This window comes from Pipistrellus hanaki (genome assembly GCF_964339955.1).
Source record: "Pipistrellus hanaki genome assembly, chromosome: 2".
Taxonomy (NCBI): Eukaryota; Metazoa; Chordata; class Mammalia; order Chiroptera; family Vespertilionidae; genus Pipistrellus; species Pipistrellus hanaki.
The window spans coordinates 638,510-777,565 of NC_140504.1; the positions used below are offsets into that span (position 1 = coordinate 638,510).

General features: G+C 57.5%; 3 protein-coding genes across 4 annotated transcripts in view; 1 reads left to right on the forward strand and 2 right to left on the reverse strand.

Moving 5' to 3' along the window:
• Nucleotides 1–22,066, reverse strand: part of TIAM1 (TIAM Rac1 associated GEF 1) — a 131,829-nt gene extending 109,763 nt beyond the window's left edge. The window contains exon 1 of the mRNA XM_084873529.1: nt 21,810–22,066. The gene's annotated coding sequence lies outside the window, so the exon portion shown is untranslated. The remainder of the gene's footprint in view (nt 1–21,809) is intronic.
• Nucleotides 22,067–52,165: 30,099 nt separating this feature from the next.
• Nucleotides 52,166–57,617, forward strand: SOD1 (superoxide dismutase 1). Its single transcript, XM_084873561.1, is given in 6 exon segments — nt 52,166–52,194; nt 52,196–52,250; nt 54,050–54,143; nt 55,334–55,403; nt 56,473–56,590; nt 57,312–57,617. Coding segments are annotated over 6 exon segments (459 nt in total). The 5' UTR covers nt 52,166–52,180; the 3' UTR covers nt 57,420–57,617.
• A 1,783-nt stretch (nt 57,618–59,400) lies between these two features.
• On the reverse strand, nt 59,401–121,419 carry SCAF4 (SR-related CTD associated factor 4). Of its 2 annotated transcripts, none has more exons than XM_084873532.1 (20): nt 121,049–121,419; nt 100,315–100,398; nt 99,133–99,177; nt 97,298–97,459; nt 95,432–95,567; nt 95,032–95,171; nt 86,899–87,051; nt 81,863–82,050; nt 81,412–81,526; nt 79,731–79,895; nt 79,302–79,375; nt 78,620–78,810; nt 77,794–77,894; nt 77,266–77,379; nt 76,147–76,303; nt 74,736–74,893; nt 73,126–73,291; nt 72,958–73,044; nt 72,634–72,759; nt 59,401–60,588 (listed from the first exon to the last, which is right to left on the reverse strand). In XM_084873532.1, exons 1-20 carry the CDS (start codon nt 121,076–121,078, stop codon nt 59,711–59,713), a joined length of 3,270 nt encoding a protein of 1,089 aa, XP_084729658.1. In that variant the 5' UTR covers nt 121,079–121,419; the 3' UTR covers nt 59,401–59,710. The 2 variants fall into 2 exon arrangements, with proteins under 2 accessions (XP_084729658.1, XP_084729657.1); XM_084873531.1 differs by having other exon boundaries at nt 79,290–79,375.
• Between the last annotated feature and the right edge of the window lie 17,637 nt (nt 121,420–139,056).

Below are 139,056 nucleotides of genomic sequence, written 5' to 3' on the forward strand. Positions count from 1 at the left end.
TGCCACCCCGTGCCGCCCTGTGCCGCCCCGTGCCGCCCTGTGCCGCCCTGTGCTGCCCAGTGCCGCCCAGTGCCGCCCCGTGCCACCCCGTGCCACCCCGTGCCGCCCCGTGCCGCCCCGTGCCGCCCCGTGCCGCCCCGTGCCGCCCCGTGACGCCCAGTGCCGCCCCGTGCCGCCCCGTGCCGCCCCGTGCCGCCCCGTGCCGCCCTGTGCCGCCCTGTGCCGCCCCGTGCCGCCCCATGACGCCCCGTGCCGCCCCGTGCCACCCCATGACGCCCCGTGCCGCCCCGTGCCACCCCATGACGCCCCGTGCCACCCCGTGCCGCCCCGTGCCGCCCCGTGCCGCCCTGTGCCGCCCTGTGCCGCCCCGTGCCGCCCCATGACGCCCCGTGCCGCCCCGTGCCACCCCATGACGCCCCGTGCCGCCCCGTGCCACCCCATGACGCCCAGTGCCGCCCTGTGCCGCCCTGTGCCGCCCCGTGCCGCCCCATGACGCCCAGTGCCGCCCCGTGCCGCCCCGTGCCGCCCCGTGCCACCCCATGACGCCCCGTGCCGCCCCGTGCCGCCCCGTGCCACCCCGTGCCGCCCCGTCCCGCCCTGTGCCGCCCTGTGCCGCCCCGTCCCGCCCTGTGCCGCCCCGTGCCGCCCCGTGCCGCCCCGTGCCGCCCCGTGCCGCCCCATGACGCCCCGTGCCACCCCGTGCCGCCCCGTGCCGCCCCATGACGCCCCGTGCCGCCCCGTGCCGCCCCGTGCCGCTCCATGACGCCCCGTGCCACCCCATGACGCCCCGTGCCACCCCATGACGCCCCGTGCCGCCCCGTGCCGCCCCGTGACGCCCTGTGCCGCCCCGTGCCGCCCCATGACGCCCCGTGCCGCCCCATGATGCCCCGTGCCACCCCATGACGCCCCGTGCCACCCCATGACGCCCCGTGCCACCCCATGACGCCCCGTGCCACCCCATGATGCCCTGTGACGCCCCGTGCCGCCCCATGACGCCCCGTGCCGCCCCATGACGCCCCGTGCCACCCCATGACGCCCCGTGCCGCCCCGTGCCGCCCTGTGCCGCCCTGTGCCGCCCCGTGCTGCCCCATGATGCCCCGTGCCACCCCATGACGCCCCGTGCCACCCCATGACGCCCCGTGCCACCCCATGACGCCCCGTGCCGCCCCGTGCCGCCCTGTGACGCCCCGTGCCGCCCCATGACGCCCCGTGCCGCCCTGTGCCGCCCTGTGCCACCCTGTGCCACCCCTTGACGCCACATGACACTCCAAGCCGCCCCGTGCCGCCCCGAGCAGCACTTTGACATCCGGAATTCGATAGCGCGGTCCTGGGCTCACCGGGAATGCGGACTGACCCTCGTCCATGGCCTGATTGCTGAGTGGCTCTGAGCGAACGGCTCCAGCGTCCTCGTCCGTGGCTGTCCAGCCACCAGGGAAGGCAGGAGACCGGGCGCCCTGCAGACCAAGAGCCGCTACCTGCCCCGCCCCCGATGGAGGTGGCCCTTGTGAACAGATGGAGTCGCAGGCGGCTGCCACCATCGGCCCCTGGGATGGCCCTGGCCCGGGCGGTCAGAAAGGCCTGTGTGAGCCGCTGGCGGGACTGCTGGTCCCTGCCTGGGGATGACTCTCCCGGGAGCTGGGGTCTCACACACACAAGGGAGGCCACATGCGAGCTGCCGGCAGGGCCGCACCCCCTGCCGCCTGGGCACCAGGTGGTTAATTTTCGGCTCATGGGTCCTTAACTAAACCAGACCTCCACGGTCAAGGTCACCAAACACTGACATCATGGAGACTCTGACAGCGACCCACAGCAAGGTAAGGATGCACTAAACATGAGGTTATGACGATGGTGGCCATTGGCTGAGCTGCCTCTACGCAGGCAGTGTGCGTCTATTATCTATAATCCATAATCTATAATCTATTGTACATTTGAGTGGCCAGAGTATGATGACCTCTGTATGCATAATAATCTGGCCACTCAGTGTATAGCTCATAGGATAAAAGGCTAAAATGCAAACTGTCCCCTCGACCAGGAGTTCAACCAGCAGGCAAGCTGGCCAACCAACCGCCCATATCCCCTCCACCTGGCCAGGCTGGCCGGACCCCACCCATGCATGAATTCATGCACCGGTCCTCTAATACATACACACACACACACACACACACACACACTCTGAGTGGCTAGATTATTATGCATTCAGAGATCATCATAATCTGGCCACTCAATGTATAATCTATAATCCATAATCTATGATCCAAAGTCTACAGTCATCAATGTTCCACTGGCAAAGGGGTCACAGCAATGTCACCACAGGGCACAGAGGCCCGGAGACCACACAGCCCCACAGCGGTGGTCACTGAAGAGAGAATGGACCCGGCGTCTGACCACCAAGGCCCTGGTCTCTCCTGGCTCCTCCCCCAGGAGCTCAGCCTCCGAGTTCGAAGGAGGAGCGTTTCCCAAATACCAGTGAGCACGTCCGTCCGACAACGGCAAGCTGTCCCAGCCAAGTGCTGCTTCAGCCCCTCCTCCCCCGTGGAGCACCCTGGGGCCCGCCCCGATGCCGCCCCCAGCCCATGCCTGCCTCTGCGGAGTGTGCGTGGGAACGGAGCGCCCTGCCAGCAGCCAGGTGGTCGAGCGCTGTATTTCGGGCTCCGTGTTCAGCCAGCCCAGGCGGAGGCTGCGGAACGCCCTTCTAACTGCAGCTTTGTTTTCCAACGCGTCACCGCTTCAGCACGTGTGCCAGCCGGTGGGCGGCTGAGCAGCGGCTCCGGAGGGAACCCCAGGGCGCAGACTGCGGGGTGCACAGGGGCACCAGGACTTCAGCCCCAGCCCGGGACTCAAACCCAGATACCGGAGCAGGAAAAGGAAAGAGCCACCCTGGTGCCATCACTGGGCTATCCATCAGCCTCGGAACCAGACCAGCCTGCGAGACACTGCTGGTCCCAGCTCAGAGACGTCCTGGCGGGCGGAGCCCATCCCCAGGCCCAGCACCAGAGCCTGGCCTTACGGACTGGGAGTCAGACCCCGGGCCAGGCCCACCAGGCAGAGGGGGAGGGGCAGGGGACTTCACGTTCACGCCACCTGTCCCCATCCTGGCCCCCTCCCTGGCAGTTCCCTCCGTGCAAGGCTGAGCACTGAGACGCTGGGCACACTCGGGAGGGAGATGCGTCCTCTGTGGCCACGGCAGGCGCCACGAAAGCCAGGGCTCAGAATCTTACACATGAACTCGTCCGTCCGAGCAACTCAGAGACGCCGAAGTCCTCCCCAAAATCAGACTATTAAGCTGACGCGTGAATCTATCAGCCATGAGGGGGTGGTGCAGTTTTTTCCAGAAATGGAGGTTGGTGGCAGCACCCTATCCTATAGTAAAAGCACAATACGCTAATTACACCAGCCGTCCTTCCGGACGAAGCCTGGGAGGGAAGCCCGGTCCCGGGCGCCGGAGGGAAGGCGGTGCCGGCCGCGGGGGAGGCAGGCCTGCTCCTGCACAGATTTCGTGCACCGGGCCTCTAGCCCCACATAACACAAGGCTAATATGCAAATCGGCTGAACAGCGGAATGACCACCAGGGGGCAGACGCTCAACGCAGGAGCTGCCCCCTGGTGGTCAGTGCGCTCCCGCAGGGAGAACCCTGCTCAGCCAGAAGCCAGGCTCACGGCTGGCGAGGGCAGAGGTAGTGGCAGGAGCCCCTCCCACCTCCATGGCAGCACTCAGGATGTCCCCAGAGGGCTCCCGGACTACGAGGGGACAGGAGCAGGGCAGGACAGGGGCAGGGCAGGGCAGGGGCAGGGCAGGGGCAGGGCCGGGGCAGGGGCAGGGCCGGGGCGGGGCCGGGGCCGGGGCCGGGGCCGGGGCAGGGGCAGGGGCAGGGGCAGGGCCGGGGCCGGGGCAGGGGCAGGGGCAGGGGCAGGGCCGGGGCCGGGGCACAGGCAGGGCCGGGGCCGGGGCCGGGGCCGGGGCTGGGTGGCCCGAAGTCGGTGAGCTTTCCTCTCTCCCCCGGAGCTGAGCCTGGGCAGGTGGGCAGCCTAAGCCCTGCGGGGGGGTGGGAAGCCGGCTGGCTTCAGAAGCTAATAGTCTCGTCCCCACGGCGGGGACACGGGGCCTGGGGTGGCCGGGGCGGGCGGCATGTCCACAGACCAGGACGGCAAGGCCAGTGCGACCCGTCCATCTGGTCTCCCCACCCGCCCACAGCCCCGGTGCATCGACATGTGGCTCCGGCGCTGGGTAACCTGGGAAACGGTCTCCCCGGTAACGGTGTTTCTATGAAAACGTGCTCTGGGTTCCGGAGAAGAAAATGTACAGCCGGCCTTGGGGAGCAGGTGTGCCCCCACAAACACGCCTCCCCCGCAGCCAGGGCGGCGCTGCAGTTCACCCCGGTTAACCCCGATCAACCCGCCCGTGGAGGTCTGTCACCCTAAGGCTCCTCTCTCTCTCCCCCTCTCTCTCAGCGACAAGGTCACCACACCAGGTCCTGCCCTTGCCGTCAGGAGGGTCTGTGCCCACGCACCGCCTGGCACCACCTGGCACCGCCTGGCACCGCCCGCAGAGGGCGCTGAACCCTCCAGGCTTCCCAGAGGCTCTCTGCCTGGTGAGGATTATCACACACACCTTCCCACGGTGACGGCTGGTGGAAAACAGACCAGATGGCATGTGCAGCCATGACCACACGCGTGAGGACGAGAGGGATGTCAGGCACAGGGCGGCCATGCCCGTCCGTAAAACACTGACCACAGCCCGAGAAGATGGCCACAGCCAGGGTCATCAGGGAAACCCAGGTCAGCAGGCTGCCACTGCACCCCTCTCAGACGGCAGCTGCCGAAACGCAGAGATCAACAGCCACAGGGACAATGGCAGAACCGGAGCCGGCACGGGAGCAGCGGGGCAGCTGCCTTAAAGGCTGACCAGAGTCCGGCCCCTGCCTCAGTCGGCTGGGCACCAAAAAGCTGGCGGTTCAATCCCCGGCCAGGCACAGGCCCGTGTTGCGGGCTCAATGCCCAGTGTGAGCGTGCAGGAGGCAGCCGATCCATGATTCTCTCTCACCATGGATGTTTCTCTCTCTCCCTCTCCCTTCCTCTCTAAAAGTCAATTTAAAAAAAAAAAAAAAATTTAAGTAGAAATATTTTAAGAAATTGAACATAGAATTATGATAGGATCCAGCAATCCCACTTCAGGGAAACCAGGGACCCCGATAGACATTGGCACCCCGAGAGACAGCAGCGCCGCACACAGAGCCAAGACACCCAACCACCCCGTGTCCGCCGTGAACGGCAGACAAGATGCACCTGTGGACGAAGGGGTGCTTCTCAGCCAGGAAGGAGCCCTGACCGGCCGCGCGGGGGTGAGCCTCCAGGGCCGCGGTTCTCCACCTTCCCAATGCCGCAGCCCTTTAACACAGCTCCTCACGCTGTGGTGACCCCATCCATAACATTGTTTTCATTGCTACTTCGTAACTACTTTTGCCGCTGTTATGAATCGTAATGTAACTATCTGTGTGTTCCGATGGTCTCAGGCGACCCTGCTAGCAGTTCTCAACCTGTGGGTCGACATTAGAAAGGTTGGGAACCGCTGCTGTAGAGCCTAAGACCATTGAACACACAGATATTTACATTACAACTCATTAACAGTAGCAAAATCACAGTTATGAAGTAGCAACGGAAATAACGTGGCCGAAACCGGTTTGGCTCAGTGGATTGGGCATCAGTCTGCGGATGGAAAGGTCCTGGGTTCGATTCCGGTCAAGGGCATGTATCTTGGTTGCGGGCACATGCCCCGTAGGGGGTGTGCAAAAGGCAGCTGATCGATGTTTCTTTCTCATCTATGTTTCTAACTCTGTCCCTCTCCCTTCCTCTCTGTAAAAAATCAATAAAATATACTTAAAAAATAATGTTATGCTGGGGTCACCACAGCGTGAGGAGCTGTATTAAAGGGTCGCGGCGTCGGGAAGGTTGAGAGCCGCTGCCCTCGGGCACTGTGCTCAGTGCAAGGACCAACCACTAGGGGCAGACACGCTGGACTCTGGCACAAACACCCAGGCGCTAGACACAGCAGGAAGCGGGAGGGGCGGCCAGGGCGAGGGGGGCCCATGGCGAATGGCCTTCAGTGAGTGCGGGAAGAGGAGAAAGTTCTGGAGACCTTGGGGGACTGTTTGGAACAATGTGAAGTGCTCCGTGTGCGTACCTATCGCCACGGAACTGTGGCTTCAAATGGCAGCCGCTGTTGTTACACACACACACACACACACACACACCCCACAATTCAGCACAGGAACTCCGGTAGCTGTTCAAGCAGGATGGGTCTAAGGATGAGGCTTTGGCTCCTGTCTTTTGATTTCTACATTTTCATTCAGGGAATCTCTCTTCTTAAAGAGACCTGCGGTATCGAACATGAAGGGGCCGTGGCTGGCGAGGGCCCACGGCTTCGGGGACAGCGGGTCCCGGGGCAGTGCCTCGCTGGGCGGGTGATCAGAGGAGAATCCAGTGGCGCTCGCGTTTCTGAAAGCCGCTGCCTTCAGCAGCAGCCGCAGCGCCAGGCTGGCCCCAGGGGTACCTGCCCATGGACGGACACACACACACACACACACACACACACACACACGGACACGCCCTGCACCGCAGGGGCTCCTGCCACGGACACAGACACGCCCTGCACCGCAGGGGTTCCCGCCCACGGACACAGACACGGCCTGCACCGCGGGCTGTGGCTGGAGACAGAGCTGAATTCTAGATTCGCTTCCCCACCAGCTCCCACAGACAAACTCTCGCAGGCTCCAGCCGCCCTGGCCCGGGGGAGGGACGCCTGCAGCACCCGGTGACAATACATCGAGGGGGACCCCTGCCCTCCAAACATCAGGAGTCTGGACACGCATGAGTGACAGCACACAGCCCACCACAGGGCGGGGTTAGTGATTGATGGGGGCTCGCCTCCATCCCCCCAGAGAACAGGACTCAGCGCGCCGCGGGCCTGCAGGCGCCTGGATGAGGGAGAAGCTGCTGGGTTCACACATTCACACACACACACACACACACACACAGCCTCCTGTCCGCCCCGCCCGCCCGCCCCTCACTGGGAAGAAACCCTCCTCGGAAAACTTTTCCCTAGGCTGGCTTTCACTCTGCCTGGAAAGGACTGAGAGCTGGTTAATTATCCAGCTGGACGTTTTTGCTTAAATTAGTTTAAGTTTCTGGGGGCTTTCTTTTTTAAAACTTTTTAAATTTATTTTTAATATGTTTTTATTTATTTGAAGGGGGAGGAGAGGGAGGGAGAGAAACGTTGATGAGAGAAACATGATTGGCTGCCTCCTATTGGGGGTTGAGCCTGCAACCCGGGCAAGTGCCCTGACCGGAACCGAACCTGCAACCCCTTGGCTCACAGGTCGATGCCCAACCACTGAGCCACACCAGCCGGGCCAGGGTTTTTCTCAAAGAGCTTGTTCTGGGATTCCAGAAAACCTGAGGCTCCAGCGCTCCGAGCTGTCAGTGGGGTTTATCCAGCTCTCCCTCTCTTTGTCTTGAGGAGTTTGGCTAAAGATGTAGCTACTGTTTCTCTTTTCAACTTTGTTTTCATTCTATTTTATTTCCATTTTGATTTGAACCATTTCTGTTTACTCCGAGTTAGTTGTGTTTGTTCTTTTCCTGGTCCCTTTGGGTGCAGTTATTTGGGGTTTTCTTGTTTCTTGAGGGAGGCCTGTGCGGCTATGAATTCCCCTCGTAGGACTGCTTTTGATGTAGCCCATACGTTTAGAAAAGTTGTGTTTTCGTTTTCCTTTCATTCAAGACTAGAGGCCCAATGCAAGAAAGGGGGGTCCCTCAGCCCAGCCTGCTCCCTCTCCAATAGGGGATCCCTTGGAGGATGTCTGACTCGTTAGGCCCAATCCCTGTGGTCGAAGATCCTCCTCACAATCTGGGGCTGCTGGCTCCTAACCACTCACCTGCCTGCCTGCCTGATCGCCCCTAACTGCCTCTGCCTACCTGCCTGATTGCCGCTAACCCCTCTGCCTACCTGCCTGATTGCCCCTACCTGCCCTCCCCCATCAGCCTGATCTCATCACCAACTGCTCTTCCTGCTGGCCTGATTTCCCCCTAACTGCCCTCCCCTACTGACCTGATCGCCCCTACCTGCCTTTGCCTGCCTGATCGCCCCTAACTGCCCTCCCCTGCTAGCCTGATCTCGCCCCCAGCTGCCCTTCCCCTGCTGGCCTAATTGCCCTCAAGTGCCCTCTCTGCCTCGGCCCCCACCACATTGGCTTTGTCCGAAGGGAGTCGGACATCCAAATGTCCAGTCGACCCAGTCTAATTAGCATATTACCATTTCAGTAGTTAGATTATATAAAATGGGATTGCTTAAATGGGGGGTGAAAAGCCTTTTTCAGCAGGAGATGCTCTTGAGACAAAAACACATAATCCCTATATCTGGACTGATAGCCAGCCATATACACTTACTGCCAAACCAGTCGTCAAAAAATTGAACCGCTTTCTTACACCTTACACCAAACAGCTGTTGCCCTTAAAACCCCTCCTCAGCCCCTGCCTTAGGTTCTGCCTTTGCAGTTCACCCAGATTAGATTCTGATTGGTCAGTTTCTATGCTAGTGTCAAAAGCTCCACCTTAGGAAGCCATTGGCTCCTTGCACTTCATCAGATTTGGTTCTGATTGGTTGGTTTCTATGCCAGTCAGCATCTCTGGGCCCATCAATGGGCCTGATCAGAGAGGCAGGGCTGATCAGCAGCCCCAGCCAAGGCCCAAGAGTGAGAGAGGCAAGTGCTGATCAACAGCTGCCACGCCGACTACAGATCAGACCCTGCTTCTCTCTCTAGGCCTCTCTCCAGGCCTGATCTGCAGCCCCCTCGACAGTCAGTGCTGGGTCCAGGCTCTGACTTCCTGTAGGTCAAGCCTTCCGTCATTTTTGATGTTACAGACCCTGGCTTTTTATATATTAGGATAGGTTTTTATTCCTCCTTGTACCCCTCGCTGTTCATACCATGTTGTACTCAGTCTCCTGTACTAGTAAGTGGAATTTCTGCTTTCCCCAGGATTCTTCCCATAGATTTCTAGCTTCATGCCATTGTGATCAGAGAAGATACTGGAGAGGAATTCAATTTTTTTTAAATATATTTTATTGATTTTTTTTACAGAGAGAAAGAGAGGGATAAAGAGTTAGAAACATGAATGAGAGAGAATCATTGATCAGCTGCCTCTTGCACAACCCCCACTGGAGATGTGCCCACAACCAAGGTACATGCCCTTGACCGGAATCGAACCTGGAACCCTTCAGTCCACAGGCCGACGCTCTATCCACTGAGCCAAACCAGTTTCGGCAGGAATTCAATCTTCTTGAACTTACTGAGGCTTGCTCTGTGGCCTCACATGTGATCTACCCTGAAGAATGGTCATGTGCACTTGAAAATAAAACGTATCCTGCAGTCCTGGGATGAATGTTTGCATCGATCTAAGCTAAGGTGACATTTACGGCCCTCATTCCCTCGTTAATCTGTCCGGACGATCCATGGGCTGATGTGTGGGGGGATTAAGGCCCCACGGTGACGGCACCGCGGGGGACGCCTCCCTTTCCCCCACGATGGAGCACTTTACACACCAGGCGCTCCGACGCTGGGTGCGGAGGCACGACGGCCGTGCGTCCTCGGACTGGCCCTGGGTAACGACGGCCTTCTGTGCCATTTCTTAGATCCTCCGTTTTAGTCTGCTTGACAGATGGAAGTGTCGCTGCCCAGCTTCCCTCCTGTTCCTGAGCGGCTGGTCCTCTCTGTCCCCTCACTGTCGGCTGTGTGTCCTGTACTAGGGATCGGGTCTCTGAGTAGCATAGCAGTTCTGTCCCTTCCTCACAGCCGCCCGTCCTGTTACTGCACATGTAACCACACTGCCGACGGCACACACTCCTCTTACTGCACGTTTAAGCACGAACACTTACAGTCACTGCCGATGGGCACACACTTGTTTCCACTGCGAAAGGCTGTTGGTGGATTCAGTCCTCCCGCTCCCGGCTTCTCCCCGTCTCCTCCCCACGGTTCACTGGCTTCCTCCATGTTTGTCTGGGTCTCTCTCTCTCTTCTCAGCAGGTTCCCAGTGTCTGGTTACCACAGGATCATGGTGCCATTCTTCACCCACAGCCCATCTCCGCTGACCGGGCTTCACGCTCACATACCCTCGAGGGGACGGTTTTCAAAGGCCCTCCAGGCTCGGTCACTGGTGTCGGCTTTAGATCCCGTGTTGTGTGTCTTACAACTCCCTGAGTTTAAGTTGAGTCTTGAACTGTTTCCTGCGACCTTCGTCGTAGCCTTTCAGATGTCTGACTCTCTGTACTTATTAAATACTAGAGGCCTGAATTAGTGCACAGGGGGAGGTAGGGGGTGAGGGTGGACACCCTCCCCCCACCTCACTTGAGAACAATCAGGCTGGGCCAGCCAGTGGGAGGGGACACAGAAGGTGGGAAGGCTGGCCCCACCTCCTGGTCAAACTCCCAGTCGAGGAAACATATGCATATTAGCTTTTTATTATAAAAATAATAGAGACTAGAGACCCAGTGCACGGCATTTGTGCATGGGGGGGGGGGGGGTGTCTCTCAGCCCAGCCTGCCTCCTCTCACAGTCCAGGAGCCCTCAGGGGTGGGAGGCGACCCAGTGATCAGGGGAAGGCGACGCCCCATCACACCTCTGCTGCTGCCACTGCCAGCAGCGCAGGCCTCGGCCAGCCCTGGTTACCTACACCTCTTCAGGCTGGCTCTGAGCAGCTAGGGCTGAGGGGACTGGGTGCTGCCATCTTGTGGCTGTGGGTGCTGCCATCTTTGAAGGTGGGGCAGTCAATTAGCATATTCCCTCTTTATTAGCTGTAGGTGCCGCCATTTTGTGAGGGTGTGATTGTCAATTAGCATATTCTGTCTTTATTGGATAAGATGTGGACTTACTTCTTATTTCTTTTTTCTGGTCACAGCCTTTCGTTTTCTGCTTAACATTTCCCATCAAGCTGGCTTCACGATGATAAACTCCTTTAGTTTTTGCTCGTCCTCACCCCCTCCCGTCCTCACAAGGAGAAGGGACCTCAAGGTCACCACGGCCCACCCCACAGGGAGTCCCCCCACCTGCCATCTCCATCCACACCCTCCTGAGAGGCGGTCCCGTCTCCCAGGAGTTAATCTCTGACCAAGCCCTTCATCCTCCTTCAGACACACACCCTCCTCCGACAAGGCTGCCTTTGTGCCCAATCGAATCCAGTCTGTGCACTGGTGCCGACCACCGGAGATGGGGCACCCCCACGGGGAACACTGAGCATCCCCGTGCCCAGCGAGGCAGGTGAGGCCCAGGATTCAAACACCAGCAGGCCCTCGCCCACAGAGGCGCAGGGACGGCGTGGGCATCTCCCGGAGCTGGTGGGGCATCCCGCGCCCAGCACCCCCTTCTGGGAACAGGAAGGCATCAGTCACGGGAAGTTAGTCGCTAGATGTTCACAACCAGGAGAGCAGGGAGCGGCCGCCGGTCCTCAGAGCGCGGCCCCACTGAGGGGAGAGAACGCAGGCAGACACACGTGAGCGCCATAACCCCTCGCGGGGGCTGGTTCCAGGACAGGAGTCCAGAGCAGGCGAGCAGGGTCCGGTTCCAGGTGCTGACACGTGACTGAACCCGAGTGCTTCGGAGCAGGCCGCTGTGCACAGCTCTCTCCATCCCTAACGGTGAATTCCCGCCACAAACGGATTTCCTTCCAGCCTAGAGGACCGTGGGTCCGGCCCGGCTGGCGGGGCTCAGTGGATGAGTGTGGACCTATCAACCAAGAGGTCCCTGGTTTGATTCCCGGTCAGGGCACATGCCCAGGTTGTGGGCTCCATCCCCAGTGGGGAGTGTGCAGGAGGCAGCCAATGCTGAGTGATTCTCTCTCATCACTGATGTTTCTCTCTCTCTCTCCCCCTTCCTCTCTGATATCAATACAAACATTTAAAAAAGGACTGTGGGTCAAGACCACCCCCCAGTTCAGGCCGGAAGGAAGTAGCAGGCCACCCCTGCAGCACACACCTCACCCCGAAATAGCTCCCCCACCTGCAGGGGACAGCACTGGGAGCAGCCAGCCCAGGTGGGTTATAAGCTTCGGGTCCAGAGCCTCCAACCCAACACCTTCCCTCCCCCACGTCTGGGGAGTGTCCCTCCCCTCCACCAGGCACATGTCCACTGGAGGCCGGCCACGGGGGCTCAGGCCCGGCCAAGCCTCTCACGGGAAGTGGAGCCTCCGTGGCCGGTCGGTTTCCTGGCTCCACTGGCCCTCGAGCGGCACGGCCTGCCCCTCTGCTCACCGGAAGGCCCCTCTGCTCCTGTGACCCCTCCCCGGCAATTCCCTCCCCCTCGTCCCAGGCCAGGCGGTGACCTGGCCTTCACACACCACCTCGGACTAAGTCAGAGCTGGGGCCCGACACCCGTCTCTCCCGTTCCGGCCTGGGGTCACTGTCTCCCAGGGCGGCCTCACGGGGGTCCTGGCTGGCCTCCCACGGAAGAGGTTTGAAGGCACCACACTCACTTCACAGACACTGTCGCTGTCCCAGCTGCCAGTCACCTCCCTGCACAGTGCTCTGGGCTCTCCCCCTCCCCAATCTCACGGCTCCATTTCACAGAGAGAAAAGCTGAGGCTGAGGCGGTATGCATCGTGGCCACGATTGCCCGGAGATTCAAAGAGGGGCCCATCCAGCCCCACCCCCTGCCCCTCGCTCTCCAGCAACCCTGTGGCCATCAGGACAGCGTGTCCTCGCCGGTGGAGGGGGAACCGGTGAGGGGGAGCCAGTGTGTGCGGAGGGATGTGCTGGGTGGGGGGGAGCTCCCAGGAGGACACCCACATCCATGGGCTGTGGGGCGGCCAGAGCCGGCAGCAGGCGGGAGCTCACACCTGGCAGGAGGCTCTGCACTGAGCGGGCAGCTGGCCCACCAGCTGGCCAGCCTCCAGCACCGGACCCGGCGCCCTCAGTCCAGAGCCAAGAGCTGGCAACAGCCGGGCTGGTGCGTTCAGAGGGCGCCTCCCTGCTGTCTGCTCCCCTGCAGGCCAGCCCACGCTGTCTCTCCTAACCAAGGTCGGGGTTCAAGAACAGCCCCCCACCCCCCCGACTACTGGGGACAAGGCGCAGGACTCCCCTGGCTCCGAGTCCATGGCAGCGGGACTGCCCGCTGTGGGGTGCCCGCTCCCGGCTCAGCCCCCAGATGGCAGTGAGTCTCCCCGGAAGCTCACCTCCCGGCGCCTGGCCCACCAGCAGCTGTATTCCCAGCATCCTGTGCGCGTCACCCAGAACCGCTCGCCCGCGGACGGCCTGGCCAGGGGCATCCCAGGAGAGCCAGGCCGCACTGCCTGGGTGGTGCTGCCAGCTCCCTGGCTGGCCCGGTCCACGGCGGTCTGTGCTGAGCGGCCCTGGGTCCCGCGAGGCCTCCCCCCGGGCTGCATGGGGGGGAGAGGGAGGGCGGCTGCCCAGACGCAGAGGGGCTCAGAGTGAAAGACGGGGTCACGCAGGTGAGGAAGGCCCTGCACGTCCTCTCTGCTCCCCCTTCACCTCCAAACATCCCCCCTCACCCCGTTTCCTAATGACCACGAGGAAGGAGCAGACATGCCCGCAGAGAGAGGGTCCGTGACCAAGTCACCTCAACACCAGTCACAACAGCCCATGCTCTTTACATGTAACGACGACCCCTCAGCCCTGGCCGGTGGGTCAGTGGTTAGAGCATTGGCCCAAGGACTGAAGGGTCGTGGGTTTGATACCTGGTCAAGGGCGTGTTCCTCCGTTTCAGGTTTAACCTCCCCCTCTCCCAATCAATCAATGTGTCTCCCTCACATCTATGTTCATCTGTCCCTTTCCCTCCCTCCCTTCCATTCTCAAACAAATCAACGGAAAAACATCCTCAGGTGAGGATACACACAAAAAAACAGCCCAGCCCTGGCTAGTGTTGTTTGTGGATAGAGCATCAGCCTGTGGACCAAAGGGCCCCGGGTTCAATTCCAGGCAAGTGCACATGCCTGGGTTGTAGCTCAATCTCCAGTGGGGGGCATGCAGGAAGCAGCAGAACAATGATTCTCTCATATCATGGATGTTTCTATCTCTCCCTCTCCCTTCCTCTCTGAAATCAATAAAAATACTAAATAACTTCATTTAAAAAAAATTTTTTTAAATCAGCCCAGCCAGAGTGGCTCAGTGGCTGAGCGTCAACCTAGGAACCAGGAGGTCAGAGTTTGATTCCCGGTCAGGGGACAAGCCCAGGTTTCGGGTTCCATCCCCAGTGTGGGGCGTGCAGGAGGCAGCCGATTCATGGTTCTCTTTCATCATGGATATTCCCTCTCCCTCTCCCTTCCTCTCTGAAATCAATAAAAAAAATTTAAATGAAAGAAACACGAGGTCACCAGACAGAGCGGTGCCTGGAGCCCAGTGCCTGGAGCCCGGCGGGACCTCTCCTTCGGGAAGGCATGAGGGAGGGAGGCAGCGGCCCCATCGCCAAGTGCAGTTCCATCCCCACTCAGGGCACGTGCAGGAATCAACATGCAAATGACATGCAAATGCATTAACAAGTGGAACAACAATCTCTCTCCCCCTCTCTCTCAGATCAATGTTAAGAAAACAGAACTCAAAGCTGTCTGCGAGGGTGACTGCACCTCCCCACTCTGAGGAGCCCGTTCCCCGGGCCTGCTGTCCATCCGGCAGGCCGGCTCCGCTGGTGACCCTTCACCCCATGCCCTGGGGGCTAGAGGCTCGGTGCCTGAGTAAGGGGAGGCAAAAAAATATCAATGTTCCTTTCTCTCCCTTTTTCCTCTCTCTAACAAAAAGAAAATCAACAGCCCTAACCGGTGTGGCTCAGTGGATAGAGTGTCGGCCTGCGGACTGAAGGGTCCCAGGTTCAATTCCGGGCAAGGGCATGTACCTTGGTTGCGGGCACATCCCAGGTGGGGGGTGTGCAGGAGGCAGCTGATCTCTGTAAAAAATCAATAAAACATATATTTTTTTTAATCAACAGACATATTTAAAAAAAAAAAAGAGAGAGAGAGAGAGAGAGAGAGAGAGAAGAGGCCATTCGCTTGGACCTCTGTCCTTGGCCAGAAGACCCGAATACTAACCGGAAATTGTACACATCAAGTGCACGGGCCTGACCCCGGAAACAGGCCATTTGGGGGCTTACGGGGAAGCGGCTGGACCTGCACAGCCCCATGCGCTTTTGCTTTCAGGGCTGAGGGGCCAGCCAGGCTGCCGGCAGGTCAATCCCACATGAAGTCATTAGCTGGGGAGGGGAGGGGGGGGGACCACAGGTAAACTGTGTGAGTCCGTTTTTAAATCATTAGGTCCTGACAGTGTTTAGTTCAGGGGGAAAAATAGTTACGGGGTTTTAATTTCTTTAATTACAACAAAATGTTAAAGTTCAATTGATATAATTGCAGAACTGAAATGTTAATTTCTAATCGCAGGGACTTCGTCATTCTTCATTATTCTAGCAATCATAACACGTTTCTAAAATGTCACAGGAGATCTTGTACTGAAATGGAAGCAGTTTCAGAAAAATAAAATTTTAATCCTCACCCAAGGATGTTTTATTTAAATCAATTGAGATGGAGAGAAACATGGACTGGCTGCCTGCAGCATGCACCCCACCAGGGTGAGAACCGGCCCCTTTTAGTGTAAGGACACATTCCATCCACTGAGCCACCCAGCCACAGCTGCTGGCTCCTGGCTGCTGGCTCCTGGCTCCTGGTTCGACGCTCAACCGCTGAGCCACACAGGCCAGGCTCTGTAAATGTCTTTCTAAAATATATTTGTATTGATTTCAGAGAGGGAGAGAAAAACATCAATGATGAGAGAGAATCACTGATTGGCTGCCTCCTGCACGCCCCACAGTGGGGATAGTGCCGTGACTGGGAATCAAACGCTGACCTCCTGGTTCATAGCTCAATGCTCCACCCTGAGACCCGCCGGCCGGGCCCTATAAGTATTTTTAATGCTCAATAAACTGCTTAAGAGGCGTGACGTCACCATCATTCTGCAAGTGTTCTTCCTCCCGAAGTGGCCCAGCAGCGCTGAGGGCTGCGCCCGCCAGGGATGGTGAGGTCGTGAGGACAGGCCGGGTGTCGCTGCTCAAGCACCCGGATGATTAACCATCCCTGAAACCCGCCCCGAAAAGGACACTTCCTGCAGCGGAATGATAACCTCACTTCCCAGTCACCGCAGTCCCCAGCACCTCCGGGGCTCTGACCTGCTCTGCTCACTCTAAACAGCCTCCGAGGAAGGAGGGCAGCAGGGGGCCTTGACCGTGTGGCTCAGTGGATAGGGAATCGGCCTGCAGAATGAAGGGTCCCAGGTTCCATCCCAGGCAAGGGCATGTTTCTTGGTTGCGGGCACATCCCCTGGGGGGGGGGGGGGGCGGTTTGCAGGAGGCAGCTGATGGATGTTTCTCTCTCATTGATGTTTCTGACTCTCTATCCTCTCCCTTCTTCTCTGTAAAAGATCAATAAAATATATTTTTTTAAAAGGCCTCCCACAGGGTCTAGCCTGTGGGTGTGGTCTGCGCCCTCAGCATCACTGCCCTCGGGCCCGGCCCTCTGGGGCCTGGGGCCGTCTGCTCTGTGCTGGGTGACAGCCACGTCCCAGCCTCACCAACCAGGTGCCAGGTGTGTCCTTGTACCTAACAGATGCCAGCAGACATCCCAGGTGGCAACCAAAACGCCTCCCGTCCCTGCCAACGTCCCGGCCAGGAAGCTGCCGCCGGCGAGGAGCCTGTGTCCTAATTTAACACAGAAATGTCACCAGCAGAAAGCCGACACCCAGCCGCCGGCACCAACACGGCCGCTTCCCAATGCCGCCCGGGCCCTTGGCGGAGCTGACCGAGGACTGCCGGCCCCTCACCCGCCTTAAGGACACGGGCATGGCTCCGCCTTTTGTGTGAAATCGGCTTAAAACAGCACGTGTGGCCCAGCTGGTGCGCTCAGGGGACAGAGCATCGGCCGCAGAGGGAAGGCCAAGGGGGTTGCGGGCTGGATCCCCAGTGGGGGCGTGCAGGAGGCAGCCGGTCAGTGCTTCTCTCTTATTACAGATATTTCTCTCTCTCTCCCTTCCTCTCTGAAATCAATAAAAAAAAAAATTTTTAAAAGACCGAAGAATAACCAATGTATGAGCTGTAAATATCATCATCAGAAGCTGGAGAAGGAGGGAGGGAGGTGAGGGCAGTCAACAAGCTGAACTACCATTTATTGCAGCAGGAGGTCGGCCCCAAGTGGCCTGGCATCTCAGCTTTCCAGAAGGGATGATTCAAACCACAGGGACCAGCGAGGTCCCCGGAGCGGGCAGTGGCCGGCCGTGGTGGGCAGTGGCGGGGCTGTGGCCGGACAGACTCCTGCTGCCCTGACCCGCTCTCTGTTCTGCATGTGCCAGCATGCGTGCGTTACTGCTGTGCACATGCTTTTTTTTTTTTTTTTAATATATTTTATTAGCCAAAACCGGTTTAGCTCAGAGGATAGAGCATCAGCCTGCAGACTGAAGGGTCCTGGGTTCGATTCCAGTCAGGGGCATGTACCTTGGTTGCAGGCACATCCCCAGTAGGGGGTGTGCAAGAGGCAGTTGATTGATGAGTCTCTCTCATCGATGTTTCTAACTCTCTATCCTCTCTCTTCCTCTCTGTAAAAAGTCAATAAAATATATTTTAAATATATATATATATATATATATTATTGGCCCCGAGAACGGGCTGAAGGCAGCCAGTCAATGCTTCTCTGAAGGGCCTTCCTATTCCGCTGGTTCTGCTGGGGTTCAAACTGCCAGGCTTCCTCCCGCACCTGTGCGGAGGGTGTCTTTCTGTCCCTCTCCGGAGAGAAACTTTGTAGCAGCCGGAGGGAGGGGACGGAGGGAGGGGACGGCCTTGGCAGGCAGAGCCCGAGTACGGGCTGAAGGCCGCCTCCTGCGGGCGGGCGCTCTGAATCACCCCTCTGTTCAGCACCCTGAGCGCCCCGGGGCCCCCTCCATCACCGGGCAGGGGCCCCGCTGGCAGGAAACAGCCTCTGGGGGGACCTCCTCCCTGACACAGAGCACCCAGGTCTGGAAGAATCGCCCACAGCACCGCAGGCTCCCAGGCTCGGGGTCCCCCTCCCGGGCCTTCATGAAGTTCTTCGTGAGCCGAGGCCAGGGGACAGGCAGAGCGTGGAGGGGTGGGAGGGGGGCGGGCGGAGTGGGCAGGGGGGAGGGGGAGGGAGCAGCGCCTCGCAGGAATATCTCCTTACACCAGCGCATGGTTCCATCCTCGAAACACCCTGTTCCCGGCTGCGTGCGCCTTGCCCTGGGGCCTCCTCCTGTCACATAAAAGCCGTGGCAGGCCGGGAGGACAGACCTCGCTCTGGAGCGCAGGGTTGCTAAGTACACAGAGCGGCTGTTAGACGTGGCGAGGTCTGAGGTCTGGAACTGTGAACAGCATCACAACCTGGCTGGGGCCGGGCAAACCAGCTCGTTCTGGCCCTGCACGGCGGGAAGGAGCCAGACCTCAGAAACATGCTCTACCTGCGGGTTAATCCGGGAAGAAAACGTGTGAGCACTCCCACACACGCCCACACGCCCACACGCCGGGGGAACGTTTTACATACGGAGCCCAAATGGCTGGAGACAAGCCGGGCCCTCCGGGGTGCGGGAATCCCATCGGTTCGGAACTCCCACAGGAACCAATCCCGCCCCTTACCTCACCTCTGCCTCCCACCTCACCGCCGCCTCCTCTGGTCATCACTGCCTTTAGGCAGGCCTTCCCTGCGGTTCCTGCGCTCCTCGCTCTGAGCAGGAAAGCAGGCTGAGCTCGCACTGCTCACCGCCATCTCACAAAACATCCCCTCAGGCAGAGCTCTGGGCCAGGCGGAGGCCCTGGCCACCCCTCCCAGGGTTTGGCTCAGCGGGCGGCACTGCAGGAATTTGGGGGGGGGGGGGGGGACAGGACCCGACCTGGCTGCCAGTCCTTCCAGGTCCACAGGGGAGGGCGGTTGGGGACGGGCAGGAAGCCTCTGTTCCTCTTCCGATGGGCCTCGGAGTGGAGTCCAACTGTCACTCCTTCCAAGTCTAGGCCCCCTGCCTCCTTCCCCACAGCACAGCCTCCTTCCCCCCTCAGGGCCGGGCCCAGAACAAGTGCAGGAACTGGAGCTGATGCCCAGGTGGAGGCAGGTCTGGGAACGCAGGGGCAGACAGGGGCCAGGGCCCTCGCCCACTGTGTGTGTGTGTGTGTGTGTGCGTGTGTGTGTGAGTGTGTGTGTGTGTGTGTGTGTGTGTGTGAGTGTGTGTGTGTGTGTGTGTGAGTGTGTGTGTGTGTGTGTGAGTGTGTGTGTGTGTGTGTGTGTGTGAGAGAGTGTGTGTGTGTGTGTGTGTGTGTGAGTGTGTGTGTGTGTGTGTCTGTGTGTCTGTGTGTGCCTGTGTGTGTCTGTGTGTGTTTTGGTCTGCAATCACAGGATGTGTTACGGACCCAGCGGTCAGGAGGTGTTGAAACAGGAGTTTTCCCCGGAGGCGAGCGGAGATGGCCGGATTGAGCCTCCTCTCCGATGGCGGTTAAGGAGTTCCCTCTTTGCTTTTCCTGTGGGGAAGGCCTTCTCTCAGCCTGAAGACAGTCAGCTGGCGGGGCAGGCGCAGGGGAAAAGCAAGTCTGAACAGGGGCAGGCGGCAGGGGCAGACACCCGGAAAAGCTGCACCCAGAAACCAGTTCTCCTCTCCCGCCTCCCGTTCCTCAGCAGCGGCCTCGGAGGCGCTGTCCCGCCATGCCTGAGCATTACTTAGCAACGCAGGTTCAACGCGCCCAGGCGACCTCCGACCTCTGACCTCCGAGGAGCAGGGGCACTCACTGGGTGCAAAGAGCATATTCCAGAAGCCAGCACCCCCAGCTCCCGCTCCGGCGGCTCTGATCCCACTTCCGCCAGGAAGTGCTCCCTCCCCGCCTCCAGGTGTCTCTTTGTTCAAACCTCCCTCCGTCCAGGCCTCAGGCACCGGGCGCGGCTGCCATTGGCTCCCGGAGCTGCTTCCACCTGGACAGGCCCGCCCACCAGGCCTGGCCGCAGCGGGGCCAGAAGGGAGGAGGAAGGAGGAGAAACAACCGGGGCCAGAGGGAGTCAAGGGGCAGACGGAGCTGCCATTAGGCTGGCACAGGGTGGGCACACGGTTAAACCTGAGGCCCGCGAGGCAGCCTGTCAGCGGAAGCGGCACGGGCGGGGGGGCTCGGCGAACGGCTGTCCTCAGTGAGAGTCCCTCTAGCCCCGGGGGTGGCTCCGTGGCTGAGCGTGGACCTAGGAACCAGGAGGTCAGGGCACAGGCCCAGACTGTGGCTCCATCCCCAGCGTGGGGCGTGCGGGAGGCAGCCAATCCCTGACTCTCTCTCATCATGGATGTTTCTTTCTTTCTCCCTCTCCCTTCCTCTCTGAGATTGATAAATTAATCTGAGTCCCTCCAGCAGGAAAGCTTCGGTATTTATTCCGAGACCCATCCTTGGCAGGCGCTGTCCTCGGCAGATTAGCAGCCGTCCTCACCCTCCCCACCCGGCACACACCGGCACCGGCACACGCTGATGGAGCTGCGGCTCCGCAGGCTGAAGCGGAGGGCGGGCAGCGGGAGGGGCCGGGGTCACAGGGATGGAGCCCGGGCGGGTCAGACCTCGGCGCCCAGGTCCCCAGCCTCCAGCCAGCCCGGTCCAAGCACACCAGGACCGGCCGCTCTGGCACCGCGGGCGCGGGCCCCACGGCGGCCGGCGGCAGGGTCTGGCCGGCGTCCCGGAGGCTCCCGCGTCCTGCAAGCCCCGGCGGCCGGCACACGGCGCAGGCGGCTCGGCGCGGCGCGGGCAGGTCCGGGGCCGCGGAGGAAAGCGCCCGGGAGGTGGGGAGCGCGGCTCGGGCATCGCTCCGACGGCCGCACCGGCCACCCACCCATGGGAGAGGGACCGGCCGGGCACCCATGGGAGAGGGACCGGCCCGGGCGCAAGGACCACCGGAGGGAGGGCGCCGCGGGGACCGGAGGGAGGGAGGGCTGCGGGGCGCCTTTCCCTCGGCATCTCCCCGGAGGCAGGGGCGGGGGCGTCACCGGGCCGCGCGCACCCACCCCCCGGGCTCGGAGGGCGCGCGGCGCTGGCCCCGTGGCGCGGTCCGTACACAAAGCGGCCCCCGCGGGCCCGGCCGGGCGCGGAGCGGCGGGGGGCGGCGGCATCCCGGCGGCCGCGCCTGCGATCGCGCGTGGAGCCCGCCTCCCGCCCGGGACCCGGGCCCCGGGACCCGCGCCGGGCCGGTCATTGTCCGCCCGCCCGCAGGCGGCTCGGGGCCCCTCCCGGCCCGGCCCGGGCCCCGGCCCCGCGCGCCGACCCCGCTCCGCCCCCCGCGTGTCCGACCGCCGCGGTGAGCGCCCCGGCGGCGCCCGCGAACCCCGGGCCCGGGGCGCCCGGGTCGGAGACAGACACCAACGGCCGCGCGCGCACAGGCGCTCCCGCCCCGAAGTTGACGAAAACCGGCCGACAGACACCCCGAGCCGCCGCCGCCGCGGTCCGCGCTGACCTCCCGCCGCCGGGGACCGGCCGCCGTCGCCCGGACACGGTCACTCCCACTCGGCGCGGCCACCTGGGCGCCGCGGCCGCGTCCCGCTCCGAGCGGCCCGAGCCCCCGAGACGCCTCCCGCCTCCCGAGCGTGCGGGCGCGGACACAATGCGAGCCGAGCGCAAGCGGGGGGAGCTAGGACCCGCCGGAACCCGGGGTGCGGGAGACGCGGTCGGGACGTGCCCGGAGCAGCGCGGTGGCCCGGGCATCCCCTCAGCCGCCCCCGGGGTGGCTCCGGCCCGCCGGCCCGCGCGCCCGGCCCGCGGTACTCACTCGCGACGCTCGTCACGGAGGTCGGCGACGGGGACCGCGCCGCGCGGGGACGCGGGGATCCCGGGGCTGCGGGGACCGAGGCGACCCCGGCTCTGCAGAGACGCGCGCCCGACGGCGGCGGCGCTGCTCCGCCCGGCGCGCGCGGCTCCAGCGGGCGGACCAATGGGAGCTGCCAGGCCGCTTCCGTGGGCGGTCCTGGGGGCGGGGCCGGGGGAGCGCGTGGGAAACCGGGCTCCGATTGGTTCGCCTGACCATCGCTCCGCCTCCGGCCGGCCAATCGGCGACGGGTGACCCGGGAGCGGGGCGTTCGGAGTTGGGCTGAGGCAGACCGCGGGCGCACGCTGGCGGCGCGGCTGCCTCCCGGCCCCGCGAGGCGGGAGGTGAGCGGGCCGCGCGCCCGGGGCTGCCTGCCCTCGCGGCTCGGGCGGCGCGGCGTGCGGGCCGCTGCGCTGGCCCCGGAGGCCCGGCCGGCGGGGGGCGGCCACGGCGCCCCTAACAAAGCGGCTGGGGGCGGGCCGAGCGGCCTCCGCCGCCTCCCGCCATTGGCCCGCGCAGCTGCCACTCAGCCCCCGCGGCGCCCGCCTATGAGGCGCGCGGAGGGGCTGCGCTGGGCGCGCGCGCGGTCGGCGGCGGCGGGATTGGCCGGCGGTACCGGCTCCCCGGCCTCCGCGGCCCGGACCCGAGCGGGGAGCCGGGGTGACGGCACTCTTCACGGGAGGAAGCCGGCCGCTGCCTCCGGGATGGCGGGTGTGTGGGCGCCAGCCGGGCTGCGGGGAGGGCACGGCGGCCGGAGCCCACCCCCGCCGCGGGCTCACCTGCCCGCGGACGTGGCCGCGGCGGGGGGCTCGGGCCTCGCGTTCGCCTCCGGGCGGAGCGGCGGCCGTTTGCCCCGTGAGATCGCGGGGCGCGGGGCCCCGGCGCTGGTGCAGGGATTCCAGGGAAGCCCCTCGCCTCCGCCCCTTCGGGAGGAACGGCCTGCGGGGGGTGGGGGGGTCACCCCGGTGGAGGCCGAAGCGCGGGCGGTCCGGTGGGGAGGGAACCGCTGAGCACGAGCCTGTCCTGCAGGTGAATCCCAACGGTCTCCCCCCTGCTGTCTCCGGCCCCCCAGGCCAGCCCCCCTCCCCCCCTCCATCCGTGTCCCCCACCCCGGCCTCTGCTCCCGGAGTCCAGTCTGCATTTTGCAGAATCATCCTGCTACACAGAACAGTCGTTTGCTCTCCCGCCTTGGTCTCTTCCCTCCGCCCGAACACACACACACACACACACACACCCCCATTCCTGGGGCCCGGTGCACGGTCAGGTTTCGCTCTGGGCATTTCCTGAGCTACACGGTGCACCAGCCTGTGGCTCCTGGGAGCTCCCCGTGTCCCGTCAGGGCCAGGGACCCACACCCCACCCACCCCGGTGTCACAGGAGCAGAAACTGCCTGATGCCTCCTGGGTCCAGGCCCTCCGCCGCCCCTCCGCCCTGCTCTAGGCTGCAGCCGAGGGCCTCACACGGGGCTTGGCCTCAGAAACAGAACCCGCGGGTCACAGAGCAGCTCGGAGGCGAGAGCTCTGAGCATGGCCAAGTACTTAAAACATGTGTGACTGGAGGAAAAACAGAAACGCGTGGGTCCATGGAACAGACTGACAGCTGTCAGGGGGAGGGAGGAGGGGAGCGAGGAGAGAAGGTGAAGGGATCAGCCCAAGAACAGACTTGCATAATCCACAGACAGACAACTGGTGATGGGCCCAGCCGGCATGGCCCAACCTATGAGCCAGGAGGTCAGGGTTCCATTCCCGGTCAGGGCACTTGCCCAGGTTACAGGCTCCATCCCCAGTAGGAGACGTGCAGGAGGCAGACAATCAGTGATTCTCTCTCATCATTGATGTTTCTCTCCCTCCCTCTCCCTCTCTGAGATTTAAAAATAAACTTTATATATATTAAAAAGACAGGAACATAACTGTAGTAACATAATGTAGTAACATTAAATAGCATTTGTTATGTAAACATCAGCTGGGCCCTGAGGCAGGTCCTGGAAGTGAGCGCAGAGCAGTGCTCTGGACCCACACCGTCCACGTGTGACTGCTGACCCCCCAGAACTTGCCTGTCGCCTGCCTCTGCCTGTAGGCCTCACCGAGGCGAGCACACTCTGCATGCTGTATGCATTGTAAACTGGGTTCTTACAGGAAGTAAGCTGGAGAAAAACGGATTAAGAAAACCATAAGGAAGAGGAAGTCCATTTACTGCAGATATTTATCGGAAAGGAAAATCCGAGGATAAGCAGACCCACGAGTTGTCCGAGGGTCTGCCGGGCTGGGTCCCTGCCTCCCTCAGCACGGCGGCAGGCCCTTCGGTGAGGCCGGCACGGGGTTGTGTTGACCGCAGAGCTGGACCTGGGTCCTCAGTTCTGCTTCGCAGGAGCAGAGAGCCGGCTGGGCTGAGTGGACTCGGCCCCAGGAAGGAGGAAAACGTTCCCCTTTCGACAGCGGCAGCCCGGACGGACCAGAGAGCGTGACGCCCAGTGGACAAGCCAGTCGGAGGAAGACAAGTACCAGTGATCTCACTCGCATGCGGAATCTAATGAACTGAACTAACAAGCGAGAGAGACAGACTCAGATCAAGCAGACAGCTCTGGTCAGGGAGGAGCTCTGGTGGGGGAGGAGCAGGTGTTGTGGTGGAGTGACTGAGCAAAAAGAAAGAACTCTGGACACAGTCAACCGTGTGGGATTGGGGGGCGGGGGGGGCCTGAGTGAGTGTGGAGGAGTATGGGAGAGCTAGATGGTGATGGGAAAATAAAGGGGGAAATGTTTGAATAAAATGCTTGCACCATGCACTCAACACACACACAGCCCTGGCCACTGTGCCTCAGTGGATAGAGCATCAGCCTGCGGACCAAAGGGCCCCGGGTTCGATTCCACTCAAGGGTACATACGTTGGTTGCAGGCCCTGGTCAGAAGCAACCAATTGATGTGTTTCTCTCACATTGATGTTTCTCTTTCCCTCTCTCTCCCACTCTCTCTAAAAATCAATGGGAAAATATCCTCAGGTGAGGATTAACAACACACACACACACACACACACACACACACGTTACTTGGAGTTTAGGTCAGGGCGGAGGTCTCTATGGATGGGTTGGCACGGGGAAGGGGAGGAGGGGGGATGCGAGGAGGTGGTCAGTACTTATTGCATCTGGTCCTGAGCCAGCCGGCATCGCTGCCCCTGCAGCTGCTGCTTTTCTGGGCTGACCACTGAAACCACCGAGACCCACATAGTCTCTGGTTTGACCGAAACTCTGACTGTGGTCAGACGTCCTCACCCGGGGGCTGAGCCTCCGGGAGGGTCGACGGGCTGGGGCCCTCCCCGGCTGTCCTCCCAGCGCCTGCTCCTCCTCTAGGGCAGGTCTGCAGGGACGACAGCTGTGGCCGAGCAGGGGGAAGGCCCCCGGGAGAGGTCCGAGCCTCACCGTTGTCGCTACGTGTGTGCACAGTGAGGCATCAGGAGGTCCCGCACTGCCCATCCTCCGGTCGGCTCAGCCCGTCTCAGGGCCACGAGGTGGGTGGCCTCTGACCCCCTGATCTCCTGGGGCAAAGCTCTCGGGCTCCAAAGAAACCCCGAAAGCAGTCACTACCCTGGGGCCAGACGGGCTGGTTTGAACCCAACCACGCCAGCTCTGGAGCCCAGCAGGTCCCCTCATCCTTCCTGAGCCGCCTGCTCTCCTCTGCCTCTGAGTGTCACCGCCTCCCCCAGGACACGGGCGAGGACTGCATAGGTACACACAGCACTCACGTGCACCCACTCAGGTGTGCTGCTGGGGTTAGCTAAGTCCTGCACCTCAGTGTCCTCATCTTTAAAATGGGTAACAGCCCTGGCCGGTGTGGCTCCGTGGATAGAGCGTCAGCCTGCAGGCTGCAGGGTCCCAGGTTCGATTCCCGTCAAGGACAAGTGGGTTTACAGGAGGCAGGTGATCGATATTTCTTTCTCAATGTTTCTAACTCTCTATCCCTCTCCCTTCCTCTCTGTAAAAAAAACAAAATATATTTTTTAAAAATAAAATGGGATAATACTTTGCCCAGCTGGCATTGGCACAGTGGTTGAGCGATGACCTATGAACCCAGAGGTCAGGGTTCAACTCCTGGTCAGGCTATAGGCCTGGGTTTCGGGCTCGATCCCCAGTGTGGGGCGTGCAGGAGGCAGCCGATCCAGGATGATGTCCCGTCATTGATGTTTCTCTCGCTCCCTCGCCCTTCCTCTCTGAAGTCAATAAAAACATATAAATAATTATGATAAATAAAATGGGATACCACTTCAGTGGCTGAAAACCTGAATGAGAAATGCTCAGCCTGCCCACAGGCCCTCGGAGACCCTCTGGCTCTCTGTGCCTCACCCCCACACACACGCACACACACAGCAGCCCCAGCACCTGGCCTCTGAGAGCCGGGCACGGCGGGAGCCGAGGCCCCGTGCCCGCACCCAGGCCGTGGAGTCCCGCGGGGCCTCTGGGCCCACGTCCTGACCTCCAAACCCGAGAAGCTCGGCGTCTCCCGTCTGTTGTGCACAGCACGCGGCTCTGCACGCGGCTCTGCACGCGGCGGCCGGGACACGGCGTCCGATTAAAACGCCGGGCAGTGCCATCTGGCAGCGGGTTCTGGCGCCCGTCTCCCCAGGGCACTGCTGACATCTGAGAGAACGGAGCGCGGACACAGGAAGCTGGAGGCCGGGGAGGGCAGACGCAGGGCCAGGGCCGGGGCCGGGCTCAGGGCAGCGGGCCGCCCAGATTCCTTTCCAGCCGATGAGCGAGCGCATTGACCCACGCCACAGGGGTCTCAGGTTCGGTTCCTGGTCAGGGCATGTGCCCTCGGTGTGGGCTGGATCCCGGGCAGGGGGCGTGCAGGAGGCAGCCCATTCATGTTCCTGTCCCTCCGTCTCCCTCCCTCCCTCTCTCTGAAAATCAATTAAAGATATTTAAAAGGAGAGAAATAAAAAAATAATAATAATAAAAATAAAAAATAAAAAAAAAAGAGAGAGAAATCACATTCCTGGTTCCTGCCCTCAACTTCAGCCATGAGTCAGCCCCTTCCCCTCCAGGTACTGAGGCCGCACGGAGTGGGGTCCCAGCGGAGTCACCTGGTCCTGCGTCCCGGCAGACACCCCCCCCTCGGACCCCACACCGAGGCTGTGCCTGGAGAGGCCCACCGCTGCCACCGTCTGCAGCAGGCCGGCACGGTGCAGACGGAGCCGTGGAACAGCAGAGCGGGAGTCGGCGTTTTCCGTCTCTCCCTCCTCTGAGCGAGGACAGGAGGCGGCTTAGGAAACAGGGTGTCCCTGCAGGCAGTTTGCTGCCGGGCTCCCCCTCCAGGGGATGGACACCGAGGGCGCCTCAGCCCAACCTCACCGTGTGCCCGCTGACAGCGGAGCCTCCGCTCGGGCTTACTTCTGTTCTGAGGCCTTTTGTTCAGAACCAGTCACTCCCCCTTAGGAATCGTGCACATCGAACGGCCCGTTCCCGGCCCCAGAGGGCTCCGTTCTAACCTCCTACACCCGGGCCTGTCTCCGCTGTTCATCCAGAAGCCAGCACTCCCTCCTCGGCCCCCCGAGCGCCCTCCTGCGGGAAGGGGCTGCAGCCGGGCAGGTGTGTGTGCTCTGTCACGGGCTCCTGTGCTGTCCGCGTCCCCCCTCCCGGGGCGGCCCCGCTCCCTTCTTCACCCTCATCAGCGGTGACCCTGCCCCTCAGCGGCCAGCGGTCCCGGCTCCCGCACCCTCCGCACCCGCTCCACGGCCTCGGACCAGGGACCAGGCAGAGGAGAGCTGGCTTCCCAGCAGCTGCAGGAGGCTGGGGGTGGACGGTCGCTGGAGAAGCAGAGGCTGCGCCCAGAGGAGGGGGCTCGGGGCGCGAGGGGCTTTCTCGGGGGATTCTCCGGGCGGTCCGGGGCCTGGGCAGTCCGGAGGGGAAGCTGCGGTCTGAGCAAACGGAATGTGGTCCGAGGGAAGGGAAATGCCGGCTGCATCATCATCCAAAGGTCAGTCTCCTGCTTCTCTGGTCAGACCTCACTCCCCTCTGCCCTCTGTGGGTCTGAGAGCCAGCTGGCAGGCCCAGGAGACCCCCTGGCCTGGGTGTCCAGGACCTGCCCCTCTGGACGGCCACCCCCTCCCTCCCCAGAGGGACAGACGGTCTACAGACAGGACTCCAACGCTGGCCACTGCTAGACAGGACTTAAAACTGGCACAAACCACCTGGCAGCGGGACTCAGGGGCTGAGCATCGACCTGTGAACCAGGAGGTCAGGGTTCCATTCCCAGTCAGGGCACAGGCCCGGGTTGTGGGCTCCATCCCCAGTAAGGGGCATGGTTCTCTCTCATCATGGATGCTTCTATCCCTCTCCCCCTCTTCTCTCATCTCTCTCTCTCTCTCCCCCCCCCTCTCCCCACCTTTCCCCTCTCTCTAAAAATCAATGGAAAAAGCCAAAGGAAAGAGACCGAGCAGTCTGCCCAGGGAAGAGACGGAGTCGTGCCGCTGACACCTGGACTGCCCAGCTTCCCACCTCCTGACGGGACACGCAGCCCAGCTGCGGGCCTCCTGGCCGTCAGCTCCCGAGGACTAAGGGGGGTGCAGCGTCACAGGAACCTCTGAGGAAGGCCTGACTCCTCCCCTGACCCCGTCCTCCCCGCAGAGGGGGTGTGGCCCACACACATCCCCAGGGCTCTGACTCAGCGCTGGTTCCACAGCCACCTGCTTCCCGGAGCCTGACCCGCCCGGAGCCGTCCCCGGCCCCCGGGGAAACGGGCTGTACCCGGCGCTGGGCCAGAGCAGACGCGGCTCAGCCATCTTCCAGGAGGCGCTCGGGACCCTTGTGTCCCTCTCCCGGCTTACGAAGCCGCCCGCAGGGCTTGCCCGGGTCCCACAGCGGTGGAATCGGCCTTGGCCAGTCAGGTCTCTCTCCTGCGGCCTCACCCTGACCCCGACCCTGACCCTGACCCTGACCCAGTCTGGGGCCCCCACGCCTCCCCTTTCAGACCCCCTGGCAGCACAGGGAAGGTCCGGGTTCCTCACTCACCACCAGCCCATCAGCAGCCTGAGTCCACCTGCCCTCCCCTCCTCCGGCCTGGTCCTCCGGACTCAGGGCACTGCTGCCACCTGCTGGCCGGGTGCGGAGGGACACGTCCGCTCTGCACAGATGGGGGAACTGGTCTGGAACCCCAACATGGGATCTGGGGCCCCTGGGCCGGGAGCCTCAGGGAGCTGGCCGGAGGGAGACTCGGGCCCAGCTCAGAGGGACCCGCTGGGGCACGGCTGAGGGCGTGAGCGCAGAAGCGTGCTCTGGAGGGTGTGCTCCAGGGCCTGAGCTCACAGAGTTCCCGGGGAGAAGCCACCGCAGAGAGCCCTTCGAGCTTCCAGAAAATCAGCCCTCCCCTGAGGACGCCTCCCTGCTTTCAGAGGGAGGGAGGGAGGGAGGGAGGGAGGGAGGGAGGGAGGGAGGGAGGGAGGGAGACCGGGTGAGTGAGAAACGTCGATGGGCTGCATCCTGCACGTGCCCCCACCCGGCCGGGATCAAACCTGCCGCCCAGGTGTGTGCCCTGACTGGAAACCGAACCGAGACCCTTAGCTGCAAGGGCCTGTGCTCTAACCATTGGACAACACTGACAAGGGCTGAAGCAGTGATCATTTAAATACTGAAGACCCAGCCGAGACTGGTTTGGCTCAGTGGATAGATCATCGGCCTGTGGACTGAAGGGTCCCAGGCTCGATTCCGGTCAGGGGCATGTACCTTGGTTGCAGGCACATTCCCGGTGGGGGGTGTGCAGGAGGCAGCTGATCGATGACTCTCTCTCATGGATGTTTCTAACTCTCTATCCCTCTCTCTTCCTCTCTGTAAAAAATCAATAAAAGATATATATTTTTTAAATAAATAAAATAAAATAAAATAAATAAATTCTGAAGACCCAGGTGGGGGCAGAAACCCGCATAGAGCTGAGCCTCCTGCTGACCTGGTCCCGCCCTCTGACCCCAGCGAGCTCCCCCCCCCCCTCCCCGGCCTCCCATCGCCAGGGCGATTTCCTTCTGCAGCTTCCACATGGGCCCCAGTAGGGACTTAAACCTGGTGCCGTGGTCGGTAAACTCATCCGTCCACAGAGCCAAACACCAACAGCACAACGACTGACCTTTCTTTGGAGAGCCACATTTTTTAAACATAAACTTCTTCTAACGCCACTTCCTCAACATAGACTCGCCCAGGCCGTGGCATTTTGTGGAAGAGCCACACTCAAGAGGCCAGAGAGCTGCATGTGGCTTGAGAGCCACGGTTTGCTGATCACAGTTAGCTAAATTGGGTTAAAATACATTAGAAATAATTTCCCCGACGGACCGCGTGCTCCCGTGGAGAGCCGGGAGGAGCAGGACAACCACCGAGCTCACCGGACTGAGGCCCGGCAGAGAGTGGGCGGGTTCCCACAGCCGCCCGTCTCCCCACAACCTCCTGACCCCGCGGCCGCTGCCCCACCCCGGAACCCAGGCCAGTCCAGGGCAGGGAAGCAAGTCCCTCCCCCAACTCCAGACCTTCTTCAGGGTGATGGTCTCAGGGCAGCCTGGGCTGAGCCAGCGGGTGCTGCCTGGGCCCCTCCTGCCTCCGGAAAACCGGACCCGCCCGGCCCAGGGCTGCCCTGCCGCTCGCCAGGCCCAGGGGTCTGCACAGGGAGGTGGGGGGCTCCTGTGCGGGAGGGGCCGCCTAGCCCAGCGTTCCCGCCGGTCCCTCAGGCTCCCCAGCCGGGCCTGCTGCGTCAGCACCCCACGTCCTGACCTGCCAGGGGGCAGGGAGCCCAGGTCCTCACCCCTGGGATTGCCAAAGGGGGGGCCCTGCCACTCCCTCTGGGGGTTACTACATAGAGGGGCCACCCATCAGGCTATTGTGTCTCTAACAAGGTGTGTCTCCGCCCAGGGGTGACACAGAGACAGAGACAGAGTCCTGGACAGCAGAGAGCAGAGCCGAGGCCGCACGGACACGCGCTGCACTGAGCCGAGCTCCAGGGGCCCTGCCCGCGATGACGCGGCCATGGGAGCTGCCTGCTGCGTGGCGGGGTGTGGTGAGGGGCAGGCGTGTCAGGCCGTGTTCCGTGACCCGCATGCAATGCCACAGCTGGGTGCATCCCGGGCGGGGACGCCGCGGGCCACACCGGTCAGGTCAGCGGGTTCAGGTGCAAATGGAATTTCCCCCAAACAGATGAGCCAGCCCTCACAAGTCAGCAGGACAACGTGAGGCGGTGCTGCCACCTGCTGGCCGCAGAGCGAGGCTTTGGGGCACCTGAAGGGATTTCCTGGGGTGTGACAGGAAGGCCCTCCTCCTGGGGAGCCTGCACCGTCCCTCTCTCCACACGTGAGCTCCCTGCGAGGCCGCCAGCTGCAGCCCTGACACAGGCCCTTCCCGAAACCCACCGCGTCATGGCCCGCGCCGTGTGATACCCGGGGACACAGAGCCACGTGCTCAGCACACCGCGTGTAGAGGGCGTGACCTCCAGCCCGCCCAGTGCTCGCTGGGTCGTGGAGAAGGGCGTGGGGCTCCCGGCCCCGTTCCTCCGTGTGAACTCAGGGTTAGGGACGGATCGGGGTCGCCGGGGGACGGAGGGTCTGTGGCTCTCCCCGGGGAACCGGCCCCCAGGTCCTCGGCTCCCTGCTCCTTCCCGAAGCCGATCCGCCCGACACGTGTGTGTGTGCATGCGCGCATGTCTGTGCGTGTGTGCATGTGCGGGTGTGCGTGTGCGTGTGCGTGTGTGTGTGTGTCACGGGGATATCAGGCCCCGCCCCCTTCCGGTTCACTTCCTCCCACTTCCCAGGAGGCAGCCCTGTCACCTGCCTGCCTGCAGGCTCACCAGTCCCCATCCCCCAGGAGAGGGGTCCCCTGGGCACGGAGCCGGCGGATGCTGCCTGTACCTGAGCTGATGAGACCGCGAGGGCCAATGGCTGGCCACACGCCCCGACCAATCAGGCGTTTCCCAGGCTGTTTCTTTTCTTTCTTTCTTTCTTTCTTTCTTTCTTTCTTTCTTTCTTTCTTTTATTTATAAATATATTATTGATTTTAGAGAGGAAAGGAGAAACATCCACGAAGAGAGAGAATCATTGACCGGCTGCCTCCTGCACGCCCCCCACTGGGGATGGAGCCCACAACCCGGGCCTGTGCCCCGACCGGAACCGAACCTGGGACCCTTCGGTCCGCAGTCCACCGCTCTACCCACTGAGCCACACCAGCTAGGCCCCAGGCTCTGTTTCACACAAAATCCAAAGAGGACCTCCCTGGACTGTCCATCAGCAGGTCGTTAGGGTGGATCCTGATGGAAGACCACGAGGCCATTTCTCACTCACTGAGCTGCGGGAACGCCAGGCAGGGAGGCGTCACCCTCACAGCTCCTCCAGCCCATCCTCGGGCGCACGTGACGCGGTTCCTCAGAGCACACAGCTTCTGGGGGAGATTTAATCACGCAGACCCACCGCAGTGGACGCCGTGCTGGGCGGAGCCCCCTGCGTGGAGAGGGAGAGAGAGGGGGAGGGAGAGAGAGGGGGAGGGAGAGAGAGGGAGAGAGAGAGGGAGAGAGAGAGGGAGAGGGAGAGGGAGAGGGAGAGAGAGAGAAAGAGAGAGGGAGAGAGAGAGGGAGAGGGAGAGGGAGAGAGAGGGAGAGAGAGAGGGAGAGGGAGAGAGAGGAGAGAAAGGAGAGAGAGGGAGAGGGAGAGAGAGGAGAGAGAGAGAGAGGAGAGAGAGGGAGAGAGAGAAGGAGAGGGAGAGGGAGAGGGAGAGAGAGGGAGAGAGAGAGGGAGAGGGAGAGAGAGGAGAGAGAGGGAGAGGGAGAGGGAGAGAGAGGGAGAGAGAGAGGGAGAGGGAGAGAGAGGAGAGAGAGGGAGAGGGAGAGAGAGGAGAGAGAGAGAGAGAGGAGAGAGAGAGGGAGAGGGAGAGAGAGAGAAAGAGAGAGGGACCCTCTCGTTCCCGATCCCCTGCATCCAGGCCCCTGGGTGGCGCCAGCCTTTGCCTTCGGTTTGAGCAGCAGGTAGTTTTACTTTTTAAAGGAATCCGAAGGTTAACAAGCCTCCGTCTCCTCTCCGATTCCACCCCAGGCGGGTGGCCCTGCAGGAAACCCGCTTCCGATGGTGCCTCTTCATCCACGTTCTCATCGGCCTGGGAAAGACTCCCCGCCCCGACAGGCCCAAGCTCAATGGGGAGGCGGCCGTGCCCTCCGATGGGGTGGGGAGGGGTGGACACGGGTCTGGGCCCGAGGGAGCAGGGCAGGAGGGTGGGGGCTGGGACCGGGTGGAAAAAGGTTCTCCAGCCCCACTCCCCCGCTCTCTGCCCAGACGGGCCGTCCTGAGGGAGGCGACCACGGCTCCCCAAGGCCACCCCCCGCCAGGACCTTCAGGGATCCTCTCCCAGCCTGCCTTCGGGGCGGCGCTGGCTGCAGCCCGGGAGCGGCTCCTGGGATGCCTCATCCTGGTGGTTTTGCCCCCCCCCCCCCCCACGGACCAGCAGGTCCCTCCCAGGCACATGCCAGTGATTCATTAGCTCAGACTCACACTCACCCAGGCCAAGCCCTGTGGGAGGGGGAGGGGAGACACAGAAAAACAAGCCAGAGCCCTGGCCGGTGTGGCTCAGTGGATAGAGCCTCAGCCTGTGGAGTGAAGGGTCCTGGGTTTGATTCCCGGTCAGGGCACGTCCCCAGGTGGCAGGAGCCATCACCAGCGTGGGGCGTGCAGGAGGCAATCAACCCATGATTCTCTCATCACTGATGTTTCTCTCTCTCCCCTCTCCCTTCCTGTCAGAATCAGTAAAAAAAGGAAAACAAAACAAAAACCCAGCCCTCACCGGTGTGGCTCAGTGGACGGAGCGTCGGTCTGCGGACTGAAGGGTCCCAGGTTTGATTCTGGTCAAGGGCATGGGCCTTGATTGCGGGGTGAGTGTTTGGCTCAGGAAAACCTTCCTTTCAGCAAAGCTCCAGGCAAAGAATGAGGCGTTCTGTGTCACTGACACTGCCCTTGTCACGGAGGGGAGGCTGAGGGAGGACGGGGCTCAGGCAGCTCTGCTGACCGCCCCCCCCCGCCCCCAAACCCCTCCCTGAAGGCAGGGGGCGGCCTCAGGACCTGCTCCCGTGGCCACGCACCATTCGGCAGAGCAAGGGGGACGACGGGCAGGGGCTCTGGCACCAGGGACGGCGCTGGCGCCAGGTGAGCGGCCCCTCACTGCCTCACTGTCTGCAGGAGCCGAGGGACGGCCGGGGGAGCGGGATGGCCAGGGGAGCCGCGGGGCGGCCAGGGGGAGCGGGACGGTCAGGGGGAGCGGGACGGCCAGGGGGAGCGGGACGGCCAGGGGGAGCGGGACGGTCAGGGGGAGCGGGAGGACCAGGGGGAGCGGGGCGGCCAGGGGGAGCGGGACGGCCAGGGGGAGCGGGATGGCCAGGGGGAGCGGGATGGCCAGGGGGAGCGGGACGGCCAGGGGGAGCGGGACGGCCAGGGGGAGCGGGATGGCCAGGGGGAGCGGGACAGTCAGGGGGAGCGGGAGGACCAGGGGGAGCCGCGGGGCGGCCAGGGGGAGCGGGAGGACCAGGGGGAGCTGCGGGGCGGCCAGGGGGAGCGGGAGGACCAGGGGGAGCGGGAGGACCAGGGGGAGCCGCGGGGCGGCCAGGGGGAGCGGGAGGGCCAGGGGGAGCGGGAGGGCCAGGGGGAGCCGCGGGCCTGGGCACCGAGCGCGGCCAGGCTGTCAGGGGAGGAGGGACAGAGGGAGGAGGTGGCGGAGGAGCCAGCGCCCGCCTCCCAGGAAGGAGGACAGAATGTCTTCCTTCTTATCTCCCCGGGGCTCGGCTCAGCTCACCCTCACCCCCTCCCGCCGCCCGCTGCCTCCAGAACCGCCTCTGCCTCGGGGCAGCGCTGAGGGCTGGGCTGCACCAGGCCGGTCACTGCTCCGAAAGGGCAGCGGCATCGCCGCCCGCTGCGGGTCTGCGGGAGGGGACAAAGGGAGGCAGCAGTCCTCCCCGGGCCCAGCAGCAGTCCTCCCCGGGCCCAGGCGCGGACGCCGGCCCAGCAGCGGGCGGGAGAGCACAGCCCAGGGGAGGGTCCCAGCCTCTCCCTCTCCGGGCGAGGGCGCTGGCCTGTGAGGGACGACGTGAACAGGAGCGGGTTTGTGACCGGAGCAAAGCAGCTCCGACTCCTCCAGACAAACACGGAGATCAGAGCGGAGATCAGAGCGGAGTGAAAAGCAAAGTCCTCCTGTGCTCATGTTTCCGGCTCCGCCCTCCGCCTCGGCCACCGGCCCTGCCCTGCCCCTGGCCCTGCCCTGCCCCTGCATCTGCACCTGCCCTGCCCCTGTCCCTGCCCCTGCCCCTGCCCTGCCCCTGCCCCTGCCCTGCCCCTGCCCCTGCCCTGCCCCTGCCCTGCCCCTGCCCGTCCCCGCCCCTGCCCCTGCATCTGCACCTGCCCTGCCCCTGCCCGTCCCCGCCCCTGCCCCTGCCCCTGCCCCTGCCCCTGCATCTGCACCTGCCCTGCCCCTGCCCTGCCCTGCCCCTGCCCTGCCCCTGCCCGTCCCCGCCCCTGCCCCTGCATCTGCACCTGCCCTGCCCCTGCCCGTCCCCGCCCCTGCCCTGCCCCTGCCCTGCCCCTGCCCCTGCATGGGGGGCGGGGGCGCCCGCCGTGCCTGCCCGCAGTGCGGCCTCGGCTCCTCTCACCCAGCAGGCCCCCGCAGAGCCGCGTGGCACAGGTACTGATGTCTCCCCTACTCACACGCTGGTTTCCTTAGTGAAGTGGCTGTTACTGGCGTGTTTCCGTGGCCACCAGCCGCCGCCTCCTGTGCTCCCCGGGGGGACGGAGCGGCCGCCGGCCTGGGCCCTGTCGGGGGTCGAACCAGCGACCTCCTGTGCCCCGCGGCGCTCCGCCCACCGAGCCGCACTGGCAGGACGAAGCTCCCGGTTCAGTCCGTTCCCCGTGGCCCCGGCTGCCCCCACCTCGGCCGTGGCCAGGCTCTCTGAGCGCCGCACAGACGTCTGAGCATCACTGCACCCCACTCCCCGCTGCTCCCCCAGTCTCCCCCGCCCTCTCCCCCGCCAGCCTCCGCGCAGTGTGCCCCCTCCTCTCTGAGACGCTCAGGGGCGCTGTGCGGGGCGGGGGCCGGCGGCGGAGTGTGAGGCGGGCGGAGGCCCCGTCCACGGGGAGGGAGGGTTCCCAGGAGTCCACTCCCGGACGTGCTTCAAACACGCCTGTTCCTGGCGGGACTGCTTTCTGTGTGTGCGCGTGTATGTGTGTGTGTGTGTGTGTATGTGCGCGCGTGCGCGTGTATGTGTGTGCACCCACAGAAGCTGCACCCACCCCCTCACCACCATCTCATGAGGCCCTCACCCCTCACCTCACGGCTGCACCCAGAACCCCCACAGAGAGGCCAGCACCCCGTCCTCGTCCGTGTGCTCCCCACCCCCCCAATCAGGCTGATGCCCAGGGTCAGGCTCCAGGCCCGGGAACACGGACACGAGGTCCGACCCGACTGGCCATGTGGCTCGGTGGGCAGCGCCAGCCCTCACTCCAAAGGGCTGTGGGTTCCCTTCCCCCGGATGGGGCCAGGTCGGAGGCCACCGTCAATACGGCTCTCTCACTGACATGCCCTCCCTCCCTCCCTCCCTCTCCCTGAGAACGCCTGGGAACGGATCCCCGAGGATTAACAGAATAAACACCGTGTGTCTGAGCCTCGGGCGGAGGCCAGGGGAGGGAGCGGCTGAGCCCAGCCCAGGTGCACACTGAGCGCCGGGGAGTGTGCGGGAGGGAGGGGCAGGGAGAGGAGGCTGGAGGCCGGGATCAGGAGGTTGAGGGGGGCAGGTGGGGGGAGGCACTGGGGCCCAGAGGGGAGGGGGCACTTCCTGAAGTGTGGGGGAGCACGCAGACTTTAAACAAACAATCTGCATTTCAGAATCCGTTCCAGCAGCAAACGGAACACCCCACGTCCCTCCACGGGGGGCCGGGCTGCACTGTGACCCGGAAGGTGAGCTGAGTGCTGGCCTCGCAGAGCACGGGGCTCTCTGCAGATCTGGATGAGGTTGTGGTTTGGGGTCCTCTAAGAGGAGGGGAGGACACCGAGACGCAGGGAAGAGGCCGGGGCCCGGGACGGGGACGGGGACGGGATGGGACGGGAATGGGAGGCGGAGATGGGAGGGACGCAGCCGCACGCCAAGGCCACCGGGCAGAGCCGGAGCCCGGGACTCGCTGGGGCTCCTGAGGGTCACGGCCCTGCACGTCTGTGAGACGAGAGAAGTCCTCCTTCGAGAGACGGCTTCTGTCGTCTTCACCACCCCGCTCGCTCGGCCTGGGATGGCAGCCCCACGGCATGCCCACGGCGGGACTGGTCAGGAACTAACGGTGCGCACGGGCCTACGGACAGATGTCTTGGTTTTTGAACTCTGCAAATCCAGTCCCCGAATAAAACTAAAATAGCATTTAAACTATAAGTGAAAAGCCTATTTCCCCGTTACCTAGTTGTTTGGGTTTTTACAAATTGGTTTTAGAGAGAGAAAGGAAGGGGGAGGAGGGGAGGGGGGAAGAGAGGGAGGGAGGGAGAGAAATACTGACTTGCTGGTCCACTCATTTACGCATTCATTGCTGACTCCTGTCCGTGCCCTGACGGGAGATGGGACCTGCAGCCTTGGCATGCAGAGGCTCTGACTGACCGACCTACTGGCCAAAGCATGTTTGAATTTTATTGGTTACACGTTAAAGCCAAAATAACAGACAATGATACTGATTCTTTCTGATGAAAATCTGACGTGGTGTGCTGAGACTGCCTGGTGTGGGAGGCAGCCCGGGACCCCCCAGGAGTCCACACAAGCAGGACATGGCCAGGCCAGGGCAGGCCAGGCTGCTGGGAGCTTAGGATGCTGGTCAGTGACCTTAAACCAAGAGTTGGGTCAATGTCATCGTCAATGTCATCAGAGGACCCTCCGAAGGGGGAGGGGCAGGCAGGAACGTCAGCATGGGAGTGGCGAATGCGGGAGGGACTCAAGGCGTAATGTCTGGCTTTGACTCTGAAGATGGAGAACAGGGCCGTGAGCCCAGGAATGCGGGCAGCCTCTAAATCCCGGGAAAGGCAAGGGAACGGATTCACCCAGGAGACGCCCAAAACCCCACGGATCTGCTGATGCCCTCAGGCCAGCCTGTGGGACCCGTCAGATCTGACCAGCAGAACAAATGTCCGTTTTAGTGTGTGCTGTGACAGCAGCAGTAACACACGTGCATCTTGCCAAGCCCTCTTCTGCAGAGGAAGGAACTGAGATCCAAGAACAGCAAGAAGAATCGGCACCTGACGCCGCCTCCAGGTCCCCGGGGTGGTCCCTGGAGGACAAACAGCCTTTCGCCTCAAACACGTTCTGCCACCCATCCCCTGGAGCGTTTAAAAAATGGCTGGCCGGCCCCAACCGTTTGGCTCAGTGGACAGAGCACCGGCCTATGGACTGAGGGGTCCTAGGTTCGGTTCCCGTTAAGGGCATGTGCCTTGGTTGTGGGCACATCCCCATTGGAGGGTGTGCAGGAGGCAGCTGATAGATGTTTCTGGCTCTCTATCCCTCTCCTTTCCTGTCTGTAAAAAATCAATAAAATATATATTTTTAAAATAGCTGGCTCTTTGAAAAATTCAGCTGATGAACATTTCTGGAACATTTCTCATCTTAAAATGAAAAATCCTACATAATAAAAGCCTAATATGCTAAGTGTCCAACCGTTTGTTCAACCACTCGATCAGTCACTATGACGTGCATGGACCACCAGGGGGAAGATGCTCCCACCGGTAGGTTAGCTTGCTGCTGGGGTCCAGCTGATCGGGACTGAGCCAGACAGGCCGGACACGCCCTGGAGCCCTCTCCCGGTCCCTCCCTGGCTGGCCACCCTCTCTGGTCCCTCACCGGCCTGCCGGGCTGATGGGAACTGGGCGAGACAGGACAGACACGCCCTGGACAAACCCGTGCACCTGCCTCTGGCAAACAGGGAGGACACTGTGCCCCAACTTGGTAAGAACCACGTTTCCACCGGCTGAGCAGGTCTGACCCGTCCTCCCTGGACTGCTCGCCTCAGGCCGTTTGAGGTTTTATTAATTGTACTTCTAAATCCCCACCGAGGGCATTCTCGTTTGTGTTTCAGAGAGAAGGGCAGGGGGAGAGACACAGAGAGAGAAACATTGACCAGTTACCTTCCACACACACCTCAGCTGGAGATGTGTCTTGACCGGGGATCGAACCCACAACCTTTCAGTGCACAAGACGATGCTCCAAGCAACTGAGCCACCCCAGCCGGGGCAACCAGGTCCGAGGGTTCAGTCCTGGCTACGGGAAGCAAAGCCACCTGCCGCCCTGCAGTCAGAGCTCCGGTGATGGCACTGCTGTAAGTTCCAATGCCTGTGCCGGCCGTGTGGCTCAGGGGTTGGGCGTCCACCTACGAACCAGGAGGTCACGGTTCGATTCCCGGTCAGGGCACAGGCCTGGGTTTTGTGCTTGAACCCCAGTGGGGGGCGTGCAGGAAGCAGCTGGTCCACGATTCTCTCTCATCATTGACTAGAGGCCCGGTGCATGAATTTGTACATGGGTGGGTCCCTCGGCCCGGCTGGTAATCAGGCCAATCGGGCCGTGGGAGGTTGGCTGTGGGAGCACACTGACCACCAGGGGGCAGCTCTTGCATTGAGCGCCTGCCCCCTGGTGGTCAGAGCGCATCATAGCGACTGGTCAACCGGTCATAACAATCACTTAGGCTTTTATATAGATAGATGTTTCTATCTCCCTCTCCTTTCTTCTCTGAAACCAATAAAAAGTGTAAAAAAAAAAAAATAACCTAACCCCATATATATGCACAGCCCTGACACAAGAAGAAGACATTGTGCTGCTCTGGCTGGTGTGGCTCAGTGGATAGAACCTAGGCCTGTGGACCGAAGGGTCCTGGGTTTGATTCTGGTCAAGGACACGTACCTCAGTCTCAGGCTCTTTCCCAGCCCAGGCCCTGGTCAGGGCGTGAGCAGAAGGCAACCCATCGATGTGTTTCTCTCATATCGATGTTTCTGTCTTTCCCTCGCTCTTCTGCTCTCTCTGAAATCAATGGGAAAACATCCTCAGGTGGGACTTCAACAATAAAACCGAAGTACCGTAAATAAATAAAAATGGAGACGTCGCACCAATGAGCCATCCAGTCCCTGAGGCCCAGAGGCTGGCGGTGGCTGGTGTGGACACTGCCCAGGGGTCACGGCCTCACACCCCCGGGGGTCACGGCCTCAGGTCCCCCCGGGGTCACGGCCTCTCACCCCCCCGGGGGTCATGGCCTCACACGCCCGGGGTCACGGCCTCACATGCAGGGGGTCATGGCCTCACACCCCCGGCGTCACGGCCTCACGCCCCCGGGGTCACAGCCTCACGCCCCCGGGGTCACGGCCTCACGCCCCCGGGGTCACGGCCTCACCCCGGGTCACGGCCTCACGCCCCCGGGGTCACGGCCTCACCCCGGGTCACGGCCTCTCACCCCCCCCCCCCGGGGTCACGGCCTCACAGCCCCGGGGTCACGGCCTCACGCCCCGGGGTCACGGCCTCACACCCCCGGGGGTCACGGCCTCAGGTCCCCCCGGGGTCACGGCCTCTCACCCCCCCGGGGGTCATGGCCTCACACGCCCGGGGTCACGGCCTCACATGCAGGGGGTCATGGCCTCACACCCCCGGGGTCACGGCCTCACGCCCCCGGGGTCACAGCCTCACGCCCCCGGGGTCACGGCCTCACGCCCCCGGGGTCACGGCCTCACCCCGGGTCACAGCCTCACGCCCCCGGGGTCACGGCCTCACCCCGGGTCACGGCCTCTCACCCCCCCGGGGTCACGGCCTCACACGCCCGGGGTCACGGCCTCTCACCCCCCCCCCCGGGGTCACGGCCTCACACCCCCGGCGTCACGGCCTCACGCCCCCGGAGTCACAGCCTCACGCCCCCGGGGTCACAGCCTCACGCCCCCGGGTCACGGCCTCACGCCCCCGGGGTCACGGCCTCTCACCCCCCCCCCCCGGGGTCACGGCCTCACAGCCCCGGGGTCACGGCCTCACGCCCCGGGGTCACGGCCTCACGCCCCGGGGTCACGGCCTCTCACCCCCCCGGGGTCACGGCCTCACGCCCGGGCGGCGGCTCCTCTCGGCGGCTCCGCGGCGCGGGGCCTGGGAGCGGCCCGCCTGCCCTCGGGGTAACGGACGGCCCGGCGGCCCCGGCGGTGCGGCCCGTCTGCCTTCGGAGCGCGGAGCCGGCGGTCGGCGTCCACCCACAAGCCCGGGCCGCGGCCAGGGACAGCGGCGCGTGTCCTCCGGGCCGAAGGGCCCGGCCCGCAGCCGAGCGATGGACCGGGCCGGGCCGGCCGCAGCCAGGGGCACGGAGCGCAGGGCCCCTGAGGAACCGCCAACCCGGACCCCGCACCCGCGCCCGCCCCTCCCCCCGGGCGGCCTCGCCGGGACGCGGAGCGGGACCAGCACAGGCGCCGCCGGAACCCGCGAACCCTCCTCCCCTCCGGACCCTCCTCCCTCCGGACCCTCCTCCCTCCGGACCCTCCTCCCTCCGGACCGGACCCTCCTCCCTCCGGCCCCTCCTCCCTCCGGCCCCTCCTCCCTCCAGACCCTCCTCCCTCCGGACCCTCCTCCCCTCCGGACCCTCCTCCCTCCGGCCCGGACCCTCCTCCCTCCGGACCCTCCTCCCTCCGGCCCAGACCCTCCTCCCTCCAGACCCTCCTCCCTCCGGACCCTCCTCCCTCCGGACCCTCCTCCCCTCCGGACCCTCCTCCCTCCGGCCCAGACCCTCCTCCCTCCGGACCCTCCTCCCTCCGGCCCGGACCCTCCTCCCCCCCGGCCCGGACCCTCCTCCCTCCGGACCCTCCTCCCTCCGGACCCTCCTCCCCCCGGCCCGGACCCTCCTCCCCCCGGCCCGGACCCTCCTCCCTCCGGACCCTCCTCCCTCCGGACCCTCCTCCCTCCGGACCCTCCTCCCCTCCGGACCCTCCTCCCTCCGGCCCAGACCCTCCTCCCTCCGGACCCTCCTCCCTCCGGCCCGGACCCTCCTCCCCCCGGCCCGGACCCTCCTCCCTCCGGACCCTCCTCCCTCCGGACCCTCCTCCCTCCGGCCCGGACCCTCCTCCCTCCAGACCCTCCTCCCTCCGGACCCTCCTCCCTCCGGACCCTCCTCCCCTCCGGACCCTCCTCCCTCCGGCCCGGACCCTCCTCCCTCCGGCCCGGACCCTCCTCCCTCCAGACCCTCCTCCCTCCGGACCCTCCTCCCTCCGGACCCTCCTCCCTCCGGCCCGGACCCTCCTCCCTCCGGACCCTCCTCCCTCCGGACCCTCCTCCCTCCGGCCCGGACCCTCCTCCCTCCGGACCCTCCTCCCTCCGGACCCTCCTCCCCTCCGGACCCTCCTCCCTCCGGCCCGGACCCTCCTCCCTCCGGACCCTCCTCCCTCCAGACCCTCCTCCCTCCGGCCCCTCCTCCCTCCGGCCCGGACCAGCCGGACCTCCTCGCCGCTGGGCCCGCGCACAGGCCCCAGCCCTGAGGCTGCGCGGCCCAGAGAGGAAACGCCCCCGGAGACCCGCCTCCCAGGCCCGGCCGGGTGGGGGCGCCCGCAGGCCCGGGCAGGACTGCAGCCAAGGCGGCAGGCGCATGCGCACGCCCACAGCCACGGCAGCCACGCTGCGGCCACGTGACCCTCCCTGCGCTGAGGTGGGCATGGCCGTGTGGTGGCAGCCAATCAGCTGGAAGCAGCAGCATGTGTCTGGGAAAGGGGTCCACCTGGCGGCGGCAGGACACGTGCCGGCCTCGCCCTGGGGCCCCATAGCCTGTCCGCGGCCCAGCCTGGTGCTGCCCCTCCACCATCCCCATCACCACCATCACCACCATCACCACCACCATCACCATCACCACCACCATCACCATCATCACCATCACCACCATCACCACCATCATGACCACCATCCCCATCACCACCATAACCACCATCACCATCACCACCACCACCACCATCACCACCATCACCACCACCACCATCACCATCACCACCACCATCACCATCACCACCACCACCATCACCATCACCACCATCACCACCACCATCACCATCATCACCATCACCACCATCACCACCATCATGACCACCATCACCATCATCCCCATCCCCACCACCACCACCACCACCACCATCATAACCATCATCACCATAATCACCATCACCACCACCACCATCCCATCCTCATCCCCATCCCCATCACCACCATCATAACCATCATCACCATCACCACCATCACCATCACCATCACGACCATCGCCATCCCCATCCCCATCACTATCACCACAACCATTAATATCTCTATCACCACTACCATCACCATCACCATCTCCATTACCACCATCACCACCATCCCCATCATCACCATCACCACCACCATCACCATCACCATCTCCATTACCACCATCACCACCATCCCCATCATCACCATCACCACCATTACCACCATCACCACCATCATCACCATCACCATCACTAACACCACAACCATCAATAGCTCTATCACCACCACCATCACCATCACCATCTCCATTACCACCATCACCACCATCCCCATCATCACCATCACCACCATTACCACCATCACCACCATCATCACCATCACCATCACTAACACAACCATCAATATCTCTATCACCATCACCATCACCATCTCCATTACCACCATCACCACCATCCCCATCATCACCATCACCACCATCACCACCACTACCACCATCACCACCATCATTACCATCACCATCATCACCATCACCACCACCACCATCACCATCACCACCATTACCACCATCACCACCATCATCACCACCAACAACAACAACAACACCACCATCACCACCATCACCATCATCACCATCATCACCATCATCACCATCACCACCACCACCATCCTTATCCCCATCCCCATCACCACTATCATAACCACCACCACCACCACCATCACCATCATCACCATCACCACCATCACCACCGCAATCGCCACCGCCATCGCCATTGCCATCACCAGCTGCCCCTCCCCTGGGAGGCGAAGGACCCCCACACCCCTACACCCTGCCCCACAGCGATGCCATCGCCATCATGATCATCGCCATCGCCATCGCCATCGCCATCACAGGCCACGCCAGAGCCACAGAAGCGTGGCCGGCCCGCCTGTGAGGGTGAGTGGCCCCCTGTGCACCGGAGGTCGCGGTTGGATCCGGGTCCGGGCACAGGCCGGTTGCGGTTCCATCCCCAGTGGGTGGCGAAGGAGGCCACGCATCCACAATGCTGTCATCACCGCTCCTCCCTCCCTCCCTCCCTCTCGGAAACACTGTGGGGGTGGGGGGGCAGAGAGAGCATTTTGAAAAGGAAGGGGCTCAGGAGGGTGGAACCTATGCTTTTTATTTTGAAAGAAGAACTCACCAGCACAGAACACAGCTTACAAACCCATCCGGCCCCCAACTGGAAAGGAGAGAGATGGAAAAACCCCGGGGTGGGGTGAGGATGGTGGTGGTGGTGATGGTGAGGATGGTGGTGGTGGTGATGGTGATGATGGTGATGATGGTGGTGGTGGTGGTGATGGTGATGATGGTGATGATGGTGGTGGTGGTGGTGGTGATGATGGTGGTGATGGTGATGATGGTGAGGATGGTGATGATGGTGATGGTGGTGGTGGTGGTGGTGATGATGGTGGTGATGGTGGTGATGGTGATGGTGGTGGTGGTGATGGTGAGGATGGTGGTGGTGGTGATGGTGGTGATGGTGATGATGGTGATGGTGGTGGTGGTGATGATGGTGGTGGTGGTGGTGATGGTGATGATGGTGGTGGTGATGGTGGTGGTGATGGTGATGATGGTGATGATGGTGGTGGTGGTGGTGGTGGTGGTGATGGTGATGATGGTGATGATGGTGGTGATGGTGATGATGGTGATGGTGGTGGTGGTGATGGTGAGGATGGTGGTGGTGATGGTGGTGATGGTGATGATGTGGTGGTGGTGGTGGTGGTGGTGATGGTGATGATGGTGGTGGTGATGGTGGTGGTGATGGTGATGATGGTGGTGATGGTGATGATGGTGAGGATGATGGTGGTGATGATGGTGGTGGTGATGGTGATGATGGTGGTGATGGTGATGATGGTGAGGATGGTGATGATGGTGAGGATGGTGATGATGGTGATGGTGGTGGTGGTGGTGGTGATGATGGTGAGGATGGTTATGATGAAAGAACGTTTTGAACTTTTCAAAGATTGTCTCCATATGGCAGCAAGTGACATTTAAGAATTTGCTCTGACCCAGACTATGGCTCAGTGGTTGAGCGTGGATCCATGAATCAGGAGTCACCAGTTCCATTCCAGGAAGGGCATGTAGGAGGCGACCAATCGATATTTCCTGTTCATCACCGATGCTTCTCTCTCTCCCCCTCCCTTCCTCTCTGAAATCAATAATTTTTATTTTTATTTTTTAAGTTTTAAGGGTAAGCCCTGACCGGTGGGGCTCAGTTGGTTGAGATCATACCACACACCACGCGGTCACAGTGGATTCCAGGGGGGGCTTGCAGGAGGCAGCAAATTGACCTCTCTCTCTCCCCGTCTCCCTCTTCCTTTCTCTCTAAAAAGTCAATAAAAACATGTTTTGTTTTTTAAATTCAAGGTTTCTTTTTTTTTAATATATATTTTATTGATTTTTTACAGAGAGAAAGGGAGAGGGATAGACAGTTAGGAACATCGATGAGAGAGAAACATCCATCAGCTGCCTCCTGCACACCCCTCACTGGGGATGAGCCAGCAACCAAGGCTCATGCCCTTGACCGGAATTGAACCTGGGACCTTTCAGTCTGCAGGCTGATGCTCTATCCACTGAGCCACACCGGTTTCGGCCATAAAAACATGTTTTTAAAGTTAAAAGTTAAAAAAATAAACGGATGAGAATGAACCAGCCCCCACAGGCACGCAGGCCAGTGTGCTCAGAGCATTCTCCTCTGGCGCCCGGACGGGAGGACCTGGACTGGCCTCGAGGGCTGTTGGAACACACACCAGAGGGCCTGACCTTCTGAGGCCCCCAGGCCCCCCAGGCACCTGTTCTGAATCGAGCTCTTTACCCCTCGCCTCGCTTTCCTGGTGAGCGGGACCCCGAAACCTGGCGCACTTTGCTCAGTCCAGCGGCCGCTGAGGCTGGAGGTGCCATCCCAGTGTCTCCCCTTTCCTGCCTCATGGCATTGGGCCCTGACCTTGTTAGGCCTCCCCCGGCCCCCTGCCTCTGCTCTCACTGCCCCCTGTCCATCCCCCCCCCCTGCCTCTGCTCTCACTGCCCCCTGTCCATCCCCCCTCCCCCTGACCCCCCTGCCTCTGCTCTCACTGCCCCCCTGTCCATCCCCCCCCCTGCCTCTGCTCTCACTGCCCCCTGTCCATCCCCCCTCCCCCTGACCCCCTGCCTCTGCTCTCACTGCCCCCCTGTCCATCCCCCTCCCCCAGACCCCCTGCCTCTGCTCTCACTGCCCCCCTGTCCATCCCCCTCCCCCAGACCCCCTGCCTCTGCTCTCACTGCCCCCCTGTCCATCCCCCCTCCCCCTGGCCCCCTGCCTCTGCTCTCACTGCCCCCCTGTCTATCCCCCCTGCCCCCCTGCCTCTGCTCTCACTGCCCCCCTGTCCATCCCCCCCCCGCCCCCCTGCCTCTGCTCTCACTGCCCCCCTGTCCATCCCCCCCCCTCCACCACAATGACATCCTAGGACTCAACGGGGAGCCTGACGGGCACTCCCTCCCGGGCCCCTGGCGGCTCCTCGCTGCTGCCCAGAGCGACGGAAACCAGCTGTGCTCCTCTCATCATTAACAGCTGTCGTCCCTCCATCCGTCCCTCCGTCCGTCTGCCCGCCCGCACCTGAGAGGCCCCAGGCGGCACCGGTGCCGAGGCTGACACCTGTCCAGATCACAGACCCAAATTCCTTACATTTTAATTCAACTCATTTCCTCACAACATTAGGCAGAGAACTGCCACGGGACCCAGCGATCCCACTTGGGGGTGTGCTGGAAGAACCCGGGAAGATCTGGTTACACACACACACACACACACACACACACACCCCTCGCTCAGAGCGGCATGGGGGTGTGCTGGAAGAACCCGGAAAGATCTGGTTACACACACACACACACACACACACCCGCGCTCAGAGCGGCATGGGGGTGTGCTGGAAGAACCCGGGAAGATCTGGTTACACACACGCACACACACACACACACACACACACCCGCGCTCAGAGCGGCATGGGGGTGTGCTGGAAGAACCCGGGAAGATCTGGTTACACACACGCACACACACACACACACACCCGCGCTCAGAGCGGCATGGTTTACAGACACGGGAGCAGCCACAGGGGACGGGGTGGGAGGAGAATGTGAGGTGCGCGCGCACACGTGTGTGTGTGTGTGTGTGTGTGTGTGTGTGGTCACACGCAATGGGCAATGACTCAGCATAAACATGCAGGGAGCCTTGCCCGCTGTGACAGCAGAGGGCATCACGTGCAGGGAACTGAGCCAGACAAATGCTAAGAGGGTGTCACTTCACTTCCGTGTGGGATCTGAAAACATTAAAAGGGAGTTTATAGAGTCAGATGGCACAGAGGTGGCTGCCGGAGGCGGTGGGTGGGCAGGAGGCGGGCACAATGGGGGGGGCATCAGTAAAAAGAATCCATTCTGTTGACAGAGAATGCGCAGCCGGTAAAATAAGTTCAATGGAGGCAAGTTCTGAGGACGTGCCCACAAGCAGGACCTCAGCAGACAGGAAACCTTCAGAGAACGGCAGCTTCGCGCTCAGTCTGGGCGCTGGGCTCTCGGGAGAGCGAGGGTCAGCTCCCTGGAGGCCACGGTGGCGGGAAAGCAAAGCAGGAGGCTCTGGGAGGAGGGCGGCGGGAGAGACTCTCCCTTCCCTCGGGAGGGGCAGGCGTCCACCGGGACTGTGGGCCGCGGAGACAGCGTTCGGGGACCCAGGGTCTGGAAACGAGATTATTCTTTTTTATTTTTAAACATTTTTATTGATTTCAGAGAGGAAGGGAGAGGGAGAGACAGTGACATCAATGATGAGAGAGAATCACCCATCAGCTGCCTCCTGCATGCCTCCCATTGGGGATCAGGCCCACAATCCAGGCTCATGCCCCTGACTGGAATCGAACCCGGGACCTTTCAGTCTGCAGGCTGATGCTCTACCCAGTGAGTTAGGCCAGCCAGGGCAAGATTATTTTTAATATATACTGAATGGTCAGATTATGATGATCTCTGAACGCATAATAATCTGACTACGCTGTGTGTGTGTGTGTGTGTGTGTGTGTGTGTGTGTGTCTGTGTTAGAGGCCTGGTGCATGAATTAGTGCATGGGTCCAGCCAGCCTGGCCACGGGGAGGGGACATGGGTGGTTGGCCAGCTTGCCTGCTGGTCAAACTCCTAGTCAAGGGGACAATTTGCATATGAGCCTTTTATTATATAGGGTAGACACGGAGTGGCCAGATGATTATGCGTTCAGAGATCATCATCATCTGGCCACTCAGTGTGCATGTTAGTTGACTCAGAGAGGAAGGGAGAAGGAGAGAGAGAGAAACATCGGTGATGAGTGTGTGTGTCCTGCCTGTGCCCTGACTGGAACGGTGCCCTTTGCTCATAGGTCGATGCTCAGCCACGCGCCACGGCGGGCGGGTGAGTTACTGACATCTAAGGTGTGTGCTCCCCGGTGCGAAGCGACGATAGATGGGCTGAGGCCCGGGGGCGGAGGCCCGGCAGGACTCCCGGCCACGGCCGCGCTGGGTAGGAAGGTTCACGTCCAGACCATCCTGCGTGGTGACTCTGGTCCCAACGTGGCCAGGCCGCCTGCAGCCCCGAGCTGTGAGGGGTGGCAGGTGGCCCCAGCGCCCACACTTCATGGCCATCTCTGAAGGACGTGAGGTTCTGGGGGGAGAGGAGGGGGATTCTGGGCCCTGGGGGAGAGGCGGGAGGGGGAGGGCCGGACCCAAAGGCCAGGAGGAAGTGTACGTGGGCCGGAAAAAACAACAGCTTCAGTTGTCATGGAAACGGTTTATTCCAACAGACACACGCTGAACACAAAGGGCTGAAACAAATGAGTCATCGTTAACATAAAATAATAGGACATTTTAATAAAAATATTTTTTTCTTGAACATTAACTTATCAGACACTGAATAACTGCACAAATAATAAGCATAACGCAAACAAACCCGTTTTTCTCGTTCTCTGAAAGTGAGATATTTTCTGTTGCGCACACCAGACAGGTCAGTCCAAGACCAATGACATGGCCATCGGCTGCAGAACGTTCTCTGCTGTATTAGTGGGGAGACGCGGTGTGTCTACGCATAAGGCACGTGAGGGAGATGAACGAAATACGGTGATAGTCATCAGTCATTAGCGCACGTGGCAGCTCATTATTAGTAATTATGTACAACAGGATGCTGCAAAAATTAAGTTGTGAAATTTGTATGAAAACGTTTCTCACGCCGTTACACTGGCGGGCTGCAGAAATGTTCACGGTGGGCCGTGTGCAGCCCGCGGCAGCGTGGGGCCCGGGGCAGGGGCCCGGGGCAGGGCCCACGCCCGCGTGTGCGGGCAGCTATCAGACGGCCCTCCGGACCTCTGCCCTGAGCACACGGCCGACCCGGGCCCCGGGGGGGGGGCTCTCAGGGCCCCGTCTGAGGGGAGCACCCTGGCCCAGGCCGTGCCCTCCCCGGCCCTCACCTGAGCTGAAATCCAGCTCTTGCTTCCTGAAACCGGAGGAGACCTTGGCCTCGGGCAAAGGCCCTTTGGCCAGCGGGCAGCTTATGCAACCGGAGCCGTGCCAGCTGCAGAGCCAAGGCCGCGGCCGGCTCCTGGGGCGACACCGCATGCGGGTGTGTATCCCTGACCCGGAACGCTGTAGAGTCCAAGGGTCACACACACACACACACACACACACACACACACACACACGACTGCAGCCCGGCACCAGACGCGGCTGGAACAGCCTCTACCTCGGCCCACTCTGGCCTTGGATTAGGCCTCGGCATCTCCCAGCCCCCCAGCCTCCCGCTCTCCCAGCCTCCCAACCCCCCAGCCCCCAGCCTCCTTCTCTCCCAGCCTCCCTGCCTCCCAACCCCCCAGCCTCCCTCTCTCCCAGCCTCCCTACCTCCCAACACCCCAGCCCCCAGCCTCCCTCTCTCCCAGCCTCCCAGCTCCAGCCTCCCAGCCCCCCAGCCTCCCTCTCTCCCAGCCTCCCAGCTCCAGCCTCCTAGCCCCCCACCTCCCTCTCTCCCTGCCTCCCAGCCTCCCAGCCCCCAGTCTCCCTCTCTCCCTGCCTCCCTCTCTCCCTGCCTCCCTCTCTCCCTGCCTCCCTCTCTCCCTGCCTCCCTCTCTCCCTGCCTCCCTGCCTCCCAGTGGAGCACTGGAGGGCGCCTGGTGCAGAAGGCACTCGGGGAGGGGGCGGATCAGCGCACGGGGCATGGGCTCCCGTCAGCAGGCTCGGCTTCTCCCTGCCCTGCTGCCTCCTCTCCGGGCCCCTGGCCCCCGGCCCCGTGGAGCCGAGCAGCTGGGCACTAGCCGGGGTCCTCCACAGGAGGCCCAGACGGGCGGCCTCAGGGCTGCCGGGGACGAGGGAGGGAAGCCAGTCCGTCCCCACCCAGACCCAGAGTCAGGAACACGCACCCTCGCTGCGGCAGCCTGCGGGCTGCTCCACTCACCTGGGCGGGCGGGCAGCACCTCCGTGTGTTCTCAGGCCAGCCTGGAGGGCAGAAGGCAAGATTCTCCCCATTACCCCCCTTCCCCCAGGCTTACCCACAGAACTGTCCTCCCGATGCGAGTGAGTGTGTGTGAGTGTGCGAGTGAGTGTGTGTGAGTGTTCGAGTGTGAGTGTGTGAGTGTGCGAGTGTGTGTGACTGTGTGACTGTGTGTGTGAGACTGTGTGTGTGTGACTGTGTGTGTGTGAGCGTGTGTGTGTGTGTGCGCGCGAGTGTGAGTGTGTGAGTGTGCGAGTGTGAGTGTGTGAGTGAGTGTGCGAGTGTGTGTGACTGTGTGTGTGTGACTGTGTGTGTGTGAGCATGTGTGTGTGTGAGCGTGTGTGTGTGCGTGTATGAGTGCGTGTGTATGTATGTGAGCGTGTGTATGACTGGGTGTGAGGGTGTGTGAGCATGTATGTGTGTGGGGGGGGGAGGGGAAAGGGGTGGGGGGACTCTCACTCTAAGCTGCAGGTATTTTGCAAAGGCCTCTCAGTGTGAACACCATAAGGAAGAATCAGTGTGAACACTGAGGGAAGAACGTGGACGCTGGACTCCCATCCCCAGGGCGCCCACGGCCGGAGCGGCTCTCAGAGGGCCCTGAGGGCGGGCCGTTCACACGGACACAGCAGGTCCCCGGCCGGTGCTGGCCGCTCCCTCCGCGCTGGCCGGGATCCTCCCTGAGAAGCGGGCCCGCGGGGGGCGGTGCGGACACACGGGGGGACCGGGGAGGGGTCTGGCCGGGGCCCGCGGGGGGCGGTGCGGACACACGGGGGGACCGGGGAGGGGTCTGGCCGGGGCCCGCGGGGGGCGGTGCGGAGAGCTGGGGACCGATCGGTCCTCACTGGCCGGACGGCGGGCCCTCGGCCGGGCTCTCAGCGGGGCTGGTGGGCGCCGCCCTCCTCCCGGGGGTCCGTCCGGAGAGCCACAGGGAACCCATGTCCATCCTGTCAGATGGCGGGGAGCGCCGTGCGGGGCCGTTTCCGTCCGCAGGGAGCGGAGCCGGGCCTGAGCGCTGCCGGGACCGGGCCGGACGGCGCCGGTGCCGGGTCCGGGGGCGGCTCTGCGGGCCTGAGGGGCCGGTCCGCCCGGCCTGCAGCCCGGAGCCCGGCGGGCGGTCCCCGGGGCGGCTCCGGACGGAGGACCGGGGGGCGGACCTCAGGGCCCGGCCCAGTGCCCACTCCCTCCTCCCCGCGGGCGTCCCGGCTGCGGCTCAGACCGGGGCGGGGGCGCGGGCCCGTTAGTCCGCGCGGCCTCTCCGACGGCGGCCTCCCTGCGGGGGAAGCGGAAGCGCAGCCTCGGGCGCCGGGAGCGGGAGCCGCCGGGCACCGCCGGGCGGAGCCTCACACCCGCGGCGCCAGCCCCGCCGGGCACGCGGGCCCAAGGCCTCGCCCCGGGCCGCGTCCCCGCCTGCGGAGGGGGCGGGGCTCAATCGCCGTGGCCACGCCCCTCCCATCCAGTCTAGGCCAATCGCGTCCCGAGGCCTCCGCGGGCAGTGATTGGCCCCGGGCCGGAGGGCGGGGCGCGGGCCCGGCCTATAAGAGGCCGGCGGCGGCGTCGCCCCTGCGTCGGCGTGTCCTGCGGCGTCTCCGGTCCTCGCAGTGCGCTCGGAGCCGCGAGTCATGACGACCAAGGCCGTGTGTGCTGCGCGGCGAGGGCGACGTGCGGGGCGAAATCCACTTCGAGCAGAAGGCAAGGCCGCGGCCGCAGCGCTGAGTCACCGGGCGCGGGGCGGCGCGGGGCGGCGCGGGCCGCGGGCCCCGGGGCGAGGGCGGCGGGGGAAGGGAGGAGGCCGCGGCCTGGCGGGGCGGGGCTGGCGCCGCGGGCCGCCCAGCGCTCCCCGGGCCGCTGCGCCTGGAGCCCGGGCCGCCGGGCGCCGCCGCTCGGGCCGCTGGGTCGTCTGGGTCGTCGGGCCCTGGTCCCTGGGGCCCCTCGGCGCCCAGAGCCGCCCCCTCGCCCCGGGGTCCCCGGGCCCGTCCGCCGGGGCCGCCCTCGCGCCGCGGCGCCGGTGTCTGGGGTTAAAGGTCGTGAACCTGTGGGCCCCGCGGCCGCCCGCGCGCCCTGGGGGGGGCTGACCCCGCCCGGGTCACGGCCAGGCGCCCGCGGGAGCCCGCCCCGCCCCGCGATCCTGCGATCCGAGCGGCCGCGCCGCCGCCAGGCCACGGGGTGGCGGTGCGTGTCCGCGGGGCGTCCGGCCGGGGAGCGGGGCGCGGGGCCCGGGTCCCCGCGGGAAGCTCGCTCTGCTCCCCACCCCGTTCCCCCGGGTCTCCGGCCCCGGCTCGAAGCCGCTCTGCCCCGGGGCCCTGGAGGGCGGGAACAGCCGGGCCGCCGCGGGGAGACTGGCGAGGCTCCCGCCCGGAGGCCGGAGCGGGGTCCGGGCGCCGCCTGAGATGCGGCCGCACTGCCCGCCCCGGGACCGCGCACCGCGCCCCGGGCTCGGCTTCCTCCGCAGCGGCTCCCGGCCTTGGACTCAGCCCTGCGTTTCCATTGGCCGGGCCCTGCTCTGGCCGCCTCTCCCCCGCACAGAACCCGCTGGAAGCCGGCTCGGAGCCTTGGGGGAGGAGGAGCGGGGGCGGAGAGGGGAGGGAGCTGTTGGTCCCGATAAAGGCCTGGGGGTGCGGATAGGAGGCCCTTTCACCTGCAGCCCGCGCTCCAGGCTGGCCTGTGGAGCGCATGCCGTTCTGGCTTTTCCCAGTTTTTTAAAATCAGCATGTGCAGCTGCAAGTGCAGACCTCAGCGTCCTTGGAGCATTTAGATTCTTTTTTACAAGAAGGAAAGAAATAGTTAGAAACATGGATCACCTGCTTCCTGCACACCCCCCACTGCGGATGTGCCCACAACCAAAGTACATGCCATTGACGGGCGTCAAATCTGGGACCCTTCAGTCCGCAGGCCAACGCTCTGCCCACTGAGCCACACCGGTCAGGGCTGGTTTTTTTCTGTGTGTTTTTTGTTTTTGTTTTTAGAAAGCAAAAAAGGGTAGCAGTTACCACAGGACTTGATTGGAGCTCCTCCTTGTCCAGCGGCAGGTCCTTGTGAGGGCTGCCCCCTGGGTAACTGTGGAGCCTGTGGGTGGTTAGGGTTCCTCTGCCCAGTGAGGTCCTGATCCGCACCAGCCACACCATGGTCTTCTGCCCTTTGAGAGGCAATGTGTGTGCTGAACGGAGGGGCATGGAGAAAGCCCGGGGCAAAGGATGAGCTCACGTCGGGCACAGCGGGCATGTGCACATTCTCGCGGTGAGGGTCCACCTGCTCAGAAGCATTCCAAGGTAAACAAGAACTTCCCCACGGGCCTTGCAGGGGCAGACTCCACGGAGCCTCCAAGTCCACGTTCCCTGCTCTGCCGGGGCCGGTTCCGGCCCGGGGTTCGGCCCGGTCACGGCGCAGGCGGCAGAGCCAGGCCAGCACTTCCCTCCCGCTCCCCTCCTGTGAGGGCAGTGACGCCGTGCCCCGCCCCTCAGACACTCAAACCTGCGCTTTTCCTTGGACAGGGGAGCGGGCCCGTCATCGTCACGGGCTCCATCTCGGGACTGACCCCGGGCGAGCACGGCTTCCACGTCCACCAGTTTGGAGACAACACCCAAGGTGGGTGCGATGGGGTGGCGGCCAGACCTCAGACGGCCAGCTGAGCAGGGACTCGGACCGGCCAGCCAGGGCTGGGCCCCAAAACTGGAAAGGAAGGGGAGGGGTTTGGTTTGTTCAGATTGTGATTCAGACCTGATTGCACCCGTCAGCTCCTCCTGCTGGTGCTCCCCGGTGGGGGAGCGTCCTCGGCCTGGTCCTGTGAGAACAGCCCACCCCCGGGGCCCGCCGGGGGGTCAGAAGCAGGTCCCGGGTGCTCGGGCGGGAATGCTGTGGGCATCCTGCTGAGGGTCTGCCCTCGGGGTGCACCAGGAGAACACGATTCGCTCCGGGGAAACGTGTTCTGAAAGCCGGGCTCTTACAGGGCGAAGTGGAGGGAGCAGACTGCATGGTGCACCCATTTCAGAATCTCTCCACTGCTTCGTGGTTTCCTGCCCTGCCCTGGGAGGCCGGGCCCTGCGCTCTGGTCACCGCGAGGGGACCTGCTCTCCCCGGAGCGCGGGAGCGGCCCTCGGGGACCTGGGGCGCGGTGGCTGCGTCTGCGAGCACGCGGTGCAGGGGCAGGTGCTGGGCCGGCGAGCTGCTCTCAGCGTGGTCCGAGCTGGTCTGAGGTCCGAGGGCCCCGGGAGCCCTGCTGCCCGAGCTGGCGAGGCCGCCCGCCCTGGGGCACAGGACCGGGCCTGTACTCAAGGTTTCCTGCCTTCGTGCACACGGGTGGTGCTCGGGGATTAACAGAACCGTGGGCGCCCAGAGCAGGCGTGAGCTTGCCCGGGCCCAGGGAGCTGAGCCTGCGTCCCGCCTGCCCGCCCCCCGGGCTGCCAGTCTCCATGGCCTGGAGATCAGCACCTTTTGTTGGAGGGTTTAGCAATGACCAGGATAATAGGTTTTGGGATTTCACTTCATAATTTTTTTGTTTTTTTTTAAGACTGTCTTATTTTCTTCTTTTTTAAAAAAAAAATATATATTTTATTAATTTTGTACAGAGAGGAAGGGAGAGAGATAGTTAGAAACATCAATGAGAGAGAGTCATTGATCAGCTGCCTCTTGCACACCCCCCACTGGGGATATGCCCGCAACCAAGGTACATGCCCTTGACCGGAATAGAACCCGGGACCCTTCAGTCCCCAAGCCGATGCTCTATCCATTGAGCCAAACCGGTTTCAGCCATAATTTGTTTTTTTTGTTGTAACTAGGCTGTACCAGTGCAGGTCCTCACTTTAACCCTCTGTCCAAGAACCACGGCGGGCCGAAGGACGAGGAGAGGTGAGCACGCAGCGCCGAGCACCTGTGGGAAGTGGGGGGGTGGGCGTGCACTCCCCGGACTGCGCTCCAGAAGCGGGGCTCCCCTGCCCCCGCTGCGGGCCACGGCGTTGACAAACGGGACACAGCGCGATGTGGTCTGCCCGCTACTGAGGACCGAGCTCCCAGGCGCCAGAGGGCTCTGCGGTGATTGACAGCGCTGCCCACACCAGCTCAGCTCAGCGGGGGAGGGAGCTGGTGGGCCAGTCTGAGCCAAGGCCCCGTGAGACTCACTGCGAACGTTTTCTGCGAGCCTCAGGGAGAGGGCAAGGGCAAGGATTGTTTGTGACCGGCCTGGGGCAGAGCTGCCCAGCCGTCCGAGAACGGGCAGCAGGGCGGGAGCCACCATGTCCCGTCAGTGCCCGCTTGTTTTTACTTCGTTATAATTTTAAAACTAGAGGCCTGGTGCACAAATGTGTGCCTGGTGGGGTCCCTCAGCCTGGCCTGTGGGAACTGGGCTGAAACTGGAGGGGTCCTGGAGTGCATGAGGAGGGCACCCTGCAAAGTTGCTGTCGCTCGGCAGCTCCTGCATTGTGTCTGCCCCTGGTGGTCAGTGCGCATCATAGCTACTGGCCGGCCACCTGGGCTTTTGTATGTTAGCTCAGCTACGGCGGCCCACTCTCAGCGGCCATCTTTGAGGATGTGACAGTAATTAGCATACTCCCTCCTTATTGGCCTGGGTGCTGCCGTCTTTGTGAGGGCATGTGACAGTGAAATAGTAGTATTCTCTCTTCATTAGCTAGGCTATTTTTATTGATTTCAGAGAGGAAGGGAGAGAAAGAGCGATAGAAACATCAGTGATGAGAAAGAGCCCAGAACCCAGGCATGTGCCCTTGACTAGAGTCAAATGCAGGACCCCTCCGTCCACCTGACACTATCCACTGAGCCAACCAGGCTAGGGCGGGCTGAGGCCTGTTTGCAGCACTGAGCCTGCTGTCTAACGTGGTTCCTGTCCAATCCACGCTGTGCCCACATCTCAGCCGAGCTGTGGGTTTACAACTTGGTCCTGAACCTGACGCTTCCTCCGTGCCAGGCATGTCGGGGATCTGGGCAACGTGAAGGCGGAAGCGGACGGTGTGGCGAAGGTGTTCATCGAAGACTCCGTGATCAAGCTCTCGGGAGAACATTCCATCATCGGCCGCACGATGGTGGTGAGTGTCCCATGGGAGGGCGCGCACACCGCTTCGCTGTAAACGCCACAAAGCCGATCGCTCCCCACAGTCAGGTGTGGATCGTTCGTGGCGAACCCTGGCTCCTGCGGGGCTGCGTATGGCGCTTTGGTTCCGACGAGAAGGGGCTGCAGGGAGCGGAGCCGGTGCCCGTGCCAGGGCCGGTGCGGAGACCACGTGGGCGGGTGGCAGGCGCTGCGGCCTGCACCCGTCTCTAGAGTCAGTGGCTGCAGCCTGTGCCGTCCGAACAGTCAGTCTCGGGCAGGCCCAGTGTGGCCCTCACGCTGTGCTTGGTCATCAGCACGTCAGCCTGGGAAGCGGCGTCGGCTGGCACAGGTCGCCGGGTACAGGTGTGACAGCGGCCTCGGAGGTCACCTCAGCGGCAACCCTGGGGCCGCTCCTCTGCCTCCGTGAGAAGCAGGAGAACGTCTGGGTGTCTGATAGAGAAATTTAAGGCCCTGCCTTCCAGTGGTTAAGCTGTTGTGAGGGTTACTCTTACTTATTGGCTACCGTCACTGGGTTCCAGTGCTTTTTGAAGGGGTTCACGTGAGCTATTCCCGGAGGCCCGGCTGCACTGCTAGATAAAGTGTACCAGGGTTCCTGTGGCGTGTTCTCGTCTGACACTGAGTGGTCCCTGTGGAATCTGGGTGTTGGGGAGAAGGCAGAGACGTGATATCCTGTCATGGTCTCCGTGTTTTTCAAGGTCCACGAGAAGCAAGATGACCTAGGCAGAGGGAACAATGACGAGAGCAAGAAGACGGGCAACGCGGGGAGCCGCCTGGCCTGCGGGGTGATCGGGATCGCCCAGTGAGCACTCCGGCCGCCTGCGTGCCGACCCTGTCTCCTAGTCGTAGCATTTAACCGATAAACATTAAACACTTACCTCCACGTGTGATCTGTGTCTTTTCTTAAGACTGCTTTAAGTTCCTGTAACGTGAGTTACGGTCACTTGGAAGATTTGTATGATTGTGTAAATCTCCTATTCAATTAAAATGTCTGTTTCAATGATCGCTGTATCTCGCCAGCTTTAATCACACATGGGCTGACCACTGGACTGTCACACGTTCCTCTTCGGACGTGTAACGTGTAAAAGGACACCCTCCCTGGACAGCGCTCCCCTGGCGCCCTCTGCCGCTCAGGTCGGGCTCAGAGCCCTCGTGGACACGCAGCGGCGTGTTTTGTGAGCCTGTGCTGACCGCTCACAGCTGGTCTGAGCGGAGCCTGACGGATGGGCTTGGAGCGGATGCGTGTGCCCTCCTGGGCAGCTCCAGGGCAGGTCACCACTTAGCGTTCGACGCCAGTGCGTCCACTCTCACAGGCCCTGTGGCCGAGAGCCTGGGCTCCGAGAGCCGCGTGGCAGCTCGGCTTTGCCCACTGAGGTGATGTCACCGACCTGCCCATCGGGGCGGAGGGCGCGGAGGGGCCCTCCGAGGAGACTGCCTCTGCTGCTCCTGTGAGCGGAGCTGCTTAAACGCCCACCGAACCCGGGTTCAACGGGTGCGGCGTCTCAGTTGGACGCGGCAGCAAATCCAGAAATGAGCTACAATTTGGAGTGACTGCTGTACTTTAAAAGTAGACCCTTTAGGAGGAAGAGCTAATTAAAAAAGGCAAGTTGTTTTCAGCGTCGGCCTGCAGACTAAAAGGTCCCGGGTTCGATTCTGGTCAAGGGCATGTACCTTGGTTGCGGGCACATCCCTGGTAGGGGGTGTGCAAGAGGCAGCTGATCGATGACTCTCTCTCATCGATGTTTCTAACTATCCCTCTCTCTTCCTCTCTGTGAAAAATCAATAAAATATATTAAAAAAAAAATAAAAAAGGCAAGTTGTTTTCAAAGTTAAAGTAGTTAACCACGTGCCCAGTGTCACCCTGCTCCTCGGGGTGGGATCCCACACGGACTCCCGGTCCCCAGGCCTCCCGTGGACGTGCCCCCCCGGGACTCGGGAGGGCTGTCTTGTGCGCATCAGCAATCTCAGACTTACAGCTGGGAACTGGCTGCGAGGCCTTGAAGTCGGACCTAAGTAACCGATGCTCGCTTCTCCCTGAGCAGCTGGCGAGGACGTGAGCTCAGTGGCCCAGAGCAAGTTTGGAGCTCACGTCTGCAGGACGCGGCCTCGCCCAGGGCACCGGAAGTGACCTGCTCACACACGGACCAGCCGCTGTAAACGTGACGAGAAAAGCAGCCGGGCCGGGAGCTCCGCTGTGGACACGCAGGGCAGCTTCTGACACCGGGCGGGCGGTGGGCAGGCGAGGAGCTGCTGTGAACACGGGCCTACGTGTCTGGGTGACTTACCTTCTCCCAGTTCACCCTTTAACAGACGCCCTTCAGGGGCGGCAGAAAGCCGAGTCCACCCCTGCCCAGACAGGAGTTCACAAAACCTGTCAAGAAAGGCAACAGGCAGGGCTCACAGGCTGCATCCAAGTCCTCAAACGTAAAACATGTTCGTCTCCACTTCCATCCCCGGAGAGCACGGAGGATGGTGAGCGAACGCAGGCCTTGTCAGTAAGGACACCGGGCAACCGGGGGCGATGGCTCAGCTTCCCCAGCAAAGTCTCTACAAATGAATCGGCACATTTACCGCAGAGCCAACGGCAAAAACCCTGAAAAAACAAACCCACAAACCCTGGCTGAACTGCAAACCAAGCGTAAGCCACCACCGTGCATGGTATGCTCCAGCCGCTCCAAGGCGAGGCATCACCAATGGCCTCCAGCAGCCCGCTCAGGCGAGGGGCAGCCTGCGGGTGAGCGGCCTCGCCCAGGGCAGGGCGGGCGCGAAGAACAGCACACAGCACACTTGTTACGAAAATAGAGTTTATTAAAAACATCCCTATTGCTGAGGAGCTTTCACGGTTAACCTTAAATTAAAAAAAAAAAAAAAATAGAGAGCACTTCTAATTACGATTTGTAAACTTTTTAAAGTCAAAACTTTAAAAAAGTTACAGCAAAAAGGGTAATATTTATTCGTATTTTCAGTATTTTTGTTATTTTGTGGCTATTTTTAAATAGAAGGGAGCAATCCAATTGCTTACAGCGCCGCCGTCACTCCGGGCGCCAGCGGAGCAGTATGATACAGCACTGGACACGGCGCCCAGGCCCCCCGCCGGCTAGCGGGCCTCGGCCGCCGCGGGGGCCTTCTCCGGGTCTGCGGGTGAGGTAGCCTCTGCCGGCCGCTCTTCGGCAGGCGGGGCCGGCGCCGGCTCGGCCGCCCCCTTGGCGAGGTCCGGGGCGGGGTCTGTGCCCCCCGCCTGGGCCGGGGGCGGCTCGGCGGCCCTGTCGGCCCCGTCGGCCCTCTCCTTGGCCCGGGCCTCCTCCTTCTCTCGGCGGGACTCCCTGTCCCTCGAATCTCTCTCGCGGTCGCGGTGCCCGCCAGCCCGCCGGCCCCTGTCCTCGGCGTCTCTGTGTCTGTCCCGCTCGGGGCTCCTCCGCCCCCACTCCCGCCTCTCGCGGCCGCTGTTCTCCCTCTCGTCGCCGCGGCTGCCGTAGCGGTCCCGCTCACTGTCCGCCCGATTGCCGAAGGACCGCCTCCCGAACCTCTCCTGCTCTCTCCCCGACCCGAACTGCTGCCTGCTGTCGTTCCTGAAGGGCGGCGGCTGCTGCGTGGGGGGCGGCTGCTGGGCGGGCGGCTGCTGCTGGGGCTGCGTGGGCGGCGGCCTCCCGTCTCTGTCTTCGGGGCCCCCCGGGCCCGGCCCCGGGCCCCCGAGCCCCGGCATGCCCCCGGGCCGCACGAAGGGGCCGTGCGGCGGGAAGGGGCCTTTCATCCCGTGGGGCGGGGGCATCCCGAAGCCCCCGGGGCCGGGCGGCGGGCCCCGGTGCACCATGTGGGGCGGCAGGGGCCGGGGCGGCAGCAGCGGGAAGTGCTGCAGGGGCGGCGGCGGCATGCCCGGCGGGCGCTGCAGGGGGATCAGCCCGGGGCGGGCCCCCAGGAGGCCCGTGGACGGGGCCTGCAGCCCCATCACAGGCCCGGGCGCCACTCCTTGCGAACCTGGAAGGCAAGGAGAGGGTGTGAGCGAGGAAGGAGACCCCTCCTGTGCAGCTCGGAGCAAAACAAACCCGCCACAGCCCAGACTGCGCCGAGTGCCTCCACCGTCAGCCAGGCCCCGTGGTCGGGAAGATGCCCGTGTGTTAAACTGCAGCCGGCGCACGGCACGCACCAGCCCCCGAGCAGAGGCCGGGAAATGGATGCACCGCCTCCGGGAAGAGGGCTGGCCACACTCACTCCAGACAACTGAGGCCCCGGCGCCCTGAGGCTTAGGGGGGCCCCCAGCTCCCCTTAGGGGGCCCCAGCGCCCAGGGAAGGGCAACACCCTTCCTTTGAGGCAGACACTGGCCGGAGAGGCCGCAGGGACATGGGGACTGCAGGTGGCTCAGCACGGCCGCAGAGCCGCTGAGCACGGCCGGTGCCGCGCCCAGGGGACAGTGCCCGGGCCGGCGCAGCCCCCGCGCGCTCACAGCGCCCCACACCCGCCCCTCCGCTCCCGTCAGACACTCTCCCGTGTCCTCAGCACCGCTGCTCAGGGCGAGCCCCTGTCCCGCGGGCCGCACCGCCCGGCGCTGTGATGGGGCACACGCCCTCCCACGCATGGAGACGGAGCCTGGTGAGGGAAGCGTGCGGGGCCTTGGTCAGGGCCCGGAGGGCCGTCACCCGACTCTCTGAGGGCAGACAGCACGACACCCACCGGGGGGCGCCTGGCCGGGGTGCGCGCCGGGACGCGGTTCCACACGCGGGGACCCCGGCGCACAGCAAGCACCGCGCTCACTCCGCCGCTCAGGCCCCCGGCAAACCACTCCCTTCCCACCCCTCCTCCCAGGCGGGCGGCGCGGGGCCCTGGCAATGAGGCCACCCGAGGGCGGGGGCTCGAGCCCCGAGTCACCAGAGACCTGGGTCCGGTGAGTCTCAGAGGAGGCACTGACTGACCTGTCCGGCCCCAGGAAGGAGCCGTGACTCCCCGAATCCCAGCCCAGGCTGCGCCCGCAGGCCCCTCCGGCTCACACTCACCGCCCCAGGCTGACAGACCATTTCCCCCGCCCGCCCTCGGCCGTGGCCGTGCTGGGATCGGGGACGTCCTCTTGGCCCTCACGAACCGGCCCATCCTACAGACCCCGGACAGAAGGCTCCCACCGCCCACACGTGGTATCCAGGCCACAGACAGGGAAACGCACACGCCTGACCTGACTGCCGTGTGCAGCGGCGTGTGCTTTCCCAACAGGAGCCGTGTTCCGTTTAAGACGGACCGGGTGCCGGCTGAGCCTCCGGTTCTCACTGGGAAGGAGACGGGACGGGGCGCGCCGCTAACGGTGTGCACAGCACAAGGACATGTGCACAGCACAAAGACATGCACACAGCCCGGCCGGGGTCCTGGAGGCACAAGCTTCCCATGTGCACCGAGCCCCTCAGGAGCCGTCCCGTGTGCGGGCACAGAACACGCATGGCCTTTCCCTTCAGAACACGGAACACAGCGCGGGGGGAGAGGTGACAACGGACCGCGGGGGGGGGGAGACCGGCCAGGACTGCGGCCTCGGGGAGGACAGCAGGCCGCACGCAGGCCGGAGCCGGGGCCGGAGCCGGGGCCAGCGTGCAGCGAGCGTCTGAGGACAGAAGGCGAGACGGGTGCCACGCGGCCAGACGAAGGGCTCACTGACTGGCCCCTCGGGGAGCGCGGGGCCTCCCGGCCGCAGGGGCAGGAGCAGCGGAGAAGTCTGCGCAGGGAGGACCGCGGCTCCCTTGGGAGGGCCTTCCAGGAGGGCACGGAGGGCAGGCCCACGGGCACGGCTCTGCGGGACGGCTCTGAACCCAGAGCTCCACGGGAAGTCACCCAGAACAGATGGAAGGGAGGTGTCGGCCCCGAGGAGCCTGCCCCTGCCGGCCGAAGAGCGCAGGCGCCGGGCAGCACGGCCGAGGCGGAGCTGCGGCCCCGGCCGCTGACCCAGAGTGACCCCGACTCCACTGGCATCCCTGGAGCCGGCCCGGCGGGTTCAGGGTGAAGCATCCAGGTGAGAGGTCACTGCTGTCCAAGCGGACGGCGTCACAGGGCCTGCAGCCAGTGTGCACCGGAGGCCTCAGCAGAGTGCAGACCAGGGCACGGGTGTGGGCGAGGCCCGAGGGTTCCCGCTGGACACTCGGAGGGACCCCAGTGTCCTTCCAGAGGACACACATTCAAGTGGGATCTTTAAAGAAAAGCCAGGGTTGGCTCCGTGCGGGGGGGGGGGGGGCGGGGGGGGGCGGGGGGCAGGGCAGGGCGGCTGCTGGTGGCGGGGACCATGCCCTGCCTCCACGGCCCAGGAGCCTGGCTCCTCGTTACAAAGAACAGCATCGTCTCCAGGTGCTCACTCCTCTCCCACCCGTCTGACGGCCTGGGAGCCGTCTTCAGTCCTCCAGGCCCCCCGCCCGAGCCCCGGGTCCCTCACCACAGCCGCGGGGTCTACAGGCGACTCCTCCGCAGCTGCCTGCGCTGGCCGGGGCCGCCCGCCCGCCCACCCGCCTGCCGGCCGGCCTTGGTGTGAGCCTGTAACCCGGTGCCCCGTTCCCCTCCTCACTCACTCCCGCCTCACGAATCCACTTCACGCCACAGCTCTCAGCCCGTCTGTTCCCAACGAGCTCTCGCCGTTTCATAAAACGTAAGGGCCCACGTCCACTCAGGTGAGGTGCACACTTCCAGGGGTTTTTGGCTCCTCGAGGTTGGGTGACCTCCACAGACAACTGGGGAACATTTTCATCACACACACACATACACACCCCGGCCCCCGCCATGTGCTGCGACTGGAGGGCTTGCCCGCTGCAGACAGGGTGGTGCACAGAGTCCCCAAGCCATCCTGGGGGACAGGTCCCGCCCGGCACCGCCGGCACACCGTCTCTGCTGCCCTGGCAGTGATGGCCTTCCTGCCGCCCAAAGGGAAGGTTTGTGCCGGCCCTGCCCCCACAGGCCTGCAGCGCCACTGCCACTGCCTCTGCTCCCGTCTGCGTCACATTTTGGTGACCTTCTCATGATTAATCCTGGGACCTGGGACCCTTGCTGTTACTATTTTAATTGTTTGGGAGCGTCCAAATAGCGCCCGTTAAGAGAGTGAACAGCCCTAAGCTGGTTTGGCTCAGTAGACAGAGTGTTGGCCCGCGGACTGAAGGGTCCCGTGTTCGATTCCCGGTCAGGGTCCAGGCCCAGGTTGTGGGCTCCATCCCCAGTGTGGGACGTGCAGGAGGCAGCCGATCCGTGATTCTCTCTCATCATGGATGTTTCTCTATCTCTCCTCCCTTCCTCTCTGAAATCAATAACAATAAAATATAAAAAAAGACTAAACATAACCCATACCTGTTGTGTCCTGGCTGGTCCACCTCTCCCCCTCCTCAGACCTCCCGCGTCCCCGAGACCCAGCCATCACCACACTGCTGCCCACGGACAGCCCACGGACAGCCTGTGACGGCCTCTGAGGCGAGGGAAAGGGAAGAGCCGCACATCTCGAGAGAGAAACGGGTCAATGTGGGAGGAAAGCACATCAGCGCTGAGATGGCCGGGCGGTGCGGGCGGAGGGGCGGTGCGGGCGGAGGGGCGGTGCGGGCGGAGGGGCGGTGCGGGCGGAGGGGCGGTGCGGGCGGAGGGGCGGGGCGGGCGGAGGGGCGGGGCGAGGGCACCACGGGAGAAGTGAGGCAGCCACGGCCGGTGCCTGGCGGGAGTCCTGTGGACAGAGGACCACGCCAGCCCAGCAGGCTCTGCCCGAAGCCCAGCCGAACCGGCCCGCGCTCTGGCCACGGCGGTGGAGGCTGCAGGGAGGAAGTGCCGCTGGCGGGGCCAGGCCCGGGGTTAGGGGTTAAGCGTGAAGGGTGAAGCCGCCTCCGGAGAGAGGGCAGGGAAGCGCAGGGGCAGGTGCAGAGGCTGGCAGGGCGCCCAGGGACCCGCCTGGCAGGAAGGAAGCAGACCCACCTGTGACAGACCGTCAGGGCTGAGTCCATGCCGGAATGCCAAGGTCAAAGGGCAGGCTGAGCCGTCAGGGCCCCTGCAGCTGTGACGGGGTTGAAGCCGATGCCCACCCACCGCCTGGACCCGGGCCCTCAGGCTCCCGCGCCAGCAGGACACGCCGAGGACAGCTCGGCCTCCTGCCCACCGAGCGCCCGGTCCCCCGTCGGAGGGCGTCCAGGGCACGGCCGTCCTGCCGCTCCTCCGCCTGCGGCCCCGGCTCAGAACTCCCCTTCAGACCTCCCTGCTGAGGCGGCCGCTGCAGGCCCACAGCTCCCGCCGGCGGCGGCTCCTGCGACGGGTCTGGCGAGGCCACCGGAAAGCCTCCTGGGAAGGTCTCCCCGAGGCGGGCCGGGGAACAGGGCTCTGACGGAAGGATGGCCGTGAGGGGCCGGGACCTCAGTGAGAAGTGACTGCAGCCGCGGGCGACAGGGAGAGGGGGCCGGAGCCCGGACTGACCGCTGTACCGGCCGGAGTGGAGCGGCAGACAGGGCGCCCGAGATGGAGCCGCGGCAGCAGAGGGCCCGGTGCCTTCAGCTCAGCGGAGGAGACAGCGAAGGGTTTCCGGACCGGTCCCCACTGCCGCCGTAAGAGACGGCCACGGCCACGGAGCCGGCTGCCACAGCTCCAGGCGAGGCCCTCCCGCACCTCCCGGCTCCCGCAGCCGCCGGCTGGGCGGACGGACGGCGGACAGACGGCGGTGTCTAGGGCGTGTGCGCTCCTGTGGACAGAACGCCGCGCACTCAGGGGCCCACAGCACAGTCAGCGCCCCTCACCCCCACCCCACCCCCTCCAGCTCCCTCTGCCGCGCGGGCTGCGGCGTGTCTGCCACCAAACCCGGAGCGTCTGCGGGCACCCAGCCCCCGTTATTACCAAGTCACACTGCGTCCGAGGGACACCCTTTCGTCCCAGTTGGCTCATCGTTAAAAACAGAGGCTCCAGGAAGAGACGTCCACCCTCCGCTTGCCCTGCACCATCTCCATCACACCGAGTGAGGCCACCAAACCGCCCTCTCCGGGGGTCCCAGACACAGGACTAAGGCCACCACCTCTCAGACAGGAAACAAACCAACTCCCTGGCTTTGCTTCTCCTTTCGGCCACGCCCTTCTACTAGTCCCCGTAACTAGTCCCGTGTAACAAGTGCCGAGTACAGAATGAAAACCTCAGCTGCCCCAACCACCCACGTCTCCCATCCCTCACTCCCCGCCCCGCTGGGACCAGCCCTCCAGGGGACCCACTCGGGCGCCCAGGCTCATGCTGCTGTACACAGCTGCCACGTCCCCTTTGGCCCGAGGGCTGGGCTCTCCCTCCGACCCAGCTCTCTGGACCCTCACCTATGGCCGAGCCCGGGTCCTACGGGGACAGAACCCCACGGGGCAGGTTAACCCGTGGGTGGGAGGCCACGGCCTCCACCTCGAGCTCTGCCCGAGAGCTGACTGGGGACAGGCCCCTCCACTGTAGGCCTCCGTTTCCCCTTCTGTAAAGTGGGACCAGTCTCCTGCACGGGGCTGGGGGTGGGGGCGGGGTCCTTACGTGGCTGATGGACACAGCTCCTGGCGAGTTCCCAGCATGCACGTCCCGTTAGTGCTCAGGGTTCAAGCTCGCAGTGCTGGACTCCCTGCCCCGAGCACCTGCCTCCTCAGTGACCTGCAGGAGGCTGTGCTGACCAGGGGCTCCCCCGCCTGCACTGTAACCTGCTACCCCCTCAGGCTCCCTTGCTCCGCCGTCCCTGCCCTCCCCAATGTCCCCACCTCCGACTCGGCAGCATTCACCGGCCTCTGCCACCCTGGTTTCCACGGGACAGCCATGGGCCCTTACAATGTCAACGGGATGATGACCCTCGTCAAACCTAGACTTCCCACAGCCAGGTCCTCCGCCACCTTTCCAAACCCAGTGCCCACCGCTCCGCCCTCCCTCCCTTCCTCCCCACCGCGGCCCTCCGAGGAGCCATTCCTTCTCTCAGGCCCCCTCTGCCGTCTCTCTACCCGACACCCTCCGAGCTCACCTCTCCACACCCCCTCGTCTCCCTGTGCCCACAGCGCATCCAACCCGGGGACACCCCCGCCCTGGACGGCTCCTGCTTCACGCTCCGCGTCTCCGGGAAAAGACTCACTCATCACCACGTCCCTCCCTCCGGACCCGGCTCCAGGGCCAGGCGGGCGGCTCCGGCGAGTGCTGAAGGCACGCCGGGGGCGTCCGGGGACGGTGGGGCGGAGGCCACAACCCGCTGGAGGAGAAGGCCCTCCGAGGGCCAGGCTCGCCCGGGCGGCGAGGCTCCCCACAGCCGCCAAGGGCCTGGCGCCGCCCTAGCTGTGCCGAGTGGATCCAACAGGGCGGCACCGCGGCAGCTGGCGGATCCTCACGGAAGTTCCCGCTCCGGGGGAAGATCAGCCCACCCCCGCTCCCCCAGGCCCGCGGCCCCGGTGCGGCTCTATTCACCGGGTTCCTCACGCCGGACTTCAGAGGACGAACAGTACAGCCCACACTGGCCTTCTCTCGCCCGGGTCCGCCAACCAATATGTTTAACTGTTTTGACTCCCAGGCATTTCCGATATGAGGCACAGACAGAAGGATAAGCAGCTAAGTTTTAGAGAACTAAAGCACACTTTAGATGATACACAGTCCTCAGTTATGTCGGACTCGACGTGTATCGTTTCATGGTCACTTCACCCTCTCCGTTTATTAAAAAAAAAGTTCAGTCGTTTCGACGTATGTACATATGTGCTTTGTTTATTATTTACCACAAGTAAAGGCCAGGAATTGTCATCTTCCCTTTACGTTGTTTTTACTATTTCACTTCATTACTGCTGTGTCTGTGCTCCCTGTGAGTGATGAGGTGCTTATGTAGGTGGGTTCCCACTTACGACGAAAATCGAGTTACCTCACCCTAACCGGTGTGGCTCAGTGGATAGAGCACAGCCTGGGGACTGAAGGGTCCCGGGTTCGATTCCGGTCAAGGGCATGTACCTTGGTTGCCGGCACATCCCTAGTGGGGGGTGTGCAGGAGGCAGATGATTGATGTTTCTCTGTCATCGACGTTTCTAACTCTTTATCCCTCTCCCTTCCTCTCTGTAAAAAAATCAATATATATATATTTTTTTAAATCGCGTTACGTCGCTGTAGGAATGGATCTCTGATGTGACCCAAGGACCTAGTGTATATGAGATTATTAGAATTTGGATTTTTTAAGAGAAATTTCAGTTTTCAACAATTATAATGCAATATACTGAGATCTATTTTTAACAGAAGGTACACTTGGGTAAAATCTAATGCATGAGAAGCAGAATGACAAATAGAGAGAAATGAGAGACTATTATCACTTTAAAATGACTCAGTTTTTGTACAAAATGATGTGCACTCGGTTTTGTCTGATCATTTCCGTTTACTCTGTCGCTTCCTGGACCTCCAGCTTGTGTAGCGCAGTCATCGCTATGTAACCATGGTCAGCAAACACCACAGCTGTGACGGCAATTTCAGAGCTGTGCTACCAGAACTCAGAAGCTTGAAGTATAGTTACCGACCCCTGAATGAGATTACTGTCATGTTAGCGGGCAGAACAAATCTTACCTGCAGTTCTTCTGTCTAACCAAACGCCCAGCCCGGACCCCAGGCTGTTCCAGGGTGAACGAGGGGCGGCACATGCAGGCAGCCAGGCCCCGGCCCCGTGAGGAGCAGCTTCTCAGTGTTTGCACAAGACCCTCCGGGTTAGTTCTGTTGGGAGCTTCACCTTATGAGAAGTGCAGTGCGTTCGGGCCACGCCGGGCGGAGCACCTGCTGGGCGCTGTCTGAGCGCTCACTGCCTGAAGGCCGTGATGAGCAGCTGGGAGCGCTCTGCACCTCCTGCCGACAGAATACCGTGCGGCGTCCCTTAAAAGCTCCAAAAAAGAGCCGCTCTCTAGGATGCCAACGGCTTTTGTTGGTACAAACCCAACACCTGGCAGGCCCTCCAGCTTACAATTTAACAGAACCAAACATCACAGCAAAATTCGCCGGAGTGAATAGTAAAATGCAAAATTATATTTAGGAAATTCAATGTGACCATTAAAGAAAACTCACTTCCTTTGAAAGTTCCTCACACTAGTGCACTGGTGCTCTAATGTTCTGACTTAAATGTTAAAAACAGTAACTATAAAAAAGTTCTGGGCACAGAAATCTAAGTACAATCACTACAAATCAAACACCAACTGTACAGTTAGCTGCAGACATCCATGGTGGAGTCATTTACCTGGGCGGCAGTTTAAGAACTGCCAGAGGCCGCACAGAGCGAACCCAGCATGCAGGTGCTGCACTCCGCAGACAAGTGCTGCCCCGACCTCCTTCCGGGTCCGCACGGGAGCACCAGCCCTGTGCCCAGTGTGCCCGGCGGCGAGGGCAGGCCCGCAAGGCGGACCACATCGGCCTCTGGCTGGTGACAAACAAGGGGCGAGTGGGAAGCAGGCCCACAAACCCCCATTCTTAAGTGTCAGTGCCACCACCCCCCCGCAGGGGACCGAAGCTGGGAGAGACTCTGCATATTAAACATTAATGGCGTTTGGCCAGAAAAAAGGCTCTAATTTTCCACGAATAGTCCACCTGAGAGTAGTTTCTCCTTGAAAAGTCATTTTTGATATATCGGTAACAGTAGAGATACGTAACACAAACAAACTTTTTTTGCATATTTTTTATTGTTTGGAAGACCAGAGTGGCCCACATTTCACATTTACAGGGAACTTTTAATGAGAACGCGCTGTAACAATGCTGTAGGTACATGTCATACAGAAGCAAACATTGGCACTTACACAGCAAAGAGAATGACTCCATTGCCACCACCCTTCCATTCCTCTCCTGCCGGCCAGCACTGCCAGCCTCCACTCTCACTGACCAGCTGTTCTAGCTGCCAGGAGCCGTGAGGACTGGAAGGAAGTTCTTTAAGTCAGTCATAATGAATTGTTATATTACTGTGCACCAAACACTTTTATATTTTCAGACTGCCAGCTACATAAAAATTCAGACTCTTAAAAGGTTCAGTTCTCCACCATGTGGCTCTGTAGGTACCCCCCCAACCCCAACCCCCAAAGCAGGAGGCCATGGTCCCAAACCAACACCACGCTAAGTCTGAAGATCAGAATCCTTCAAGCCAAACCACCCGTAAAGCACGCCACTGCTCCCGCCGCCCATCAGGCCCAGCACAGACCGGGGAGGCCTGCTGGCCCGGTGCCTGGCCTGCCGCTGCGTTATGTCAGAAACTAAGACCTGGTTGGTGAAGCTCTCAGTGACACAGGCGCCGTCACTGTGGAACGACTTGAGCTCATTGCTGGTAAGAGACGAGCATCAGCTGTGCTACGACCCCCCCCCCCACGCCCCAAACACTTCCTCCGGAGCCAGCCAGCTGCCAGAGGGCAACGCTGTGCGTGGGCGTGGCCCTGGCACCTGGCCTAGTCCACCCGCCCCGCCCCCGCCCCCGCCCCCAGAGTGAGTTCCCTCTGCCTGCCAGACGCAGCCCTTCCTCCAGACAGGGAGAGACTGAGGGGCAGAGTGGCCCGGGAGGGTGCTCGGCGTGGCCCGCCCACCCGTGGTCGTGTCTTACACCCGCCCAGCCAGCACTGCGCGGCAAGTCGTTTCCATCATCCTTTCCTGCAGGAACACCACCAGCACCCCGACTTATCCTGGGGCCCAGCACCCACTTCTGTCCACTCCCAGAAAGGAACGGGGCGCACAGAGGACAGTGCAGCACCGGAGTCCCGCGTCCACCTTCGGGCAAGATCAGCTGTGCCCGTCGCTGCCCCCGGCGCCCGCGGCCCCTGCCTGCCTCCAGCACAGGGCGCTGGGCTAGTCTTCCGGGAACGGCCTTCCCTCCAGACTTTACCAAGTCCCGTTTCTCGGGACGGTCACTGCATGGAGCCTTTCGGAGCGTTCCATGTCCCTGCTTTCCTTCTGATTGGAACTGCACTTTAGTAAAAACTACTTATTTTAACAAGTTTTCATGTTTATGTCAAATTTTAACCTTTCCAGGTTTGGAACCGTCTTCAATGCCTAAGCTGTGTTTTAAAAGTTACAGGATCACCTGGGTCAAGTGCAAGCAGCATGGCACTGCTGACCGCCCCCACCTGCCGATGGGACCCATGTCCCGCTCAGAGCTCCTGTCCCCGTGGGGATGGGGGGAGGAGCGGAGAATGAACAGATGAGCATCCAAACAGGTATGTCAGGTAACAATAACCCCTAAGGAATTTACTTTTCTAGCAATGCTTAGCTTACTAATTTTATTTTTCAAGTGAACCAACTTTTGGTCTGTGTTTTGTCTCACATGTTGGATGCAGAGTTTAAATTACATATTTCAGAAGCAATGAGAAAAAGGGGCTGAATCTTTTTTTTATCCTCAGTGAGGGCATTTCCCGTTGGTTTTTGGGAGTGGGAGAGGGAAAGACAGAAATATTGGCGTGAGAGAAGCCTGCAATTGAGGTATATGCCCTTGTCTGGAACCAAACCTGGGACCCTTTGGTCCACAGGCTGATGCTCTCTCCTCTGAGCCAAACCGCCAGGCAGAGCAGAACCTTCACGACCTGATGTCAGGCCAGAGGCAGGCTCCTGAGGCTTCAGGGGCGCTGGAGAGTGGTGGGTGTCAGGCTCGGGAGAGAATGGCATCTTCTCACTCGGTCAGTGTGAGTGCACACATGCTTCTTTCTGCAAATGGCCTCAGGCGCCCAGCACCTCTGGGCACTAGACTAGAGCGTTCCATTGCACTCAGAATTCACAACAGGAGAGTGGGGTGCAAGAAAGGGTTGATCAGAAAAGTCCATCCAACTCAGATGCTGTGATTGTTGTGAACCATCTTATTACAAATATGAGAACAGAACAGACACACTGAGGGGCACAGATGTTAACTTCCCACAGCTGCCAGCCCAACGCTCCTCCTATCATAGGGTCCGGGTTCAGGCCTCTTGAGCAATCTCCTCCTTAAACCAATCACTTGCCACCATGACGACGACTACTGCCCATTACCTGCGACACATTTTAACTCCACATCCTCTTTCACCATTACTGACCTGTGTGCTAAGGGAAACAGTCAAGTTTATTACTGGCCAAAACCCTGTCTTGGAGAGGCAAGAGAGCAAGCCATTTAGAAAGAAATTGGTTTTAATTAAGTGTAGAACGGCACGAAGGACAAGTTCCCAGCAGTCCTGACAGGTGCGGGTGCGAAGGAAAATCCTGCAGCGCCCACCGTTCTGCAGTCTCACCCGCCCGAGGGCCAGTGCGCGCCCCTCGCGAGCACACAGGGCCCCTCCGAGCACACAGGGCCCCTCCGAGCACACAGGGCCCCTCCGAGCACACAGGGCCCCTCCGAGCACACAGGGCCCCTCCGAGCACACAGGGCCCCTCCGAGCACACAGGGCTCGGGGCTGGACCCGGAGGACTGAGTGGCCGCCCCTTGGGAGTCGGGTTAACTGTACCTGGCAGGGCCAGGGCCAGGGCGGCAGTGTCTTCCTTAGAAGATGGCCAGTGTGACAAGGACACGATGTGTCCATCTGTAACTGGAGGAAGCCAGCCAAGGCCTCCCAGCTGGGCGGTGTAACCCTCCACCTTAGCCAGGGTCCCGCTGTCAGCCGAGCCCAGAGAACGTAGCAGGAGGGAACGGAGGGGCCTACCACGCAGGCAGCAAAGCACTTCACTGCCATTCATCGAAGACCGTTTTCTTAGCTAGCCCACCAAGAAGGATGCCAAGTCCAGGGTTTTTAAAGATACAAAGACTGGTCCAGACAGGGAAAAGCCTGCATTGTCAGAGCAATGTTCTCTCTGTAAAGCTAGGACACCGGGGTGGTGCCAGTCTTGGACTTTTACCAATCCCCTTCCCAGAGACCAATCACTTTCCAATACAAATAAGATACGCAGCCCCAAACGTCCATCAGACAGACAGTCTCACCACAGAGGCTGCCCCAGCGACTCCCGGTGAAGACAAGAGCTCACCTTCATCTAAGAGGGAGATCTTCCTCCAGCACACAGCCTCCGAGAAGGTTTTACCAAAATTACCAGCTTTTAAAAAAAACACTAAAAACCCCCAACTATCGGGAGAGGAATAAGAGCAGAGGCCAGAAAAGCGCACTTACCCATAAGTGAGATGGGCTGGGTTACCGGAGGGGTGGGCAGACTCGCGGGCGCGGCGGGCGGAGCGGCAGAGCCATACATTTTCGCGCTGTCACCAGACTCGGCGTTTCCTCGAGCCCCAGACACCACTGTTGGAATGGGATTTCCAATAGGTAAGTCTTTGGGAGGGTCTTCACTTAGACCAGCCATAGTAGCTAAGGAATATAACCACATCAACATGTGGAGCTGAGGAACTGCGTCTCTCCCGCCACACTAACCCTAGTACTGACCCGTGCGCCCTCCGCTCCCTCCGCCACGGGGAATGCCCACACGGAAAACATGCTTACAGTTTGGGATGCTGATGGGCGGAGTGTGCGGAGGAGGAATGGACACTGGTGGCGTTATGGGAGGTGGGGGTCCGGGAGGAAGGAAACCTAGGACGAGAAAAACCGTCACTCACGCTGCATCATTCCATCTCAGCCCAAAAACATCATCTTTGCAAACCACGTGTGTACCTGGCGGTAAGTGCATGGGGTTGAATCCTGGCCGTAAAAAGGGCGGAGGCGGCGGCGGCGGGGGAACGCCAGGACCGAAGCCGGGCGGCGGAATTCCCAGAGGCGGCGTGAAAGCGGGCGGCTGGAGCGCACCGACCACAGGAGGCCCCGGCTGATGTGGGGGGACCTGGGCGGAAAAGGAAAATGAAGCCGCACTTGTAGCCTCTCCCACCGACAGTGAGCAGAGACAGAGGAAACACCCTGTTGGGAAAACATGTTTCCGAATCTGTTCTTACTCTGCGGTTAGAAAACAGGTGGCAACCTGTACCTGCCCCAAGGACAGAACCCAGGGTGCTCTCTGATTTAGGACCGCAGACCCACTGCCAGGACCTGCCAGAGGCCTGAGAACATAACCTCAGAAAAGCCACCCCACCGATGGATTCCACAGGGATCTGATCAGAGTCAAACTGCTGGGCTGGCGCTCTGACCTGAGCAAGCGTACACTCTCTAGACCTCAGTTTGTTTATCTGTAAAATGGAAAAGTGCCAACCTCAAAAATCATGGGGATTAAACAGTTATAATGCATGTTAAGTGCTGGTGCCTGGCACCTAATAAACACCCAACGAATAAACATTTGCTATTGTTTAAAAAAAAGTATGAGCGATTTAAACAAACGAGTCAGGTTTCTTAAATGAATGCTGACATGACTCTCATTTAAAATGGACACGAAGGGCCTCTCTGGAAGGGTGACCACAGAGTGACCCCTTAGGTCACTGTCCCAGCTGAAGCAGGAGGCGAGAAGCCCCACTTCTGTGTGAGTGCGGATTTCCGGGGGACTCCGTGTAAGAAACAGAGAGGAAGGTGCTGAAAGACAAGGAAAATCTAGTGGGTAATATGGACACCGTGGGTCAACCACTGACCATTTAACCCAAAGGTTTTTCACTGAGACGAGGTAACAGGAAACCTGCGAGCCTTAGACACGCCTCCTTCAACCCTCACACCGGGGGACAGAGGGCAGAGGCGGAGCCGGAGCGGGCGCCTGCACGTTTACAGACAGGAAGCGTGCTGGGGCTCGGCTACTGTCCGCGGTCAATGCGATTGGGACTGAAGCTCTGATCTACCAGAACCCAGCCCTTTGTCTGAAGTAACAGGACAGCGAAGACTCTCTAAGAATATACCTTCATCTTAAATGGCACTCAATTTATTTATTTTTAAATTCATGATAGCACCACCCAAACCAAAGATTTAAAAACATCTTTCCCTCGAAACAGCTGCTTGTCAGGTACGAATCCAGCTCTCCAGAGCCACGAAGAACAAAGATCTGATATGGAAATAAGGACAGAAAAAGAGTAGAAGAAACGAACAGGTTTGCATCTCATGTCAGACCTGAGATGCCAACCTGTTCGTTTCTTCTCGTGTAAGATATTCTGTAATCCGACAGATGTAAGGCAATATGAATGCAGTCTGGTTTCATGAACATTGTTTAAAAATGTGTTGCAGAGCTTATAAGCAACAGGTCGGACATACCAAATATGACGAATTAACCCACATTACGACTCGGATCTTGACTATGAATGTGGACACACATCCACGTCAGACCGGAAAGCCGAAAGCCCTCCCCGGACCCTCACCTGTGGGGGAGGTACTGTGATCGGTGCGGGGACGGGAATGGGAGGGACAGGCACGGGCAAAGGCTTGGGGACGGGCGACACTGGCTCTGCATGGGAGCTTTCCGCCCCTCCATTCTGAGCAACTTCGTTCTCGTGCTTCTTGGTGATTCCTTTCCACTCTGAGGGAATGAAAGACATTTAACAGTAGCAGCTTACCATGTTAGTTTAAAATGTTTAAATCCAGCTGAAACCAGTTGGCTCAGTGGATAGAGCATCAGCCTGCGGACTGAAGGGTCCTGGGTTCAATTCCGGTCAAATGCATGTACTTTGGTTGCGGGCACATCCCCAGTAGGGGGCGTGCAAGAGGCAGCTGATCGATGACTCTCATTAATGTTTCTAACTCTCTCTCCCCCTTCCACTTGGTAAAAAATCAATTTTATATATGTATATACACACACACACACACACACACACACACACACACAGATTTTTTTTTAAATATATTTTATTGATTTCCTACAGAGAGGAAGGGAGAGAGAGAGCTAGAAAGGTCGATGAGAGAGAAACACCGACCAGCTGCCTCTTGCACACCCCCTACTGGGGATGTGCCCACAACCAACGTACATGCCTCTGACCGGAATCGAACCCGGGACCTTTCAGTCCACAATCCGATTCTCTACCACTGAGCCAAACCGGCTTCGGCTAAAAAGATTTTAAAAAATAAAATATTTAAATCCAGAAGTAATTTTTGAAATGTTGATTATAATAAAAATAAAAACACTCCCGTGGTCTAATTATTAAGGAACTGCCCATGCTAATCTTAAAGATGATATTTAAATTAGCAACATGCACAAAACAAGTGCCCACTGTGTGCCGGCACTGCACACACACACACACTCAGCAGGCTGATGCTCAGCACCGCCTGCAAGTAGTTCTGTGATGACAATTCCCACGTTAGGGAAAACAAAGACACCTGTCCCAGGGCCGTCCCTGAGCAAGCCGTCCCCCGACACACCTGCCCCCGTCTGCTCTTGTTTGGACAGAGGACCGGGAGGGAGGAGCCTCCGGAATGCCGGGCACACAGCAGAGTGAAGGCATCGTCCCCGTGCAGGGAGGAGGGGCCTGGGAGCAGACAGCCCGGCACTGCCCACAGCCGGCACCCTCCTGCCACAGCTCCCGCTGCACGCCCCTCCCCAGCCCACCGCCCGTGCCACGCCAGCCTGTGCTCCTCGCTCCTCTTGCATCAGCTCTGGTCCCTCTCCAGGTCATGCCCAGAGCAGCTGCCACCTCCCCCTGCAATCCCACTCGGTCTGGCATCTCTAATAGTCCTGACCAGACAACGGCACCTCCTTGCCATACACACTTACTTCCCACGACTTCTCTGGACACACACACGTTTTCAGAGACATCACGCCAGCCAGCGCTGCGTTACCTGGGTTAAGTGTGTCGCTGTCCAACATGCCTCCTTCACAAAAGCTCTCCAGCTCCTCAGGCTTGACTTTGTCCCAAGGAACGTAAGTCACACCCAGCTCCACGTCCCAGTACTGCTTATAGTCGGCCTTGATGCCTTTGTTTAAGGCCCAGGCAATCTGCTTCAGCGTTAATTAGAGAGAGAGAGAGAGAGAGAGAGAGAGAGGCCTAAGTTTTGAGAGTTCAGCTCCCGCCATTCTACTCGCTCAGACTTGGGCAGCTGGCCTTGCTGTCCTGTACCTTATCTGCTGCCAGGAAATCGGTGCCCATTTGTCTCACTCTGTCTTACAATGGGAATTTAACTGGCACCACCTCCTTACCAACCACCCCCAACCCAGTCAGCATGAAAGTTAGAGAAAAGACAGTGTTCATCAGGGCAACTGCCACTTCCCTGGAAGACCCAGCACAGGGGACCACCGTCCAAAGCCAGGGACCATGCATCACCCAGCACACACCCAGCACTCTGCGGCCCACCCCAGTTCTGCGGCCCACCCCCAGGGCAGTGTGACGCCACGGGAAACACTGTGTGGCCCTCAGGGAAGAAGACCCATCACCTACAGCTTTTCTCCTGGCTTCGTTGAATAGCTTCCATAGTTAATTCTAAGATGCAATGACAAACTTTAAATCCAAAATTTTTGAAATGACAAGATAAAATATTTAACTAAATAATATATTTAAGCCAGCCAGTGTTGCTCTAGTGGTTGAGTGTCAACCTATGAAACAGGAGATCCTGGTTTGATTCCTGGTCAGGGCACATGCCCAGGTTGTGGGCTCGATCCACAATCAGTGTGGGGTGTGAAGGAGGCAGCCATCAAGGATTCTCTCTCATCATTGATATTTCTTATCTCTCTAGCCTTCTCCCTTTCTCTCCGAAATCAATAAAAATGTATTTTAAAAAAAATTATATTTAAGGCACCAATACCTTGAAGGCCTGTTCTATCTACATTGAACAAAAGAAATAAAAATTCTACCATGAACCTAACATTTAAAATTTGATAACCTTAAAAGATGCATATGAAATATGCTTGTGTCCAGAAGCCCAGTTTAAGAAATGAAGTCCCAGGTAGAAAGAACACTGTACCTTTATGGACTTCTGGTTCACTTTATAGTTGCCTCGGCTCAGCTTCTGCAGGGCCCGGTACGCGTCTTGCCTATGAACCATGACAATGTAGGCACAGCCTCTGGGAGGAATCATCTGCTCCAGAACATTCCACGTTAGAAAATATGGTCACGACATCAAAAAACAAGATACAAGTCACCAGTTCCAACAACCCAACCATTCTCATCTCCCCACTCACGCCCGCACTCCACCGCCGAGATTAAATACCTCGTAAACTGGCTACCTAAGTTTGGTCTCAATTGCCAGTTATTAACGAGCCCGCAGTCCCCGAAGCTTTATTGCATACAGACTTTTCTAGAAAAAGGTTTTAACCTTGGTTATTAAAGATGCATGATTAAAAGCAGAGTGCGCTAAACACTGACCCAGGACCCCTAAACTCAGCCACATGTTCTACAAACCTGGGCAAATGTTAACTGAGGCCCCAATCCTTATTTTACGGATGACAATCACATCTGTCCATGGTCATTAAGTAACTGAATAAACACTCACATTAATCGATTCAATTGGACCAAACTCTTCTAGGAGACTGGCAACGTCCTGCTGAGTCGTCCTTTTGTCCAGCTGTCCCACCCAGAGGGTAGTGCTACAAACTGAGAGTAAAACGACCGTCACAACATGCACGCCTGACAGGGCCCCACGCTGTACCCGACGGGAGAAAGCCACGAGAGAACCAGGCACGAGTTCCACCGTGACACCGCAACCCTGAGGAGCAAGGCCCACACGCCAGTACATTTAAACATCCCGGAAACGGTGGTACTGCTTCCAGAACAGCGCACACACAGGCAGCATTAAAACGCTGGCCTCGTGGACAGACCGAAGCCTCGGTCCTAACCCGGGTCCCAGCCGGCACAGTGCTTCTGTTCCCCGTGTGCGGTCGCCCCGCCCCCTGCCGAGCCTGCCCAGGCAGTGAGCTTACTGAGCCCGAAGCTGTACACCTGCCCCGGCCGTATCCGTTACCATTTCAGATCAGCTCTGGTGTATAGCACACTCTGTTAAACATACTTTCAGCACACACAGAGATTCAGGAAAATAATGCAAGGTAATACCGTCTGTAAACAGGAAATCTTTAGAAAAGTAAGAGGGTATCAGTGTTTCTGGGGAAACAATAAATAAAACCTTCCCACTGTGTGTGGAGTTGGCTAGAATTTGTATTTCCCACACTCACTCCTTACTGCCGTTGCACGTGCAAAAGCAAATCCAAGCGTGTGCACTAAACTAAGGAGATGCGATAAAGCAGCATTCTGCTGACATTCAGGAAGATTTTAAACCCACGACAGGAGGAACGCCAGAAGCCCGACTGCAGAGGTGAGCTTACCGCTCGCGGTCTCGGACCTGACGGGAGGAAGGCCCTTCTGCCGGCGCTCCCTCTCTTTCTCTCGGTCCCGTCTTTCTTGGGACCGAGAGCGAGGAGAGTGGCGGCGTCTGTCCCGGGACCGAGATCGAGAGCGTCGATGCCGAGACCGCCGAGATCTAGAGCCAGACCGGGAGCGCCTCCTTTTCGGTGACCTAATGTTTCCGGGAGGAAGAACGGACAGCACAGGAAGAACAGTTGTCAGGCATGTGAGCGCGTGTTAATTTGAAAAAGACATAAAACATACAGCAGGTAATTTAACGTGTGACCGTGGAAGAGACCGACAGCAGGGAGTCCACTGGAAAGAACCACGGAAGGCCGGCAGCCTACGGAGTGCCATCGCCGATGCCTGTGCTGCGCCAGCTCCACGCCTGCAGCCTCCGCTGCCACCTACCTCTCTGCCAGGCCCCTCTGCGGCAACGACAGTGCGTGTGAGCCATCTGTACGCAGGCGCCTGGCACGCCCAGGGCACACATGTGGCTAAGACCTCTGACCTCAGGATGGGTTGCAAGTACTTCTGCTCCATCTCACACAGGGCACCCAGCACACCGAGTGCTATTTGTTCACCCAACGTGGACCACTCCAGCTCTATGCTCCTGACACATAGGACTGGAAGACATTTTCCACAAATTACCTGGATGCTGACCTAGATCTCGACTTTCTGTTATCCGACATATGCCGCTTCACTTCTTGAATACAAGGCTGTTCTACTTTCATTTCCTATAAAGACAAAACAAACAGTCATCACCAAATGAGAAAAGGGAAAATTATAAATAAGGCACAGGACAAAACCTAAAACCATTACAAGTCTCCTGTCCTGAAGTCGGGTGGGTGACATCCTGTTCTAAGCAGCCATCATTAGGCACTCAGTAAGCAATCGAACTCTATCTCAATCCCCAAGAACCTTATGGAAGTGGGTAGTAACATTACGCCCGTTTTACAGGCGAAAACTGGGCACAGAGAGGCTAATGTGTGTCCAAGGCCAGTCTCTCTATATTCAGAAACGACAGACAGGCAGGAACCAGCACGTCAGTCCCGGGAGCCAAAGGGGTCACCAGCGAGAGGGGGCTCGTACCTGATGTGCTTTCTGGGTGAGGGGCTCGCTGGGGGCCGGGAACGGGGCCGGGAACGGCTGCTGCACAGGGGCGGCTGGAGGAAGCACAGGCGGAGCCAGCGAAGGGAACGCCGGTGGGGGCAGGAGGCTGAACGCCGGCATCTGTCCGTTAGGAGGAAGCGGAACCTGGGTTTGAAAGAAAGGGTGTGAGTAGGTTTTAAACAACAGCTACGAAAACCAAATTTTAAAGCCCCGACTTTCATATGAAACTAAAATACCTTAATTTTTATCAAAGAAAAACAATGATACCCAACAGTAATTAACAAAATTCCAGTTTATCATTAGTCAAAGAACTGTTACATATCCAAGTATATATGCAGGTTAAAAATCCCACAACTCATTTTAAAATTATGAACACACAGGTTTGGGGTTTATATGTTTAAAGACCTAACTTCATTTATTGTGAGGAAACCATGTGACAGACTGAACTTAAAATCAGAGGTACTCTGATTTGGGGGAGAAAGAGGCCAGAAGCACTGGCTTGTAGGTTCATTCTTTTATGCCTACTTGTAGGATTTCAAATATAATAACGAGAGTAAACCACAACTTAATATATTTCTTCATGTGCCATTCCAATGTCAGTACACTTACAAATATAATTATAATGTCACAAAAGAAATATTCTTTCTAAATTATTGATAAACTTTCCGTAACTGTTAAAACATTTGGAAATAAGTTCATAGGTTTTCTTCATATTTTTAAATAGACTTATAAAGTACTTTTCATACTTCATCAACAAGTCATTAAACATCAGTATCAACTTCCCATTACCACGTGTCTAAGTGGCCTGAGAGCGAAGTGAGTAAGGTGAGTGAAGTCTGGAGAGACTCTGAGCACCTCCTGCACTCGGCCACCCAGTCTATTCCCAGGACCAGCCGTACAGAGAATCACTGCACAATCCAGACCAGTCTAGTCTGGGGCACTGGAGGGCCAGGATCGGCACTTTAAAAAAAAATGTGTTATTGAATTTAGAGAGAGGGAGAAACAGTGACGAGAGAAACATCTCAATCGGCTATCTCCTGCACACCCCCTGGGATCGAGCCCACAACCCGGGCGTGGGCCCTGACCAGGAACTGAACTGTGACCTCTGGGTGCAGGGGTCAATCCTTGCCTACCAAGCACACCATCCGGCAGGATTTGCGTTTTTCAGATGCCCCTCTACGCCCCGTTAACTGAAATGCAGAGTTGAGCCTAAGCAACTCTCAGTTGCTGTGGAAGAATCGAAGAGGATTTGCTAAGTAAACCCAGTGAACACATCTCTGCTGCCTGCCGGCATCCTCCTGTGGGCCATGCTCTTCCCGTGCACACTCCCAGCCCACGCCTGCCGGCCGAGCTGAAAGCCGCGAAAGCATCTCATCGCACTGAGCGGAGGCTCCTCGCGGGACGAGCGCTGCAGCGAACGGCCCAGTTCCCTGACGCAGGGCCAGGGTCTGCCTGCTCCAGACTACTTTACAATGCTTCCTGGTGAGTTGGGAGCATGCAGTGTTTGGCATCCCTGTTAAAATTAAAGCAAAAAGCAACTCAAATCCGTTATGTGCTCAGCAGCGTGTCCGGCAGCTGTAGCGCTCCCTATCCGATCATACGGCTGAAGATGGACTGTGGAGAGCCCTGGAGACCTGACCCGCAGCGGCAGCAAACACACCTGGACCTGATGGTGCACGGGGTCCTGCGGCATGGCCATCATCGGAGGCTGGAACGGGTCCATGTTTTGATGTGGGGGGTACGCTGGCTGCTGCATGCCATCTCCAGGATACCCACTGAAAAAGCACGAGCGAGCCTTTTACCAGCTGAACACACAGGTGATTCTAAGCCCCACTCACACAGAAGTACAAGAATGTTCTCCAGGAGGCACTGGTAATCAACACTTTCCTGAATCGTCTATCTGCCCACAGACTAACTGGCACACAGCACCATTCCCAACATAAAAGCCATTTTTAAACATTTCTAGGACCCTTCCTCATGTGGGAGAAACCCCAAAGTATCCGTGTTTAAAAGACAAGGACAGTATGTGGACAACGATTGTGCTGCTCCATGTCCCTGTGCTATGCCTGCAAGCACGCCAACTCCACGCACACCGAGGGAGGGAGACTCACAAGGGCGCCTGTGGGGGAGACGTGGTGGGCACGGCAGCAGTGGGCGGGGCCGGGACAGCAGCAGGTGCGGCAGCAGCAGAGGTGGTACCCGCGGCGGCGGCAGCGGCGGCAGCAGCAGCAGCATCTTCTTTCTTCGATTCTTCCACAGCTTCTGGCTCATCGTCATAATCAAATCGATCAAGTAGCTTCTGCAACAGGAATGTTGGTATTCCACTTTAAAATGCCGGCAGCATTCAGTGCACAAAAACTTTATAAAAACAGATGTGCCCATCACCTCTAGCGCCACCACACTGCCATGGACCATCTCATTTCCCACATGCCCCGAGGAGCTGGTTCAGAGACAAACCGTTGTTATACAAATGCCACTTGAAAAAGACAGCTTCTGCTCTGCCTTTTTTCCCAGTTTTACAGGCGGTACTTTCCTTCTGACCATCGTCTAAATCAGGGGTCTTCAAACTACGGCCTGCGGGCCACATGCGGCCCGCAGAGGAGTCTGATCCGGCCTGCCAGGTTTTTTGGGCAGTGAGCGCAGCCGAGGTGTTACAGTAGGAATTAGTAGTTCATATAGTCCGGCCCTCCAGCTCTCTGAGGGACCGTGATCTGGCCCCCACTTTAAAAAGTTTGAGGACCCCTGGTCTAAATGCTTACTTTATTCGTTTAGAATAGATGTATTTTACTGAGATAGCCATGTTTCTAGACAAAAAACCTTTAAAACTTTACACACCTAACAATGGGGCACATTTCAGCAGGCTGCAGAATGTACAAAATGCAAGACCATCTTATCCAAATGCTATGAATGCCCACAGAAAAATGCCCAAGGCTGCCCGGCCACGAATGCTCATGAGAAGAAAAAGCGACAGGCACAGCCAGGGCTGCACGGAGAAGTCTCGCCACCTGCGCACCAGCCTCTTCCTCAGAACTCCCGCTCCCTTCCGGTCACCAGACATGTCCGTAAGAAAAAGAAGGAGCAAGGCACTTCACCGATCGATCACATGTCTAGCAGAGCCATGGCTGCGACCACATCTGTTCAGAAAGGAAGGATTACACAATCCACACCGCTGCTGTGTTGGTAGACGGCACACACTTCATCACGAGAAGCGTGCACTGCAGACAGATCTTCTTCTTACAAGAAAACTAAAGCCCAGGCATTCAGAAACAGCCAGGATGATAGTCAGTCAATGAACGGCAGACTCAGGAGGTAGACGCGGTCTTTTTTACTTCAAAGCCCTAGTCTCCGGCATCCAAAGAGCGATCCCCCCTCTTAAGGGGGCCATTCTGTGCGTGGCTTTCCATTTCCCAAGTTGGTGGTGCGCTGTGACAGTTCTGCTAGAACTCTATTGACAGGAGACTTCTGGATTAGGAAAGGACAGCACATGTTTCTTTCTCTGTCGCTCGAGGCCATGGGATTCGGGTTCTTACCGTACCTGAATAGTCCCACAGGACCGGCACCTTGCTGTTGTACACACACTGGCTTATGTATCCCGCACCAATCCAATGCAGGCGCTACCGTCTGTCTTTATAGTGGCGCACACTGACTGACTGTGCAACTCAACTCCAGAATAAAGCCGCGTTAAAACTCAGGTCTAAATTGTCTACAAAAAACACGACCACCTATGATCTCTAAAGTTTATCCCATATAAATGTGAATTTATAGTCTTAAAATCTATACCTATTGCTTTGGAAAAAATTTGAAACGATTAAGAAAATTACAATAAGAGCCCTGACTGGTTTGGCTCAGTGGATAGAGCATTGGCCTTTGGACTGAAGGGTCCCAGGTTCGATTCCGGACAAGGGCATGTACCTGGGTTGCAGACACATCCCCAGTGGGGGTTGTGCAGGAGGCAGCTGATCAATGTTTCTCACCAATGTTTCTAATTTTCTATCCCTCTCCCTTCCTCTCTGTAAAAAATCAATAAAATATATTTATTTTAAAAAATTACAATGAGATCTATCCAAAAATTCATTTTTGTTGCTTTTTAGGCAACTGAAGACCTATGAATCAGCTGAAATAAACAAACTGTTCAGTTTGACTAGCTTAAGACAAACACTTTTAGCAATGAGAAAGGCATGGAATTCCTTTTTCCAAACGTGATATAAAAACAAACGCTGACCATCCCACTGGAGGTCGAACATCAGAGGAATTACAACGCAAAGGAGCGAGGCAGGGACACACCCGCACTGCCGTCCTCGCATTCTTCCGGAGGCCTCGCCGCCGGGCAGAACAGGGGAAAGAACCAGGCAGAGATGGATGCGGAAGAGGAGTAAAAACGTAGCGACCATCAAAATCAGAGAACCAGCTACAAAATTAGGTGTTTAATACCATGACCATTTTACAGGATAAAATAAAAATCAGTACTTTGCGCACTGTCATCATTAACCAAATGAAATGTTATGAAACACTAAACCTGAAAAACACCTAAGAATAAATAAAACAAACGTACAACACATACAAAACATGACACTGCAGTCTACGGAGACTATAAAAACCTGTCACTACTTCTTAATTTAACCCACAGATTCACGAATGCTGACACGCGTGCTAAGTCCACAGAGGAAAGCAAGCGCTCTGGTTCCCTGTACGTACCATTGTGGCTGGGTGACTGGCCAGCTGTTTGGCCAAGCATTAATCTCAGCGGACTGTGCAGGGATTTTTAATGTGACTCACATTTCTATCAGGGCCTCTGAAGGAGGAAAAACCGCCGAAATGTGCGTGGCCCCAGCCAACCACAGAACGTAGGTTTCTTGAAGGAGTCCTCAGGCCAGCAAGCCAGAACCGTGCCTCGCTGCCCTATGTAGGCCAGTCTGCAAGCCTCCACACGGCCTGAGCCAGACCCTCAAAACCAACCAGCCTTCCCGCCCTTCCCTCTCTGGGGCGCGCGGTGCCTGTATGATGGGCTCGGTCCCCGGAGACCCCGACTCCCATCGTGGCCCAAGGAGAGCCAAAGAAGACCGGGGCGGAGGGGAGGGAGGGGTGTGATACCTGGAAATAAATACGTCGTGTAAGCTACAAGTACTTAAATTATAATGCAAAACAAACACATTCCTGGGACAGAACAGTGTCTACAGAGAGGCACAGAGACAAATGAGAATTTAGTCTCAGATAAAAACAGTGAGGGAAAATCAGTTCTTCCTAAAAATATAAAGATTTAACTATCTTGTACTGTATTCTAAAGTAGGTTCCCGAAGACTGAAGAGACAAATGTAAAAAACAAAAACACAAAGCCACTAGAAGCAAATATAAAATTTTTAAAAATACAGGTGGGAAGAGGTTTCCTAATCCAAACACAGAGCAGGAAGTGAGTAAAACCGCATGGAAGCATTTACACCCACGTGTGCATGGAGATAGTTCTGAAAAGCACACACCAATCTGCTCCGAGAGAAGTGGGTTAGAACATTCTGCATTATTCGTGTTTTCCCCTCATACGGGTAGGCCTATTGCACTCAAAAAATTTTATCCTGACTTCTTCTAATCAGTAGTCACTCAAAGATCACCAAGATGCAGCCCTGGCCAGGCAGCGCAGCTGGTCCGCGCTGTCCTGCTACCCCCAGGCTCAGGCTCCGTCCCAGCCAGGGCCATGCAAGAACCAACCAAGAGTGCCCGCACGAGTAGAAGAACGAGAGGACGTGTCTCTGGCCCCCTTCTCTAAAAAAATCTATAAAATAAACAAGTCACCAAGACACAGCGACAGCTAGTGCTCACTGCACGGAGTCTTACTTTGAACCACCAGCATATTTTACATAAAATATAATGAAAGTTATTATCTCTTATCATTAGAATGTTGGAAAGAAATCAGAAATCTCACATATGATGAAAAGTTATCATGTATTTCTAGGACCTTCAAATTGTGCTTTTTGTAGTGAATCTGTGAAAGGAAATAAAACGCTATGTAGCCAAAACCAGTTTGGCTCAGTGGATAGAGCATCGGCCTGCAGACTGAAAGGTCCCAGGTTCAATTCCGGTCAAGGGCATGTACCTTGGTTGCGGGCACATCCCAGTGGGGGGTGTGCAAGAGGCAGCTGATCAATGACTCTCTCTCATCGATGTTTCTAACTCTCTATCCCTCTCTCTTCCTCTCTGTAAAAAAAATCAATAAAATATATATTTTTTTAAAAAGTTATGTAGCCATAAACCCACAGAAAGAAGAGAGAAGACGACAGGAGTGTAGATGTCTGGTTAACATGTCAGCCCGAAGCTCGAGCTGTGTACTCAGCACATCACACCCTGAGCGCTGCCCCTGGAAGATCCATGGCCAACAGAGCACGAGGACCTGCACAACCGACACCCTCGGACCGACGTGGTGACCGGGTGTTTGACACCGAGCCCGGGAAGCACTGTCAGCGTCTACTGACGGGAGCAGCTAAACGGGATGTGTCCAGGTAACGGACTACCCTAACAAGTGGAAATGTAGACCCAAATCTATAACTGCGCAGCACCCACAAAACGGTGAGGTAAGACGAGTAAGATCAAAGCAGTGAGCTGCAAGCCATCCAGCCCCCAGACGTAAATTCTGAGAAGCCGCTCAGCACGACGTTACGGCAGCTACTCCAAGTGCGGGGTTAATGGTACACGGTCTGTTTACCTTCCTTTACACTGTTCGCTTTTATGTTTTTTCCTTTATTTCCTGAAAAAGGTTGCAGTGAGTATACATATTAAATTTGTAGCCAGAACTTGCCGAGACCGGTTTAGCTCAGTGGATAGAGCGTCGGCCTGCGGACTGAAAGGTCCCAGGTTCGATTCCGGTCAAGGGCATGTACCTTGGTTGCGGGCACATCCCCAGTAGGGGGTGTGCAAGAGGCAGCTGGTCGATGTTTCTCTCTTGTCGACGTTTCTAACTCTCTATCCCTCTCAATTCCTCTCTGTGTAAAATCAATAAAAAATATTTAAAAAAAAAAAATTGTAGCCAGAATTAAAACACTGTTGGATGTTGTGGGGACACCTGGAAGCAGAGTAAGAAAAGCAACAGACACAGAGGTGCTAGGAGGGCCAGCTCCAACGTCCAGGGAGGGAGGGACACACGGTGCGGTGGGAAGCGTACCTTGTCAAACGCCGTGGCCTTCTGCTCTGGCGCCGGTGCCGGCGTGGTCTTCAACTGAGCGGTGATGGCCTGCACCTGAGCCATCACAGCGTTGTCAATGGCGGGAGACTGTGGTTTTGGAGGCTGCTGAAAAGTCTGAAGGATCTGCTGAAGCTTGAAGAATGGAAAACCGATAAACCATTAACAAAGCGTAATCACTGCATCAAAAGACATGTTACCAAAAAACCTTAAAGGTGGGCTCAAAATAGCATAGGCACAAAGTAAACTAGAAAAAAGAACCAACATTTTAGTACTGGTTAAGATTGCTGTGAATAAATATAGCAAGGCTACTATCTGTGTTGCTTAAAGTGAAAAATGTAAAGAAAAGCACACTGAATGTGAGCAAGGTAAGTATGCTTCTGGGAGACGCAAACATCGTCGCCAATTCAGACAACTGGGAAGCAGCCTGCGACGTCACAGCGGTGAGCACGCGTCACAGCGGTGAGCACACGTCACAGCGGTGAGCACACGTCACAGGGGTGAGCGGAAGTCACAGCAGTGAGCGGACGTCACAGGGGTGAGCACACGTCACAGCGGTGAGCACACGTCACAGGGGTGAGCGGAAGTCACAGCGGTGAGCACACGTCACAGGGGTGAGCGGACGTCACAGCGGTGAGCGGACATCACAGCGGTGAGCACACATCACAGCGGTGAGCACACGTCACAGGGGTGAGCGGAAGTCACAGCGGTGAGCACACGTCACAGGGGTGAGCGGAAGTCACAGCGGTGAGCGGACGTCACAGGGGTGAGCACACGTCACAGCGGTGAGCACATGTCACAGGGGTGAGCGGATGTCACGGGTGAGCGGACATCACAGCGGTGAGCACACGTCACAGCGGTGAGCACACGTCACAGGGGTGAGCGGTGAGCACACGTCACAGCGGTGAGCACACGTCACAGCGGTGAGCACACGTCACAGCGGTGAGCACACGTCACAGCGGTGAGCACACGTCACAGGGGTGAGCACACGTCACAGGGGTGAGCGGTGAGCACACGTCACAGCGGTGAGAACACGTCACAGCGGTGAGCACACGTCACAGCGGTGAGCACACGTCACAGGGGTGAGCACACGTCACAGCGGTGAGCGGTGAGCACACGTCACAGCGGTGAGCACACGTCACAGCGGTGAGCACACGTCACAGGGGTGAGCGGTGAGCACACGTCACAGGGGTGAGCACACGTCACAGCGGTGAGCACACGTCACAGGGGTGAGCGGTGAGCACACGTCACAGGGGTGAGCACACGTCACAGCGGTGAGCACACGTCACAGGGGTGAGCACACGTCACAGGGGTGAGCACACGTCACAGGGGTGAGCACACGTCACAGCGGTGAGCACACGTCACAGCGGTGAGCACACGTCACAGGGGTGAGCACACGTCACAGGGGTGAGCACACGTCACAGCGGTGAGCACACGTCACAGCGGTGAGCACACGTCACAGGGGTGAGCACACGTCACAGCGGTGAGCACACGTCACAGCGGTGAGCACACGTCACAGCGGTGAGCACACGTCACAGGGGTGAGCACACGTCACAGCGGTGAGCACACGTCACAGCGGTGAGCACACGTCACAGGGGTGAGCGGTGAGCACACGTCACAGCGGTGAGCACACGTCACAGCGGTGAGCACACGTCACAGCGGTGAGCACACGTCACAGGGGTGAGCACACGTCACAGCGGTGAGCACACGTCACAGCGGTGAGCACACGTCACAGGGGTGAGCGGTGAGCACACGTCACAGCGGTGAGCACACGTCACAGCGGTGAGCACACGTCACAGGGGTGAGCACACGTCACAGCGGTGAGCACACGTCACAGCGGTGAGCACACGTCACAGCGGTGAGCACACGTCACAGCGGTGAGCACACGTCACAGGGGTGAGCACACGTCACAGGGGTGAGCACACGTCACAGCGGTGAGCACACGTCACAGCGGTGAGCACACGTCACAGCGGTGAGCACACGTCACAGCGGTGAGCACACGTCACAGGGGTGAGCACACGTCACAGCGGTGAGCACACGTCACAGCGGTGAGCACACGTCACAGGGGTGAGCACACGTCACAGGGGTGAGCACACGTCACAGGGGTGAGCACACGTCACAGCGGTGAGCACACGTCACAGGGGTGAGCACACGTCACAGGGGTGAGCACACGTCACAGGGGTGAGCACACGTCACAGGGGTGAGCACACGTCACAGCGGTGAGCACACGTCACAGGGGTGAGCACACGTCACAGGGGTGAGCACACGTCACAGGGGTGAGCACACGTCACAGGGGTGAGCACACGTCACAGCGGTGAGCACACGTCACAGGGGTGAGCACACGTCACAGGGGTGAGCACACGTCACAGCGGTGAGCACACGTCACAGGGGTGAGCGGTGAGCACACGTCACAGGGGTGAGCACACGTCACAGGGGTGAGCACACGTCACAGCGGTGAGCACACGTCACAGCGGTGAGCACACGTCACAGCGGTGAGCACACGTCACAGGGGTGAGCACACGTCACAGCGGTGAGCACACGTCACAGCGGTGAGCACACGTCACAGGGGTGAGCACACGTCACAGCGGTGAGCACACGTCACAGGGGTGAGCACACGTCACAGCGGTGAGCACACGTCACAGCGGTGAGCACACGTCACAGGGGTGAGCACACGTCACAGGGGTGAGCACACGTCACAGGGGTGAGCACACGTCACAGCGGTGAGCACACGTCACAGGGGTGAGCACACGTCACAGGGGTGAGCACACGTCACAGGGGTGAGCACACGTCACAGGGGTGAGCACACGTCACAGCGGTGAGCACACGTCACAGCGGTGAGCACACGTCACAGGGGTGAGCACACGTCACAGGGGTGAGCACACGTCACAGGGGTGAGCACACGTCACAGCGGTGAGCACACGTCACAGCGGTGAGCACACGTCACAGCGGTGAGCACACGTCACAGGGGTGAGCACACGTCACAGCGGTGAGCACACGTCACAGCGGTGAGCACACGTCACAGGGGTGAGCACACGTCACAGGGGTGAGCACACGTCACAGGGGTGAGCACACGTCACAGCGGTGAGCACACGTCACAGGGGTGAGCACACGTCACAGGGGTGAGCACACGTCACAGGGGTGAGCACACGTCACAGGGGTGAGCACACGTCACAGCGGTGAGCACACGTCACAGGGGTGAGCACACGTCACAGGGGTGAGCACACGTCACAGGGGTGAGCACACGTCACAGCGGTGAGCACACGTCACAGGGGTGAGCGGTGAGCACACGTCACAGGGGTGAGCACACGTCACAGGGGTGAGCACACGTCACAGCGGTGAGCACACGTCACAGCGGTGAGCACACGTCACAGCGGTGAGCACACGTCACAGGGGTGAGCACACGTCACAGGGGTGAGCACACGTCACAGCGGTGAGCACACGTCACAGGGGTGAGCACACGTCACAGCGGTGAGCACACGTCACAGGGGTGAGCGGTGAGCACACGTCACAGGGGTGAGCACACGTCACAGGGGTGAGCACACGTCACAGGGGTGAGCACACGTCACAGCGGTGAGCACACGTCACAGCGGTGAGCACACGTCACAGCGGTGAGCACACGTCACAGCGGTGAGCACACGTCACAGGGGTGAGCACACGTCACAGGGGTGAGCGGTGAGCACACGTCACAGGGGTGAGCACACGTCACAGGGGTGAGCACACGTCACAGGGGTGAGCACACGTCACAGCGGTGAGCACACGTCACAGGGGTGAGCACACGTCACAGGGGTGAGCACACGTCACAGCGGTGAGCACACGTCACAGGGGTGAGCACACGTCACAGGGGTGAGCACACGTCACAGGGGTGAGCACACGTCACAGCGGTGAGCACACGTCACAGGGGTGAGCGGTGAGCACACGTCACAGGGGTGAGCACACGTCACAGGGGTGAGCACACGTCACAGGGGTGAGCACACGTCACAGCGGTGAGCACACGTCACAGCGGTGAGCACACGTCACAGCGGTGAGCACACGTCACAGGGGTGAGCACACGTCACAGCGGTGAGCACACGTCACAGCGGTGAGCACACGTCACAGGGGTGAGCACACGTCACAGCGGTGAGCACACGTCACAGCGGTGAGCACACGTCACAGGGGTGAGCACACGTCACAGCGGTGAGCACACGTCACAGCGGTGAGCACACGTCACAGGGGTGAGCACACGTCACAGGGGTGAGCACACGTCACAGCGGTGAGCACACGTCACAGGGGTGAGCGGTGAGCACACGTCACAGGGGTGAGCACACGTCACAGGGGTGAGCACACGTCACAGCGGTGAGCACACGTCACAGCGGTGAGCACACGTCACAGGGGTGAGCACACGTCACAGGGGTGAGCACACGTCACAGCGGTGAGCACACGTCACAGGGGTGAGCGGTGAGCACACGTCACAGGGGTGAGCACACGTCACAGGGGTGAGCACACGTCACAGGGGTGAGCACACGTCACAGCGGTGAGCACACGTCACAGGGGTGAGCACACGTCACAGCGGTGAGCACACGTCACAGCGGTGAGCACACGTCACAGGGGTGAGCACACGTCACAGCGGTGAGCACACGTCACAGCGGTGAGCACACGTCACAGGGGTGAGCACACGTCACAGCGGTGAGCACACGTCACAGCGGTGAGCACACGTCACAGGGGTGAGCACACGTCACAGGGGTGAGCACACGTCACAGCGGTGAGCACACGTCACAGCGGTGAGCACACGTCACAGCGGTGAGCACACGTCACAGGGGTGAGCACACGTCACAGGGGTGAGCACACGTCACAGCGGTGAGCACACGTCACAGCGGTGAGCACACGTCACAGCGGTGAGCACACGTCACAGCGGTGAGCACACGTCACAGGGGTGAGCACACGTCACAGGGGTGAGCGGTGAGCACACGTCACAGGGGTGAGCACACGTCACAGGGGTGAGCACACGTCACAGGGGTGAGCACACGTCACAGGGGTGAGCACACGTCACAGCGGTGAGCACACGTCACAGGGGTGAGCACACGTCACAGCGGTGAGCACACGTCACAGCGGTGAGCACACGTCACAGCGGTGAGCACACGTCACAGGGGTGAGCACACGTCACAGGGGTGAGCGGTGAGCACACGTCACAGGGGTGAGCACACGTCACAGGGGTGAGCACACGTCACAGGGGTGAGCACACGTCACAGGGGTGAGCACACGTCACAGGGGTGAGCACACGTCACAGCGGTGAGCACACGTCACAGCGGTGAGCACACGTCACAGGGGTGAGCACACGTCACAGGGGTGAGCACACGTCACAGCGGTGAGCACACGTCACAGCGGTGAGCACACGTCACAGGGGTGAGCGGTGAGCACACGTCACAGGGGTGAGCACACGTCACAGGGGTGAGCACACGTCACAGGGGTGAGCACACGTCACAGCGGTGAGCACACGTCACAGCGGTGAGCACACGTCACAGGGGTGAGCACACGTCACAGCGGTGAGCACACGTCACAGCGGTGAGCACACGTCACAGGGGTGAGCGGTGAGCACACGTCACAGCGGTGAGCACACGTCACAGCGGTGAGCTCACGTCACAGGGGTGAGCACACGTCACAGCGGTGAGCACACGTCACAGCGGTGAGCACACGTCACAGCGGTGAGCACACGTCACAGCGGTGAGCACACGTCACAGGGGTGAGCGGTGAGCACACGTCACAGCGGTGAGCACACGTCACAGCGGTGAGCACACGTCACAGCGGTGAGCACACGTCACAGCGGTGAGCACACGTCACAGGGGTGAGCACACGTCACAGCGGTGAGCACACGTCACAGCGGTGAGCACACGTCACAGCGGTGAGCACACGTCACAGCGGTGAGCACACGTCACAGGGGTGAGCACACGTCACAGGGGTGAGCACACGTCACAGCGGTGAGCACACGTCACAGGGGTGAGCACACGTCACAGCGGTGAGCACACGTCACAGCGGTGAGCACACGTCACAGCGGTGAGCACACGTCACAGCGGTGAGCACACGTCACAGCGGTGAGCACACGTCACAGGGGTGAGCACACGTCACAGGGGTGAGCGGTGAGCACACGTCACAGGGGTGAGCACACGTCACAGGGGTGAGCACACGTCACAGGGGTGAGCACACGTCACAGCGGTGAGCACACGTCACAGGGGTGAGCACACGTCACAGCGGTGAGCACACGTCACAGCGGTGAGCACACGTCACAGGGGTGAGCACACGTCACAGGGGTGAGCACACGTCACAGCGGTGAGCACACGTCACAGCGGTGAGCACACGTCACAGGGGTGAGCGGTGAGCACACGTCACAGGGGTGAGCACACGTCACAGCGGTGAGCACACGTCACAGGGGTGAGCACACGTCACGGGTAAGCACACGTCACAGGGGTGAGCACACGTCACAGCGGTGAGCACACGTCACATGGGTGAGCACACGTCACAGCGGTGAGCACACGTCACAGCGGTGAGCACACGTCACAGCGGTGAGCACACGTCACAGGGGTGAGCACACGTCACAGGGGTGAGCACACGTCACAGCGGTGAGCACACGTCACAGCGGTGAGCACACGTCACAGCGGTGAGCACACGTCACAGGGGTGAGCACACGTCACAGCGGTGAGCACACGTCACAGCGGTGAGCACACGTCACAGCGGTGAGCACACGTCACAGCGGTGAGCACACGTCACAGCGGTGAGCACACGTCACAGCGGTGAGCACACGTCACAGGGGTGAGCACACGTCACAGCGGTGAGCACACGTCACAGCGGTGAGCACACGTCACAGCGGTGAGCGGTGAGCACACGTCACAGCGGTGAGCACACGTCACAGCGGTGAGCACACGTCACAGGGGTGAGCACACGTCACAGCGGTGAGCACACGTCACAGCGGTGAGCACACGTCACAGCGGTGAGCACACGTCACAGCGGTGAGCACACGTCACAGCGGTGAGCACACGTCACAGCGGTGAGCACACGTCACAGGGGTGAGCACACGTCACAGCGGTGAGCACACGTCACAGCGGTGAGCACACGTCACAGCGGTGAGCACACGTCACAGCGGTGAGCACACGTCACAGCGGTGAGCACACGTCACAGCGGTGAGCACACGTCACAGCGGTGAGCACACGTCACAGCGGTGAGCACACGTCACAGCGGTGAGCACACGTCACAGGGGTGAGCACACGTCACAGCGGTGAGCGGTGAGCACACGTCACAGCGGTGAGCACACGTCACAGGGGTGAGCACACGTCACAGCGGTGAGCACACGTCACAGCGGTGAGCACACGTCACAGGGGTGAGCACACGTCACAGGGGTGAGCACACGTCACAGCGGTGAGCACACGTCACAGCGGTGAGCACACGTCACAGCGGTGAGCACACGTCACAGCGGTGAGCACACGTCACAGGGGTGAGCACACGTCACAGCGGTGAGCACACGTCACAGCGGTGAGCACACGTCACAGCGGTGAGCACACGTCACAGCGGTGAGCACACGTCACAGGGGTGAGCACACGTCACAGGGGTGAGCACACGTCACAGCGGTGAGCACACGTCACAGCGGTGAGCACACGTCACAGCGGTGAGCACACGTCACAGCGGTGAGCACACGTCACAGGGGTGAGCACACGTCACAGCGGTGAGCACACGTCACAGCGGTGAGCACACGTCACAGCGGTGAGCACACGTCACAGGGGTGAGCACACGTCACAGCGGTGAGCACACGTCACAGGGGTGAGCGGTGAGCACACGTCACAGCGGTGAGCACACGTCACAGCGGTGAGCACACGTCACAGCGGTGAGCACACGTCACAGCGGTGAGCACACGTCACAGCGGTGAGCAGTACAGGCCGCGGAGCGCCCGCAGCTCCTCCCCCTCCAGGGCACTGCTGCTCTGTGTGCCCAGCTCACCCTCCACACCCCACCCTCCCGCGTGTCCGTGCGTCCGTCCAGTCAGGCTTTTCTAGCTGGAGAGCACCGTGTCCTCCCTCGCATGTGCTCCTTGTCAGGAACAGAAACAAGGACCCCCCAGGCCCCAGCGGCAAACACTTGCTCTCGGTCCCTTACCTGTTGCCCTTGGGTCGTCTGAAACAGCTGGGCCACAGCAGCAAAAGCGTCCGAGCTGGGCAGCTGCTGCACGGAGGGCACAGAGTTCGCAGTGACCAGGGGCGGCTCGGAAGAAACTTTAACTGGAGGCGGCGGTGAACCTGCACGAGAGGAGGTCATGAAGGCCAAGAACATTGAACCTGGCCACTGCTTCACCCTCTGCTAAGCTTCTGCACTGAACAGCGACCGTTCGGTCCCAGAGAAAAGGAGACCGCGCTGCGGGGGTGGATGCGGGGACGAGCCGGGAGCCGCCTCCTCCGCACGAACGGTCGTGGGAAGAAGCCGTCCTCCCAGGAGGGCGTCCGCAGCGACCAGACCCCCTCCACCAGCGGAAGCCGCCGCCACAGCAGAGCCGCCTCACCTTCGTTGTTGGCGACGCTGTCTGTGCCCGGCATGGCGCTGCTGCTGCCTGCGGCCATGTCCAGAAGGGGCTGGATAATCTCTATTTTGAATACTCCGTTTTTTTGCCAAAGGTTCAGCACACGAACTATTTTACTCTGTTATGTGTGAGGAAACATGCATACACAATTAATATTTGCATACATAACTTATTACACCTTACCAAAAAAGAGAGTAAAACAATAACCTTAAGTCGATTTTTCAATACTAAAGTTTTGTGTGTGTGCTTTTATATTTTTATTGATTTCAGACAGAAAGAGAAAAGGAGAGAGATAGAAACATCAATGACGACAGAGAACCACTGATGGGCTCCCTCCTGCACACCCCACACTGGGGATCGAGCCTCCAACCCAGGCCTGTGCCCTTGACCAGAATCGAACCTGGGACCCTTCAATCCGCAGGCCAATGCTCTATCCGCTGAGACAAACTGGCTAGGGCCTGGGAAAATAAAATCTGTTGTCAGAATCATAGCCTCGTTAAGCTAACGAGCCTTTCGTCAGCAGTGTGACCTACAATAAGAAACAGAGAAGGGAAAAAAGGAAACAGAAAAATAATATAACCTACAGAACCAAAAGAAACCATTTAATAATAGAGAGGTGGATTTAGAATGCTCATACTGTATCTCTGGTTAAAAAGAAACCCCATCCACAAAAACATGACAGAACCGAAGTCCTTATTGAGGATGATTCTAACACCTGCGAGCGTTAGGAAACTGACCAGCAACCGCGGGGCCAGCAGTGTGTGCACAGGTGAGCGTGAAGGTGTGCCTTGGGGTGACACTCTCATCTCCTCCTCCAGGACGGAGGCTCTGCTTTTCCTCGTGTGTCCTTGCCTCCACTATGAACCAGAACCACAACACTGTCTCCTGTCAGGTCTCCATTCTTCATTCCTCTCCACAGGCTCCCGCCCCTGGACCCCTGCCTGGTGACTCAGCCACACCGTGCGGAATCGGACACTGCGTCTGACTGCTAACCAATGTCACTGCTGCTCCCGCACCCGAGCGCCAGGCAGCGGCAACCACTACTGCCCCCCACTTCCTTCCGGAACGCACAGCAACTGCGATAAGCGTGCCTTTCTCTACCAGAATGTCCTGATCACTCAGCTACAAGTGAATCTTTCCAACATCACCTTCTTTAAAGCACAATGGTCCTGCCCTGGCCGGTTTGGCTCAGTGGTAGAGCGTCGGTCTGTGGACTGAAAGGTCCCAGGTTCGATTCCGGTCAAGGGCATGTACCTTGGTTGCGGGCACTTCCCCAGTGGGAGGTATGCAGGAGGCAGCTGATTGATGTTTCTAACTCTCTATCCCTCTCCCTTCCTCTCTGTAAAAATCAATAAAAAATATAAAAAACAAAACAAACAAAAGAAAACCCAATGGTCCTGCCTGGTCAGTGTGGCTCTGTGGTTGAGCATCAACCTATAAACCATCATGGTTCAATTCCAGGTCAGGGCACATGCCTGGGTTGTGGGCTCGATCCCCAGTAGGGGTGTGTGCAGGAGGCAGCCAATCAATGATTCTCTCTCATCATTGATGTTTCCATCTCTCGCCTTTTCCCTTTCTCTCTGAAATCAATAAAAGCAAGTAAAACCACAATAGTGCTTCCATATTTCAACAGTATGACTTTCCTAAAGGATTTTACAAGAAAAATAAATGAGAAAAAAAACTATAGAAAAAACTGGGTTTTGTTTCAAGTTCAGAGATTACGATGATTTCTTTCGAATACTACAGTAGGCTTCAAATATCTAAAATACATTTAAGTTGATCTAGATCCAAATTAAATATAAATGAAAACAAAAGTTTTAATTTAAAAATTAACTATATTGACTATACCTTATCTTCCGATGGACACAGATATAAATATTGGAATGTGGCGGTTATGTTTTTAGAGAATCTTGGCCCAAAAACATCTTTATCAGTTCCAAACTGATGACGAGACTGTCGTACAATTGAGTCGATTACATATAACCCTGGAACCTTGTATTCTGGTTTACACTACAAAGATAAAGATGTAAAGTCAATACAAGAAAGCAATTTGACACCCATCAACCTCCCGTCAATGAAACTCTGTATACTAGTGATTCTTTCTATTGAGAAACTCCTTGCATGGTTAGCTGTCTTCACGGCCAGCTTGTCAAATGCCCAGTCTTTACAGAGCTGCTATTTTCTTGGTACTTCAGACCCCGTACCTTATTTTTCTCTCATGCCCTACCTCCCACAACAGCTTCCCAGATCATCATTAGTTCACCAAGCCCTCCACCAATTCCACACAAATCCAATTCATCCTGCTCAAAAAATAAATTTTACCTTTAAAATTGCGCAAAGGTAATTTTAACAATGTACCCATTTAATTCTGTTCCGGTAGAGCAGTGTTTCCCAACCTTCTCTCATGATGAGAATCACCTGGTGGAGTTGTTAAAACACAGATTCCTGAATCCCAACTAAGAAGTGCTAAACTAGAATTTTTGAGAACATATAGGTAAAATTGCATACCTAACTTAGTGCTCTGTATATAACATCTGTGTTAGAGCACTAGTTAAGTATACAATTTTACCTATATGTTCCCCAAAATTCTAGTTTAGCACTTCTTAGTTGGGATTCAGGAATCTGTGTTTTAACAACTCCACCAGGTGATTCTCATCATGAGAGAAGGTTGGGAAACACTGCGGTAGAGAACCAGAAAAAGAAAAAAAAAAGAAAGAAAAAAAAAGGAAAGGTTTTTGGCCTATGAAATGGAAAAAATAATAGAGAAACAGATACCTACATACATTTCAGGGGTATAACCTTATGGAAGGTGATTCGCAATAAAAGCAAAGCCGCATTTAACCCAACAATTCTACGTCTGGAAATGTGCCCTCCGAAAAACCGTGCCGCGGCCCCTGATGCTTCCACAGCCAGGCGCGGAGTGCACTGCCCCCCTCAGGCAGCGGCTGAGCACGTGGTGGGAACCATCGAGCAGCAGACCACGCTGCCGATGCCTGATAAGCCCAGGGGGACAGCAGCCACCAGGCAGCGCGTGTCCGTCTCCCTCTCTTTAGTGTCCTTGTACGTAAAAACCAGGAGCCGGTCCAAACCTGGCACCGTACCCAGCGGGTGCGGTACCCAGCGGGGGCGGTGGTGCCTGCAGGGGCCTGTAAGCTCCCCCACGTGCTCATCGGTCCTGTGATTTGCTACTCCCTCTCTCAGCCGGTATTCACAGGCCACCACGCTTACGGGCGCACCACACGCACAGCCCCGGTTGGGGAGAAGCAGAGATGCCTCAGTCCCCTCCTCAGGACTCTGCGGAGACACACACATGCTAACCACACGGCTGTAAACACACTCCAGCACTGTAACTAAAGAACATGTGATGTGGGGGGAGGGGGGAGCTGTACTTCCATCTGAAAGGCGCCCGGCGGAGTTAAATGCCCGAGGACCAGGGCAAAGGGCAGGCACGAGGCTCGGGGCGCAGGGAGCTGCTGGCGACGCCACTCTAAGCTGGTGCTCAGCCAGCAGCGCTGCTCTAAGTGCTTCTGTTTCTGTAAAAACCCTCGGTAGAGGTTCAAAGAACCTGCAGCGACAACTTTTTGTGTAGTGGCTTTACAAGCAAGCATCCAAATGACAATTTACAAGCAAATTACAAATACTGAACATAACTGAAATGAGGTAATAAGAAAACGGATAGTTACCTTTTTGATGAACTTTTCTACTATTTGAACTACATGCTTATAAAGCTGAAAAGAATGAAAAGAAAATTATTTTCCAGTTGACATATTTCTACATTTCCTGCAATGTAATTAGAAGATACTTAAAACCTTGAAATTTGCATTATTTAAATAATTCTCAAGACATAAACACCATGTATATGATTTTACTTTTATGTGGAATCTAATAAACTAACAACAAAAAGATTATACTGAATAAACCATAAGAAATAATCTAGCCGATGACTGAAACAGAAATTAACTAAAGCACAAAACTACAACCCTCCAGCCGAAGCCGGTTTGGCTCAGTGGTAGAGCATCAGTCTGCGGACTGAAAGGTTCCAGGTTTGATGCCGGTCACGGGCATGTACATTGGTTGCGGGCACATCCCCAGTGGAGGGTGTGCAAGAGGCAGCTGGTCGATGTTTCTCTCTCATCGACATTTCTAACTCTCTCCGTCTCCCTTCCTCTCTGTAAAAAATCAATAAAATATATTAAAAAAAAACAAACAAAAAAAAAACGACACCCTCCAACCCCAAAGAGAAGGCTTTTACTTAGATTTTTAAATCAATAACCCTTCACAAAGCAGCATATCAAGGCAACTTTATGAGAGAGCTGAGAACAATGGAACTGGAACTAAAATATGCAGTTTCTAAAATTAGGTGTGATCTTGGGTAAGAAACTTAATTTCGTTGAGCTCAAGTTTTTGTTTTAAAATAAAAATGACGCTAATACTCAGCTGATTAACGATAAGAATGAAATGAAATATAAAAAATGTGTGCACTCCGCCCTCTACTTCTGGGAGGTCACGTTTTTTAGGCGCACAGGGGCACACGAGGCCATCTGAGGAGCCGGGCGCTCAGGCGTTAAACAACGCGGTTGACCAATCATCATGCTTTACGGCCTGTTGTTAAATACTTGTAATTCTTATTTAATTACACCTCAACAAAACGGGAAATATACTAGGGAAATGCTAGTAAAACAAAAGGGAGAGCCGTTTGAAACAGCATTACAATGCAAACACACGCAAAACTGCCTGCACCCTCAGAAACAGCTGGTGCGTGCTCTCTGCTTCAGGCCTGAGTCAATTCACAAGATGAATTCTCATGTTTAATAAACTGCAAAATTTCAGACATTTTTCAAATTAAATGTTAATTTTACTCTTACCTTAATGGCTTTAATAGCAGCTTTTGTGATGAGAATCATCTTGGCTCGAGAGATGGGAGGTTTCATATCCATAAGTGAAAAGAGCTTAAAAAAATAAGCAAAAAAATAAATAAATAAATTTTTTTAAAATATTAAAGCTAAAATTAGAGGTCAATTCACCAGTTCTACAAGATGGTTGCAATGTATTAACTAAGAGAGTAACTTTTGGAACTAAGTTTACACATTTGACTAATAAAGAAAAATCAAGAGCTTTCCTATATATCTACACTGCCACTTAGGAGACACAACGGGAAAAGATCACATTAAAATAGAAAAAACAAAAAAGAGCAAAAAGGCCCTGGCCAGTGGCTCGGTGGGGAGAGCGGCGGCTGGGCACAGAGGTGGTGAGCTCCATTCTCAGTCAGGGGCCCGTGCCTGGGTTGCAGGTTTGATCCCACCCTTGGAGGGGGTGCAGGAGGAGGCAACCAATGTGTCCCTCTCACACCGATATTTCTCCTTCTTCCCCTAACACCCCCCCTCCACTTTCTCCAAAAAGCAATGGGGAAAACGTCCTCAGTTGAGGATTAACCACAACAAAAGCAATAAAAAGCAGAAAGGTAAAAACATTACAAGTCCAGAACCTGTGCTAGAAACAATCCACTCCACCTACTGACGGGCACCCCTTTTCCTGAACGGCCAGTGGCAATAGTGTGATCCCACATAAAGGTAGCTCCCACCCAAACCTCACTGAGATTCTGGAGAAGTCAAACAATCTAAGATTCATTTGGAGAAACATGTATTAAAATCAAACAAGAAATTTAAAATGCCATTTATAGCTGGAATCCACAATTTCTTGACTCAGTCAGGAATAACAATCACATTTAACAAATCACACAAGAATAAACCCACACTACAAACCTCACTGAGATTTTGTGAGTTTAAATTCATCCAAGACATAATGAACCCACAAGGTATAAAGATAAAATCCTGTCATTAAGATCCTTATATATAGCTTCCTAAATTGTTGTTTCTGTTTTGCTTAATCATAGGCACATACCGAGTACGTGGGATTTCTAAAAGGGTATTTGAAATAAGCATTATCAACCTTACATGAATCAGATTTCTTATTCTTCCCAATTAATGTTAATATTTCAAATATAGGATTTCCAAGATATAGACTGTACTACGAGACTGCTTCTAAGAAGCTAGCCTAGCCCAGCCGGTGTGACTCAGAGGCTGAGTGTCGACCTATGAACCAGGAAGAGGTCATGGTTCGATTCCTGGTGGGGGCACGTGCCCAGTTTGCAGGCTCGACCCCTGTGTGGGGTGAGCAGGAGGCAGCTGATCAATGATTCTCTCATAATTGATGTTTCTATCTCGTTCTCCCTTTCTGAAATCAATAAAAATAAATAAATAAGTAAATAAATAAATAAATAAAGCTAGCCTACAGAACAAAAGTCTCATTTCCCAGAAGAATATCCCTATTTGGCAACATATTCTAAAATGTAGAATTTTTTTCATAAATAATAATAAGACACAAAAAATAGAAGAAACAAAGATTCTAACACAGAAATCCATTTTTTAAAAAAGGAACATCTAGCCGAAACCAGTTTGGCTCAGTGGACAGAGCGTCAGCCTCCGGACTAAAAGGTCCTGGGTTAGATTCCGGTCAAGGGCATGTACCTTGGTTGCAGGCACATCCCCAAAGGGAGATGTGCAGGAGGCAGCTGATCAATGCTTCTCTCTCATCGATGTTTCTGGCTTTCTATCCCTCTCTCTTCCTCTCTGTAAATATATTTTTAAAAACATATAATAATAAAATATATATATTTTTAAAAAGGAACATCTAAATAATGGTTCTTTATTGTTTTATTTACCAGCATAATAAAAATTCTTGAGTATGCTCACTAATTGAAAAACAATTAGAAAGAAGATAGTAATCTCTGAGATTATATAAATCAATTGAAAAAACAAGAAAAATTTAAAATATTTCAACTTAAATACAAATTCTAAAAAAAATTAAAATTAAAATTTTTTAAATATCAAATTTTAAATATTTGTATAAAATATACAAAACACATTTATAAAGGAAATATTCTGAACACTTATTCTATCTAATAAAAATGTAATATGCAAATTGACTATCACTCCAACACACAAAATGCCTCACCCCATGTGGCCAGCAGTGGAGGACAGTTGGGAGGGATCAGGCCTGCAGGAGAGGGCAGTTGGGGGGGATAAGCCTGAAGGGGAGAGCCGTTAGGGGTGAGCTGGCTGTCAGAGGAGGGAAGTTGGGGGCTGCAGGGAAGGGCAGTTGGGTGGAACCAATGCCTGCAGGAGAGAGCACTTAGGTATGACCAAGTCTGCAGGGGAGGGCAGTTAGGGGCAATCAGGCTGGCAGGGGAGTGGTTAGGGCAGTGGTCGGCAAACTGGTTTGCGAGCCACATTCGGCTCTTTGGCCCCTTGAGTGGCTTGGCATTATAACCACTTCTTCAAAATAGACTCGCCCAGGCCGAAAACCTACTTCTGCGCCTGGGCCATGAAGTTTCAATCGCACTGAGTGTGCGCACCTGCACGTGGTATTTTGTGGAAGAGCCGCCCTCAAGGGGCCAAAGAGCGGCAATTTGCTGACCACTGGGTTAAGGAGTGATCAGGCTGGCAGGCAGAAGTGGTTAGGGGCAATCAGGAAGACAGGCAGGTGAGCCGTTGGAGGCCAGCAGTCCTGGATTGTGAGAGGGATGTCTGACTGCCCGCTTAGACCCAATCCTACCGGGATCAGGCCTAAACGGGCAGTCGGACATCCCTCAAGGGGTCCCAGATTGGAGAGAGTGCAGGCTGGGCTGAGGGACACCCCTCACGAACTTCATGCACCGGGCCTCTAGTAAATTATAAAATTTATTAGGGCAGTTTTACTATTCTGTTTCTTTCTTTGTATCTTAAAGTAGATAAAAGGGGATACAAAAAAAAATTATACTATGTGGGTCTTAAGAATAAGCAACAGCGAAAATTACTTCTCTGGCCATTAAAAGCTTAGAGGGTCATTTTAATGAAGCCTACACCAGAATTAACCCTTTGCACTCCGAACCATTCTGGACATTGGCTACCAGCTACTTGACGCTACTTTGCGGCGGAAATGTGCGTTGAAATAACTCAATTCCCCATAATCACTAATAAACTGCAATGTCCCCTGAGAGAGGACATCCGAGTGATATGCTAGAATTCCGATGTCCCCTGAGAGGGGACAGCGGAGTGCAAAGGGTTAATATTCATTTAACGTCCCAAACAGGACTTCTTTCATTAAACACACACACACACACACACACACGAGAAAAAAAAAATCAGCCAACTGAACTTACAAGACAGACCAGATCAGTGTAACTTCTGATGAAATACCCCACGTAATCTATATATTTAAGTTATGATAATCTGTTTTAGGAGCTAAAGTCCTGTACCGGCCATTGTGCCATAGAGCTGTATCATGTTCCCGGGAAAAAGACCAGCGGGAGAACCTGCAGTGCTCCCAGCTCCGGGCAGAGGAAGGGGCTATCACATTCCCTGGAGCAGCGGTCGCCACCGGTGGTCTGCTGACCACTGCTGGTCCGTGAGATCCAAAAGCAATGCTGCCTAAAGACAAGACTTGGGAAGAGGCAGCCAGCATTGGAGAGCCTGCTATGAATCAGGAAGAATTGAATTTGGAGGTACACTATTTTACTGATTTACTAGGCCTTGTGCGTGAAATTTGTGCAGGGTAGTCTCTAGGCCTGGCCGTGATCCGGGCCTTCTGTGGGCCACTGGCAGGGTGATCAGGGGGCCCTGCTGGCACCCGCCTTGGCTGGTTGAGGCCTGCACTGCAGGCTGGGGGAAGCTCCTGTGTTGAGTGTCTGCCCCCTGGTGGTCAGTGGGCATCAGAGTGACAGGTCATTCCACCAGTCCTCGGGCTGTTGGGCCAATTTGCACGTTAGCTTTTATTATACAGGATCTTAACAACGAACATAGATGCTGTTACACTTGTTTTGAGATGATACTCAAAAGGGTTACATCTGTTTTAAATGATGCCCAGAGAGTGGTCTCAACTAAAATTTGTTGAAAGCTCATTCATAATCCCAGTAGCACATGCATGTGTTTTTCACATTGCAGGTAGAAAACATATTAGATTAGCCCTAGCTGGTTTGGCCCAGTGGATAGAGCATCAGCCTGTGGGTTGAAAGGTCCCGGGTTCAATTCCATCCAAGGGCACATGCCCAAGTTGTGAGCTTGATCCCCAGTAGGAGGTGTACAGAAGGCAGCCGATCAATGATTCTTTCTCATCACTGATGTTTCTCTCTCTCTCTCCCTGCCTCTCTGAAATCAACAAATATATATATTTAAAAGAGAATATTAGATTATAAAGATGACCACACAGTGGGACATACAGTCCTACACCCAGCAAAGGTGGCGTGTGCGGTGAAACGCCCCGCCTGCAGGTGTGGCACGCATGCGCACGCACCGCGTCTCGGTAAGATCGGTTCTTACTGTGGGTCGTGGTAAAAACGTACAAAGGCTATTTATTCAGAAGAATTATTTTGCTTTAGAAATGACCATAAAGCCAAGCTAACCGCTGGCCACCTTTCAATAATGTGGGAGTCCTGAAGCCTCGAACGCGATGCTTATGGACAAGCTGCGGGGAAAGCAGCACTGCCACAGCAGAAAAAACCTCCATACTTTTCCACGACCTTCAGACTACGTGGAGTTACAAACTAGAAACTGGGTAAAGATAATTTAGACTCCAGCCTTTTCTGACCAGAATCTGATCTCAGTCAACAAACTTTACGGAAAATAAACCACAAAAAAAACCATGAGCATTATATGTAAAGCTTGAAAACTATATAACTTAATATAATTCCAACAAACCCTACTAATGAAAAACACAAAGACAAAAATACCCAGACAATGTGGTATTATGAAACAAGTCAGACAAACCTGGTTTTGAAACTGGGTCCAAACATCGAAGGACCGGTCACTGTGATGCCCACTGTGGCCAGCAAACAGCCTGATTGGGGTAGGGCTAGCTGGCAACCTCCCGCCGTCTCCTCCTCCGGACCAGCCCAGCTCCCTTCATCCCTGATGGGGGGCAGGCCAGCCAGACCCCACCCATGCACAAATTCATGCACTGGGCTCCTAGTCCTGGCTAATAAAAGGGTATTATGCAAATTAACCATCACTCCATCACAAAGATGGCAGCACCCAGTCAGTCCTCTCAGCTCCGTCGGAGTCCCCAGTCCCAGGGGCGGTCCTGAGAGCAGGCAGTGAGCAGCCTGGCGGAATGCTGGCTTCATCGCCACGACGATGAGGTAGGGGTGCCATCCCTGCCACGGAGGGCCTCTGGGCAGCAGCCCTGAGGCCGCAGCCCCCGCCCAGCGGGGCTTGACAGAGGACTTAAGGCATGCCCCTGCCCCAGTGCTGGGCCGGGGGACCTCAGCCCGAGTTTTCACCCCAAGCCGGGCACCTGAGGCTGTGCCCGCCCATCCGGCATGGGGCTGGCCTCGTGCGATTTCGAGGCACGCACAGGTGGGCAGGGACCTGACTCTGGGTCCTACAATGCGCCCCAGACTGACCGGAGGAAGATTTTCATATACATTTTACTAATTTTCTTTCATCTCTGACACTTCTATTATAGAGAAAGGGCAAATAGCAATACTAAAATAATTCCCTTTTAATGTGCACGAATTTTGTGCACCAGGCCACTCATCTAATAAGTAATATGCAAATTGACCATCACTCCAAGGCACAAGATGGCTGCCCCCAAGTGGACACAAGATGGCCTGCACAGGAGGGCAGTTATGGGTGACCAGGCCAGCAGAGGAGGGCTGTTAGGGATGACTGGGCCAGCAAGGGAGGGTAGTTGCGGGGAACCCAGGCCTGCAGGGGAGGGCAGTTGGAGGCTACCAGGCTGGCAGGGAAGGGCAGTTCAAGATGACCAGGTTGGCAGGGGAGCAGTTAGGTGTCATCAGGCTGACAGGGGAGTGGTTAGGGGGTGATCAGGCAGGCAGGCGAGCGGTTGGGAGCCAGCAGCCTGGATTGTGAGAGGGGTCCCAGATAGGAGAGGGTGCAGGCTGGGCTGAGGGACATTCCCTGCCCCATCCTTCACAAATTTTGTGCACTGGGCCTCTAGTCTATATATAACACTGAGCCCAGAATACCTGCCATATTCCTGGCTCAGTCAATAGAGCTATGCCATGCCCTGGATGAGATTTTTGTTACAGTTCACCATACTGTCTGTGTTATATCTACTACCCAAATGCTGCCTCTAGAGAAGACTTCACTGTGGAGCAATGAAAATGTAGCAGTATGGAAGGCTTTAAAGCTGTGCAGCACCTCAGCACCTAAGCCAGCAGTCACACCAAATTCATAGCCACGTTTACGTCGCTGGCAGACCCCAGCTAGTGAGAAGGCTAAAACTCATCAGCTCCAACGGCTGCAGCATCTTCTCACTCCTGACCCACACCTCCCTCTGCTCTCTTCCCTCCAGATGTACCCCATGTTGATGGAATCCACTAAGTGGTTTTGTGCTGGTTCCCCATTCCTGCAGTAACACAGCTGCGGCAAGCCGTGCGTGATCTGCCCGTTCTGGAGCCAGACTCTCACTCGTCTCCAGTCCAGGTGCTGGCAGGGCTGCATTCGGGAGACTCTGGGGCAGAGGGCGGGCAGAGGGTGCTTCCGTTCCTCGGCTCAGGGCTCGTCCTTCACCTACAGACCCCCAGCAGTGTGGGGTGTTCTCTGCTCTGTGACTCCGCCTCCTTGTCATGGACGCCCCTGCCTGCTCACAGGACCCTTGGGACAATGCAGGGTAATTAACCCGTCTCCTCAGTCACATCGTTAGCCATGTCAAACACTCACAGGTTTGCCCTCCCCGGTTTGGCTCAGTGGATAGAGCGTCGGCCTGCAGACTGAAGGGTCCCAGGATAGATTCCAGTCAAGGGCATTTACCTTGATTGTGGGCATATGCCCAGTGGGGGGGTGTAAGAGGCAGCTGATCGATGTTTCTAACATTCTATCCCTCTCTCTTCCTCTCTTTAAAAAATCAATAAAATTTATTTAAAAAAACAACAACAAAACACTCACAGGTTCTAGGATTCAGGCATTACTGTTGCTGGAAGAGCCGTGCTAACTCTATGGCTAACTTGCATCTGTAATCAGCCGAACCCTGACTGTTTTCCCGGAACCTCTCTCGCTCTCCATGCAGACTGGCCTCTCCGCTGGTCTCTGGAGCTTTTCTGCGACCTGGCGTGGCAGCTCCTCAGGCCGCTGTGCGTTTCCTGAGCCTACTCACAGGCCCCCGCCTCAGTGGCACTTGTTTGTCTTCAGTGAAGGACAGCAGCATGGGCCCTCACTTACAGCTCAGTGTGTTTTTTTAATTAAAAAGAACAGGACCTACTTGCAGGATGACCCACCTGACATGACGTGGACACTGCCAGTTACTAAAGTTCTCTCAACAACACATTCTCATCCTGCCTCCATTTTCCTAATTTACTGATGGTGAAATCATGACCGATATTATTCTGAAATATGTGGTTTATAGTCTTCACTAGACAAAAAAAAATTACAAAAGTTTAATTTGGTGTTTTAGAAATTGTGAGTAAATTTGTTCTGGCTCCCAGTGACTAGAAATTTCTAGAAAGTCATAAAAGAAACTAACAACTGGCAGAGATCAAAGTTACTGGCATCAAGCCTAAGATTTCTGAAATACGTCTTTCCCTATTTTTTTAAATTGAGCTGTCAAAGCAATGAAAAGAATTAGACTACATGCTGGTATGAGTACATTTTTTAACCTTTTAAATCCCTCAAGCAATATGTCCTTCCAGCACCTCTTTCAATGTGACGCCTACCCTTTCTTTCTCTAAACCTTAAAAATACTGTGACAGGGTGGTACTCAAACAGACACAGACATCAGAGTTTAATTCTATAGTCTTTCTTCTTCTGTTCATTTGACTCAATATGTCAGACATGCTGACTTCAACCAAATCGAGTTAGTCCAACATAACTTGAGTGTTTATTAGTGACATATAAGAACATTATAAAAGCACACATTAGGTTTTTTCAACAAAAGGTGTTTTGCCCTGGTGGGTGTGGCTCAGTCCCATTACCAAAAGGTAGCCAGTTCCATTCCCAGTCAGGTACATGCTCAGGTTCAATCCCCATTGGGGGCATGCAGGTGACCAATGTTTCTCTCTCTCCCTCCCTCTCGCTAAAATCAGTAAGAACATGTTTTTAAAAATAAAACCATTTTCCTGCAAAGAGGCTTTGGCCAGCCGAAACCGGTTTGGCTCAGTGGTAGAGTGTCGGTCTGTGGACTGAGGGGTCCCGGGTTCGATTCCGGTCAAGGGCATGTACCTGGGTTGCGGGCACATCCCTGATAGGGGGTGTGCAAGAGGCAGCTGGTCGATGTTTCTCTCTCATCGATGTTTCTAGCTCTCTGTCCCTCTCTCCTCCTCTCTGTAAAAAAATCAATAAAATATATTTTTTTTTAAAAAAAAAAGAGGCTTTGGCCATCTCGTTATTAGCTACATACGGAATTGAGGACAATTCCATACGACTCCCTGCTGGAACCGTTAGGTGAGGCTTTGCAGTCACTCCTTACCTCATGTTCCATCTTACGCCGTTACACAGCCATTATCAAGGGTTTGTCTGAGCTGATGCTTTCTAGTTGCTAGAAAATTAATGTGCTGAGGGATGCAGGATGGGGCTAAGGGCTGCGAACCAAACACTTAAATAAGCACCATTATGCCGAGCAGAATACAGTGAGTACACACAGATTCTAATGAAATTGAAGAAGGTACAGGAAAGGAATTCAACCACCAGAAACAACCCCATAACTGATTAATAAACACAAAGTTCGCCGAAGCCAGTTTGGCTCAGTGGATAGAGCGTCGGCCTGCGGACTGAAAGGTCCCAGGTTCGATTCCGGTCAGGGGCATGTATCTTGGTTGCCGGCACATCCCCGTTGGGGGGTGTGCAAGAGGCAGCTGATCGATGTTTCTCTCACATCGATGTTTCTAGCTCTCTATCCCCCTCCCTTCCTCTCTGTAAAAAAAAAAATAAGATATATTTTAAAAAATAAAATAAAATAAACACAAAGTTCAACCTTACCAATAACCAGTTAAAATAATGAGCCAAAGCAGGGAGGCATGAAGAGATGGACATACCTCCGGTGAGAGTGGAAGGGAGAAGAAAGAGAAACCAAAGAGCTTATATGCATGGCCATGGACACGGGCAGTAGAGAGGTGAAGACCTGGAGGGGTGGGTAGGGGCTGGGAGGGGAAAGTGGGGGAGAAATGGCTGACATCTGTAATACTATCAACAATTAAAATATAGAGATATTAAAAGAAAAATATAAAAATGAGATATAATTCAATTACCTAACAAGCTTGAGTGTAGATTAGCATAAAACAAAGAAGATACTCTACTGATGAGACCTAATATGTTTTAATTTCAGAGAAAACTTCAAAGTTATATATCAAAAACTAAAAAATATCGCTGAAACCGGTTTGGCTCAGTGGTAGAGCGTTGGTCTGCGGACTGAAAGGTCCCAGGTTCGATTCCAGTCAAGGGCATATACATTGGTTGCGGGCACATCCCCGGTGGGGGTGTGCAGGAGGCAGCCGGTCGATGTTTCTCTCTCATCAACGTTTCTAGCTCTCTCTCTCCCTTCCTCTCTGTAAAACATCAATAAAATATATTTTTTTAAAAAACTAAAAAATATCAAAATATTTTAAATCTAATACTTTCATTTCTGGAAATTTATATAGAATAGTCATATGTTCTCAAATTCTCGACAATGGCAATTTAAAATTATGTTGACCAATTGGTTAGAGCATTGTCCTGATACACCAAGTTTGCATGGATCTCCAGTCAAGGGCGTATAAAAGAAGCAACCAATGAATGTATCAATAAATGGAAAAACAAGTCAATGTTTCTCTTTCTCAAATCAATAATTTTAAAAATAATAATTTCATGTTATTCAACAATCATACAAAATTTCCAAATAAAAGTAGACCAGAACAAAAGACTGAAATACTCTAAAATGTTAATGGTATTTGGTGGCATATTTTCTTTATTTCCGAATTTAAGTTTACTTAACTTGCATTAACTTTAAAATGAAAATTATTTTAATTAGTGTCTGAGAAACAAAATGCATTTGTTTCCAACTTTGATTACAAATATAATAAATGCATACAATTGTTATCAGATAAAACTTGTCCATGGAGTCAATTTTGCTTTATAAATTAAGTTATGTCTAAGTCAATGGCTTATAAATTGTTTTAATTAAGGAATTATTTTATTTTTTTAAATATATATTGATTTCAGAGAGAGAAATAAAAAACATAAATGATGAGAGAGAATCATTGATCGCCTGCCTCCTGCACACCACCACTAGGGATCGAGCCCACAATCCAGGCAGGTGCCCTTGACCAGAATCGAACCCAGGACCCTTCAGTCTGCAGGTCATCACTCTATCCACTAAGCCAAACCAGCTGGGGAAGCTTATAAATCTTTAATACAACTTTTCAAAATTATTAAAACAAAATTTTAAAAATAAATTTAAAGCTTTACCCCTTGAAAAATCTTTATAATAACTGAAGCTCTTATTAATATAAAACACAAATCTGAGAAATCACTGTTCAAATGCAGCAAATTTACAAGGCTTTTTACAAGATACACACATACAAATGCAAATATCCACTGCTGATACTAAACATGGAACCACTGCTGGGTTAATTATGTCCATGTGATTTAAGAATATAGAATATAGGAATGTAACAAGTAGTAGTTTAAACTTCATCTGTGTTACATCCCACTTTCAATTCTATCACCAAACCCTAATTCTGTTACCATTTGCTGCAGGCAGACCTGATTTTCTGAACAGTTAATTTCTGACGATTCACCGTGTAAAGTATGCCTGATGTTTTCTTTACGGCCAACTGCCCTTCATTTTCCTGGGTCCACACTTCACAGACTTTCCACTGAGGACCAGGCCTGCCTCCCGTCCTGCCCTCGTTCTAGGTGGTTTTCTAGTCTTCACGGAATTCTGGTTCACTGACCGGCAGTCAATCCTAAACTCCTTCCTCTCTATTTGCTCAAGAAACAGGCCAGGAAGTGATTTTAGAAAAATGTCAAATGTTTCATTCAACCCATCACTCTATTTTACTAGCACAGAAGCTGGCTTTCAAAATCACTGTTACTGTAACCTGCCCATATAGCTCAGTTGGATAGAACATAGTCTCGATATGCCCAGGTTGTAGGTTCGATCCCTGGCCAGGGCACATACAAGAACCAACCAATGAATGCATAAATAAGTGGAACAATAAATTGATATCTCTCTCTCTTCCTTTCTAAAAAAACACACAAAAAAAACCACACACATATTAAAAAAAAATAACTTTTACTGTGCCTCACTATTGAACTTTGTTTACTCCCAAAGTTGATGATAAAGCATTTTTGCGAATTAAATATTTACCACTAGACCTCAACAAGAAATGAAAACTGGTTCCAGGACATGCCCTCATTTGATTATGACATACCCTACCTTATGTGTTTTATTTAGACCGGGTTATTTCCACAAAGTGACAATGACTGGATTTATGCACAGGCAAGGGACTAAAACTGAAAGTCAGCATTAATAAAATCCCTAATCAATTTACAGTTTTTTTTTTAATATATTTTATTGATTTTTTACAGAGAGGAAGGGAGATAGAGAGCCAGAAATATCGAGAGAAACATCGACCAGCTGCCTCTTGCACACCCCCCACTGGGGACGTGCCCGCAACCAAGGTACACGCCCCCACCCAGAATCGAACCTGGAACCCTTCAGTCCGCAGACCGCTGCTCTACCACTGAGCCAAACAGGCTTCAGCTCAATTTACAATTGTTATTGTGAGTATAAACTAGTAAAAGAAATAGCAATGCCTAAAGGCACACCTGAAGGTTTAAATGTTGATTCTCTCTATTGCATATGCAGATGACTTTAAACAAACTTGGACAAATTCTTCCTAAACTACACATCAGAGTGCACTCGCTACCACGCTTTCAAACATACTAACAGTGGTTCAGGGAGGAGCCCTCTTATTTGTAAAATATGTGTTTGCATTTATTAAACAATGGTAAAGACCTGCATGAAGGGCTGAACCCCAAACTTGGCTGTCCTTTCTAAAGTGATGTATCACTCAGCATCTCTTAATTAAGATGAACTAGATGAAATGACTATTAAAGTTTAAAGACTATTCTGTTTCCTAAAGGCTCAAAAGGTGTCCTACCACTAACTGCCATATTATACGTTCCCTTTAAGAAGGCTACTGTCCTTCTATCCAGCTAAAACACAGCTCTACGAAGGTAAGCTCATGAGGCAGTGCGGAAGGGTACACTGGGGCCCTGGCCAGGTGGCACAGTGGTCATCCTGTGCACCGGAAGGTCAGTTCAATTCCCAGTCGGGGCACAAGCCCAGGTTTCGAACTTGATTCCCAGGAGGGGGTGTGCAGGAGGAATTAATAAATGTTTCTTACCATGTTTCTCTCTATCCCTTTCCTTTCCTCTCTAAGTATTAATAAAAATGTATTTTTAAAAATTTCTGCCCAGCCAAGACCGGTTTGGCTCAGTGGATAGAGCATCAGTCTGCGGACTGAAAGGTCCCAGGTTCGATTCCAGTTGGGGGCATGTACATTGGTTGCGGGCACGTCCCCGTGGAGGGTGTGCAGGAGGCAGCTGGTCAATGATTCTCTCTCATCGATGTTTCTAACTCTCTATCCCTCTTCCTTCCTCTCTGTGAAAAATCAATAAAGTATATTAAAAAAAAAAAGAAAAGAGTAACGGTACTTTAAAAAAAAAAATTCTGCCCAAAGTAACTTACCAACTGTTTGTAGATGTGCTGCTTCACGTACAACTTTTGTAATTAAAACGAGTGACAAGGCCGGCTCGGCTGGTTGGAGCATTGCCCCTTGCACAGACGGTCTCCGGTTTGATCCCCCGTCGGTGCATACGGGAAGCAGCCATTCTGTTTCTCTCACTTTGATCTCTCTCTCTCTCTAGGATCAATGAAAAGCATGTTCTTGAAATAACAAGTGTTCTGCCCTGGCCGGTACTTCTCAATGGTCACAGCACCGGCCTGCACATGGAGAGTCTTGAGTTCAATTGCAAGTACCTGGGTTGCAGGTCTGTCCCCATCCCCAGTCTGGGAGCAACCAATTGACGTGTCCTTGTCACATCAATGTGTTTCTCCTCCCATCCCCTTCCACTCTCTGTAGGAATAAATGGAAAAAATATCCTCCCTCCTTGGATAAGAATTAAAAAATAGTAATGATGAGTGTTCTATAATCAATTATGGGTGAAGATAAGATCGACAAGTCTGGCTGTAACTGTCTACTAAACACAAATATGTGAAGATCAACTTTGACAGTCATTAACAAATATGCAGCAGTCAAGGCTTGAAAAGAAACTAGTAGCCGAAACCAGTGTGGCTCAGTGGACAGAGCGAGAGCCTACGGACTGAAGGGTTCCGGGTTCGATTCCAGTCAAGGGCATGTACCTTGGTTGTGGGCACATCCCCAGTGGGGTGTGTGTAAGAGGCAGCTGATTGATGTTTCTCTCTCATCGATGTTTTTAACTCTCTATCCCTCTCTCTTCTTCTCTGTAAAAAATCAATAAAATATATTTTTTAAAAAGAAACTAGTATGTTATCATTCATTATTGTCATCTAGGTAAGTTTTTCTACTTTTTCCAAAAAAGTCTTCATGCAGCTAAAAATATTAATCAGCTTTTTCTCATTGTAACATTTACTTGTAACTGGGGTGAAGTTCAAATTTTGTTCCTGGCTAATTCTATGACTCTATCTGAAAATAATTTTGCTGTAAGAAGAGGGTTGTGCTTACAAAAAAAGTAACTATTCTGCTCCACATGTCACATATGCTGGATAGATCCCTGCTCCACGGTCTCTTCCAACTAGGATTACTGACCCACATGGATTTATACCAAAATCACCAACTATCCAAACACCAATTACAACTTTCAAGAGAAACTGGATGGCCTTCCACATTTAACTGAGCCCTAGCAGCCCATCTTTTGTTTTTTCCCACCAAACTGTGCTTCTAATTCTTCACTCCACTCCAGTTCACTGGGTTCTAGCTGAATTCTCTACTACCTGTCCAATGTGTCATTAGAATATCAACATTGCTAGATATATTTAGCTATCTTTTCACAAGCACCAATAAAGACCCCTGACTAGCTGAAACCGGTTTGGCTCAGTGGCTAGAGCATCGGCCTGCAGACTGAAAGGTCCCAGGTTCAATTGAGTCAAGGGCATGTACCTTGGTTGCAGGCACATCCCCAGTAGGGGGTGTGCAAGAGGCAGCTGATCAATGATTCTCTCTCATCGATGTTTCTAACTCTCTATCCCTCTCTCTTCCTCTCTGTAAAAAAATCAATAAAATATATATATTTTTAAAAGACCCCTGACTATAAAGCAATGTGATATAATCAATAAGTCATGCAAATACTGAGTAGGATGAAGGTGACCCAGGGTATAAAAAATTATAATAGTTTGTGAAATCTTCTAGTTCTCAAATAAAAATCCTAACAGGCCCCGGCTGGTTGTGGGTTTGATGCCTGGTCAGGGCACCTATAAGCAGCAACCAGTGATACATAAATCAATGAAACAACACATCGATGTCCCGCTTGCTCTCTGAAGTAAAATATATATACACACACACACACAGTAGCACAACACTGTTAATTACACTTTATATTAACACAGAAATGCAGACGTCTCTCCTAGCCTAAGCTTTCAACAGATCTTGGTCAGGCCTAATCCTAATGCAAATTTAATAATTATTAACTCTACATTTTCTGTAGTTCCACAGGAACAGAGTATTGTTAATCAATATTACCAAAATTGTGAACTTTTGACAGGTAAGCTGCTGCTTCTATAAATCTGACGACATAGCTTGTTTATCTCATCATTAACATTGTATGGTTTGCTCTGAAGTGTGCTAAAAAAGAACTCAGCACATTACCTCTACGAATGTTAGAACACATACTAAGGCTCATCATTTATATGACAATGCTTTTCATACCAAGTTACCAAGGTGTGTTTAAAGTGAGACTCGAGTGTGCGCCGTTATCCACAGAGAAGTTAGCTGGATACTGAAGTGAACAGCATTCACTTTCACTCCATGACCTACAATTTACATTTGGTATCCCCCCCCCCCCCCCCACACACACACACACACAAAATCAACTGCTCTTTTGTAATTTCTATTCGGCACTTTTATCTCCTGAACTGGAGGCCCGAACAAGAGCAGGCCTTCCTTCCCAGGCCGCTGGCCCCGGCTCCCCTCTGGCACCTGCAGGCACCTGGGACCCGGCTTCCCTCTCAGCCCAACCTCACCCGGAAGGTCTTCCGGAAGGACGTCTGGTCTAATTAGCATATTTTGCTTTTATTATTATAGATTGTTTCACAAGATTTTATAAGTCAACTTTTCCATTTTCCCAATCTTCCTCTGAATGAGCTCCTTATCATGTGCCCGTGTAATTTTTTCCTAAACAAAATACTTGACAAAATGCTGGCTGAGGAGGGGTATTTTCAACATGAACACGGAGACAGAAGCTGTGTAACCAGCTGCATTCCACTGCCCGTGAAGCCAGACTGCACTGCCGGCAGAGCGGAGCCCGGCCGGTAACTGTCCACACCCACACCTCTGTGGTGACAGCACAGCGTGACCAAGCGAGGCGGAGACCAGCCTCTTCCCTGGTCCTGCCTGCCCACCTCCTCCTCACCCAGGAGCCTTTACAGACCTCAGAGGAGAAAGGACGGCCACACAACCGGAGGCCAACATGACAGGCTAAAAGACAACGTGCTTGTCATGTGACCGACCCGCAGAAGACCGCCACACCCAGCAGTCAGCGTAAAGCAGACAGTGACCCACAGCTCTTCCTTCAGGACAACAGGCGCTGCAGGCGGTCAGCTCACGCAGAGAGCGCACGCCATCAACGCCCATCGAGTCTCACAAAGCTCACTTCTGGCTTTAAGGACACACACGATGAATGCACCCCGCTTCCTCCTGCACTCCCAGGTGGCATCCACGTCTACACCACCCAGCACTGCACTCTTCAACAAGGACCAGGCTCTGAGCTCCTCGCCGTGGTTTGTGAGGTACAAGCAGCTTCCACCCTGACACTAAGGCATTTCCCTTCTCATCCCTTTTCTCACAAGGCTACAGCACTTCACCAGAAGCTATAGGATGTGTGTGTGCAAGAGAGAGAAGCAGTTGCTAAAATCCAGCTTCTATTAAATCAGAATTTACATGAGATGTGCAAAATGTAAAACAATGTACACTGGGGCCCTGGCTAACTTTTTTGTTTTGAAAACAGTTTTCATTAATGTTACTTATACCCTAGTCGGTGTACTCAGCTGGTTAGAGTGCCATCCAATATGCCAAGGTTGCAGGTTCAATCCCCAGTCAGGGCACATACAAAAATCAACCACTGGTGTGGCTCAGCGGCTGAGCGTTGACCTGTGACCCGGGAGGTCCCAGTTCGATTTCCAGTTGGGGCCTGTGCTGGGTTGTGGGCTGAGTCTCCAGTGAGGGGTGTGCAGGAGGCGCCTGATCAGTTCTCTCTCATCCTTGGTATTTGTTTCCTCTCTCCCTCCTTTTTCCTGTCTAAAATCAGTAAAAATATTTTTTTAAAAATCAACCAATGAATGCATAAATAAGTAGAACAACAAATCAATGTTTCTCTTTCAAATCAATAAATTTTTTAAAATGTACTTACGTTCCCATGCAACAGGTTACTTTCAATGCGTTTTCAGCTTAAATTTCTAATACGGTAAATATCAGTAGATGTAATCCATAGATACAAAAGCTCTCTGTGATCCTTAACTTTGATGTGTTGAAAGGAGTCAAAATCCAAAGTTTGAGCACTCTTACACAAGATGTTTAAGAATAGTCACGGCAGTGTTTGTCAGCAAAACATGAGAAACGACCTATCTGTTTATCAACTGGGGAACCAGATAAATCAGATGCAATTTATTCAAAGGATGGTATATCACACCATCAGTTAGAATGAACTAAATCTTATTACATAGTATAAATGTTTGAGCAAAAACCCACATTGCCGAATATGTGCCATACACTACCCATGTGTATCAGAACACAGAATAAGGTATTTTGTTTTAGAACCACAGAGATTGATAATCCATTATTTGCTTCTGATGGGGAGTGGTGGGAGGAAGCAGGGGGCAGATACGTCCTTTTGAATTTAGAGAAGATTGATTAAAGGCTACAAATGCAATCGATGGATTAAAATACCCCATTATAAACTTCATTCAACAATGGGAGTGCACAAACATCGCAGAACACAACTAAGAATTGGCCGCAACTGATCCCTGATCTTTTCATCTTTTACGGCACTTCACACTGTCTTACCAAAAAGCGCTGTGAATGGCATCTGGTAGCCTCTCCTTTCCACACCGGATGCTGACCTGCTTTCCCTGTGCTTCCAATCTCCATACTTGCCTCCTCCAACGCCCCTCCGTCTAACAGGCACCACTCACTTAGCCAGACCTTGGACACATAAGCATACAAGTACCAGTGCCTACTACACTAACTGCTCTTCCTTCCCTTCATCCTTGAATCCTTCACAATCAAACTCCTAAAGACTACCGTGTTTCCCCGAAAATAAGACATCCTCCGAAAATAAGACCTACCTACAGGTTTCCTTCTGAGTGAAATATAAGGCATCCCCCGAAAATAAGGCCTCCCAGGCTAAACATGAGAGATTTCGTCCACTGATTCTGAAAGAAATGGAGTCACAAGAAATTCACCAGGAAATTCAGGAATTGGATTGTGATGATGATGTTCCAGAAGATGATGACATGATTGTCATTGAATAAATGAGTAAATTCTTGATACTGTAGGATTCAGTTTGTCTGGTTTGTGTTGACAACTACCGTACTACCGTACCGTATACAGGTAATAAATTTCCTTTATTTTCATTTAACAATAAATGCGTACTGTATTCTTCTTCATGGAAAAATAAGACATCCCCTGAAAGTAAGACCTAGCGCATCTTTGGGAGCAAAAATTAATATAAGACACTGCCTTATTTTCGGGGAAACAGGGTACTTTACCTTTGCTACTGTATTTCATCTCCCATCACCATTTAACCTTAAAATCCAGACCCCATTACCCTAAAAAATGTTAGACACCTTTTTCTTTTCAGTGCCCCCCCCCCAATTGCTATTCCTACCCCTTTTTTCATCTCAAGTCTTCAGTATTGTACAAAGCCCAATCACACATTAAAAGCACTCCCTGGTCCAAATGTCTCAGTTGGTTGGAGCATCGTCCTGTATGCCGAAAAGTTTTGGTTTGAATCTGGGGTCAGGGCAGGTAGAGAAGGCAACAGATGGATGTGTCTGTCTGTCCCTTTCTCCCTCCCTTTATTGGACCAGACTCCCTGGGGGCAGTCCTCAGTAGCGCCACTGGGCGTGCGTGCCACGTGGTCAGGGCGCAGCTGAGTGGGAACTCCAAAGTCTGTGAAGTAAAGACAGACTTGGGGGAGTTGAGGCTACAGAGCACTGATCGATCACATTCGTGGACGGGGAGAAACACTGTGACTCAAGCAGGCACAGATGGACTTTAGATACAGACTAACTTCTCCGGAAGACAGCTCTCTCCAGAGGAGTTGGAATTGACAACTAACACCTAACAATGCAATCTGAAGTTCATAAAGACTGGAAAGGGAAATGAACATTATTTGAGAAAAATGAGCAATACTCTAAGTTTTATTTTGTACATTTGAAGAGGATAAAATACCATTTCCCTTTTTCATGAAGTCTATATCATTCCTATTTTTTATTTTTTGGAAGTAAAAGCTATAATCATCACTTTTTCAGAACATGGGAGCCTTTTCTTAACTTCTATAATGCCTCCCTCAGAATTTAGTACTTCTAATCTTTTTTTCCCTTCATTTTTTTAGAGAGAGAGGAAGGGGAGAGAGAGAAACACTGATTTGTTCCACTTACTAATGCGCCCGTTGGTTGGTTCTTGTATGTGCCCTGGCTGAACAAGCCTGCAACCCTGGAGCACGGGGCTGACGCTCTAGCCCTCTGAGCCTCCAGCCAGGGCACAAATACTTCTGATCTTGACTCACTAAAAACTGCCATTCAAAGTGTTCGTAAGTAAGTGTTGTGCTCCCTCCCTCCTGGGAGCACCCGTGCCTGCCCTCTCCTCACCCACAGGCGTGCATCTCCTAACTCTAAGAGACCCCCAGACTGCGATCAGGGGAGGAAGGGGCGTGGCAGCTTCCGGCTCACCCATAAACCCGCCTCCAAGGCCCCTTTGCTGCCTTTCCCAAGCCAGTCCCGGAGCGCGGTCCGCAGCCTAACAAGCGTGCTCTCAGAATAAAAACAAGAGCCCTGGCTGGTCTCGCTCGGCGGACAGAGCGTTGGCCTGCGGACTGGGGCACAGGCCTGGGTTGCGGATCCATCCCCAGAGGGAGGACGGGCAGGGGGCGGCCTGATCAATCTCCTTCCTCTCAGCGCTGTTTGTCTGTCTCTCCCTCTCCCTTCCTCTCTGAATCAACAAATATGTATTAAAAGTGGTAAATAAGTAAATAACCTGAAAGTTTTATCTTGGGGAACAAGTGCACTCATCACCCTGAAGGAACTGTGGTGCCATTTGCGTGACTGCTGCAGGGCGGGCAGGAAGGAGGGGCTCCTGGCCTGGCGGACACACAGTCAGCGTCCGGCCCGCATCTCCCCCGCCACAGCCGCACGTTCGGAAACAGACCAAGCCACTGGGTGAGTTATACAAACGTCTGCCTGCGCCGCTGCGCGCCCAAAGCTAATCTAATACCCAATGTCCACTGTAACTGGGGAAACAATACTTCTTAGGAAAGAAAAAAAAAGGAACTATTTCAGCACTTTGAAAAAGCAACGCTACCGCACTCTGCAAGACCCGGGCCACCACGCGCGCGGGGCAGCTCTGCGTGAACACGTGCAGGCGCCTCTGCGGGGAGGCGGCCTCCGCGGCCCGGGCTCCGGGTCCGCCGGGCTCTCCCCGCCGATCAGTCCTCCCGCGGGAGGGCCCGGCGGCCGCCGCCATCCGGGAGAGGAGAGGCGGCCGCGCCCGGGCACAGAGGCCGGTGAGCCTGCAGGACCCGCCGCCCACTCCCACTCCCACTCCCCCCACCCGGGGACCGGTGAGTGCAGCCCCAGGCGGCGGGGCCGGGCCGGGCGCGGGCTGGGTGCCGGGGAGGCCGGGGGGCGGGCGGCGGGGCCGGCTCCCCGCGGACTCGCGTTTCCCATTCAACTTCGGGGTGTCACGCCGGGCTCCGGAGCCCCGGGGGTGCGGCGTGCGGACCGCACCGGCCCCGGGACCCCCGTCCGCCCGCCGGCGCCGCTTCCCGGGGCGCGAGGCGCACCCCGCTTCCCGCCGGGATCAGAGTCCAGCGGCCGCTCAGCAGCCCCGGAGCCAGGGCCGCGGCCGCTCCCGCCCCGCCTCCGTCCCCCGTCCCCCGTCCCCCTCCGCCGCGCGGGGCCGCCGGGGCCGGCGGGCGAGGCGCCGCGCGCACCGGGACGCGGCCGAGGTCGCCGCCGGCCGTGGGGGAGGGGAGGCCCGCCGCCGCGGCTCCCGGGCCGCAGCCCTTCGCGCGGGCCCGGCGCCGGAGGCGGAAGCGCCCCGCCGGCCCCGCCGCGGCCCCGGCGCGGAGAGGGCGCCGCCCGGCTCACCTCCTGGTTGAAGGCGTTGACGGCGTCCATGTTCGCGCTGCGGCGGCGGCCGGGCCGCGGTCACATAGACCTCGCGCGGGGCGGAGGGGCCGGCCCGGCGGGCGGGGGCGGAGCGGCGGGCGGGCCGGGCAGGAAGCGGGGCGGCGGGCCTCAGCGCCGTTCGCGGGCGGAGGGGCGGGCGGCGGCGGCGGCGCTGGGCCCCAACATGTCCGTCCGGCGGCGGCTGCGCTCGGCGTCTCGCTGGTCGGCCCGCGCCCCACGCTCTGGCCGCACGGCCTGGCCGGCGAGCGGGGCCTCCTCAGCCTCGGCGGCGGGATGGCGGCAGCGGCCCGAGTCCACGCCGCGCGGAGCACCCTGGGACGGCTCGGGCCTCCCGGCGCTTCCGGTGCCGCGCAGGCCCCGCCCTCGCGCGCAGGCCCCGCCCTCAACGCGCAGGCCCCGCCCCCGGGCGCGCCGCGTCGCGGGCGCGTGACGCCGACCCTCGCGCTTTCCCGCCCGCGGGGCGAGGGACACCGACCGAGGTTTCTCCGCGGAGGAGCGCGGAGCCGGGCGCGGCGGCCGGTCCCTGCGGCGGCGCCGGTCCTGCTCACGCCGGTCGCGCGGGCGCCGAGCCCGGTACAAAGGGCGCGGCCGCCCCCCAGCCCGCGGGCCGTGCGTCCGGGGCTCCCGCTGCTCCGCCTGCGGCCCGGGGCTGCCGCCGTCCTGGCTCCTCCGGGCGGGCGAGGCGAGGCGCCCCGGGGACCGGCCTGGCGCCCCGGGCACCGCCGGGCAGGGGCTGCCGAACCACCTGCTTCTTTTTCCGGGGGAAGACCCTGCCCTGCGCCCTGCCCCTCAGGGCCTGCCGCCTCCCGGGCACCGCCGGGCTGGGCCCGTGGAAATAAGACACTTTCCTGCCTGCACAGCCAGGGAGCGGAGCTGGCGGGCAGAGTGAGCCGATGGTGGCTGGGGCGTGGGGGTGTCCGGGCGGAGGCCCGGGCACCGGAGGCGGGCGCTCATCCCACTGGAGGCCCAGGAGGGCTCCCCGGAGGAAGCAGCGGCGTTTGGGGTCATTCCAACCTCCGATGATGAGTCCCGTGTCATCACCGTCCCCCCAGGGCGGTACCCCCAGGAGGACCCGCTGGCGCCGGGGCAGCAGGTGGGCCAGGTCCCGAAGAGTCTGCCCCTCCAAGGAGTTTGGATTTTGTCCCCAAAGTCGTGGGGAAACGTTGGAAGGACCTGAGAGGCGGGTCCTCAATGTGCTCTTTCCCAAGGAAGGCGTGGAGCGACCAGAGGGGTCGGAGAGACCAGCCCGGGGCCAGTGGTCGGCAAACCGCCACATGTGGCTCTTCCACAAAATAAAATACCTACCACGTGCGGGGCCCACACGTACAGTGCAACTGAAACTTGTGGCCCAGGCGCAGAAGTCGGTTTTCGGCCTGGGCGAGTCTATTTTGAAGAAGTGGTGTTAGAACACTCAAGGGGCCAAAGAGCCGCATGCGCTCTCGGTTGCGGTTTGCGGACCACTGCCTTAGGCCCACGGGGTGCTGAGAGCTCAGGGCTCTGGGGCGAACGAGAGACAGGTTAGGTATTTAAGAAGTGGGATGGGGGCCATGTCGCCCTGTTGGTTAGCATGGTCCTGCTACACCACGGTCGTGGGGTCCGTCCGAATCAGGGCACATACAAGGAGAATCAACCAGTGAGTGCATAAATAAGTGGAACTACAAAAAGGTGTTTCTCTCTCTAAAGCCATCAATACATAAAAGGTGGCCCCAGCTGGTTCCTCTCAGTGGATAGAGTGTCGGCCTGTGGACTCAAGGGTCCAGGGTTCCATTCCGGTCAAGGGCACACGCCTGGGTTGCAAGCTCACCCCCAGGAGGGGGCATGCAGGAGGCAGCTGATGGATGATTCTCATCATTGTTGTTTCTATCTCTCCCTTCCTCTCTGAAGTCAATAAAAATGTTTTTTAAAAGAGAAAAAAAAGAAAGATGGTCCAGGTTCTGCCTTGAAGGATGTGGGCGGTTGGTTTCTGTCATTTGGGGAACCTGGGGCAGAAGTACAGGGTTTGGTGAAGGCAGGGTAATAGTTAACATCTGACATGCTCGGTTATTTCATCTCCCTGCCGGGCTTCTGTACGGTGAGTGGCTGCTGGCACCACCCCTGTGCTCCGCGGAGGAAGCGGGGCCCATTCAGTGAACTGAGTGAATTAAATGACTTCCTTCTGGGGCTGTGCAGTTGGCGCTGCCCCTGGGGCAGATAAATGTCTCGGAGGCAGCTGGGAAAGGCAGGTGGAGCCCGGAGAGGGCTGTGAGGAGGCAGAGCTCTGGGGGCTGGCACACAGCTGCTGGAGGAGGGTTGGCACAGGGACGCAGTGGGGAGCACAGGTGCCAGGGTCAGGGCAGGAGAAAGGCGTGGAGGAGGAGTCAGCCCCGCCCAGGCTGCAGGAGGAGTTAGGAGGGTAAGGAGGGAGCGGTACCTGGGGCACCTCAGACTGGGCCTGCGAGGGCAGAAGGCCAACCCACGTGCTCCCGAGAGGGGAAGGAGGTGGCAAAGTGCCAGGGCGACGTGGAAGGCATCAGGGACAGCTGCAGGCCAGGGGAGGGGGGGTTTCTTTTAAGACGAGACCAACGATCTTTTTCACAAAAAGTACATTCTTTTTTTTTTTTTCTTTTTTTTTTTTTTTACTGAGGAAGGGAGAGGGATAGTTAGAAACATGAGAGAGAATCATCGATCAGCTGCCTCCTACACATCCCCTAATGGGGATGTGCCGGCAACCAAGGTACATGCCCTTGACCGGAATCGAACCTGGGACCCTTCAGTCCACAGGCCAACGCTCTATCCACTGAGCCAAACCGGGTAGGACCAAAATATGTTCTTATTGATTTCAGAGAAAGGAGAGGGAGAGAGAGAGATAGAAACAATGATTAGAGAGAATCATGGATCGGCTGCCTCCTGCACGCCCCACACTGGGGATGGAGCCCGCACCCTGGCATGTGCCCTGACCGGGTATCGAACCCTGACCTCCTGGTTCATAGGTCGACACTCGAGTCCCACCGGCCGGCAAACATACTCTTAATTATAGAAGGAACAAAGCAGACCACAAATATCCTTCCAAACCCCGCCCCCCCATCATCTACTTCATAGCATCACCATTTTACTGTAACCTCGCAGCCGAACCATCATGTCTTTCAAACCCGTTTTGCTTCGGTACGAGCTGTCATCTGTAGGACCACTGAGGCTGGGTTAGAAGACGCAGTTTGTAGTGCGCCACTCGCTTAGCTTCCAGATAACCCATTGTCTGCCAAACACTATCCAAGGTCCCGCTCCGTTTCCAGCCGACTGCCCGGCACAGCCCACGTCCTGTCATTCCCCAGACGGGTCTGGATGGCCTGGGCCAGGCTGTGTGCTCACGGACAGTCCCTTTCTGCTCGTCCCAGTAAGCAGGCCCGTTAGCATGGGTGATGTTCAGACATCACCTCCTTTCACTTAATCACTTGCCCTCACCTGCTCTGTGCCAGGCCCTGTGCCGACAAGCTGCCCCCTCTCCAGCCAGACCCCTCCACCTCACCCATGCTTCCTCGGCCCGGTGTCTCACTGCACTGCTATTGTCTGAGATCAAGTCTGCTCGACTCCAGCACGCTCTGTCCCACCATCCTCTGCCCTTCCAGTGAATGGGAGCACAGCCGAAACTGGTTTGATTCAGTGGATACAGCGTCGGCCTGCGGACTGAAGGGTCCCGGGTTCGATTCCGGTCAAGGGTATGTACCTTGGTTGCAGGCACATCCCCAGTAGGGGGTGTGCAAGAGGCAGCTGATCGATGATTCTCTTTCATCGATATTTCTAACTCTATTCCTCTCTCTTCCTCTCTGCGAAAAATCAATAAAATATAGAAAAAAGAAAAAAGGGGAAAAAAAAGAATGGGAGCACAGCCTTGCAGGTGTGGCTCCGTACAGTGGTCGGCAAACTCATTAGTCCACAGAGCCAAATACCAGCAGTAAAATGATTGACATTTCTTTTGAGAGCCACATATTTTAAACTTAAACTTCTTCTAATGCCACTTCTTCAAAATAGACTCGCCCAGGCCGTGGTGTTTTGTGGAAGAGCCACACTCAAGGGGCCAAAGAGCTGCCTGTGGCTTGAGAGCTGCAGTTTGCCAACCATGGGCTCAGTGGATAGAGCATCAGTGTCCAAACTGAAAGGTCCCAGGTTCGATTCCGGTCAAGGGCATGTACCTTGGTTACGGGCACATCCCCGGTGGGGGGGTGCAGGAAGCAGCTGATAGATGTTTCTCTCTCATCAATGTTTCTGACTCTCTATCCCTCTCCCTTCCTCTCTGTAAAAAATAAATAAATAAAATTTTTTAAATATTATAAATCCAAAGAGGATATTATAAGTCAATATAAAGAATAAAACTGCCGAAACCGGTTTGGCTCAGTGGTAGAGCATCGGTCTGAGGACTGAAAGGTCCCAGGTTCGATTCCAGTCAAGGGTATGTACATTGGTTGCGGGCACATCCCCAGTAGGGGGTGTGCAGGAGGCAGCTGGTCAATGTTTCTCTCTCATCGACGTTTCTAGCTCTCTATCCCTCTCTCTTCCTTTCTGTAAAAAAATCAATAAAACATATTAAAAACCCAAGTAAAAAAATCCAAAGCTTCATTTAAAAAAAAAAAAAAAAAGAATCAATAAAACACATTTTAAAAAATCAGTGCCTGTTCTTCGGATGGCACCTCACTCCCGGAGCCGCCGTGTGGTCCTCTGTGGAGTAGTCAGGTCGCGGGAAGGGAGCGCTGGGCTCCCCAGATGCTGACTCTCCGGGGAGACCATTAGGTTCTGAGCCTGAGAGACTTCTCGCAGCAGCTCTCCCGTCTTCAGACTAAAAATACTGCTCAGTCACACGAGAGATGTTTGCTGCTTCTATTTTAGGGGTTCAACTTTCTCTCCACGTTGTCTGTAGGTGGGTAAACCTCAGCAAGCTTTGGTTCCGCAATCAGCCTCCTGATTTGCATGGGGGGGGGGGGGGCTCAGTTTACTGCCGTGCAGCCTGGCACGGGCTTTGCTGGGAGACAGCGGGGTCCTGGGGGGTCCAGTGGGTGGGCCCCGCTGGGACGGAGCTGAGCCCCATCCGCAGCCCCATGACCTTGGCCGGGCTACTTCATCTCTGTGCTCTCGGGCTCCCCCTGCATGATGGGGCTTTTTCCCTAAGCACCGCCCCCTCCCCCCGAGACACACACACACACACACACACACACACACACACACACACACTACAGCTTCACAATAATTACCAACCGTGTTCAGCAGCAGTGAACACCTGCTGAAATGTCTGCATCGGAGCTCTGCCCCGACAGTCCACCCTGAGTGTTGGACAGTTAGCCTCCTTCTGCTCCAGTGCTTCCTGCCCCCCATTACCTGTCCACCCCCCCCTTTTTATAAAATAAATATTTACTGATTTCAGAGAAGGGAGAGAGAGAGAAACATCAATGGTGAGAGAGAATCATGGACCGGCTGCCTCCTGCACGCACCACACTGGGGATCCAGCCCACAACCCGGGCTTGTGCCCTGACCAGGAATTGAACCCTGACCTCCTGGTTCCTAGGTCGATGCTCAGCCACTGCATCACCTCAGCTGGGCCACCTGCCCCCCTTTCCACTCCACTGATGTGGGTGAGATGCCAGTGGGCCTTTCGCTGTGCAGGGCCTGGGCCTGAGATTGGCAGGTAGAGGTGGGAGCTGTGAGAGGTACATTTGGGAGCCGGCGGGCTTCGGAGGCAAAAAGTGTGAGTCAGCATGTGATAAACAGGAGCAAAGGGCTCTGATCGGTGTGGTTCAGTGGATAGAGTGTTGTCCTGCAGACTGAAGGGTCCCGGGTTTCATTCTGGTCAAAGGCACATGCCCGCGTTGTGGCCTCGACCCCCATTGTGGGTTGTGCCAGAGGCAGCCAATCCATGATACTCTCTCATCATTGATGTTTCTCTCTCTCCCCCTCTCTCTTCCTCTCTGAAATCAATAAAAATATAAATAAATAAATAAATAAATAATATCCTAATATATTGAGAGCCAGGGTCCGTAACGTCCAAAATGACCAAATGCCAGGCTGCACACGGAGCAGGCTTGGGTGGGCTGGGACTGGAGAGTGGGCTGAACTGCTGACCTCTCAGTCCCTCTCAGGCACCACAGCGAACCAGCACTGACTGCCACCACCAAGGTGGGTGCGATGCGATTGGTTGGGGGAGGGAGGATCGCCCCCTTCCCCCCCCCACCCCCCCGCCACATTGCCCCATGATCGCCCTGCAGAGGGAGGCCAGGCCACTGGCCAGGGGGCTCCATGATCACCCCAAAGAGGGAGGCCCAGGCTACCAGGCTGGCGGCAGTGGGCAGGGCCTCCCACTGCAGGGTAATCAATCAAGGGGCTCTCGGATTGCGAGAGGGTGCAGGCCACACTGAAGGACTCCCCCCGTCTACCCCCAGTGCACAAATTTCATGCTAGTAAGAAATAAATAATACGCCGAGACTGGTTTGGCTCAGTGGATAGAGCGTCGGCCTGCGGACTGAAGGGTCCCAGGTTCAATTCCGGTCAAGGGCATGTACCTTGGTTGCGGGCACATCCCCAGTAGGGAGTGTGCAAGAGGCAGCTGATCAGTGTCTCTCTCTCATCGATGTTTCTGACTCTCTATCCCTCTCTCTTCCTCTCTGTAAAAAGTCAATAAAATATATTAAAAGAAGAAGAAGAAGAAAGATGTCTTAAAAAAAAAAAAAAAAAGAAAGAAAAGAAAGAAGAGAAATAAGACATTGCAGACAGAATGGGAGTGCCCTTGCGTGCTCCCCGCCCCCGCAGCCTCTCCTGCCGTAAACTGGGCGAGTCTCCCCCGGCCCACCAGGCAGAGTGGTTGCACCTGAGGAGAGAGTGACATGGGGACTGTGACACGGAGTCACGTTAGCCGAGCTGCTAAAGTGATAGACACCATGAAGGCCGAATGGCTCGCCTGGGGACTGGGGCTCGAACTTCCCATCCTGCGTCCATGCCTGGCTGGAGGTCTCACCTCCAGGGAGATGGCTCATTCACTCAGAAGGACTCCGTACCCAGACCACCCACCCCCAAAGGACTCCGTCCACCTGCCACCCATGGTCCAGGCCCCTGGGCGTGGCCAGGCCTCCTGGAGCCCGTGTGCCTACAGCCTGGCACCCCCACCCGACGCCCGCCCGGCGGTGACGGCCCGGGCCGCCCGGGCTGGGACACGGGCTGGACGTTCCGGGCCGCGCTCTGTGCCGTAGGAACCTGCCGTTCCTCCTCCTCAGACGCTCCGGGCTTTGCCGGGCTGTGTCCCAGTTTGCAGATGCGGAGAGCACGAACAAGCCTGTCACGTACTTTAGCAAAGCCTGCAGACGCTGAGCTGGTTCGACGGATCTTTCGGCATATGTGCACCTCAAACGTCTCCCAGAAATAAAACAGAGCATTACTGTATGTGCTGGTGAAACAGATTCTACGCTATGTTCATTTTAAAGCACTTTCCCACTCCATACGGTATCTCTGAGCACTAACCACACACACACACACACACACACACACACACACACAGATCTCGTCTATCGCCCTGTCAAATTCTACCCTGTGGATATATCGCATTTTATTTGTCCATTTCTTTTTTAAAAAAAAATACATTTTATTGATTTTTTTTTTTTTTTACCGAGATAAAGGGAGAGGGATAGAGAGTTGGAAACATCGATGAGAGAGAAACATTGATCAGCTGCCTCCTGCACACCTCCTACTGGGGATGTACCCGCAACCAAGGTACATGCCCTTGATCGGAATTGAACCCGGGACCCTTCAGTCTGCAGGCCGACGCTCTATCCACTGAGCCACACCGGTCAGGGCTATTTCTTTCTTTTAAAATATATTTTTATTGATTTCAGAGTGGACGGGAGAAGGGAGAGAGACAGAAACATCAGTGATGAGATAGAATCATGGATCAGCTGCCTCCTCATTGAGGATTGAGCCCACACCCTGGGCCTGTGCCCTGACCGACCGGGAATCGAATCTGCAACCTTTCAGTTGGCAGGCCTCTGCTCTATCCACTGAGCAACACCAGCTGGGCTCTATCGTGTTTTTTGTCTGTTTCTGCACTGAGGGCTCCATGTGGAGGTGGTGCTGGGTGTGGTTGATAGGCAGGCGCGGCCGCAGGGGCCTGGGGAGCAGGTCACGCCCCCACTTTTCCGGTGGCTTCCCTGCTCCCAGAGACCCCAGCCCCCAGTCAGAACGCCCACGGCACCGCCCTGCGTGCACACCTGGATTGTGCGGATTGCCCGCTAACACACTCCATTCACAGCCAGGGGGCGCGGGGTTCGGTTCCTCCCTGCGCCTGGAGCCTTCTCCAGCGGCAGCTGACCGCATGCAGCCCTCTGGGCTGGAGGGACAGTCCCCGTCTCATCTGGGGCCAGATGTGGTGGCGATGGAGAGGAGATGAGGCGGGCCCTCCCCCCCTCCCTCCTCCTGGGGCCCTGCCGGAGGCCAGGGAAGCCGGAGGCCTGGGGAAAGGGCTGCGGAGACACAGGAGGCCCAGCCGGTTAATGGAGTGGGTGCAGGGTTCCTGCCCCACCCCGCCCCCAGCCCCTCCCTAAGGTGGGAGCCACCGGGGACAGCACCCCTGGCTGCACAGGCGCCAAGCCTCTGCCAGGAGTGAGCTGCTCCGTCTCCCACATAACAATCCTGGGGGACCTGGTGGAGGGGGAGGAGGAGGAGGTTTAAGATGCGAGGGCCCTTGCCTGGGCCAGAATCTTCCACCAGAGCCAGGGGAACACGTCAGAATCCCCAGCCTTAAAGCCTGGCCCGGAGGTGCTAATGGCAGGGGTGGGGGGATGGTGATGGTCGCGGCTGATATCACCAGTCTAAGGTCAGGACGAGGACGGATGGGGCAGCTGCCAGCCTGGGGGTGTAGCCAGCAGCCAGCGGGAGGAGGAAGATGGATGGCACAGGTCGCACTCGAGGGTGTTTCTCTATTGATTTTTAGAGAGAGTGGAAGGGAGGGGGAAGGGAAACATCGACTGGTTGCCTCCTGCATGTCCCTGGACCACGGCTGGGGATCGAACCTGCAACCCAGAGACGGGCCCTTGATCGGGAATCAAACCCACGGCCCTCGGTCCCAGCCTGCTGCTCTAACCATTGAGCCCACCCGGGGCACTGTTTGCCGTAGATGAAGTGCTTCGCCTGACAGCTGACGCAGCCGCCTCTCCCTCCTCCCTCTCAGTGTTTTCTCTCCCGTGACCCTCCCCTCCCGCTGAGGCCCTTGGCGTCTGAGGTGAGTGGTTGTGAGAGCGCCTGGAGGGCTTTCTCCCTCCCCTCCCCCTGCACACGCCTGCCACACGCCTGATCCTGTCTGTCACTGTCCTGCACACGCCTGCCACACGCCTGACCCTGTATGTCACTGTCCCATTATCGAGACTTCTGGGGTCCCCGCAGCCAGCCAGTGAAGGCGATGCTGGAGCCCCCCCACCCTCACGCCCCCCCAACCCCACCCTTCCCAATCTTCACACCCCCCCTCCCCCACCGCCACGCCCCGCCTGGGGTGCTGTGTCCTCGGCGGCGGTGTCCTCCGTCCGGCACACTCTCCACGGGTTTCCGCATGTTCGTGTTGTTAAGGACCAACTCGCACCCTGGCGGGCATCTGCCTCCTGTTTTAACTTTTATTTTTTTTAATTTTATTTATTTATTTATTTATTAAATATATTTTATTGATTTTGTAGAGAGGAAGGGAGAGAGACAGAGAGTTAGAAACATCGATCAGCTGCCTCCTGCACACCCCCTACTGGGGATATGCCCGCAACCAGGGTACATGCCCCCAACCGGAATCGAACCCGGGACCTTTCAGTCCCCAAGCCGACGCTCTATCCATTGAGCCAAACGGGTCCCGGCTTAACTTTTAACTTACTGATGTCAGCGAGGGAGAGAGGAATCGGTGTGCTGTCCACTCGCTCACGCCCTCCCTGGGTGCCTCTCCCTGTGCCCTGACCGGAGCTCAAACCTGCAGCCTTGGTGCACCCGTCCAGGCTCCAACCACTGGGCCACCCCGGCCAGGGCTGACCAAGCCTTCCACCGTCCGCAGCTGCACCGGGCTGGTGCATAAAAACCTGCTGACCAGCAGAGGGCTCTGCTGCCCGGAGCAAACACTAGCTGCTCTGACCCAGAGGACACGGAGTCGTGGCCGACGCCTCCGGTGCAGCCTGAGAGGCAGTCACACTGGTGGCCACGCCGCCTGCTTGGCTGTGTCCTGGGTTGTGGACGGGAACGCACGGGGTGCGGCTGCTCCACGGCCAGGCGCACGTGAAAACACTGTGGTTCATCACCCCGGCGGGGGAGGCTCACAAAGGATCAGGGTTCGATTCCCAGCGCGCTGGGCGGGTCACAGGCTGTCTGTGGCCTGCTCCACGCGCCCAGAGGCGGAGTGCGTCCTAGGACAGCTCTGGTGTCACCAGCGCTTCCTCCCTGCCCTTCGGGAATCTGTGCCTCCGTCACTCCGCTCAGCAGCGATCCCATCAAAGAGCTGTCTTCACTGGAAGACGCAGAGAAAAACATCCCAATGCACGTGGGTACATTTCTGCAGTTAATTTAGAAAATTAAGCTAAATGCTTAACAGTAAAAAGATCCCTGTTTGACATTAAAGTCTGTGCTCAGTCACATGTGCTGAGCGGAGCCGGTCGGAGGTGCTGACGGCTCAGGCACTCAGTGGGCAGATGGAGGCTCAGGTGAGTCCCCCCACATCCGGGTGGGTGCTGTTCCCACCAGCACACGCCTGGGCCCTGGGTGCCCCCCGCCCCGCCCTGGGAGAACACGGAAGCCATGTGTGTCAGCTTCGCTCACCGTCCCCGAGAAAGCGGGGTTCACAGAACCCCACACTCAGGGAGAAATACAGAGCCCAGCTCCATGTTCCTGCTTGTTCCTCACTCATATCCACTCCTTTTTTTATACACATATTGGTTTTCCACAGACAGAGAGGAAGAAAGAGGGATAGAGAGCTAGAAATGTCGATGAGAGAAAAACATCGACCAGCTGCCTCCAGCACACCCCCCACCAAGGATGTGCCCGCAACCAAGGTATATGCCCTTGACCGGAATCGAACCCGGGACCCTCCAGTCCGCAACAGACGCTCTATCCACTGAGCCAAACCAGTTTTGGCTATTCACTCCTTTTTTAAAAAACGTTTTAAAATGATTTTGTATTGATTTTTTTTTTTAAGAGAGAGGAAGGAAGAGAGAGACAGAGAGAGAGAGAGAGAGAGAGAGAGAGAGAGAGAGACAGAGAGAGAGAGAGAGAGACAGAGAGAGAGAGAGAGAGAGAAACATCAATAATGAGAGAGAATCATTGACTGGCTGCCTCCTGCACGTCCCACACTAGGGATTGAGCACGCGACTTCGGCAGATGCCCTGACCTGGAATTGAACCTGGGACCCTCCAGTCCACAGGCCAACACTCTATCCATTGAGCCAAACCCACTAGGTCATGCACTTTCTTTTTTCTTTTTTAGAAATATGTTTTTTTATTTATTTTAGAGAGTGAGGAAGGGAGGATAGAGAGATAGAAACATCAATGACGAGAGAGAGACAACATTCGGCTGCCTCCTGCAAGCCCAAATGAAGCCCGAACCCGGGGCGCGTGCCCTGACCGGGAACTGGACGAGGGACCTCTTGGTTCATGGGTCGATGCTCAACCACTGAGCCACATCAGCAAGGGCGTGGCTTTCTCGATGCTGTTCTTTGAGGCACAAAAGTTTTTAATTTTGACGAAGTCCACTTCATCTATTTTTTTGAGGGGGAGCCATGCCAGCAGGGCGGGCTGCTTGTGCCTCTAATGTCATATGGAAGACACTGAGACCCTGGGGAATTCTCACCCATTTATATTCCTGCTCATGAAACTCTGAGGACCGTATCAGACATTCTGGTTTCATCCTCCTGATCTCCTACCCATGCTCCATCCGTTTCTTCCCTTTTCTCACCTGTGGGCAACCCAGGGCGCAGGGGGGTCGCCCAACCCATAGGGGGTCATCCTGCTACAGGAGGGCCCCTGCGTTCTGTCTGTGGACAGAAGAGCTGATCCAACCAGCAGGGGGCGCCCGCCCCCTTGTCTGCACGTGGGCCCTGGCGGCCTGAGTGCTGGTGAGGCTGGCGAAGCCCGAGGCCTCGCTCTCAGCGTCTCCCCCTCCTCCCTTCTCTTCTCCCCACCCCCTCCCTCCCCAGGTCCCTGCGCACACAGCCCTGGAAGAAGTGTGTGGGGGGAGCATCAGGGACAGAAGGAGGCAGACATCGTGGGGCGGCGGGAGAGCCAGGGGCAGGCGCCGGGCCTCCGGGGCAGCTGCTGAGGCCGAGGCTGGCCGTGATGGGACCAGGCCCCCGCCTTCTCCCTGTGGCTCCCCCACTCAGCGTGGGGCAGGGGCTGATGTGACCCAAGCCCCATTCCTAAGAGCTGGGGTCCCCCCGCCTTGTGGCTCACCCGCTGGGCGTAGACCCATGAGCCAGGAGGTCAGGGTTCGATTCCCGGTCAGGGCACAGGCCCGGGTGCGGGCTCGATCCCCAGTGTGGGGTGTGCAGGAAGCCACCGATCCATGATTCTCTCTCATGGATGTTTCTCTCTTTCTCTCCCTCCCCCTCTGAAATCAATGAAAACGTATTCAAAAAGAAGAGCTGGTGCTGATGTTTGCGTGGGAGCCGGGAGCCCTTAAGGGAGGGGAGATGGGCTGTGGATGCCACAGCGGGGAAGGGGTCACCAGGGGAAGCAGAGCCTTAGGATCGGCCCAGGATGGAGGGTGGGACAGGCGGGCCCGGGAGGAGAGGAGGCAGAGGACACTCTCAGATGTGGGGGTGAGCCTGGGTGAAGTCCTGGGAAGGAGGTGAGGAGGGTGCTGTCTGCGATCCTAGGACACCTGCTGGGCCAGAGCGAGCTGCCCACAGGCTCCGGGTCCAGGGAGGGGATCGGGGCTGGGAGGAGGCGCTGGGCTCCTCGGCCACGGGACACGAGTGTGCGTGTGTGTGTGTGTGTGTGTGTGTGTGTGTGTGTGAGCGCGCGTGCGCCGTGGGGACTGCGGTCGGTATTGATGGGAGCCTCACACTGGGCCCACTCCCTCCACCTCCCAGGCGTACGGTGGGGGAAATGGAAGCACAGAGGTCTGAGTCCCGACTCATTTTTATTTTTTTAAATGTATTTTTGTTGATTTCAGAGAGTAAAGGAGAGGGAGAGAGAGAAAGGTCAATGAGAGAATCACTGACCGGCTGCCTCCCGCACGCCCCACACTGGGGATGGAGCCCACAACTCGGGCCTGTGCCCCGACCGGGAATCGAACCATGACCTCCTGGTGCGTAGCCTCAACCACTGAGCCACACGGGCTGGCCCGACTCATTTTTGGGGGAAGTTGTTCATCACCGGGGTGGCAGCCACCTTTGCGATGTGGGAGCCCTGTCAGGGCTCCCAGTAACAGAGCCGGACTCGCACACCGGGGTAGTGGAATCGTGGTGGACACGAACCCCGGGCCCGGGTGCGAGTCCGGCTCTGTTACTGGAAGCTCTGCTGAGGGAGGATGGTGTGCGGGCTTCACGGCCGCCTCCCAGGCCAGGTTTATCCTCGCCGCTGTCTGGCATGGGCGTCCGTCTGCTTCCAGCCTCTCCCCCCTCCACTCCCCAACCCCCCCTCCCCACCCCCGCCGGCTCTTGGCAGCCGAATGATCTAGCCAACTTCATTTCCTGGCGGGCCAGCCTGCTCCTAACTGCCTCCAGCTGCGTCTCCTGGCGGGCGTGGGAACCCAGTCTGACTCCCCTCCACAGGGGCGGGGGGTCGGGGGGGGGGGAGGAGATGGGGAAGGAGCCGGGGGCAAGAAAGCTGCTGCCCGGAGTCAACTGGGAAGGCCGCTCAGGGTGATGCCTCTCAGAGGGGCGACTCCTCCGAGCTGGAGAACAGCCCGTCTCTGAAAGGCAACCCACAACCTGCAAATGCTTTTATTGTTTTTATTTTTACTGATGTCAGAGAGGAAGGGAGAGGGAGAGAGAGACGCATCAGTGATGAGAGAGAACCACCGATGGCTGCCTCCTGCCCGCCCCACCCTGGGGATCCAGCCCGCTCCCAACCGGGGCCTGTGCCCTGACCGGGAATCGAACTGTGACCTCCTGGTTCACAGGTCGACTCTCAACCGCTGAGCCACGCTTGCCGGGCCCTGCAAAAGCTCTTAGGAAGTTCCTGGCTATGTCAGAGGAGGTCTTGCTCTCAGGAGCCGTGAAACCCTGCTCACTGGAGAAGCAGTGAACAAGGACTTTCATTCATTCATTCGACAAATATTTGTTTGTCCCGGCACCATGCTAGGTGCTCCGTGCTAGGTGCTCTATGCTAGGTGCTCTGTACTAGGTGCTCCGTGCTAGGTGCTCCGTGCTAGGTGCTCCGGGGCGAGCGGGATGTGAAAGAAGAGACCACTCCATTCTCCGTGAGTCTGAAGAGAAGCAGCATGTGGGCGGGCGGAGGAGCCCGGCTCTCACAGCGGGTGGGGGAGGGAACATCTGGACTGGGTAGGAACGGGGGACAGGGTAGGTGGCAGGGGTGGGGAGGGGTGCCGTAAAGGAAAAGGTGTCGGGGTGAGGACAGCTGGCACCGGGTGCCCAGGACGACCCCTCCGTGGGAGAAAGAACTCAGCTTAGGCCAGCGGTCGGCAAACTCATCGGTCCGCAGAGCCAAACACCAACAGGACAACGATTGACATTTCTTTGGAGAGCCACATTTTTTTTTTTTAATATATTTTATTGATTTTGTACAGAGAGGAAGGGAGAGAGATAGAGAGTTAGAAACATTGATGAGAGAGAGTCATCGATCAGTTGCCTCCTGCACACCCCCTACTGCGGATGTGCCCGCAACCAAGGTACATGCCCTTGACTGGAATCGAACCCGGGTCCCTTCAGTCCCCAAGCCGACGCTCTATCCATTGAGCTAAACCGGTCTCGGCGGAGAGCCACATTTTTAAAACTTAAACGTCTTCTAACGCCACTTCTTCAACATAGACTTGCCCAGGCCGTGGTGTTTTGTGGAAGAGCCACACTCAAGGGGCCCAAGAGCCGCCTGTGGCTCTCGAGCCGCAGTTTGCCGACCACGGGCTTAGGGCCATCGGAAAGTCTTCGATGCCGGACGGCTTTTCAGCCGGCTGTTCTCTGGGGACCTGCTCCCGGCCGCACAGCGTGTGCAGGAATCTGTCTCACACGCAGGAGTCGGGTCAGTGCTCGGGAAAGAGGCCGTGGCAGAGCCGGCCCCGTGGCTGCCCGCGGCCACGCCCGGGCAGGTGGAGGATTGTGCCGTCTCTTCGTGGTCCGTCCCGGCGATGGCGTCCGCAGTGAGCTTGAACCAGACCCAGCATCCGGCCGGAAAGAAGGAATGGCTGCTTTTCTCTCCTCAACCCTTCTCCTGCCGTCCGCCCTGAGAGGATAATTACAGGGAAGAAAGTCTGTCTCATTGTGGACGTCTCCACCATTTTCGTGCGGGAAGCCGATGCGTTTTTAGGTCATAAAGACTTCGGTGCAGTCTCTGACATCCGCCTCACACCGAGGGAATTTCTGAATGTTCATGGAGAGCGAATGTCCTGAATTAAAAAATAAGTCACACTCTATTAATACGACATTGGCAGGTGCCCAAAGCTTTGCTTTAAATTTTTTTTAAAAAAAAATCGATTTCAGAAAGAGAGAGAGAGAGAGAAACATAACCATGGATCGGCTGCCTCCTGAAAGCCCTCTACTGGGGATCAGGCATGCAACGGGGCCTGTGCCCTGACGGGGGATTGCACAGAGACCTCCTGGTTCCTGGGTCGACACTCGGCCCCTGCACACCAGCCAGGCGCCCACAGCTTTTCTGAACGAAGACTCAGAAAGGGTTCAACCCCACCGTGAGCGCCATAAGCCTCATTAGTTAGAGAACGGTCCCGTGTCCCCAAGTCACTGTCCTCTTAAAACTGTGACGATTGATCGCTGAAACCGGTGTGGCTCAATGGTAGAGCGTCGGCCTGCGGACTGAAAGGTCCCGGGTTTGATTCTGGTCAAGGGCATGTGCCTTGGTTGCAGGCTCCTCTCCAGCTGGGGCCGTGGTAGGGGCTCATGGGAGAGATACCTAATCGATGTGTTTCTAAAACCATCGATGTTTCTCTCTGTCTTCCCCTCTCTTTCAACTCTCCCTAAAAGTCAATGGAAAATATCATTGGGGGGAGATAAGAGATCAACCCCAGGACTTGTGTGCAGACATATGAGCATAACCAATGGACACAGACACTGGGGGGTGAGGGCATGAGCTGGGGGTGGGAGTGTCTTGGATATGTCAATGGGGAAAAAGGAGACATATGTAATACTTTCAACAATAAAGAGTTAAAAATATCAGTGAGTGAGGTTTACCAACCACAAAAAAACAAAAACAAAAAAAACCACAACAAAAAAAGTGATGAATGAGAGCAATGGTCATCAAACTGCAACTCTTGAGCCACATGTGGTTCTTTGGCCCCTTGAATGTGGCTCTTCCACAAAATGCCACGTGTGGGTATGCATGTACAGTGCGACTGAAACTTCGTGGCCCATGCGCAGACGTTGGTTTTCGCTCTCAAAACGAATTTCAATCGTTGTGCTGTTGATATTTGGCTCTTTGATTAATGAGTTTGCCGACCACTGGCCTAGCCGGCTTGGCTCAGTGGATAGAACATCAGCCTGTGGACTTGAAGGATCCCAGGTTCAATTCCGGCCAAGGGCCCAGTGCGGGGCGTGCAGGAGGCAGCCCATCGATGACTCCTTCTCATTATGGATGTTTCCATTTCTCTCTCCCTCTGCCTTCCTCTCTGAAACAATACAAATACATTTAAAAAGACCCGCTCAGCCACACAGGGCCGGTGGCTTGTAACCCTGGGTAGCTGGGTGCGGGTGCCACTTAAGACCGATGTTTCTTGAAGTTCCCCTGGCCATTCTGGGGCGGTGGAGAGCCCCAGGCCCTGGATCAGTGACAGCGGTCCCCCCCCCCCCCCCCATTTCAGAGCACCGACCAGGGGCGGGCCAGACTGGTTTGCTGGGAGTCAGACTAGTTTGCTGGGGGCCAGACTGGTTTGCCGGGGGTCAGACCGGTTTGCTGGGGGTCAGACTGGTTGGCGGGGGGGGGGGGGGGGGGGGGGGGGGGGGGGGGAAGGGGGGGTGTCAGAGGCAGCCAGGCCAGGCCAGGCCCCCCGGCGGGGGCGGCGCCATTCCTCCGGCTCAACAGGTTGCCTCGGTGAGCGCCTCCCCCACTCCCGGCCTCTGCGGAGGCGCCGGTGCTGGGTCCGAGGCGGAGGGGATCCGGGAAGACGCAGTCAGTGTCAGGGCTGCGGCAGGGGAGCGGGCGGGGCCGGGTCGAAGCCTCCGGAGGGAGGGAGCCAGGGCGCCCGGGCGGCGGGAGGCGGAGGGGAACCGCGGGCGGGGCTGCGGGCCCGGGCCCTCCCCGTCCGGCCTGTGCGATCCCGGGGCCGCTGCACCCTCCTCTCCGCAAGCCCCTCCATCGGTCCCTCCGTCCATCCGCCATCCGCCAGCCCGGGTCCCGGGCCTACCGTCCGCCTGCGGGCCGGACCTCCCGCCGGGCGCCCTCTCCCTCCCCGCTCTCCCAGTCCCTCCCTCCCTCCCTCCGGGCTGCTGGCGGGAGGAGGAGGGGCTTCGATGGTTTGAACGAGCTCTGGCCGGGGAGCCCGCAGCTGCCGGGCCCGGGTCGAGTTTAGGCAAATCCGGCCGAAAGGGGCACCTCCGCCGCCACTGAGGCGACCCTGCAGCCCGGCCAGGAGCCCCCAGCCCCCAGCCCGGCCAGGAGCCCCCAGCACGGCCAGGAGCCCCCAGCCCCCAGCCCAGCCAGGAGCCCCCAGCCCGGCCAGAGCCCCCAGCCCCCAGCCCGGCCAGGAGCCCCCAGCCCAGCCAGGAGCCCCCAGCCCCCAGCCCGGCCAGGAGCCCCCAGCCCCCAGCCCAGCCAGGAGCCCCCAGCCCCCAGCCCGGCCAGGAGCCCCCAGCCCGGCCAGAGCCCCCAGCCCGGCCA

Excerpts from the sequence above, each read along its gene's own strand:
- SCAF4 (XM_084873531.1), bottom strand. The coding sequence starts at position 121,078 with ATGGACGCCGTCAACGCCTTCAACCAGGAG. Across the intron at positions 99,178-100,314 it reads CTGCTATTAAAGCCATTAAG|CTTTATAAGCATGTAGTTCA; the intron begins GTAAGAGTAAAA and ends CATTCTTTTCAG. Across the intron at positions 77,895-78,619 it reads CAGGTCCGAGACCGCGAGCG|TTTGTAGCACTACCCTCTGG; the intron begins GTAAGCTCACCT and ends TTTTACTCTCAG.